General features: G+C 45.3%; 2 protein-coding genes across 3 annotated transcripts in view; both read left to right on the top strand.

Annotated features, from left to right (window-relative positions):
- The first annotated feature begins 3,677 nt into the window (after positions 1 to 3,677).
- CCDC88C (coiled-coil domain containing 88C) lies at positions 3,678 to 78,834 on the top strand. The gene is given in 31 exon segments (XM_044271609.1): positions 3,678 to 3,841; positions 14,418 to 14,518; positions 17,835 to 17,943; positions 32,060 to 32,129; positions 32,238 to 32,296; positions 33,783 to 33,866; positions 34,266 to 34,406; positions 35,621 to 35,796; positions 36,858 to 36,939; positions 37,168 to 37,326; positions 38,172 to 38,318; positions 38,557 to 38,701; positions 40,899 to 41,080; positions 41,416 to 41,553; positions 42,032 to 43,102; positions 49,504 to 49,631; positions 50,430 to 50,571; positions 51,085 to 51,246; positions 52,253 to 52,414; positions 53,930 to 54,207; positions 55,266 to 55,409; positions 55,999 to 56,185; positions 57,151 to 57,296; positions 57,397 to 57,486; positions 62,587 to 62,825; positions 66,665 to 66,853; positions 69,043 to 69,111; positions 71,894 to 71,962; positions 73,747 to 74,048; positions 77,592 to 77,878; positions 77,880 to 78,834. Coding segments are annotated over 31 exon segments (5,958 nt in total). The 5' UTR covers positions 3,678 to 3,751; the 3' UTR covers positions 78,490 to 78,834.
- Positions 78,835 to 102,161: 23,327 nt separating this feature from the next.
- The window catches only part of LOC122921555 (ovarian cancer G-protein coupled receptor 1-like), a 25,901-nt gene continuing 6,166 nt past the window's right edge, over positions 102,162 to 121,896 (top strand). Inside the window, exon 1 of one of the 2 annotated variants that reach the window (XM_044271611.1) lies at positions 102,162 to 102,292. The gene's annotated coding sequence lies outside the window, so the exon portion shown is untranslated. Of the gene's footprint in view, positions 102,293 to 102,366; positions 102,405 to 121,896 lie in introns of those variants that run through there. The other variant, XM_044271612.1, reaches the window with a different exon arrangement.

Genomic DNA, 121,896 nt, shown 5'->3' with positions numbered 1-121,896 from the left:
CATGACAGCTGAGAGAGGCTAACGAGATGAGGAACTGAACACCACAACAAAGAAAACTCAAGGAGGAGGTTCTGAAAGGCTTCTGTCACCAGCCTCAGAAATCGCAGGTTAACAGCAGCTCAGATTAGAGACCAGGTCAATGCCACACAGAGTTCTAGCAGCAGACACATCTCTAGAGCAACTGTTAAGAGGAGACTGTGTGAATCAGGCCTTCATGGTAGAATATCTGCTAGGAAACCACTGCTAAGGACAGGCAACAAGCAGAAGAGACTTGTTTGGGCTAAAGAACACAAGGAATGGACATTAGACCAGTGGAAATCTGTGCTTTGGTCTGATGAGTCCAAATTTGAGATCTTTGGTTCCAACCACTGTGTCTTTGTGCGACGCAGAAAAGGTGAACGGATGGACTCTACATGCCTGGTTCCCACCGTGAAGCATGGAGGAGGAGGTGTGATGGTGTGGGGGTGCTTTGCTGGTGACACTGTTGGGGATTTATTCAAAATTGAAGGCATACTGAACCAGCATGGCTACCACAGCATCTTGCAGCGGCATGCTGTTCCATCCGGTTTGCGTTTAGTTGGACCATCATTTATTTTTCAACAGGACAATGACCCCAAACACACCTCCAGGCTGTGTAAGGGCTATTTGACCCATGAAGGAGAGTGATGGGGTGCTGCGCCAGATGACCTGGCCTCCACAGTCACCGGACCTGAACCCAATCGAGATGGTTTGGGGTGAGCTGGACCGCAGAGTGAAGGCAAAAGGGCCAACAAGTGCAAAGCATCTCTGGGAACTCCTTCAAGACTGTTGGAAGACCATTTCAGGTGACTACCTCTTGAAGATCATCAAGAGAATGCCAAGAGTGTGCAAAGCAGTAATCAAAGCAAAAGGTGGCTACTTTGAAAAACCTAGAATATGACATATTTTCAGTTGTTTCACACTTTTTTGTTATGTATATAATTCCACATGTGTTAATTCATAGTTTTGATGCCTTCAGTGTGAATCTACAATTTTCATAGTCATGAAAATAAAGAAAACTCTTTGAATGAGAATTTGTGTCCAAACTTTTGGTCTGCACTGTATGTACAGCTGGTATAAGTTATACATCTTCCTGTATATAGTGATATGGACCATGCTGGTATAACCTGGGCATCTCCTGTATATAATTATATATGTACAGCTGGTATAAGTTATACATCTTCTTGTATATAGTGATATGGACCATGCTGGTATAACCTGGGCATCTCCTGTATATAATTATATATGTACAGCTGGTATAAGTTATACATCTTCTTGTATATAGTGATATGGAACATGCTGGTATAACCTGGGCATCTCCTGTATATAATTATATATGTACAGCTGGTATAAGTCATACATCTTCTTGTATATAGTGATGTGGACCATGCTGGTATAACCTGGGCATCTCCTGTATATAATTATATATGTACAGCTGGTATAAGTCATACATCTTCTTGTATATAGTGATGTGGACCATGCTGGTATAACCTGGGCATCTCCTGTATATAATTATATATGTACAGCTGGTATAAGTTATACATCTTCTTGTATATAGTGATATGGAACATGCTGGTATAACCTGGGCATCTCCTGTATATAATTATATATGTACAGCTGGTATAAGTCATACATCTTCTTGTATATAGTGATATGGACCATGCTGGTATAACCTAGACATCTCCTGTATATAATTATATATGTACAGCTGGTATACATTATACATCTTCTCTGGTATATTATACATATACAATTATACACATGAGATGCCGCCCAGGTTATACCAGCATATCAAGTGCTGTCTGGAACGTCGTGGTGGTGAAATCGTGGATGGGCCAGTGAGTGAGTAGATTGGGCAGTGGCACCCGCACTCCGTTCCCGCCGCAACGGTTCAGAAATTGGGCCAGCACATCATACAGAGCACTGTACTGTCCGGATTTGCTGCCAGGCCCAGCCCCTTGCTCTGGGGATACTTAAAGGGACCATGCCTGGATTGCCTGGTCCGTCACACATAACCAAAAAAAAGGAGGACTTCTAGCTGTCCGTCTTGGCCTTGCGCCGGACGGAGGACCAGGAGTCTAAAAACCACACTGTCCGGCCTAAAACCAGACGTCTGGCCACCCTAGGGACAAGGTCAGGGCAATCAGCTAAGGGTAAGTATGGAGATCAGGCAGAGGTCAGGTACACGGGAGAGCGAGCAAGACAAGTAGAGCACCTTGCAGGAAGCTAAACAACTAGAAGCTATTACTGGTGCCTTAAATACTCAAAGGTGGCCAGTCATTGGTCGGGGAAGACTGAGGTAGATGGACACTAGCTCAAGGTAGTGCACGTGCACCTTACGGGTGGAGACAGCTGTGCAGTAGAGATCAGCTAGACTTCACCTGTGGGGGCTGTCCCCACAGGTGAAGAAGCACCCACCTGCCATATGATTGACGGGGCTGGATACTTCTGGGTAGAGATGCATGCTCAGTAGCTACACTTTAAGCCGCATTTGAGTTTCGGCAGCGGTATAGGCGTGAGATTGCATGAGTCGTGCGGGATGTCTAGTCCTGTCACCCTGTTAATCATTTGGCAAGTGGGAGCGCTTCTTCACCTGTGGGGTCAGCCCCTCACAGGTGAAGAAGTCTGGCTAATGAGACGAATTGATTCATTAGAATCGATTCACTCATCTCTACTGCGCAGCCCTGATGGCCATACCTGCTGGGTGAGGACTGGAGGATGCCGGCTGGGAAAACCAGGTGAGCGTTACAGCAGCAAATGGAGTTGGGGATTTGGTCAGGATTAATACAGGCAGATACTTATCCATCATGTATTTATTCTACAGCAGGACAACTACCCCAAACATCCAACTAATGTCATTAAGAACTTGCTTCAGCATAAAGAAGACCAAGGACTCCGGGAAGAATAACATCCAGTCTGTCTGGGATTACATGAAGAGAGAGAAGGATTTGAGGAAGCCGACATCCATAGAAGATCTGTGCTTAGTTCTCCAACATGTTTGGAACAACCTTCCTGACGAAGTCCTTCAAAAACAGTGAAAGTGTAGAAGAACCGACGGATGCTGTCACACCCAATATTAATTGGATTTAAATTTCTCTTTTCTTCAATCACTTTGCATTTTGTTAATTGATAAAAAAATAAACTATTAACACTCCTATTTATAGAATGTGTCGGCAGATAAGAACCATTTGGCCCATCTAGTCTGCCCAATTTGTGAAATCATTCCTAATTTGCAGCATTTTTTACACCTGCCTAAAATATTTGCACGGTACAGTGCTTTGCAATACTCACTGTGTAGCATGAGATAACGGTGTCCCTCACTGCTCTGATCACACCCTGGGTTCCAGCTACAGACCAGGATAGCTTCTGCTTTTACCAATGTGCCCGGAGAGGCTAGGTTCTGCTAGGTTATTTGCAGTGAGAAACCTCCCTTGTGGCCACTAGAGGGCGCCAGTGTATTGATGAAATGGAATGTATAGGAATACCATAGTCAAAAAATGTAAAAAATAAAATAGAAATAGTTTAAGAATGCAGAAGGAGATAGGGATGCGTCATGAGCCGTGCACTGATGGACAAAAAAGAAAATCTGGTCTCTGATTCTAGTTTCTTGATTAATTCAAGCATGTCTGTTTTGTCTCTGCACAGTGAAGAGCGATGGAAGGAGGAGGTTATGCTCATTTTATATATACTCTTTGTGACCAGGTGACAGGAGAAACAGCCCCCGAGAGCTAATATGGCTGACATTAAATGTCAGACAGCTAGTTCCTGTCCCAATGCTGAAGGTAGAAGACATCTGGAGGGCAAACAGACAAAGAGACAGCAGGTAAGGGTGCGTAATCTTAGACGGGCTGTCTAGACGTCAACAGATTTATCACGGTGGTTCAGGCTGGATAATAAATCTGCTGCAGGAATGGACTCATTTGACTAAGGTTCCAGTCACATGTCCGCTATTTCGTTCCGCATTTAGCGGAACGGAATTGCGGACCCATTCATTTCTATGGGGCAGCATGATGTGCTGCCTGGACACGCAATTCCGTTCCCCAAAAAAATAGAACATGTCCTATTCTTGTCAGCAATTGCGGACAAGAATAGGCATATTCTATTAGTGCCAGCAATGTGCGGTCCGCACATTGCCGCTGTCCGTGTTTTTCGGATCCGCAAAACATGTTACGAATGTGTGAATTGAGCCTTAGGCCTCATGCACACGACCGTTGTGTGCATCTGAGGCCGTTGTGCCGTTTTCTGTTTTTTTTCGCAGACCCATTGACTTTCAATGGGTCCGTGGAAAAAACTGAAAATGCACCGTTTGGCAGCCGCATCCGTGATCCGTTTTTCCTGGCCGTGAAAAAAAAATATGACCTGTCCTATTTTTTTCACAGCCAACGGTTCACGGACCCATTCAAGTCAATGGGTCCGTGAAAAAACACGGATGCACACAAGATTGTCATCCGTGTCCGTGATCCGTGTCCGTTTTTTCCTATCATTTCAATGGCAAACTTGACTTAGATTTTTTTTTTCATTTTTCATGTCCGTGGATCCTCCAAAAATTAAGGAAGACCCACGGACGAAAAAACGGTCACGGATCACGGACCTACGGACCCCGTTTTTGCGGACCTTAAAAAAAAACGGTCGTGTGCATGAGGCCTTACTCCTACTTTTGAGCAACTTGGTGAAAACCAGACAGATTTTAGGCACAGACATTTTAGACAGATTTTAGGCACAGACATTTTAGTAAATGTGGACCAAGGAGCCCAGATCTCATTTTTGGTAAACGTTAAATTTAACCCCTTTCTTCGCATGTATTTTTTTCCCCCAAAGACAGATTGGGTTTTCTTTGAGTGATGTGTGGTACTGAATGCCTGCTCCTGAGGCATGCCATTCTTCGAAGATTCTGCCAAAACATGACAGTATAGACTTGAATGGAGAAGGAGCCGGGAGCGTTGCCCGTCCAGGTCAGATATCCAAGCACCGGCAGCACCCTAGTTTTGGATCCAGGAGACAAGATGCCGGGTGATCACTGAGTCTGCAGAGATGATACCTTCTATGACAGGCATCCTCAAACTGCGGCCCTCCAGCTGTTGCAAAACTACAACTCCCAGCATGCCCGAACAGCCTACAGGTATCATCCTTCAGCAGGGCATGCTGGGAGTTGTAGTTTTACAACAGGTGGAGGGCCGCATTTTGAGGATGCCTGTCTATGATGTCAGGTGTGCGGCTCGGTCTATATAGAGACACAATGCTTAAAAAAAGTCCCATGAGTGGGATGGATGGAACAAAATGCAGAGGGCATGCCCCCTATGCTGTTAGTAGTTTATAAAGCTTCCCCTCCGCCCCCAGTTTTGCATGTAATATCTGTCTGCTGCTGTTGAATGATATTTGAGATAACTTTTACCCAGAAATTTCCAGTCTTCCCCTCTATTATCTTTATTATAAGCTTTATATTGATACAGTGGGACTAACTCCCCCGCACCCACCCACCGCACACTGCCCCGACACGCACCTCCGTCTCATCTCTCCCCAGTCTGTAATAACACGGTCACAGACGGGTGACATCCTGTCTTCCATGAGACTAATGGAATAGATTTGCTAACTGATTATTTTAGAGGCACACATGTTAGGCTACTTTCACACTAGCGTTTTCGTTTTCCGGTATTGAGATCCGTCATAGGGGCTCAATACCAGAAAAAAAAAAACACTTCAGTTTTGTCCCCATTCATTGTCAATGGGGACAAAACTGAACTGAATAGAATGGAGCGCTCCAAAATGCATTCCGTTCCGTTCAGTTGTGCTCCCAGACCGGAGAGCAGACCGCAACATGTTGTAGTTTGCTTTCCGTCCTGGGATGCGGAGCAAGACGGATCCGGCATAACCCCCAATGCAAGTCATAGGGGACGGATCAGTTTTCTCTGCCACAATTGAAAACAGATCCGTCCCCCATTGACTTTCAATGGTGTTCATGACGGATCCGTCTTGGCAATGTTAAAGATAATACAACCGGATCCGTTGTATGCAGACGGTTGTATTATCAGTAACGGAAGTCTTTTTGCTGAACCTTGCCCGATCCAGTAAAAACGCAAGTGTGAAAGTAGCCTTAGGGAGAGTTCACATCTCTGTTTCATTTTCCATTCTTTTCATCCGTCAGAAGAACAGAAAAAAAAAACAGGATCCTGTAAAAAAAAAAAAAGCAATCCTGTTGCACATTTGGCATCCATTTGAGCTATTTCCATCTAAGAAGTTTTTTTAGACGGGAAAAGAAGAACTGCATGACTTTCCCATCTAAAATAACAGATCTCGGATGGAAATGGCTCAAAGGATGCCAAATGTGCAAAAGTATACGTCTTTTTTTTTTTTTTACAGGATCCTGTTTTTTCTTTCTTTCTGTTCTTCTGATGGATCAGAAGAATGGAAAGTGAAACGGAGATGTGAATAACAAGCTGATCGCAAATAATGACAGATTGTGTTGCAGCGTGACCGCATTCACTTTCCATAGTTTCGATGCAGCCTTGGCATTGCTGCAATCTATATGTGACACGTATCGAGGCCAAAGTCCCATCATTGGGGCTCTGACCGCCGGTACCCCCAGTGATCCAGAGAACAAGGGTCTCAAGTCCCATTTAAATGAAGCTGTAGTGGGCATGTCCGTCCACTTCATTGGGACTGACATAGACAGTGCTCCAGCAGTCCCATAGAAATGATGGAGCGGTGGACTGCTCCATTCTCAGGATTGCAGCCAGCCCCAGCCATCATACATTAATCATCTATCCTGTGGATAGTCGATAGATGTCTTTTGTGGGATAACCTCTTTTAACCTTCCCAGCCATATGTGATCACCTTCATTTATCAGTCCTAGACGTTACCACTAGGGGTCACTGTGACCAAGATGATCAGTCGTGACCTGGACCATGTCCGCCATACTGCCCACACATTTCACAGACATGTTCACGGCTTCTGATAAATGCATCACTCAACCGTTACCATGCAAAACAGACAAGAGATGTCCACGGTGGATAACAATACATATTCATGGTGGGGCCATGTTTACTCATGCATAGAAGGTGGCAGTATTAATAAGTACAAGTGAATACCAAATAGACAGCTCCCTTGATTAGAGCAGTCAGTGTTGATGGAAAACCAATCAGAGCTGGAATAAAACTGCGGCGTAACGAGAAAGGGCTGGGCCCAATAGCACATTTTTAAACAGTGACCCCCACCCCCTTAGTCCTCCCTCACAGTAGTGCTCCCCCTTAATTCCCCCACACAGTGGTGCTCCCCCTTAATTCCCCCACACAGTAGTGCTCCCCCTTAATTCCCCCACACAGTAGTGCTCCCCCTTAATTCCCCCACACAGTAGTGCTCCCCTCTTAATTCCCCCACACAGTGGTGCTCCCCTTTAATTCCCCCACACAGTGGTGCTCCCCCTTAATGTCCCCAAACAGTGGTGCTCCCCTCTTAATTCCCCCACACAGTGGTGCTCCCCTCTTAATTCCCCCACACAGTGGTGCCCCCCTCTTAATTTCCCCACACAGTGGTGCTCCCCTCTTAATTCCCCCACACATTAGTACTCCACTCTATATTCATGAAGAGGCCTCTGTGGTATAAATAAAAAAAAATTTGTAATACTCACCTAGCCCCCTTTCCCCATTGAATAAAGCACATACCCCTCTCCCCAGCAGGGGCTATGCAGTGACGTCATCGCACCTGCTAAGTCGGTGAGCGTACAGGCTGGGGACTGATCTTTGGCCCACGTGTTCTTCTGTTTATCGGGCACAATGCTGTTACTGCATCACAATTGCTGGGGAACGAGGAATGGGCTATAATGGATGCCAGTAACATCCCATGTGGATTGTCTAAGCCGCTGCTTTTGTCCTACAACTGTTGTGCTCCACTTATTGCAGGCGATTCTTTAGGTCATGTCACATCAAAGCAGCTTCTCCATTGAGTTAGCCCTCTTTGACACATCAGAGAATTGCAGATGAGTGCTGTCCATGGTCTCCATAGACCACTCACATATCCACTGGCTTTAGTGTGCGGTTTTCCACGGGCCATAGTGACAACCAGTGGTGTGACTAGAACTGAATGGGCCCCAATGAAAATTTTTAAACTGGCCCCTCCCCAGCAGCAACAACAACTTGCTCCCATGCAACCCCCACTCCTGCGGCTAGTCAGGATTGCTCTGTCAGACCAGGCCCAGCAGCTGGTCTGTCTGTTTCCTACACATATATACTGTCACTGTATAGGCCATTACTGTTGAGGGGCCCCTGACAATCAGGGGCGGACTGGGAACTAAACGTTGCCCTGGAAAAAAAAAAGTAGAAGTGGCTACACATTGCAGGCGGGTCCAGATTGACTGAAGGCCAGGCAAAATAATTAGGCAGGGCCAGCAATATACTACCCCAGCTGAACCAAATACCACAGTGCAGCACAAAATACCGCCATCTGTGCGACAGTATTCAACTGTATCGCTGAACTGAGGATTGAGGAGGGCACCTGCGGCTGCTGGCCAGGTGCGTGAGAGATTCAGATCATTACGTACCTGGCTGAAGCCATGAGGACGGCTTGGGTGGCCCTCCTAGGAATCGGTCCACCATGAAATTTATGATCAATCCGCCCCTGCTTGCAATAGAACCTTTCAGTTCTCCTTCGGGATGATCCCCTTCTGACTTCGGGCCCCGTAGCAACCGCTTCCCCTGCTTCCACTATATCTACTGCCCTGGGGACACCATAAAAAGCTTGCCCTATTTTTTCCGAGGTGCCATCCGTGTTTGGTCCATGCTTTTTTATTTACGGATGGCTGCTAAAATATGCCCTGGAAATTCATTTTTACCCTAGCAGGATCTGGTGAATATGGATGACTGGAAGACAAAAAACAGACACATAGACCAAACACGCATTCCTTATGGACATCTGCCTGGAGGAACCCCTGACCACCTTGTCACGGATGTCATCACAGACATGGACATGTGAAAGAGGGTTGGGTGGGGAGGGGGAAAAGTTGAGCAACTCCAGTCACACAAAAGTCCCTTGGTTATACTTTTGCACCCTAAAATAGGTGTTTGGCTCCAGCACCAGTCACCCAGAAGTGATTAATTTGCTAAATATTGCAGGGACAGCTCCCATTGCACAGGACCTCCTTGCACCAGGATCCAGCCATGCAGGGCACAGGTGCAGCTGGCCCAAGACTCCAGCATTGTTCAAACCCCCCCCCCAGCCAACCCCTTCAAACTGAATTCCTCCTCCCATTGGTCAGTGCAGAGCCCACCCCACCCACTTTGATCTCTCAGTGACTGCCCCCTAGTGCCCATTCACCTCTCCATGCTGTCTGTACAGTTGCACACATGGGGAAAGTGAGAGTTGTCTGCTGCTGCACTACTACCCCCTATATCCTTTATGTACTCACTGCATGAGGGGGGCCTCTGGATGAGTGCACTGAGCACCTGAGAGCAGAGCTGCACTGAGCAGAAGGAGGAGGAGGAGGAGAATGAGGGTTGTGCCTCTGCCCCCTGCAGAGATGAGACTCTCATTGTTCGGTTGCTAGCACTCAGCTCCCTCCAGGGGCACAGACAGCAGCATGGACTATTCTCTTCAACTTCTCTGCAATTAGGGCTCCAATTGAGTTGAAATTATGGAGATTACAATCTCTCAGCTCCTGGACCTGTTCATGGAGAGTCCACTGGTCTCCTGGGTGAGTGTCCAGCATTGCTGGGAGTGTCCCTGTTGCTGGGGGGATCCTCTAAACAGTCTTACATTGTAACTGACTACTTGTAAACATTGTAACTGTTGCCTTCAGCTGGAGTCAGTTACTTTGTTCCAGTTTGTTGTTAGTGTTTACATTTAAGAACTTTAGTTGTATTTATTTATTTTACTTTTATTACAATGTATCAGTGTTTGCAGCAGCAGGAAGTTTCCCATATGCAAACCTCCCATCCACCCCCTCACAGACCACCTGCTGCTACATTTGATTTGCAGTTCACTTTATATTTGTTCCTCGCTGCTCTGTATTTCTTCTATTGAGCTGTCCTGCACCAAGCTGCCCCTGATCTCACCCCCCCCCCCCTTTGCCCTGCCCCCATCCAGCCTTGTTATTACTGAATAGCTGCATTCCTGGAGATCTGGGGGACACAGGCAGGTGATAATGTCCCTGTTGGTACAAGATGGCCACTTCCTCCAGACCCAGTATAAAGTTTATAGCCCTGTAACTACCAAAACTGACAACACTGACTCTGCCTGGGGCACGGCTTAACCCTCTGAGCTCCAAAATACATTGTGTTAACTCCCTGCCCATTAGATTGCTAGCTCTTTAGCCTACAGGTCCCTTGTGAAAGTGTAAAAGGATGTTGAAACATGTCTAAAATAATGACATTTAAATGGGCCCTATCTAGGAATCAGTTTCCATCCATCTAGTTTTCCTGTGGTCCTGAATGGAAATTCTGTATACTCACTACAGGATGAGGATGAACTGTTTTACAGCTAGGCAGACGCAACGTAAAGTGACAACTAGTGTTGAGCGAACTTTTGTTTTAAGTTCGGCGTCTAAAGTTCGGGTTCGGGTTATCGAAGAATCGCGTTATGGATTCTGCTACCACGGACATGGTCCGTGGTAGCAGAATTCTTAACGCGATTTTTCGATAACCCGAACTTTAGACGCCGAACTTAAAACAAAAGTTCGCTCAACACTAGTGACAACCCCTTTTAGAACTGTAACGAAGGGGATATTGGTTGTCGCCCAGTATTCCCAGAAACAGATGTAACTAAAAAGCATTTGAATAGAAGGTTTGATTGCAGCAGGAAAAGTGCCTTCATTTACTGAATATCTTTGTTGGCATCTTGTGAGTTGTAGCCTGTTACATTGTGTCTTCTTGTAACTGCCCAGACTTCAGTGTTGGCGTACTTTCACACTAGCGTTTTTCTTTTTCGGTATTGAGTTCAGTCCTAGGAGCTCTATACCGGAAAAGAACTGATCAGTTTTATCCCTATGCATTCTGAATGGAGAGCAATCCGATCAGGATGTCTTCAGTTCAGTCGCTGTACGGTTTTTGGACGGAGAAAATACTGCAGAATCCTGCGGTATTTTCTCCGTCCAAAATTCCGAAACACATGCCGCATCCGGCATTATTTTACATTGAAATGCATTAATGCCGGATCCTGTCCTAAGTGTCCTGGAAAAAAACGGATCCGGTCTTGCGGTCTGCGCATGCGCAGACCTTTTCAAAAATGTGAAAAAGGTAAATACTGCATCCGTTTTTCCGGATGACAATCGGAGAGACGGATCCAGAATTGCAATATATTTGTGAGATGGATCCGGATCCGTCTACAAATGGTGTCCGTTTGCATACAGATTTCCCGAATCCAGGGACGCTAGTGTGAAAGTACCCTTAGGCCTCTTTCACACCTCAGTGAATCGCGGCCATGTGCTGCCCCTGATCTCCACAGATCTTCATGGACGGCACACATATCCATTGACTTTAGGGCTCATGCACATGAACCTTTTTTTTTTTTGCAGACCGTATGCGGAACCATTCACTTCAATGGGGCCACAAAAAATAAATTATGGAAATGACTCCATGTGCATTCTTTGTCATAGAACATGTCCTATTATTGTCCACATTACGGACAAGGATAGGATTGTTCTATTAGGGTCCGGAACGCGGCCGGTATGCGTGTTTTGCAAGTCATCCAGCGGTCGTGCGTGTGGATGAGCCCTTAATGTGTATTCATACATCAGTGGTTTTCCGCAGACCATGGGACACCACAGAAGCATGCCCTACTTTAGATTTTACGTGTGAAAGAGGCCTTAGGCCTACGTCCGGAGGCTGCAATATGGCCGCAGCCATACTATAGTCTCAAGACACTATACTCTACTGAACTTGGATCACTATAGGATCCTGTTCACACAGTGGATTTTGCACGATTTTTGCAGCATTTTTTCTCTCTGTTTGAACGCTACTGACCTGCTCACCCAGCGGTGTCCGTCCAGTTACAGCGTCAAAAGACGCCATGTGAACAGGGCCTTAGGACCTGTCCTCTAGTTTGGTTCAGTAAAACTCCCAATGGATCGAGGTTTATAGATTAACTATTAGCGGACAATTCTAGAAGGGTCTTGGCTCGGACCATACCCTTCTTGTGAGGTTACTATCTTGTATTTCATGCTCGCCCTCCATGAGGTTGTCTAACCGCCTGCTGGGTCTCTATCTGGGTGCGGTGACTCTACGTGAACTGTAATATGAAACACTTCATTGCACACAACAAAAATACTGGATTGTCTTTCACCTTTTTAGATCTTAAGCTCCTCAGGGATGGGGGGGGGGGGGGGAAGTACTCTTAGGCCTAGGAAGAAGCAATAGTCCTCCGCTTAACCCCCTCCCCTCCCCCGTAGGCCTGAGATAAAGGTCAATTTACACATATTGGAACAGTTAAAAAAGTTATATTTAATAATCCCAAAAGACTGGCACAGAACTGAAATATAATGGTGATAGTCACAAGAATTTCTGTTGTGGGCTTGAAAGAAGGCTTCTTGTAATAGGGAACATGATGATTTTCGGGGCCAGGGCTGCTGCAGGGCCATTTGTCACCAATGGTGTACTGCCCGATTCGCCAACTGGGACCATGTTTGGGCAGTTTTGGTGCCAAGACCACACAGGGTGTAAATCTGTCATCACAGGTGCTTGAGGGGGGAAGTAGGTCTCCCCACTGCTGTCAGACAGGTTGTGGCTGTCATCATGAGACAGGTGATGTGAGGTTAACGGTTCTCTGAAGAGACAGAGAAAAGAGAGAGACAGAAGTGACTGCTGAGGAGACTCATGAGGGGGGGGGGGGGGAGCTGCAGCTCCTGCTTTTGTCCATGCTCTGGGTCACATTAACAATAACATCCTTCTCAGTTCCAGGGCTTTTGTTTGTCTGCAGAGCAGAGCCGGGAGTGTTGTGTCCTGACTGCAGAGTGGGGGACACCGTGTTGTAGTGAATGCCAGGGCGCTGCTTGTAGGATGGGAACTCGCCGTCTCGGTGGTAATGCTAATTGTATCAGGCGAAAGACATGCTAGTGTTCATGCTGTGGAACTTTAGGTTCTATGAACCAACCTCTGCCATCTGAGATCGCTGTTCTATAGTTTTAAAACAGATATGCTCTAAGTAAAAAGTCACAGAACGAAGCCACATTCACACAACCACGTTTTCGGCCCACTTCCGATCCACATTTTGTACAACGGCGCCTGTGAAAAGTGCAAGATGCACATAGATGTGGTCGTGTGAATGCAGCCTGATCCTGAGTTACATCCTGTATTATACTCCAGAGCTGCACTCACTATTCTGCTGGTGCAGTCACTGTGTACATACATTACTGATCCTGAGTTACATCCTGTATTATACTCCAGAGCTGCACTCACTATTCTGCTGGTGGAGTCACTGGGTACATACATTACTTACCCTGTATGATCCTGAGTTACATCCGTATATACTCCAGAGCTGCACTCACTATTCTGCTGGTGCAGTCACTGTACATACATTACTTATCCTGTACTGATCCTCAGTTACATCCTGTATTATACTCCAGAGCTGCACTCACTATTCTGCTGGTGCAGTCACTGTGTACATACATTACTTATCCTGTACTGATCCTCAGTTACATCCTGTATTATACTCCAGAGCTGCACTCACTATTCTGCTGGTGCAGTCACTGGGTACATGCATTACTATCCTGCACTGATCCTGAGTTGTATCCTGTATTATACTCCAGAGCTGCACTCACTATTCTGCTGGTGCAGTCACTGTGTACATACAACAATGATCCATGGGAATGCCCCTTTAATTTTAAATGTTAAAGGGGTATTCCAGTTGTTTGAAGTTATCCCTTATCCACAGGACAGAGGATAACTATTAGATCGGCGAGGGTTTTACCACTGGGGGCACCGCACCCCGTGGACCCCCACCTAAAACCAACGGAGCGGTAGGTTGGTCATGCCCGCCTGTGGGAGTTCCAGAGATGGCCCCCCTTTGCTTGGCTTTCTCTGGGTCTTGCATAAACTCATGTCTTGTACTCTAGTCACAGCCAAAGCTGCCTCAAACGTGCTGAACAGTGGAACGTGTGTTTGTTTTTTTTTGTTTAGTTTTTTTGCAATGTAAAATCTGCAACTTTCACAATGCAATATGGCAGGACACATTGTATTTTAGGATGCACTGTCCATAAGAGCAGCAGTCGGGTTGCATGGAGGAGGCTCTTAGCCGTGACTGATACATCTGAGACGTTAATCATCTTGGAAGTAAAGTGCAGAGTCTGGGGCATTACATATCCTCAGAGGAATGTGCAGAGCCCCAGGTTGGGCAGTAATCTCATCTTTTACCTATTGAATTCCTCCTAATCTGCGTCCTCGCCATTCGCGCTCACGTTTATTTTCCTGCTTCCATAGGTGAAAACCTTTGGGCCGTGTGGTAACGAGAATGACAGCAAATTGGCGACGTACATGGATCTAGTGGACGGCGTGTTCCTCAACAAGATAATGCTCCAGATGTGAGTATATGGCGGGGGCCCTCTACTTATTGGGAATTCAATCTATAACACAGGGATGGCCAACCTGCGGCTCTATCTGTTGTAAAAACTACAACTCTCACCATGCCCTGCTGTCGGCAGACGGCATCCTGGGAGTTGTAGTTTTGCAACAGCTGGAGAGCCGCAGGTTGGCCATCCCCGCTATAAAACATAGCTGTGCATTACACACACACAGATGTAGCAGAGCCGAACTGGTCACTTAGATTGTTGGGGGGGGGGGGGGCTGCTTTATGTGTGAACTGTGAAAATTCATATTTTTTTAGATGGCTGGTGGGTGTTGACTGAGGCATGGTGGGACCTACCTAGAGGCGCGAGGTACGGTGCTCATGCCTCATTTACATGTGACTAATCGCTATAGTGTAAAAACTGCACTTGCACTCCACAGATAAATGTGAAATTTTCGGCACGAAAGCTGCAAATCAACCACTTCCTTTCCGGCTCAGAACAAGCCATGTGTGAAGGGGACGCGCTCGAGTCACAGCTTCACTGGGGCAAAAATAAATGTTGAAATGCAGGTGGAAACTGTCCTGAGATTATAGCGAGTTTTACCCCAATAGGACTATGTAGTGTCAGTCTTCACTGTACCTGTGGAATTCTATTCCATAACACAGTAGCAAGGTGGGGGTTGACAACCACTGGCTTCTGTGTATTTTTAATGCTCCTCCATCATTGGTTCCTTTGTGAGCTCATATTGAAGTGACCTCTCCCCCTGCACCGCAGCTCATTATCCCATGAAGAACCAACATTGTAACATTTAAAGAGAACCTGTCAACAGAATCAACCCTATCAAACATGGCAGGGTTGTTCCTGCTGATTGAATTGATACTTTACTTGGGAAAATCGATGGCGGCCTTCCCAAGAAAAGACTTTGTGCTAATGAGGGCTTAATGTACTAAAGGGCGGGCCAGCACTGGAAGGACACGCCCCTCTGAGCACTAAAGCCCCCCATTTGCCTAAGAATAAAAGTCTTTTTCTTGAGAACGCTGCAAACCAATATTCACAAGACAGGTATCATTTTGATCAGCAGGATCAACCCTACTGGGCTGCATGTCTTGCTTAGTAGGACGGATGCTGCTGACAGGTGCTCTTTTAAATGGCATCTATTCATTTCAATGGCTGTTCATGTAATGCATGGACAGTCAAGGGTCTGCCAGAACAGGAGCCTCTCGGCTCTGACTGATGAGGGGGTCCGGAGTCAAAGACCCCCCCCCTCTGTGACAGCCGCATGCCCTACTATCCCTACACATACTCATGTTTTAAGTCCCCGCTGAAGGTTTTTCAGGAGTTGTCATGGGAATGAAAATAAAGCCATAAAAAAACAGCAGTTTAACCTACTTGCTGATTGTTTCCAGGCAGAAAAATAGATTTTTAGAAGGGGGTAAAGAAATCGGAGGTGACCGAAGTCTTGATCCTTGTGATATAAGGATTTGGACATGATCAGAATTGATGCCCAGGGTTGTCCCGAGCCTTTCCTTGCAAAGTAGATGAATGAATAAATGTGATTTAGGGCTCGTTCACACAAGCGTGTGCCCCGTGCCCGGACTGCAAATAGAGATCCGCAATGCACGGCCACCGTCCGTGTTCATGCCGCTTAACGGATGACGGCCCATTGACTTGAATGGGTCGGCACCGCAGAAAAACAGGACGGTGTGCGCACGGACTGTGCCCGTGCATTTCGGACCGCAATTTGTAGTGCGCAACACGGGGGCACACGCGCTCCGGTGCATGAGCTCTAATGGTGATCATGATCCCACTGATAGGAAGTAACGAGGAGCTGGTTACTGGTCTGAGGCTCTAGAGATGCCGAGTCCTACATTCCCAGGCATTCCTGGCATGAGTGAGGTATGAGGTTTCCCTGTGCCCCTTGCATGGACTGTGTGCGGAGTCCAGGACCTGTGTACATTGGATACAGGTAAACAGTCGGGCTACTGGTTCCCACGATGCAGTCCACCTATGGAGGGAAGGTAAACACTGCGTATAGATCACTGCAAAAAGTTCTCGTCATGACCTTCTTGGATGGTTGCACTTGATTTTTCTTAATGAACTTAAATTTTGGGTAATTGCATAAGTAGCAACCCCCCCCCCCCCCCCCGATATTTGCTCATTTCTGACTTGTGGCCTTCACTATTCCAGTTCTCACTGTCTGTGTTCTGTCTATGGCTCAGCAGGCACAGGCTACCATAAAACATCCCGCGTCTGCTGACAGAGGAATCTGATGTACCCCAGAAGTCTCCCTAAAGGTTGACGGGAATTGCCCCCAGGACTGAAGGGGTTAGCCCATAAAAAGTATTCCTATGCAGTTAATGAACCTTTGCAAATTTAAGTATTATTGCAATATACGTGCAACAAAATGTACATTGCGTTTTCCTCTCTGGTGGCGCCCCCTGCTGTTTCTCCTATTGGTCCACCTCCTGCATTCAGAGGTGGACTGACATGCTCAGTAGCTTCCCTGCTCTCAGTGCCATTCATTCATCCCTGGTGCCTGAGGAGGCTCACGGCCCCTCTGCCACATAGAAGACCCCAGTATTATAAATGGCACCTGTTAGGTGGGGAGGGGGAGGCAGTTACAGATTTTTTTTTTTTATTGGGGGCATCAGGTCACCGGCTATAAATAAGTGACGGGTCAGGGGTCTGGGAGCCTCATCCTCTGGACAGCCCTCACAGGGATGGAACATGATGGGTGTTATACTCTCTGGACGTGACCTATTTAGTTACGTGCCCCTTGCCCCCCTGTGCAGCTGTCACCCCTGCCCTCCCCACCGGATGACATCTTCTTTGTCTGTAAGATCTTTACCCGAGCAGCTGAGCGCTATAGTTACATGTGCCGGACACCTGAGAACCGGCGCCCCATAAACAGCTTGTTATAGGATTTGATGTCAAAGACGCCGAGGCGTTCACAGCCGTGAGCAGACGCGCAGTCATAAAACCGAAAACCTCTGGCCATACTTGTTTCTAATAGGGAATTGCAGAACTAACACCTCCATAATACAATGCCATTGCTAGTAACCCTGCAGACATTCCTGCGCTTGCCCTAGAGCTCAGTCAGTAGAATAAAGATGGAAACCAACAGAATTGTTTATGCAGCTTTGGATGTGACTGGAGCATAAAATAAATCCGTGCAAAATACTGCATCTATGTGTACCCCCCACAATGAACCGTGTACAGTCTTGCAGTCGTCTTATGTGGGCTCACTTAGAGGCCGGGGGTGACGGTATCCTCTGCACACCACCCATGCTGCATCATGTTATCTGACTGTCTGCTCTCTTTCCCTGCACAGTGATCCGCGGCCGTCAAATCAGCGAATCAACAAGCACGTCAACAACGACATCAACCTGCGGATTCAGAATCTCGCTATACTGGTGCGACACATCAAGACCTACTACCAGGTATGGTGATGGCGGCTTCCTGTTCAAATACAGGCAGGAAATCCTCCGCGTGATTAACCCCTGATGGGCTGGCAGATTCTGAATTGTAAGATTTTATATATATATTTTTTTTTTTTCACGTCCCAGTCTGTATGGAACTTGGCTGAGACACTGCCTTAGGCCTCATGCACATGGCCGTTGTTTTGGCGGCTCGGATGCGGACCCATTCACTTCAATGGGGCCGCAGAAGATGCGGACAGCACTCCGTGTGCTGTCCGCAGCCGTTGCGCCACAAAAAAAATATAACCTGGCCTATTCTTGTCGGCGTTTTGCAGACAAGAATAGGCAGTTGTATTAAAGGCTCTCCGTGCCGTTCCGCAAATTGCGGAACGCACACGTACGCCATCCGTGTTTTGCGGATGCGCAATTTGCGGACCGCAAAACACACAACGGTCGTGTGCATGTAGCCTTAGTTGGTACCTCTTACTGCAATGATTGTCAGCCCTGTGGTTCAGCTCCATGTAGTGGAGTCTACTGAGAAGCTACGTAATGTGAGCTGCTAAGAGGCGCCTGGGGGGGAAGGGTGGTGACAACTGCTCTGGGCTGATGTCTGTATCACAAAAGTAGTTGTCACTTCTCTTGCAAGGGAGCCCCCTAGCGGTAGAGCACGGTGTATACAGCAGCTCTGTGGCATAACTCGCCTGCATATGCCCGTGCGCGATGACTTATTACAGTAAAATATACATTTTGTCACCGTAAACTGAAACGTAAATTTCACAAAACTGCGCTGAAATTCAATGAGACATAATATTACTACATACCATCGATCAGAATTACCACCGTACATCACCAAATGGGGTTTTGGGCCACAAAATGATATTTTGGGACCCACATGGCAGCGGCGGGTCACACAATGTGCTGGATCACAATGAAATCTTTCCAGGAGAATTGAATGTATTTTTCTGCTTGCAGCGGCCAGAGCGTGCCACGTCCACTTGGAGAATGAAACACTTCCATATTGTTAATAGGTGTTTTGTGAGAAAGCAATAACAGGAACATTACTCGGCCGCCGCTTCCTTCCCTGTGCAGAAAGATCATTGTATATTTTCGGGGCTCCCCCCACGGTGGTGTTATTTGGTTGTAATTCTGCACAATGGATGTGGTTGTACCTCAATATCCCCATTGTGTTGTACCACAGGAAATGGGGGTGCTTATTTACTTCTCTTGGTCTCGGAGAGGAATGGAGTTGGGATCTATGATGCTGTTAGTTCGGGTCATCCCCTTGGGTAATTTTAAAGGGCACCTATCAGTGGTGTCAGGCCTATTAAACCGGACACACTGTTTGATAGGACTGATTCTGCTGATTAAAATGATACCTCTCTTGTGAAAATCGGTTGTGCCGTTCCCGAGAAAAAAAGACTTGTATTACTTAGTCAAATTATGGCTCGTACACAGAGGGGAGGGGCCTACCCCTCAGTGCTCCTCTGCTCTCCACTGCTGGCCACGCCCCTCAGTACTCTGAAGATCTCATTTCCACAAAGAATTAAAAGCAATTTTTCTCTGGAAAGCCAAAAGAGATTTTTACAAGACAGGTATCGTTTTAATCAGCAGGATCAACCCTATCAGGCAGCATGGCTGGTTAAATAGGGTTGATCGTGCCCTTTAAGCATCTTTATATAATAAAAAGTTCTGCAACTTTCTAATAGATTTTTGGTATCCCTTCCTCTCTATTTTCAATATCTCCGCTTGCTGTTTTCTTCCAGGGCCGAAAACCCATCCTGATCACGTTCTCCACAGTTCAGAAGAGAGAGCTGTGATACATTGTTACGAACCCTGCTCCTTGGTGAGCAGGACTAAGCCTGGATGGGTTTTCTGCATGGAATCTTGAGTCCTTATCGTTCACTGAAAGCAAGTCAGTTATTATCAAAGAGGAGCGTCTTTTTTAATAGTGTTTGGCGACATAATTCAAAGGTTGCACCAAAATGGCTGTATTCGTGGCGCAGTATAGTGGAATACGTGTATGACAGTCGCAAGGTGACGGAGGTGAATCCGATATTTGGGGATTTGCATCGTTTGCGTCCTGTAGCCTATTGTTTGCGCCAAATTTCACCTCTTGATTCTTTTTATTGTAAATTCTTACGACTCTATAGGTGAATGTCCTCGTAGCGTCGGTCACCTGCGCTGGCGCTATCCCCGGTGATGACAGAAGCTTCTTTTCATGTTTACCTGCTGACAGCGGTAACTGATGGCAGATGACAGTGTATCCATGCTTCTGTTGCGGGGAATTATTTAGTAACATTGTGGTTTGTAGGTAAACAGTGAGAACAAAGCCGCAGCGTTAAGTCCCGGCGAGTTGTGTTGGCGCAGTCACGCTCCCCCCCCCCTCCCCCATGTGTTTTATCTTGTCCTGTCCTGAATGTCCCCACCTGTGATGATGACCCCCCCCCCCCCCTTCCCAGAGGATGCAGGCAGCCCCATCTGGAGACACTGGTGAATTGTTGATTATTTATGTCACCATGGTGATAAGCCGATTGTCATCATTATTTTTGTATCTGCTTCTCGTTGTGTGTACTGTAGCCTGTGATTGATGAAAAATTTATTAAACACTAACATTAATTAAAGGGACAATACCACAAAAGTCCGGCTTCTCTTCATAGATGTATGTGCAGTTGAATGCAACCTGTTGTTAACGGTTATCAGCTTTTTCGGGACATTTTGATGATGAATATAGGACGGGTAACTACCAGGGTTGCCAACCATCCGGAAATTCCTGGACTGTCCCTAAAAAAAAAAAAAAAATGTCCTGGATATTTATTTACATTTATTTTTTAATTTTTTTTATAAGGCTGGTGGAACTATAGCAGGTCACTGATTTAATTTTCTCAGCATTTTAGAGCTTGCAGTAAACTCTGGTAATGTGTTCAGTATTAGTAAGTGACCTATAGAGACATGTATTACTTATAATCTCTATAGATAGATATAAAACCTTTACATCATATGTGACTGATATCAGCTGCTCCTCTTATAATACTCCAGCACTGATATAACCTCCAGAGACATTACATCATGGGTGACTGATATCGGCCGCTCCTCTTATAACGCTCCAGCACTGATATAACCTCCAGAGTCATTACATCATATGTGACTGATATCGGCCGCTCCTCTTATAACGCTCCAGTACTGATATAACCTCCAGAGACATTACATCATATGTGACTGATATCGGCCGCTCCTCTTATAACGCTCCAGTACTGATATAACCTCCAGAGACATTACATCATATGTGACTGATATCAGCTGCTCCTCTTATAATACTCCAGCACTGATATAACCTCCAGAGACATTACATCATGGGTGACTGATATCGGCCGCTCCTCTTATAACGCTCCAGCACTGATATAACCTCCAGAGTCATTACATCATATGTGACTGATATCGGCCGCTCCTCTTATAACGCTCCAGTACTGATATAACCTCCAGAGACATTACATCATATGTGACTGATATCGGCCGCTCCTCTTATAACGCTCCAGTACTGATATAACCTCCAGAGACATTACATCCTATGTGACTGATATCAGCCGCTCCTCCTATAACGCTCCAGCACTGATATAACCTCCAGAGACATTACATCATATGTGACTGATATCGGCCGCTCCTCTTATAACGCTCCAGCACTGATATAACCTCCAGAGACATTACATCATATGTGACTGATATCGGCCGCTCCTCTTATAACGCTCCAGCACTGATATAACCTCCAGAGTCATTACATCATATGTGACTGATATCAGCCGCTCCTCTTATAACGCTCTAGTACTGATATAACCTCCAGACATTACATCATATGGGACTGATATCAGCCGCTCCTCTTATAACGCTCCAGCACTGATATAACCTCCAGAGACATTACATCATATGTGACTGATATCAGCCGCTCCTCTTATAACGCTCCAGCACTGATATAACCTCCAGAGACATTACATCATATGTGACTGATATCAGCCGCTCCTCTTATAACGCTCCAGCACTGATATAACCTCCAGAGACATTACATCATATGTGACTGATATCAGCCGCTCCTCTTATAACGCTCCAGCACTGATATAACCTCCAGAGACATTACATCATATGTGACCGATATCAGCTGCTCCTCTTATAACGCTCCAGCACTGATATAACTGAAAGTACTTGGGTTCAGTGACACCACAGTCACAGAACAAGGGGGCTCCAATTGGTCCGTTGCCACCTGACGCTGTCTGGGCCTCATAAGGCAGTGTTATTGGGCTATTATGAACTTTTTGGGGTTTGTCACAGGTGATTTTATATATATATATATATATATATGAAATGAAAAAACGAGGCAGCACTTCCAGCTTTTGGTGTACGGGTGAAGACCCCAAACTTTAATCCAAGCGACGTTTCGGCCTACTCAATATATATTTTTTTTTTATGTGAGTGGCCCTTTAAGGGAGGCTCCTAATATGTTATTAGAACCTCATCTATTTCTGTGCAGCCATGCTTGGCACTGGAGATTTATCTTTCCTCCTCCTCCTCCTCTTCATTGTAGTAAATACTACAGGGGTCCCAGAAGACACCTTCTCTGCAGGGTCTCCAGGGAGGACTGGGATTATGAAGCCTTATTATCGCCATTAACCCTTTTGTGCCCAAAAAGCAGAAGTATAAAAGCTCAGTCTGGGGCAACTTGGATAAAATTGGTTCGTGCACAGATGTAGCAGACTTTATTGCTCTGGTCATTCACTTATACAGTAATTTTTTTTATTTAATTTATTTTTTATTTTTTAGGGGGTTCATAGGAATTGTGTGCCACAGGTGACAATGCAGCCTACTCCATCTGTACTCAGGAGTGCACCTAGCCTTTCTACTGCCTGAGGCAGAAATTGAAATGGTGCCCAACCTCTCCAGCCCTACTGTTTAATGCATACTGTGATACAGTTGTATATAGAGAGAGATTCCTACAGCCCTGCCACTGCCCCCACTTGTCTCTAGCTCTTGCCGCCTCAGGCAGTCGCCTCACCTGGCCTCATTGGTGGTGCACCCCTGTCTGTACTGGTAGCTTTCTAATGAGTAGAATTAGTTTATAGAAGCTTTCCTTGTACTGATCACTGTGATCTTGTGGATTCATCGCTATGCCTCATTTTGTTCTGTTCTCCAAATGCAGTGTAAAGAATGGAGGTATGAATTCTGGCATTCATGGCTACATCCAAAGACCTTCACGACGGAGTTTAAGTTTTAAAATTTATGTAATTTGCAGATTCCTGTTTTGAAATTTTCCTGAGCTAAAGAGGGGGTCCCTCTTTGTCTTGACCCTCTGGGATCATCAGTGGGGTCCCTCAGACCATCGGAGCTTGGCCTGTGCACAGGAGCGAATCCTGGAAGCCTTTGCTTCCTCAACTGGTGGAGCAGCATACGGTGGCGTGGTACATCACCAGTGGCTCCCACTGATCTGTGCGATCAGCTCCTAGTAATGATCCAGCACTGCGTCCTAATGGCAAGCAGATCCTGAAACGCGTAGTAGGACAATTTGTATACGCCACATCAGGTGACCCCCGAGCAGCATTTAAAGGGGTATGCCATCTGCACATCTGTCAGCCTGTTGCGGGGTGACACCTGCTGCTTCCTCCCCGCAGGGATCACCAGACATCAGCGACTTCTCGTCCTTCGCTGAACCGTTGCCTAGAAAAAAAGGAATTCTGGTATTTCGGATACTCAGCAAATCCAGGGGAGGCGACTTCCCTCGTATTTCCTCTTGGATACAAAGTATTCTCACTGTAAGTGAATTATCTGCGGAATCATAAGGGTTCCACTGGAAGGGCCACTGCCATCTTTCCTGCAACATAGGTAGATTGCGGGTCAGATGTCTTGGAATTGATTGCCCCCGTTCAAAAGGGGCACATGGGGGTAAGGAGAATGCATGGCAGAGATTAAGACACTAAGTGACTGGGGCTGGAGGACCTGGTGCATGCCCCCCACCCATCTCTTCTGACAAGTCTGTAGGCCGATTGCCCACAAAGAATCTGTGCCCAGGAGCTCACAATTCATTAAAGAGGACTCGTCCCCTCTCCTGGCATGACTGTTTAGTAACTACTTGAATTCCCCATATAAAAAATCTGGAGCATCTTTTCTGATTACTCTTGCTGTGCTGTTCCTACTAGTTATTCCTATTAGAAATGTATTAATAAATGCATAGCTGGGTATTACCATTTGGGGTTGTGTCCTGGCACCATCTAACACTATCCAATGATCGCTGCCAGTGTCTGATGGTGCAGGTACCCCCCCCCCCCCAATTGGTCACACCCAGCTGGACCTTTATATACTTCTAGTAGGAATAACAGAAGACTAGTGACTCATTGATCCAGAATTATTAGGAGCTGTCGCCTCTCCTGACGTGTCTGCATTCCTAGTGTAATTACACTTTTGGAGCATCTATTCTTAAGACTTTATGTATTGCTATTCCTTTATTATTCCTACTAGAATGAATGATTTAAATTGCTAGCAGTTTTCACTGAAGCTCCAGCTGGGTGTTACCAGTTGGGGATGTGTCCCTGCACAGTCTGATACTGGCAGCATTGATTAGATAATGTCATACTGTGCAGGGACACACTCAATTGGACCTTTACTCATAAACTTCTAACAGGAATAACAGAGGGATGGCACAACATATGTGATGAGAATTGTTATTACAAAGGGTGACAGGTCCTCTTTAAAAGAAAGAGGGGCTCGGGAGTAGTTATAGGGGGTGCAGCGGTAGCGGTCACTACCAGGGCTCAGGAGCCTGAGGGGGCCCAAAGACCCTTCTGTCATATAAGAAGACACCAGTAACATAGAAAGAACATAGTAGTGGGGAACCCTGGTTACAGATTTTGCACTGGGGCGCAGGATCTTTAAGTTGGGGCCCAATAACAGCCAGATGGTCTACCCTCCATAGCACTTGTCCCATTGGGCAGGGATCGGTGCAAGGAACCTGATTGGACTCCTTAGTCGCTGCTAATCCCAGGTTATACAGATTGACCTTTCGCTCCCTTCTCATAAATGGAGATTTCACTTCCAAGTGCATTTTAAATGTGTCCCTTTAAGAAATCGTCTCTCTTCCCGACTGATGCCAATTGGAGGAAGTCGAGGTCACAAGGGTTAATGCAGAATTATGTTAAATCCAGCTGTGTTTGCTGAGGACTCAGGCAGCCATTGGCCCCCGGGGGCCCATCTATTATTAATATTGATCCACATTTACTGATTACTTCTGTGCTGGAGTCATTAATTAGTCCAAGTGATTTCAGATGGAAATGTCAGGTTACAGCAGCAGCGTGGTCTCCTCCGCCTCATACGTGATGTGCCGCCTAGTGGTCTCCTCCGCCTCATATGTGATGTGCCGCCTAGTGGTCTCCTCCGCCTCATACGTGATGTGCCGCCTAGTGGTCTCCTCTGCCTCATACGTGATGTGCCGCCTAGTGGTCTCCTCCGCCTCATACGTGATGTGCCGCCTAGTGGTCTCCTCCGCCTCATACGTGATGTGACGCCTGTTGTCGGGGACTGTACATACTTTCACCACTGGACCTGGGGTGTAATTGCAGCGCTGTAGTCCTCGTCATGCTAGCGGAATAATTACACGTGATTAGCCGGAGTATGTGGCTGATCCGCCATGTACACAGACTATTGGCCCCGGGTCCCTATAGAAACTGCTGTGTATTGTACACACTCGGGGTGAAGTGTCCTCGCGTTACTCAATTATGTTATTAAGTCTTACGGCATAAATTCTTGGAGGATTGTTGAGAGGCTTCTTTATCTGCGAATGGCACAACATCCTCCTCCACCTGCGGCTGATCCTCGTACTACATGTATGTGTATAAGGCCTCATGCACATAAACGTATTTTCTTTTTTTTTTTGCGGCCCATATGTGTAACCGCTAATTTCAATGGGTCTGCAAAAAAAACAAACAGACGTTACTCTGTGTGCATTCCATTTCCGTATGTCCGTTTCACAAAAAAATAGAACTTGTCCTATTATTGTCCGCATTACGGACAATGATAGGACTGTTCTATTAGGGGCCAGCTGTTCCGTTCCGCAAAATACGGAATGCACACGGATGTCATCCGTATTTTTTGCGGACCGCATAATACATACGGCCGTGTGCGTGAGCCCTAAGAGCGAGTCCCAGATTACATTACACTGGAGAATTGTCGCCCTGAAAGGAGAAAAGTACAGTAGCCTTCCGTTAATCCAGAATTGGGCACAGAAATGTCCGGTAATCTGTAATCCTGCAAGATCTGAAGAGGAAGACTGAGGAGAGAAAAAAAAAAACGACTATGGGGCCCCTGTGATAATAGACGCAGCGGATCTTCCTTCTCCCCATTCTCTACTCGAGCAGTTAGGGTTTATATACTTTGTAATCCAGAATGTTTGATAGGCCTCATCATGCACATGACCGTAATTATGGTCCGCATCTGAGCCGCAGTTTTTGCGTCTCTGATGCGGACCCATTCACTTCAATAGGTCCGGAAAAGATGCGGACAGCACTCTGTGTGCTGTCCGCATCCGTTGCTCCGTTCCGAGGCCCCGCAAAAAAAATATAACATGTCCGTTTTGCGGACAAGAATAGGCATGTCTACAACGGGCCACCTGTTCCGTAAATTGCGCACCGCAAAAAAACTGCGCGGTCGTGTGCATGAGGCCATAATCTGGCATTTTACAGTACAGATTACCTGATGGAGGATGGGGACAGCACCTATAGAATACATCAGATCAGATACTGCAGTTCTGTATCTAATCCTATCATGTGTGATACGTCTGCTGAGCTGCTGTATCCAATCCTATGAAGTGAGATACTGTTGGTTGCGCCCCTGTATCTAAACCTATCATGTGTAGTACTGTCTGCTGAGCTGCTGTATCTAATCTTATCATGTGTAGTACTGTCTGCTGAGCTGCTGTATCTAATCCTATCATGTGTGATACTGTCTGCTGAGCTGCTGTATCTAATCCTATCATGTGTGATACGTCTTCTGAGCTGTGTATCTAATCCCATCATGTGTGATACTGTCTGATGAGCCGCTGTATCTAATCCTATCATGTGTGATACTGTCTGCTGAGCTGTGTATCTAATCCTATCATGTGTGATACTGTCTGCTGAGCTGCTGTATCTAATCCTATCATGTGTGATACTGTCTGCTGAGCTTCTGTATCTAATCCTATCCTGTGTGATACTGTCTGCTGAGCTGCTGTATCTAATCCTATCCTGTGTGATACTGTCTCCAAGTAAACTCCATGCCTCTCGCCTTGGCTGCCTCCATACCCCCGGAGTATTCCCCCTAGCAGCGGTCTCCTCTGACTGGGTTGTTATTCGCGCGGTCTCGTCATGGTCAGATCAGAGCAGTCATTTCATCATCTCCCCCGGCACGGCTGCTGTCGGCCCCTCTGCGGGCTGATAATTGGCAGGAGGTGGTAGCTGGTTAATCTTTCATGAATACTGGTAACGGCAGCCGTCAGATCACAGCTGCCCCTGCAACAGATGGCGCAAGAGACGAGCTGATCTGGGGGTGCAGCTGTCATGTGTCACTCCTCATCAGGGGTGCAGGGGCTGAGGGGGATGGGGGGCCGCAGGTAACAGGAGGCCTGATGTCTGGATGGATGTAGTAGTAGACGGCTGTATCAGAAAAATTTAAAAACATGTCCCTTTAAGGAAAAAAAAAAAACTCTTTAAAGAGTCTAGTGTCACACAGTGCAGTCAAGTTGCATTAATCAAAAGTGGTGAAAAGGAAATTGTCAATCAGATTGATCCTTTAATTTTCCAAAGAAGCTCTGAAAAAAAGGTGGAATCTGATTGGACGAAGTCAATTTGTTTTGCACCAGTTTTGATAAATCTCCTGCTCCTGGTAAAGCTGGGCGGCAGTGTATACGGCTGTGTGCCAGGTGGCACAGAGGTAACCGGGCTATCTAGACCCCTGAACGGTAAAAGGATGACTCTGTAGAACTCCCCATTAGTGGTCTGAGTGATAACACCCACATGGCGTCATAATGATGACCATACTGGGTGACACCCAGCTTTCCCAGATCCAGATAGAAGCAAGAAATGGCTGAAATAGAATATTTACCTCAGTTTGCAGGGGGATACCTGTATCTAATCCCATCATGGTGCTGTCTGCCGAGCCGCTGTATCCAATGCTATTGTGTGATACTGTCTGCCGAGCCGCTGTATCTAATCCTATCATGTGTGATACTGTCTGCTGAGCCGCTGTATCTAATCCTATCATGTGTGATACTGTCTGCTGAGCTGCTGTATCTAATCCTATGTTTGGAGTTATGTACTATTTGGAGGGGGTCTTTCCCGGTGACTCCAGGCTCCGGTTCCATTGTCCTGAGTCGGCCATTATTCTCCGCTCCTGGATGATAATGGAAGGACTGATGTTGTCGGCTCCAGACTGTTGGTGTCTGGGTTTCCTCGTATGAAGTTGGTTTAATTCCCGCGTCCTTCCATTGGACGGATTTGACGTGAAGTCCTCCGGCCTGTGCGGGGTCAATTAAGACAGGACCGACCTGACACTAAGGCTGAGTTCACACGAGCGTGACAGATTTGGTCCGGATGCGTTCAGGGTGCGTTCAGTTAAACTCGCACCATTTTGCAAGCAAGTTCAGTCAGTTTTGGCTGCAATTGCGTTTAGTTGTTCAGTTTTTTCCGCGCGGGTGCAATGCGTTTTGATGCGTTTTTCACGCGCGTGATAAAAAACTGATGGTTTACAAACAACATCTCCTAGCAACCATCAGTGAAAAACGCATTGCATCCGCACTTGCTTGCAGATGCAATGCGTTATTAACGCAGCCCCATTCACTTCTATGGAGCCAGGGCTGCGTGAAAAACGCAGAATATAGAACATGCTGCGATTTTAAAGCATTGCAGAACTGATGCATGAAAAAAAACGCTCATGTGCACAGCCCCATTGAAATGAATGGGTCAGGATTCAGTGCAGGTGCAATGCGTTCACCTACTGCATTGCACCCGCGCGGAAATCTCGCCCGTGTGAACTCAGCCTAAGGGGGCAAATGTAAGCGGAGACCAGTCACTGGCACCATATGGTATCGCCGCACCATCACACTAATGTATGCGGATCCATTTACTTAGACACTCTGTGCTCCTGTAAGGAACTTCCACTGTGTAAGGCCTCCTGCACACGACCGTATGGCTTTTTCAGTGTTTTGCGGTCCGTTTTTCACAGATCCGTTGTTTTTTTTTTTTTTTTTTTTTGTTTCCGTTCCGTTTTTCCGTATGGCATATACAGTAATTACATTTTCAATAGATGGTTCCACAAAAAACGGAACGGATACGGAAGACATACGGATGCATTTTTCTGTATGTGTTCCGTTTTTATATTTTTGCGGACCCATTGACTTGAATGGAGCCACGGAGCCTGATTTGCAGGCAATAATAGGACATGTTCTATCTTTAAATGGAGAAGGAATGCATACGGAGTACATTCCGTTTTTTTGGGCGGAACCATTGAAATGAATGGTTCTGTATACTGAACGCAAAAAACGGCCAGTAAACGGGGGAAAAAAAAACGGCTGTGTGCAGGAGGCCTAAGGCCTCATGCACACGGCCGTTGTTTTGGTCCGCATCCGAGCCACAGTTTTTGCGGCTTGAATGCGGACACATTCACTTCAATGGGGCCTCAAAAGATGCGGACAGCACTCCGTGAGCTGTCCGCATCCGTTGCTCCGTTCCTTAGCCCTGCAAAAAAAAATATAGCATGTCCTATTCTTGTCCGTTTTGCGGTCAAGAATAGGCAGTTATATCAATGGCTGTCCGTGCCGTTCCGCAAAACACAACGGTCGTGTGCAAACTCTTAGTTTCTGAAATACTCTGTGCTGCAGGCGATTCTGTTCCTTTCACTATTTACCTCCCAAGACTAGCACTCTCCTTTCCTGAAATACTCTGCCCTGCTGGGGGAACCTGTTCACAACAGGTGACTCTTTGTGTAGATGTTGTAATATTAAACAAATGTCATTCAGGCCGGAGCTTGTGCCTTTGTGCGCTCTTGGCATCAGATCCGGGACTTAACCTGGATTTTATTTAACCCCTTGTGCATCTGCCTGCTCAGGATATTTTATCCTCAGCCTCAGCCTGCGCCTGTCCCTCCATAGACCGTATACAGTCTACCATAAACAGCACCTCGTGTTCTGCCAGTAAGATGACGGCGCCTCACCTGTCCACAGGTTGTGTCTGGTATTACACAAGACACGAACCATGGTCAAGGGGTGGCGCTGTTTCCCTAATAGCGTGCTCCGGCGATGATCCTAAGAATAGATCTATATTTGGGGAATTGCTATTTATGCAGTTTCCTGTGAGATTGTCCTCCTGCGTCCTCTTCCCGCATGTGTCCTATTTACTCGTTAAGGTCGATGAACGCTCGGCTTATTTGCTCTGTGATTTTTAAATCTGTTTAACTCTTTGCTGCCCATTATCCTTGTTTGCCGACCCCCCCCCCCCATTAATTATGGTAATTAGTCTGTATACCGCCTTCTATAGAGGATTATCCGCCACTCATCTGCTAAATCCAAATATTGATATATTTTATTTTCTTTCTTTCCAAGAATTCTCAGCAATTTTTATGCAGACTTTTGCTCGTATTCCGTTCCAAAATCCACGTGAAATTCGCCCCCGAATCGCGCCTCACGGAGAATACCCGCGCTTGCAGACTTTTTCCTCTGTGAGATTTGAGATCCGCCATTCACACGTCTTTTCCTGCCGTCTGATTTCATCCACAGATTCCACGCCAGATTTTTGGGGGGTTTTCCACACGCCACTGGACGGATAAACGTCATATAGTGTTCAGTTATATCCCATAATTCCTCTATACTGTGAAATTCCTTTAATCTGGCAACAGATAATCCGGATGATCAGATATTCTGCATAATTGGACACTCGCATGACCCGGAACCCGAAATGAAATATTACCATGAAACCTGCTGCTGCTGGATTATCGTGTTTTCTGGATTATTAGATGCTGGATTAAAAGACTTGCACTATATTTTATACACTGCACCAGTACAATATGAAAACCCTAGGCTTCCCACTGAAATTAATAGGTGAAAATTGTGCTGCTGTAATGTCGCTCGCCAAAAAGACTGTCACTTTATGGGAATGGACTTTGGGACGTTGATATCTAATGTTTATTTTAAAAGGTTTGGCCTTAAAAAAAAAAAAAAAGTCAGTTAATGCTGTAAAACTGGTTCCTGAATGTGATAAAGACTCTGCTGCGATCATGTGACTGCATCAATCAGTGACCCCCAACAGTGCTGCAAAATCGGGAGCCGTTCAGCGCGACCTCAGCTCTGCTGCATCGGCGGCAGTTTATATTATTTATATTATGTATACTTTAATTCGTCCAATATCTGATAATCCGGCACAAATCTGTCCGATAATCCAGAATCTAATAGAAAACGAATGACTACTTTATAACAAATCGTACTTTATTACATTTCATCTCTTGGGCTGCACACCCATCAAGGCTCTGGGCGATGACCACTAAGGGGCGCTATTCCGGTGCCTTCACCGCAGTTCTATCATTCTTTTCATGAACTCCGAATCTTCAGGGTTCCAGTCCTCTGACAGACGGAAGCGCTGCAGAGAATGCACAAAAAGTGACTGTGTACATTTTTAGGAGGGAAAAATGGCGCAATTTTTTATTTTTCGTGGTATTTTAGCAAAAAAAAAAGGATGTGTTTCCATTAATCTTATCAGAATCTGGTCCTGGGTCTGCCGTGGGTGGTGAAGGGGTTAATGGAGTGGTGGAGGGGGATGATCTCATGCTGGTTTTGTTCTTGTCGCCGTTTATTTAGCGGTCTCTTTCTCCGCTGTCACTTTTTTTTTTTTTTTTTTTGGGTCCTTTCTATTCAGGAGTCTCCATTGGTCGTGACTAATTCCTTTGGAGGTGGAGGCGGCTGGAATGTGGGATGTTGGGGGGAGGGGAGGTGGAGGTGGGGGGGGGCGGTCATTGGTGCCCCTAGTGTTCAGACCATGTTATTGCTTCTAGAGCTGCCTGACGCACGCCGTATGGCCCGAGGATGGACATTGACGCAATCAGCCCTCTCCACACATAATTTTGCGTCAATTTTTTTTTATTCTAGGAGGTTCTGCAGCAGCTGATCATGATGACTCTGCCCAATATTCTGCTGATTGGTAAAGACCCTCTTTCAGGTTTGTGATCGTATGACTTTTTTAATTTTTTTTTTACTGTAATCCTTAGTGCCATTTGCCGCCATCTTGTGTATATATGATCGACCGTGTTATTTGTATTTCCCCCAGGGAGAAGCATGGAGGAGATGAAGAAGATTCTGCTGCTGATGCTGGGCTGCGCCGTGCAGGTGAGTGAGGCTTCACCTGTAGATTTGCAGGCAGTGTTGTCAGCGCCCCGCTGGGATTACCTGCGTGCTAGTTGGCGGGTAGCGCGTGCTGATGAGACGTTGCTGGATTAGAATCGACGTGTTCCTGCAGAGCGGTTCTGTAGCCTCCGGCATCGGGAAAATCCAAGCTGTCAAGGTCAATAATTAGCTGAGATCAGCAACAATGGTGGGGGGTGGGGGGGTGGGGGGGTGTTAAGGGTGGGATTAGAATCAATATGGCTGCCTCACCTGAATCGTGTTCCTTCCTGTCCTCTCCGCCAAACCCACCGCCACCGGCATCAACCGCAGTGTCCTCATTGTATCAGTCTCTGGGAAAGCTGGGTGGCTATACCCATATGAACCCCCTTGTAACTCATCCAGCTTTCCCATGCCCCTGATTAACACTTTTGCCTGCTCTCTTATTATTGGCAAAATGTACTTTTGGGAAACGAGAAAAGCTGGATGACCACTAGTTTCTATTACAGATCCCGCAGGGTCGTCATCCAGCTTTCCCGTACCACTGAATAGCACTTAACTATCTAAATTCACCACCTTTCAAATCACTGACAGATGGGGCTTTCAGGAACATGGAAAGCTGGGTGACAACTAGTATAGCCTCAGTTACAGCTCCTACAGAGGTTGTCGCCCAGGTTTCCCGTAGCGCTGCTGCCTAGTTATTTAGTGATGCTTCCCCTGCTCTAATATCGCAGTGAAAATAGGCACATTTTTCTTGCAGGATACTGGAAAAGTTGGGTGACAACCAGTATTGCTTCCATTAGAACTCTCTCTTGGTTGTCATCCAACTTTTCCATACCCCCTGAATAGTACTTGAGGCTCGAAAAGAATAAATCAACCTAGTTATCCATTTATTTATTTTTTCCCCTATAGCAGTGTTTCCCAACCAGTGTGCCTCCAGCTGTTGCATCCCAGCATGCTTGGACAGCCTTTAGCTGTGCGGGCATGCTGGGGGTTGTAGTTTTGCAACAGCTGGAGGCACACTGGTTGGGAAACACTGCCCTATAGCACATGATGTTTGGGATAGAATCTGGGAAAGCTGGGTGACAACTTCAGTCGGAGCTGTAATAGAGACTACATGTTGTCACCCAGCTTTCCTGAAAGGCAGTTGTGTGAGATCGGGGTAAAGGCCACTAAATAAGCTATTTAAGGGTATGGGAAAGCTGAAGACTTCTGTTTAGTCCTACTTTTCAGGACCTCTCAGATACACGTCTTTCCTGCAGGCTTCTCCGCAAGAGACTCCCTAACCAGGGGGTGGAACTAGCCCATCACCCCGGCAACTGGACTAAAACTGCCCAGTATTGCTGCCCATAAACACAGATTAGGTGGTTGCATAAGTATAACGAGAACATGTTACCGTAGAACGCTCAAGCAACCGATCACCACGTTTTCCTCTTCAGCAGTGATCCGCTGGGTCGCTGCCCGCTGATAACATGTGTCGTCTTCTCTGCAGTGTGACAGGAAAGAGGAGTATATCGAGAAGATCAAGCAGCTGGATATCGAGACGCAGGAGGGAATCGTGTCGCACATCCAGGAGGTAATGGCCGCGGCCGCCCCTTAATTATTCATTATGGAGGAGCTTGTGTAACGAGTCGTTGTGGCGACAGGTGCGCTGTACGGACGTGGCATATGGCGGACGTTGATCACATGACCTGGGGGAACCGATAATAAATGTATACCCCCCCATATTATATCGTGAGGTAGTGCTGCCCACACTGGGAAAGCTGGGTTACAACCAATATGGCTGACGTGTCTCCCAGCATGCTTTAGTTTTTCAGTATCCCTTAATATGCCTGGACATAGAGGTGTAGTGGCCGCCATATTGTCTGTCACCCATCTTTCCCAGAAACGGATGACCGGCTGATTGGTCCGCCCCAGCAGAGCCGCTCCTCGTCCTCCTGTTCTGTAACTGAGCGCTGATTTCGCTGTGTGACAGGTGACCCACAACCAGGAGAACGTGTTTGATCTACAGTGGTTGGATCTCCCGGACATGGCTCCCGAGGAGCTGGACTCGCTCTCCAGGAACATGGCGCTCCACCTCAAGAGACTGCTCGACGAGAGGGACGACTATAAAGAGGTAAGACGTCTGAGGGCGGGCGCAGGGATAACCGCGAAACGCTGTTAGCCCCAAAAGGAGTCGCGGAAGGATGGGGGTTCCTAGTGGAGTGTGCGGGCAGAGGTTGTTTTAATAGCGACTGGTATGTAATCCGAAAAAAACTCACCAGTTTGATATTTTTTTTTCCGAGAGGAAGGGAGCAGCCAGCACCTCGTCCCCGCTGGTGGCAGTGACCTCTGGTGCAGGACGCTGTGCTCTCGCTCGTCCTCTTTGAACAGCAGCCAAAATGAATCCGGGCCCGGGGCTGGGGAGGGGGTCATTCTCTGCTCCACTGACTGAGCTCGTTACTCCTTATCTGACATTGGCTTCATGACGGGATAGTCTAGCGCGATGCCGCCTGCCAACCAGGGGTCTGTTTATGGAAATGTCTCTGGGCGCCAACTAAAATCAATTTTTAGGGATTTTTACAGTCGAGCTATAAATTATGTGTTATCAGGTCTCCGGGCGCAGGACAAAAAAACAGCATCGTCTGCTCCTGTGATTTATTTTTATTTTTTTGTGCCAATTTTAGGGTGGAATATGGGTTGGGGTGTGATTTTTTATTTATTTATTTTTATTATTATTTTATTTTTTTACTGCCCCTATGCACATTAGATATGTTTCCTCAAAGGTTCCTGCTGAAATTTTTGGGACCCATGGACCATCCAATGTGCATGTGACAAGAGCATAGCCATAGGGGGTGCAGGGGTATCTGTTGTGGCCGGGATACTGTCTACCAGTATCTGACACACAATAGGTGGGCGCCCCATTACAGACTCTGAATCGGGGGACCAGGAACCCTCTAGATGTCTCTGCTATGATTAAATATCAACCTCTGCTGATCCTTGATCACTGGGAGATAAGCGGCAACAGATTTGTCCGGTGGACACTTATCTCAATTTGAGCATTTTTATGTTTGAAGTCGCTGACAACTCTTACAGATGCGGTCAGCTTTACGTTGTCGGGACAGTGACAAAATGAACTTGAGAAATTGGCAGCCACGTTTGGTTTTGAGGCAGAAATGTGCTCAGAGCAGTTGTCACTTCCCCTCCCCCACTCCTCATGCCAGCCCATACTCATTGGGGGCGACACTGAGCACAGGAAAAGCTTCACCCACAGTAAAGAGAATATGGCCCCATGGCGTGCTGGGAGGGACATGGCGGCTCTGCTGATAACCATTGTGGATGTCCTTTCAGGTGATTGTAGATCTCACCCAGGAAAGGGATTATCTCCAGTCTCTGAATCCGGTCAAGTCTTCGAGCCCAGATGTATCGTCCAACGTAGTCAACCATTATTCCACGGAGGACAAGCAGCATCTGGCGGTTGAGCTGGCAGACAGTAAAGCGAAATTACGACGGCTACGGCAGGAATTGTGAGTTGTTCTGCGGGAAGACGTAAAACGGGGCAGAGATCATAAAATAAAATGTGATCATAAAATTGTAAGGAGAACTTAGGGTGAGAGTTCACATGTCGTGGTCTTTCTGCAAAGATTGGTATTTTTTCAGAAATTTTTCAAAAATCCATTGCAAAGCCGCGTCATTGTGCCATAACGTTGCAAAAACGGGTTTTGGCCACAATGTGTGAACTTGCCCTGTGTTGAAGGGAATATGTGGATTATCGGGTTCCGGGGTGGACGGTGACATAGGACTAGTTTAAGAGGACCATGAATTTCAGAGGCAATCAATGGGTGCAGCCGGGTCCTACAACCTACCCTTAAAGTTCCCCTGAAATAGAACATGGAGTATGTTCATCGTAATTATTCTACAGCTTATTTATTCCATATAAAATAGCATTACATTATATTGTCTTCTACCGATCCGGAGTTACATCCTGTATTATACTCCAGAGCTGCACTCACTATTCCGCTGGTGCAGTCACTGTGCACATACATTACTTATCCTGTACTGATCCTCAGTTACATCCTGTATTATACTCCAGAGCTGCACTCACTATTCTGCTGGTGGAGTCACTGTGTACATACATTACATTACTTATCCTGTACTGACCCTGAGTTACATTCTGTATTATACTCCAGAGCTGCACTCACTATTCCGCTGGTGCAGTCACTGTGTACATTACATTACTTATCCTGTACTGATCCTAAGTTACATCCTGTATTATACTCCAGAGCTGCACTCACTATTCTGCTGGTGCAGTCACTGTGCACATACATTACTTATCCTGTACTGATCCTGAGTTACATCCTGTATTATACTCCAGAGCTGCACTCACTATTCTGCTGGTGCAGTCACTGTGTACATACATTATTTTTTTAGGTTTTATTCTCTTTCTCAGATAATGTTTGGGATGTTTTCAGCTCTAAAATGTGCAGGATTATGAGGGCAGCTCTGCAGGATAACAGATTTGTATAAATACATTGTAATTATCTTTATTACAAAATAGTTTTTTTTTTTTCTTTGTTAATCTTTGCAGGGAAGAAAAATCTGAGATTCTCTTGGACACTAAACATGAAGTGGAAAGACTCGGCCTGGAGATTCAAAGACTCAAACAGGAGGTAAAAGACCAGATCTGTGGTGACATTTGTTCTCCCGTTAAATTAGCTAAAATTGAAATATTGCTCCGATTCTCGAGCCATTCACACGGCTTTTCCTCCCATCTGGTAATGTTGAGGTTGCGGTAACGCTGTCATTTTACTGCAATTTATTGGTGACCAAACGTCTTTCTTTAATCTCACCAGTTAAAGGTGAGAAAAATTTTAAAATTCCCCCCGTGATTTACACAGAACACCCAGCTGGCGGCCGAGGCTCGCACCGCACGCACCTACAGGGATGAGCTGGATTCGCTGAAGGAAGCGGCCAGCAAGGTCGACCGACTGGAGAGCGAACTCATCCGATGCAGAGAGAAGCTTCACGACGTGGAATTCTACAAAGCGCGGATGGACGTAGGTTACGTTGGTCCTTCACTTGTTCCTTACCCATATCTGCTTCTGGGAAAGCTGGGTGACTACATCAGACTCCTAGAATATGACCTGACGTTGTGGGTCACATCATTTGTAAGCTGTCTCTTCTGCCCCATTTAGACACATACAATGAAGGTCTTGAAACGCGTTGCGTTTAGCTTCTAGTGCAGGTCTGATGACTGTCATGGCCGCCATTCCAGCTCCCACTGAGGATTGCTGTCACTCAGCTTTTCCAGGCTCCTGAATGTTAAATCTCTGCACTTCTTCTGCTCCATTCATTTCCCCGCACGGTAGGGTTATATTCTGGGTGAGTTGCGCCAGGCTTCGTGACACCCACAGAATGAACTATGCTGTGAAAGATTAAATTTCCAGTTTCGCTCCGGAGGAGAAACGTGATCTCATTAACATTACATGTACTGAGCTGTGGCGAAAACTGAGACGAGACGCTGATCCCACGTAGCATTGTGTGCAGGGGCGCCGACCTGGGACGACTCCATCATACTGTATTGTCATATTACCGCTACCTGCGAGCAGTAAATTACAAAATATTCACAATATATAGCGTAGAATTCCAATAATCCGGCATTAATATGTTCTGGATTATCAAATGGAATAGACAAAAATAAAAACGCCAACAGAAAACCTGCCATCAGAACTTCTGCACTGCAGCATCTGTAGTTCTGTTCAGCTTGAACTGGTTTATGAATAAAATGCCAGACCTACAGTGAAGACTGACATGTAGGCGGGTTATTGGATTTCGTAAATGAGGGCAGTGAGGTTGCTTTCTGCTATGAGACTTTATATATGGGGATGTTTATTCCTTGCAGGAGCTGAGGGAAGATAATCTGATTCTCATCGAAACGAAGACTCTGCTGGAGGAGCAGTTGGAGACGGCGCGGGCCCGGACCGACAAAGTGCACGAGCTTGAGAAGGACAACCTACAGCTGAAATCAAAGATCCACGACCTGGAGCTGGTGAGGGGGGCAAATACTTACAGAATCTGCTAAATTCACCTTTACTTGTGTCCTCCCTGGGGTCATCTATAGTTTTTGTTTTTTTCCATCCTACTCCTCCTGGTTCATGAATAGAATACCAGAATTACAGTGAAGACCGACACAACTTAGATTTGCAGAAATGCCCTTGAACTTGGTTGCTATGGGCAACAGCACATTCATTGGTCCTATCGCTGATGGGTTTGTTCTACGTCATCAGGACCGATTCTCGGACAAGAACCGGATCGAGGAGCTGTTGGAGGAGAACATGGTGCTGGAAATCGCTCACAAGCAAAGCATGAACGAGTCGGCGCAGCTGGGCTGGGAGCTGGACCAGGTGTCCAAGAGCAGCGACCTGTCTGACGGTAAGGACCGCAGCGTCCCGACATCCGCGTGTCACGTAGCCATCGTTCACACCACGTTTATGTCCCGTTAAATGTATCCATTTTTACCCAGAAACATCAGATAAAATGGATACATATGACGGATTCATAGGCTTTTATAGAAAAAACAGAGGCCAAAATTGCTTACATTTTGTCTACTTTGCATTTTATTTTTATTTTTTACTGGATGGGAAAGATCTGTAACTATTCCGTCCAGGAAAAAAAACTACATGCGCCGCCATGCATTGCATTCTGGGGGAAAAAAAATCTATTAAAATTAATAGTAGGATCCAGTAAACGGATTGCCTACAATACTATACATTTTTTCAAACTGTAAATGGATGTTTTAGTAAAAAAAAAAAAAAAAAAGCCTTTCAACCAATCCCAGGTTAAACGCCACTTTAAAAAAATTTTTTTACAACCAATCCCAGGTCAAGAGCCGCCTTTTGAAAAAATATAATTGCCCATCTGTTTGTATCCGTTTTGGGAACAGATACTGTATCTCTAAGAAAAAAAAGAAAATTGTAACAAAGTATCTAAAGTAACAGTGTTTTATTGTCCTTCCATAATTTATTTTTAGAAGTATGGCAAATCGTTAAAGGTGCTGGCCACCTTCTGGGGGTGTCTGGGCAGATCACGCCCTCTACTGGCCAGACCTGCAAATGGAAAGCGTACTTACCTACTCCCAGCGGTTGGGCCCCTCAGCTGCCTCACTCGGGTCTCCTGCTTTCAACATCCGCTTAGGCTACTTTCACACTAGCGTTCGGGCGGATCCGTTCTGAACGGATCCGCTCATAATAATGCAGACGGAGGCTCCGTTCAGAACGGATCCGTCTGCATTATATTAGCTAAAAAAAGCTAAGTGTGAAAATAGCCTCGGACGGATCCGTCCAGACTTTCAATGTAAAGTCAATGGGGGACGGATCCGCCTGAAGATTGAGCCACAGGGTGACATCTTCAAACGGATCCGTCCCCATTGACTTACATTGTAAGTCTGGGCGGATCCGCACGCCTCCGCACGGCCAGGCGGACACCCGAACGCTGCAAGCAGCGTTCAGCTGTCCGCCTGTCCGTGCGGAGGCGAGCGGAGGCTGAACGCCGCCAGACTGATGCAGTCTGAGCGGATCCGCTCCATTCAGACTGCATCAGGGCTGGACGGCTGCGTTCGGGTCCGCTCGTGAGCCCCTTCAAACGGAGCTCACGAACGGACCAGCGAACGCTAGTGTGAAAGCAGCCTTAGGCATCACTACAGCCAATGACCGGCTGCAGAAGCGAGGTGACCCCCTTGTGTCATGTGACCAATTGACATTACAGAAGGGGGGCAGGTCACCGCTGAGGCCAGGTATTGGTTACAGTGATGTCAAAGCGGATGTTGACAGTGGGGGACCTGAGAGAGACTGTCGAGGCCGGTAAGCGAAGGAGCGGAGAGTAATAAAGTAGTATGCCTCTCTTTGCCGGTCTGACCAAAAGGTGGGGGGGGGGGTCTGTCAAAAAAATAAAAATTAAAAAAGTTGGCCAACCCCTTTAAACTCCCTCCACTTATTATATCTCCTCTGCTCGTGCTCAGTACCTTTCAGGATATGATTGGTTGCTCCAGGGCTCGCGTCCTGTCTCCTTGTAACATTGAGACGAGATGTTTACTTGATAACTAATGAATTTCCTACAATTGCCAAAGGTAGCACAAGAGCGCCCCCTAGCTACCAGAGAGTGTCATGACATTTTTAAACAGGTTTTAGTTTTTTGTTTTTGTGAGAAGCAGTGGCTTTTCCAGCCACATAAGTTGATGGGTAATGGTTTTAGGGCCACAAAATTGTTCTGACCATATTGTGGCAGCCATGGCATGATGGGAGTTGTAGTTGTGTTGAAGAGCTACATCCTGGAGCCTGCTGAGTTTGACAGTGGCCATCATAAGGCGTAGCCCAATTACTTAATGATCAGTCTGGCCCTGTATCTGGCCAATTAGACTGGACATCAAGAGAGCAGCTGAGGGGGGCCCGTGGCCAATTTAAGTTTATGATGGGTCAAGTTAAGAGCTCCTCAAGTGCAGTGTACTGTATTAACCCACACTAAGTGTGTCATGGCTTTAGTGTTGGATAAGGGGCCCCTGATCTTCAATACTCAGGGCCCAGATCAGTCCATTCCTGGTCACATACTAACAACGTATTCCTTTCGTTAACAGCCAGAAAATCCTTTGTGTTTGAGATGAACGAGTCGGCGTCGAGCCGCATCCTGAAGCTGGAGAAGGACAACCAGAGTCTCCAGCAGATCATTCAGGATCTACGAGAAGCCTCCATTAATCTGGAGGAGAGCAGCCTTAAGAGCCAAGAACTGGAGAAGGAGAACCAGCAGCTCAAAAAGAAGGTGGGTACCTGGCAGATAGAGCCTGGCACTGAGGTCCTCCTCCCATGGCCACTTTCCCTAGGTTAACTTCAATGGTAGCCTTATAGAGATCACTAGAATGGATAGTGGTTATAGGAACAGAACTGATTGTTTGACATAAATGCTTAAAAGCTATGGGCAACCTCAGTGTATGATCTCCCCCTCCTGCAGGGTTTACAGCAGGTTCTGGGGGAAATGTAATTTCAGGTTGGTTTGTAATGCAGATTATTTGTGTGCACAGCCATGGTGGGTGATTATTAGGATCTGGGACCTGTAAAGGGTGACTGATAAAAGATGGTATTCATTTCTGCTTCAAGATTGAAAACCTGCACTCTCAAATTGAGAAGGAAAAACAGAGCAGCGCCGACTTGGAGAGTCTTGGGGAAGATTTACTGAAGGAAAAGGAAAAGCTCTCTCGAATTCTGGACAATGTTAAATCTGAGAAGGAAAAGCAGGTCAGTAATCTAATTTTCTGTAACCTGTTAAAAGGTATGTCTGAGATTTTGATATTGATGACCTATCCTCAGGATAGGTCATCAAAGTCAGATCAATGGGGATCCGGCACCCCCATTGATCAGCTGTTTAAAGTGGCCATCTGGTGAGAGCCGCGGCCTCTTCCTAGGCCAGTGACATCACGTTCATCGGTCACATGGCCTAGGCGCAGCCCGGTCCAATTCATGTGAACAGGGCTGAGCTGTAATACCAAGCCCAGCCACTGTCTAATGCTTGACAAGCTGTGAGGAGGGCGCAGCTCTCCCCGGAGTACTGCCGCCTCCTCAAACAGCTGATCGGTAGGAGTTCAAGGTGTCAGACCTCCGCCGATAAGATATTGTAGACCTATCCTGAGTAGGTCATCAATATCCTAATTTTAGAGAACCCGCTTTAATATAATAAGTCAAGAAATTTACTTAAAATTACATTTTTTTTCTGCAGATTAAGGAGCTTGAACAAGAAAATAAACACTTGTCTCAGGCAATGGCGGCTTTAAGACAAAGGGCCCAAGAAAGTACCGACTCAAGAGTCAAAGATGTTGAGATGGAAAATAAGATGCTCCATGAGACAATCACGGACACCAGCAGTAAGCTGAACGAGATGGAGCATGAGAAGAAGCAGCTGCAAAAGGCATACAATCAGGTGAAGGACAAGGTGGAAAAAGTGGAGGAGATGGAGAAGGAGGTCCGACGGCTGGAGAAGCAGAATGAAATGTTGACCAAGAAGATGTCCTCCGTGAAAATCATAGAAGAGAAGGTGGAGATTCTGGAGAAAGAGAATGGAAAGTTGGAAAGTGAGAACAGAATATTTAAGAAGTCTCTAGACACGCTGCAGAATCTCTCTATCCGTCTGGAGGTTTTGGAGAACGAGAACAAGCAGCTGGACGAGGAGAACGTGGAGCTCAGGAGAGCGGTGGAAGCCATGAGGTTCTCCTGTGCCAAGATCACCCAGATTGAGAGAGAGAACAATGATCTCCAGAAGGAGAAGGAAGATCTGCAGAAGAACGTAGAGATGCTGAAGGCACTGGGGAAAAAGTCAGAGCGTCTAGAAGTGAGCTACCAAGGCCTAAGTGAGGAAAACTGGAAGCTTCAGCAAACGGTTAAGGCTAGAAATAAGAAGGTGACTGAGCTGGAAGTGGAGCTCAAGGACATTGAGAAAGAAAACAAAGAACTGCAAAAGACATTGGAGGAGATGAAGATATCCAGCAAGAGGTTGGAAAGATTGGAACAAGAGAAGATCATCATGGATCAGGAGATGACGCAGCTGGAGAAAGACAAGAAGATGTTGGAGAAGGAATCAAAGAGGTTTTGGCAGCAGGTGGAGTTGAAAGACGCCATATTGGATGACAATACTGTCAAGCTGGCCGACTTGGAGAAGGAGAACAAAACACTAGAGAAGGAAGTTTCAAAGCTAAGGGAGTTGTCTTCTAGGACCCGAGAACTAGAGAAGGAGAACAAAGACTTGGTGCAACAACTGACTGTGGATAAGAGGACACTGGCGACACTAAGAGAGGTGAGGCATTTAGCACATTTTACAAATACTAGTTATGGCCTTAATTGGGTCCGCCAGTTCAGAAAACCATGTTCATACATCCTATTAGGAGTTCTGAGTTAATAATGGGGGAAAGGTCTTCTGTTCAGAATCCTCATGTCCTGTCCAGAGTGGAGAGCAGTTACAAAGATCATATCTTGCATTGGAGGACCCGTCCTGTCCTGTAGTGCAGGGGGACACTTTGATCAGTTTATGGTCAAGTGACTATTTCTAAAAAGTATACATTGTGCAAAGCGGAGAACCCCTTTAAGGTATGCTTAAACATGGCAGAACTCTAAATTTCTCGTTCGTATCATTAGGGGACACAGAAGACCATGGTTATAGCTGCTGCTTTAGCTCTTTCTCTCGGCTATACCCCTCCTGCAGAGTTTTAGCTTAGTGTCTGTAGGAGGCAGACATGTTTTCCTGCAGGTCTGCCAAAGATTTTAATTTTTCTGATTGAACTACAGGCGGCCTCCAACCACCTGTTTTTCCTACACTTGAGGGGAAGACCAGTGGGTCCTCAAGCCCGCTGCTCGTTCCCCACCTCTGGAAGACAAGGAGGAACAGTGCCTCTCAAATCCTCTGTTACCCGCCAGCTACAGTGTCACCTTGCTGCTACTTCCAGAAGTCCCCCCTGTTACCAGTGTAGCCGCCCTCCCCCAGGGGCAGCACACTGAGGAAGGTGACACTGCTGGAGTCAGGGTTGGCAGAAACAGTCTAGGTAAGTATTACTTACCTTTCCCTGCTGGCCCCCCAGGGGTTAACCTTCCTCCCCTCCTCCCTGTACTGGGTTCTAGGGGTTAACCTTCTGCTGGGTCCTCTTCTCCTGTGTTCTCTAAAGTGAACACCGTAAAATGTTTTTTTCCTCAAAACCTTGGCCTCTCACCGGCCCTCGGTCTGGCTCCGGTCCCCAGCCCCCTCACCTTCCTCCAGGCCTGGCGGATTCTCCAGCGTTCGCAGGCCTCCTTGGGCGGCCGCTGCTTTCTCTCACAGTGCATCGGTACGGAAGTTCTTCTGGTCGGCCCCAGCTCTGCGGCCTACTATGCCCTCGTTCTCCCAGAGTGTTTGGGGGTCGGGGACTGTACTCTCAGAGCGCAAAACTTTTGCACCCATATTTACGGCTGCATGCAATTCCCACAGCTAATATTATTAACCCTTGGAGCTCCGCTCCTATTTTGGGCTTAGTTCCGATCGCCCTATAGCAGTGTGTGACCAGTTTGTTATCTTAGTGCTTGTAGTGCCCCATGTTCAGGCTTACTCTGTGTCCTCTCTACTGCTACAGCGGAGCCAGTGGCGCAATGGATAGGAAGCGTGCTTGCCCTATCGCTAGCTACTTGCGATACTGTACATCCTGTAGCATTGACCCCCTTCCATAGGTGGAGTACTTGCACGATCACTGGATACTGTACGGCCTGTCGCATTACCCTCCTTTCATAGGCGGAGTAATTTCACTTCCACTGGATACTGGACAGCTTGTAGTATTACCCTCCTTTTTTGGACGGAGTACTTGCACTACCTCTGGATACTGTGCAGCCTGTAGCATTACCCTCCTTTCTTAGGCGGAGTATTTGCACTACCACTGGATCCTATTCCTTCTGTATCATTGCTCTTTTTTCATAGGTAGGGTATTCGCACATAGGACCCTATACATCCGGTAGCAAGGCCTCTTTCCATAGGCAGAGTATTTACTTCACCACTGGATACTGTACAGCCTGTCACATTACTGTCCTTCTTTTTTTATTAATCAGATGTTTTTATTTATTTATTGAAAAACAATAATAATAAACATTTTCTTTTAAAGACATTAAAGGGTTTCTACCACTTAGGTGTCACATATTTAGCTGTCAGACACTAGCGATCCGCTAGTGTCTGCTCTGGCCAACCATCCTAATATAATTGCTTTTGGGGCGGTGGTTTGGCTAAAAAAACTACTTTTATTAATATGCTAATGAGCCTCTAGGTGCTATGGGGGCGTCATTAGCACCTAGAGGCTCCGTCTACCTTCAGAAACTGCCGCCGCCGAGCGCGTCCCTCCAGCCCGCCCATCTCCTCCTGAATGCGATCCTCGTGTATTCTGCGCATGCGCAGTGAATGTCTGACCGCTTCCTTGCTCAGACATCTCCACTGCGCCTGCGCGATGACGCCATAGTGCTCCGAGGAACAGGCGCAGTGGAGATGTCTGAGCAGGGAAGCTGTCAGACATTTACTGCGCATGCGCCGAATACAGGCGCTCACAAGGAGGATCGCATTCAGGAGGAGATGGGCGGGCTGGAGGGACGCGCTGGGGGCGGCAGTTTCTAAAGGTAGACGGAGCCTCTAGGTGCTAATGACGCCCCCATAGCACCTAGAGGCTCATTAGCATATTAATAAAAGTAGTTTTTTTAGCCAAACCACCGCCCCAAAAGCAATTATATTAGGATGGTTGGCCAGAGCAGACACTAGCGGATCGCTAGTGTCTGACAGCTAAATATGTGAAACCGAAGTGGTAGAAACCCTTTAAGTACAGGTAGTGGATTTATCCAGCAATCCCCATCGCAATAAACAGAAAGGGATACATACATTACAGAACATGTAATGAAATATGAATTCAATAGCAACTCCACAACCCAACTTCCCCCCCACCCGGGACAACCAACCGAGACATATTCCACATGTAGAACCCAGAAACTGTATCCATAGCTAGATATAGACGGCAACGAACACCACATAGCCTGGGGAGCGAAATCCAGATATACGAATAAACAGATGGACAAACGAGCAGATAGCGACGGGCACCCAGCAAACGCCAAAACACTCATACACCTAGTATTGTACTGTCCTTTTATAGGCGGAATACTAGCAATACCACTGGATACTGTACGTCCTGTACCATTACCCTCCTTCCATAGGTGGAGTATTGGCACTACCACTGGATCATATATTCCCGGTAGCATCGCCCTCCTTCCATAGTGGGTGTATTTACACTTCCACTGGGTACTGTACATTCTGTGACATTATCCTCATTCCATGGAGTAATATCGCTACCACTGGATCCTATACAGACTGAAGCATTACTCTCCTTCCTTAGACAGAGTAATTGCACTTCCACCGGAGACCATATGTTCTGTCTCATTACCCCTTCCGCAGGCTGAGTAATTGTACTAATCCTGGTTATCTTCTGTCTGGTTGGATTTCCACCTTTTATAGGTGGACTAGTTGCACCACAATCGCATACTGTAGATCCTGTTGCATTACCCTCCTTCTGTTGACGGAGTAGTTGCACAACCAGTGGACCCTGTACATCTGTCGGGTTTCCCTCTTTCCGTCATCGGAGTAACTCCACTACCACTGGAAACTGTTTATCCTGATACATTATCCATCTTTCTTAGGTGGAGATGGGTACCACACCTGCTTACTGTAAGATCCTGTAGCATTACCCTCCTTCCATCGGCGGGGTAGTTCCACAACCAGTGGTACTTGTTCTTCCAGTGGATACTGTACATCTTGTCGGGCTCCCCTCTTTCCAAAGGCGGAGTATTTCCACTACCTTTAGTATCCTCCACCCTATCGCATTATCCCCTTGTCGCATTCCATCCCGTTCAAAGGGTGGTCTCCTTGCTAGACACAGACAATCGCCTTACCCCCGTCATAGGCGGTATTTTGGCACTACCACGAGATACTGTGACTACTTTCATACTACCCTTTTCCTCAGGTAGTCATTGTATGGATTGGGCTCGGGCGCCTACGTGGCAGCCTCTGTCTTTCCAGGGTGTTGACCCACGACATGCGTCTACTCGTGCCTTGAGTCTCCATGCGGAGCTTTCTAATTTCGTTGCTTTTCCTTGGCACACTTGGCGTCCACACTCCTTCAGTAGGTGGAACGTCTGCACGGATTTCCAGTTTTCTTCCTTCCCCGGTGGAGTATTGTGCTACCAACAGTTCATGTTAGCTACTGCTGTTTGACCTTATTTTAAGGTGGAGTCCCCCCTCTGGAGAGGCCATGGGTGCTGGTATGGCCTCCCCCATATGAGGCAATCTTTGCACTGGCCATAGATTTTTGGGCTACTCCTGTTCCGTGGCTTCCCAGGGAGAGTCTTTGCGTTCTTCCTTTAAATCCCGACAGTCACTGGTTCTGGCTTACAGGACGCATTGTCAGTGGGCGCAGCACCAGAGGTTCTTGCCGCACCCCCTTCCTCCATGTGGGGTATCAACCCTGGCATTTCGTGCAGTTTTCTGCAACACATTTACCAGGCATGGTATGTATGGTGTTCCTGAGGCGGTGGCTGATAGGTTCACTTATTCCTTATGGCACTGGTCAAATGCCCATGCCCATGGGTGATGGGTTTTCTCACTTCTGGTGGGCACTAGTGCGGTTTTCTGTACCTGGTATAACCTACCGATTTCTGTGGCGCAGGCTTAGCGCCTTGTTCCCTTCACATATCGTGCATTGCCTCTACCATCTGCCACGTTGACAGCCTCAGCGTTCCCTCCTTGTGGAAGTTTGGGTTTTCCTGTGAGTTGTCTGCACTGCTTCCCTCACCGGGTACAACGGTCGTACTGTCCTTGTTGTCACCACTTACTCTAGTTCTCTACTGAACCGTATCGGCCTCTTCTACTTCTCCCCTTCCGCAAGGCGAGTAGTTGCACTTCCCCAGATACTGTTTCTGCTTGCTTGGCCAGTTTCCATAGCTGTTGGGTTCTTGTAGGCCCCCTTTCTGCTGTGGAGTATCTGCGTGGCATAGTATGGTTCCGTTACCGTTTTTTTCTGGGACTTTGTGGCGTTCGAACGTCCGCACTCCCTTCCTGGCTGCAGTATTTATCCCATATCTGGTTCTGGTCTGGGCGTTTCATACATTCTCTCATAGCCTCCTTCTCTTCTTCTTTAGGGCAGAGTTGGTTCCGTAGTGGCGCTCGATAGTGTCTGATGGGTTTACGCAACTATTATGTTTTCAGACATGTACGTTGCTTCTACCTGTTCCCTTGGCCTCTGTACTTTTTCTTTAGCTTCCTGGTTAGGTCTGCCAGTCCAGGCAGCCTTCCATAGGTATCAGACGGCTTCTCTCATCTCTTGTTATGGAGCTGAAGGATCCTCCTCTCCATGTCTCTACTTACCACATTGTCATTCTCCTTGAGGAACATTCTTATGAGACAAACCCATTGGCCGTAGGTCTAAAGGGGACTGTTTTTTTTTATCCCGGAGGACACTCTTTTCCTACCAGGTTACTCCCCAATTTTTTTGCGTTTTTTGGGGGTCTGTGTCACTGCCTTGTTCCCATTGTGTCTCTTCTCTCCCTCTATATTCTTTTCTCATGGGCTATGGTCATGCCTGACATCCAGGCTCTCGGGCCCTGATTTGTTAATGGTTCTGCTGGAGTGCTCTTCTCCTTTGACAGCCTGGTATGGAGTTGGGGGTTGTCACCTCTACTTCTTCCCCCATGGGGGAGGGGCAAGATTTGTCACTTCCGCAGTCCTCTGACCCTTGGTATCCAGACACCATTTTCAGTTCATTTTCTTCTCAGGCCATGTTATGACTGTTGATCACTCTAGAGGGGTCTTTTCCTTGGGTATCCCCTTCCTTAGAAGTCTTCTGGGCCCAGACTATGTTTTCTCTCTCCGGTATATTCCGTAGTCGCTCCGTTTGCTCTGGCACCTGACTTGTTTTTTCATTCTTGTCCATCTTGTGGATATTCGGTGTGCGCTCCACTTTTTCCGAAGTCTCCTAAGCCGTGGCTTATGTCCCCGGGACTGTTGTTCTTCTGCCCAGCCGGGGCATCTGGGTATTTAGATGCTCTGAGGCTGGCCTTCCTAGGAATGGCTCTTCTCGTCCTTTTTCAGGGGTCCGGGTGTGTCCTCCCCCCGCAATTCTGTGCAGGGCCTTTATGACAGGCCTTGGATTCGTTCTGGTCTTGTTCCCTCTCCATGGTACTGCTCTTTAACATCCTATGGTCTTCTGTGTCCCCCAATGATACAAGCGAGAAACTAGGATTTTTGTCTTGCCTGTAAAATCCTTTTCTCGCTGAGTTCATTGGGGTACACAGCTCTCGACCCGTAAGTACATTGCTGGCTCTCCTTGATGGGTCCCTCAGGTTCTTGATTCTGACCCATCTTCACCATTCTTACTTTTTATTGTTTGCTCCTGGCTGCTCCTACTGCTTCTGTACAAACTTATTAGCTCAGTATCTGCAGGAGGGGTATAGCTGAGAGGAGGAGATGACACTTTTTTGCTTAGTGTCGCCTCCTAGTGGCAGCAGCTATACCCATGGTCTTCTGTGTCCCCCAATGAACTCAGCGAGAAAAAGATTTTACAGGTAAGACGAAAATCCTACTTTTCTATACATTTGAATGGGGTGGGGTTCTAGAGATTCACTGCCCCCAGATTACTCATATATCCATCTATACAGGATCTGGTATTGGAAAAGTTGAAAACCCAACAAATGTCGAGCGAGTTGGACAAATTGAGCTTGGAGCTGGAGAAGATCGGATTAAATAAAGAGTTAATGCTGCAGGATGAGAACAGTAATGCCGAAAAGTAAGTGACCCCCTATATGACTCAGATTTGGCACTGGTGGAATATTTTTGGAGCCTACAGAGGGTTTGACCTGAGAGAGAGGAGGAAACATTACATCATATGTGACTGATATCAGCTGCTCCTCTTATAACGCTCCAGCACTGATATAACCTCCAGAGACATTACATCATATGTGACCGATATCAGCCGCTCCTCTTATAACGCTCCAGCACTGATATAACCTCCAGAGACATTACATCCTATGTGACTGATATCAGCCGCTCCTCTTATAACGCTCCAGCACTGATATAACCTCCAGAGACATTACATCATATGTGACTGATATCAGCCGCTCCTCTTATAACGCTCCAGCACTGATATAACCTCCAGAGACATTACATCATATGTGACCGATATCAGCCGCTCCTCTTATAACGCTCCAGCACTGATATAACCTCCAGAGACATTACATTCTATGTGACTGATATCAGCCGCTCCTCTTATAACGCTCCAGCACTGATATAACCTCCAGAGACATTACATCATATGTGACTGATATCAGCCGCCCCTCTTATAACGCTCCAGCACTGATATAACCTCCAGAGACATTACATCCTATGTGACTGATATCAGCCGCTCCTCTTATAACGCCCCAGCACTGATATAACCTCCAGAGAAATTACATCCTATGTGACTGATATCAGCCGCTCCTCTTATAACGCTCCAGTACTGATATAACCTCCTGAGACATTTACATACAATATCATGAATACTTTTCTTATAAATGATCAGTTTGTCTCTCTCTATTGTTTTCTACAGGAAATACAGGGTTCTGGAAAATAAGATTGAATCAACACTAAAGACAACTTTGGCTGTAAAAGAAAGTAAAATTCAGACGCTTGAGGTTCAGGTGGATGAGGTTCGGAACCATAATCAGCAACTTCAGAATGAGCTGAATGTGGTAAGAAGCTTAAGATTAAACATTTTATGTCTTTTGCCATAATTATGACATTTTGACTGTAAGCAGTATATAAACATTCAAATTGGGATGCCCTGCTGAGGCTATAGACCCGAAAGGTTATCAACCTGTTTCCATTCATTGACAGCAAGGAGATGTCATTAACATAGTAAGCCGATGGAATACAAAGTATATTGGAAAGTTGTGTAACTTCTTTATGTGAAACATAAACGCTGCAGATGAAAGTGCAATCAGCGATTAATATCCTGCTGCAGTCTGTACAGGAAATATAATCAGCACCAGGAAGGGACCGTCCATCGCCATCAGCAGAGCGTGAGAAAGCGCCACACACTCTACAGCAGAAGACTAAAGTCAGATTGTAGATTGTAGATTGTCGGGGGGGGGGGGGGGGAGGCAGGCATGAATAACAATTTGCAGTGTGACCCTTCTGTCGTAAGCAATCTTCTTGCACTTTGCTGCTATGGCCGTTACATTTTGGTTTGTCCATCGTTTCAGCTAAAACAAAACCTTGAGACGCAAAACGAGAACGCAGTCCAGAACTCTCGCAGTAGAAATGGGCGTACCATTCACAACACGGAGACCCTGGAGAACGGGCAGCCAGAGAGCACCCGAGAGCTGTGGAAGGTGAAGGACCGAGCCATCGAGCTGGAGCGGGATGTAAGTTCTGGATACTGAGCCTGCACCGGCCTGGTCCTGTCCATCAAAGTGCAGAGGGCGCAGCAGTTGCAGAGAGAGCAGAGCCTCTAGGTGTAATGGTAACGCCCCCGTTGCTCCTAGAGGCTCATCTGCATATAATAAAACATAATTTTTCTCAGTAATGCGGGCACATAGGAACATGGGACCAACACAGACGCCTTCAGCTGCCAAGTGCACATGTAACAGGTGCAAATCTGCTGACAGATGGGCTTTAAAGGCATGTTCACACAGCCAAAAATATGTCAGAAGAATCCAATGTATGTATTTACCATGGAATCCAGGGCTGACTCTTCGATCTGTCATGGATTTGCAGTTTGTTAACAAGGGCAATCTGCGTGGGGCTATCCGGCTGCGTTGTTTGCATGGATTTCGCATCAAGAAGTGACTTGTCACTTCTTGACACAGATTTCAGGCCCTGGCGTGAAGGACAACATGGATTCCTGACGCGATTTACAAGCAGATTTCAGTGTGGAATACATGCTGAAATCCGCATGAAGTTTAGGTCATGTGAACACGCCCTAAGGTTTCCGGTGAAAACATCCACTGCAGAAAACAAAGGCCGACCCTCTGTTTTTTTTCCCCGGGATTTGGCATGCCACTTGTCCGCCTGTGGCTTTAGCCCTAGTCAATGTGCAGACACCGTCCACGTTTTCCAAGCTACACAGCACTGTGGATTTCCGTGCGCTTTTTGGTGCAGAAATTTACTCCATACCTCCTGCGAATAAAGCTAAAGGGCACGTCTGTGTTTAACTAAAAAAAAAAATATTATTACAGATTTGCTGTGGATTTTGAGAATGAAAGTTTGTTAAATTCTGGTCCACTTTGCCACTACCGCAATATTCTGCAGATTTTCCCGCCTGCAAATTCAGACGAAAAATCTGCTGCGTATCGGCTATGTGTGACCATGCCCTAATCCGTTGTCCACCAGTTTCTCACTTGATATTTTTCTCTACTTTTTCTTACCTAGAATGCTGCATTACAGACAGAGAAGAAGCTGATGAAAGAGCAACTGCGGCATCTGGAGACCCAGAACCATTCCCTAAATAATCAGTGGGGGGCGCTGCAGAAACAAATCACTTTCCTGCAAGAAAACAACACGACTCTGCAGACGCAGACTGCAAATCTGCAGGTGAGCTGCTCGCTCATCCTTAAACAAGGAGGACATGGGGGGGGGCAAGGGGTCAGCAACCTCCAGCTGTAGTTAAACTACAACTCCCAGCATGCTGAAGTCACTTCAATGGGAGTTTTGAGAACAGCAGAGCAAGTGTGCATACTGAGAATTGTAGTCTAACAGCTGAAGGTTGCTGTACCCTGGTATAGATGGAAATGGAGATTTTCAGCCTAGTTCCAATAAATGCAGGTGTTTAAACAAAATAAAAGACTGGGCCTATTCCCTTTTTTACATTTTGGATTTTACCTCCCCCACTGTCCAATAGCTATAACTTTTTTTTATTTTTCCGTTCAAGGTTTTTGGGGCTTTCACATCACAGGGTTCTCTGTGCACTAAAATTGACCTGACATACTTATTCTGCGTCTCGATACGAATGCGCCGATACCAAACTTAACCAGTTTTTTGTTTTTGTTTTGCTACTTTTTAAAAAAGAAAAACCATTGGAAAAATCTAAATTTTCTTTGCACCGCTAAATTCTGACAACCATAACTTTTTTTAATATTTTGGTCTACAGAGCTGTATGAGGGCTTGTTTTTTGCGTAACTAACTGTAGATTAATTGGTACCATTTTTGTAGTATGTAAGAGTTTTTGATAAATTTTTTGGGGGGGACAAGATGACAAAAAATGGCAATTCGTGTGTTTTTCATTTTCTTCCCATTATGGCGTTCAAGGCACAGGAATGTTTTTTATATTCTATAATAGTTCAGACATTTTTGGATGAGGCGATACCCTATATGTTATATATTGATGTTTTTTTTTTTTTACATTTTTTATTTTTTTTTTTAAATTGAAATTTCACTTTTTTAGGGGTCTAGTACATAGGATCTTTTGATACCCTTTCCTGTTCACCCTTATAGAGATCTATTAGGGTGAATAGGGTTTCTGCACTCTCCTTTCTGAGATGTGCCTCAGTATGGAGAATGCCATGGCAGGCCTGGATGGCTTCAGCAGCGTCTAAGCTGGCATGGCAACCGCTCTGAGCCCCGCGATTTCACTGCTGGGGCTCCAATCGGAAGGAAGAGGGAGCCGCACCCCTCTGCCTTTACTCACAGGTGCTGTGATCAGCGTTGATCGCAGCACCTGAGGGGTTAAATGACTGGGGCGATCCTGGCCCGCTCCATATGCGCGCAGACGCATAACGCCATTATGGGTTAAAGGGAACCTGTCGTCATGATTTTGGGTATAGAGCTGAGGACATGGGCTGCTAGATGGCCGCTAGCACATCCGCAATACCCAGTCCCCATAGCTCTGTGTGCTTTTATTGTGTAAAAAACCCGATTTGATACATATGCAAATTAACCTGAGATGAGTCCTGTGTGTGAGAAGAGTCAGGGACAGGACACATCTCAGGGTAATTTGCATATGTATCAAATCGGGTCCCTTTAAGGGACTGCATATCGTAGAGATCATACTTGACTGGGTAAAGGTTTGTGTGCAGGGTTAAAACCTGTTCATTCATCTTTTGGTTTCAGGTCGAGAGCTCAGCGGCTGCTTCCCAAAGTGTTTCCTTAAAATCCCAGATCTCCCAGCTGCAGAACCAGCTGTCCACCCTAGAGGGCGAGAATGAGAAGGTGGTGCGCCAGAGGGAGGAGGCCAAGGCCAGCCATGATGCGCTTCTCCGAGACCATGATCACCTGGTGTCCCTGTACGAACGCCAGTCTGCGGAGTACGAGGGGCTCATCGGTCAGCACAGCTGCCTGAAGACGCAGCACAAGAGCCTGGAGCAGACGTACCGCAGCCTGGAGGACAGGTGAGGAGATAGGCAGCTGGGTGATGAGCGCAGCAGGAAAGATTTAACTAGGAAATTCTGACCTGTCAATTAAAGGCTATGGACACCTTGCATTTTACTCATACTGGTCTTTATAAATAAAATAAAAAAGTTCAGCCGTTTTTGCGATACAGGGGTTAAAATGCAGACTATTTGCAAGCCGTCACTTTCTGTTTTCCTTGAATCCCGTCATCTGATGGCTCGTGTGTAACTCCTATCTCTGATCTCCTGACCTCCTAAACGGTTTGATAAAAATTGAGCTATGAGTGTTTAGGTCAGGAGATCAGAGATGAGAGCTCTACATGAGCTGTCAGATGACCGGATTTAAGGAAAACACTAAGTGACAGGTTGCAAATAGTCAGTCAGATTTTTATTTTCAACCCCTGTAACCCTTAAGCAGCTGATTTTTTTTTTTAAAGATCAATAAAAAAATAATAATAATTTGTAGCCCAAAATGAGTAAAATACAATCATAAAAAAATTCCCCATAGATAAATCCGAGTACCTAAGACAGGAGTCGTGCACTCCAGCTGTTGTAAAACTACAACTCCCAGCATGCATGCCTTTGCTGCTGTTCTAGGAACTCTCATAGAAATGTATGAAGCACGCTGGGAGTTGTAGTTTCACAACAGCTGGAGTGCTAGAGGTTGCTGACCCATGATCCTACTGGAATCTCTGTCCCCTTACAATAAGCTTCAATTTCTCCCTATTTCAAGATCTCTGCTAGCTGTCACTAAACAGAAACATTCTTCGCAGCCACTGGCTGAAAACTCACCCTGACTTTTTTTTTTTATACAGCTGCAGTGTGTAACAGTGTATTAGTGCAGGCAATTATCAACCACAACATTAAATCTTTCTCCTGTCCTGAACTTCTTCAGGCTGATAATTCTTACCTACAACGATACACTGTAACAACTCCTCAGCTGCGTGAAGAGGACAGCATTGATGCTTTCGATCCATGAGATTCTGGCTAATCCCACACTGATGGGCTCGAGGCCACTGAGTTTCTATCTTTGATAAATTGTTGTTGTCTTGTTGCAGCTACAACAATCTGCTGCGCTACAAAGCAGAGCTGGAGGAACAGGACAAAGCCTTAAACTGCGAGAATGAAGAGCTGCAGCAGGAAAAGAAGAAGAACCTCTTGGCTGCGAGCAAGAACGAGAAGCTACAAGAAGAGCTTGAGAGGTGAGAGCAGCCGTCGGGGTTTCTGTAATGGGAGGGGGGGCACTTTATGGCGCCTGATGCTCTAAATTTGCTTTCCAGTCCCTCTGCTCCCTGTTCTGATTTGGTTGCAGTCCTTTCTTGTGTGTGGCCCTGTACACATCCAATTGAAGTCTTCTCCTTTCAGACATCAGATCAGACTAAGACCGGCATCCTCAAACTGCGGCCCCCCAGCTGTTGTAAAACTACAACTCCCACAATGCCCTGCTGTTGGCTGATACCTGTAGGCTGTTTGGGCATGCTGGGAGTTGTAGTTTTGCAACAGCTGAAGGGCCGCAGTTTGGGGGGGGGGGGGACTCCTGCAGTCATAAGAATGGAGGTCCTCTCTACCGGAGTGACAGAGATAGTCAAGTGTACTCCAGCAATCTCTGGCAGTGCCATTGACAATTAATTTACAGACAGTGGTCATAAGCGACCTACCGCTCTTTATTTATCTGGGGGCACGGGACCACCATTCTCGTGATTAGTGGGTCAGATGGTTATACTCTATCCTGAGAATAGAATTTGGCTCAACTCCCAATTTTTTTTATATATTTTTTTTGTCCCGTTACAGGCTGAAATTCCTGCACGGAGAGCTCCAAGAAGAATATAACACTTTGCACAAACACACCAAGGATACGAAGAGCTCGCTGAACAACGCCCAGATGGAGCTGAACCGATGGCAGGCTAAGTTTGATGAGTTAAAGGAGCAGCACCAGAACATGGACATCAGTCTCGCCAAGCTGGACAACCGCTGTGAGGTAGGACGAGGCCGCTGATTGCACCGCAATGTATAAAACGGATGTGGTTTGCAACCCCCAACATACCATTTTGGGGTACCCAAAACTCACTGAGTAACTTTTATTAACTTAACTTTTTCTTTGGGGGGGGGGGGGGGGGGTGTTGTCTTTTTTTTTTTTTTACATAGTAAATTTTCACTTTATTCACTTTGCGGCATAAATAACATGACAATTATATTCTCTCGGGCAGTACGATTACCGCAAGATAGGCAGATTAGATAAATAGATCAGATGGTAGATTACAGAGTTTTTTTAAAATTTACTTGTATTACTCTTGGACAATAACCCAAGACCCAGAATATTTTTTTATTTCTCTTTCTAAGAAGCTATGTGAGAGCTTCACTTTTGCAGGACGACTTGTAGTTTTCATTGGTACCATTTACATAAGACTTTTTGATGGGATAAAAAGCTATTTTTTTTTTCTTTTGTGGTGGCAAGGCGAAAAACCCTCAATTTTGGATTTTTTTCTAATTTTTTTTATAGCATTCACGATGCCGGATAAACTACATTATAATAGTATAGTGCAAGCCATTACAGATCTGTCATACAGAGTATGTGGGTTGTTTTAGGACTGCACCAGGGCATGATGGGAGTTGTAGTTTTACAACAGCTACAGGGGGCGCAGGTTGAGCATTCCCATTTTAGGTCATTTACAGGGTTTTTATATAATTCAGACAACCTTGTTTAAAAAGGGGGTTTCTTGCTTATCCAGAAACGTTCAGCCCAGGACTGATATTACAGCTGTTTCTGGAAAATAAGCAACTAGATATCCCCTTTAAACAAGAGCACCCCCAATTATGTTATTTCCACAACTGGCCACTGGGTGGCGCTCTTGTGCTTTAGTTATTTCCCTTTAAATCCAGACGTATAATTGATTTACATGCAATGAAGTTAGATTTTCTGTCACGTTGTCTGTGTGCTTGCAGCTGATGAGCCGTCTGAAACGTAATCTAGAGGAGGAGAACCACCACCTGCTCAGCCAGATCCAGATGCTGAATCAGCAGAACCAGATGTTGCTAGAGTCTAGTATGGAGAGTAAAGAGCATTATTACGAGGAGCAGAAACAGTACATGTAGGTGCATGTAGCTTGGAGGTCATGGCCCCCAATGCGAAATCTGTTGCACACTGTTGGTACTATTCATGTGACATTTTGTTTTTCCCCCTCCTTATAGAGATAAATTAAATGACCTAAGACGACAGAAGGAGAAACTGGAGGAGAAAATAATGGACCAGTATAAATTTTATGACCCTGCGCCCAAGAAGTAGGTGTTACCGATCGTTGTCAGGTCCATATGTCGCATAGAACTGAGATAGAAGCGCCTCAATAGCAAGATCTAAGATCTCTGCTGACAGTCAGGGTACGGTGACACAGTGGCGGATCCAGAGCCTGGTCTCGGGGGGGCACTTCCAGATTATTTTCTGTCCGCCGCCACAAAACAATGGTGCTTATAGAACAGACTCCACAGTGTAGAGGTATACTGTATATTGTGTGGCACCGTGTAGAGGTATACTGTATATTGTGAGGCACAGTGTAGAGGTATACTGTATATTGTGTGGCACAGTGTAGCGGTATACTGTATATTGTGTGGCACAGTGTAGCGGTATACTGTATATTGTGTGGCACAGTGTAGCGGTATACTGTATATTGTGTGGCACAGTGTAGCGGTATACTGTATATTGTGGGGCACGGTGTAGCGGTATACTGTATATTGTGGGGCACGGTGTAGAGGTATACTGTATATTGTGGGGCACAGTGTAGCGGTATACTGTATATTGTGTGGCACAGTGTAGAGGTATACTGTATATTGTGTGGCACAGTGTAGAGGTATACTGTATATTGTGTGGCACAGTATAGAGGTATACTGTATATTGTGGGGCACAGTGTAGCGGTATACTGTATATTGTGTGGCACAGTGTAGAGGTATACTGTATATTGTGTGGCACAGTGTAGAGGTATACTGTATATTGTGTGGCACAGTATAGAGGTATACTGTATATTGTGTGGCACAGTGTAGCGGTATACTGTATATTGTGTGGCACAGTGTAGAGGTATACTGTATATTGTGGGGCACAGTGTAGAGGTATACTGTATATTGTGTGGCACAGTGTAGAGGTATACTGTATATTGTGTGGCACAGTGTAGAGGTATACTGTATATTGTGTGGCACAGTATAGAGGTATACTGTATATTGTGGGGCACAGTGTAGCGGTATACTGTATATTGTGTGGCACAGTGTAGGCTATATGTGTATAACATAAACATATTTCACATGAAAACTTAGTTACTTGGCTTGGCCCTTGGGGATCTCGGACACCACTTCCACACTTTGGCCGGGGGCTCGGCGGAGCTGATGTTGTGTTTTATCCTAATGAGAGAGATTTCATAATAAGGATTTGGAGAAGGGGCAAAGGGATAGCAGAGCAGGGACAGGCTGGTGCTGCTACTAGGGGGTCATACCATGGGGGAGTAATAAAGCCCACCGTAATGCCCCCCCATTAGAAATAATTATCCTTATAATGTGATGTATGTAATGTCCCCATAGTGCCCCCATAATGTGCCAGGATAAAATACCCCATAATGCCTCCATAGTGCTCCCCTCCCCCCTTCCTTCTAGTGCCCCCCCACAATGTACCAGTATAAAATGCCCCAGTAGATGCCCTCAGTGTCCCCCATAATTGCAAGTATAAAATACCCCTTCTTAGTGCCCCCGTAGATGACCCCATAGTACTCCTCTCCCCCCTTCCCCATAGTACCCACCATAATGTGTCCCAGTATAAAATTCTACTGTACAGAGCCCCCCATATAAAATACCCCTTCTTTGTGGCCTTTAGTAGATGTCCCTATAGTGCCCCCATTATGTGCCAGTAATGGCAGCCCCCCATTATGTGCCAGTAATGGCAGCCCCCCATTATGTGCCAGTAATGGCAGCCCCCCATTATGTGCCAGTAATGGCAGCCCCCCCATTATGTGCCAGTAATGGCAGCCCCCCCATTATGTGCCAGTAATGGCAGCCCCCCCCATTATGTGCCAGTAATGGCAGCCCCCCCCATTATGTGCCAGTAATGGCAGCCCCCCCCATTATGTGCCAGTAATGGCAGCCCCCCCCCATTATGTGCCAGTAATGGCAGCCCCCCCCATTATGTGCCAGTAATGGCAGCCCCCCCCATTATGTGCCAGTAATGGCAGCCCCCCCCCCATTATGTGCCAGTAATGGCAGCCCCCCCCCCATTATGTGCCAGTAATGGCAGCCCCCCCATTATGTGCCAGTAATGGCAGCCCCCCCATTATGTGCCAGTAATGGCAGCCCCCCCCATTATGTGCCAGTAATGGCAGCCCCCCCCATTATGTGCCAGTAATGGCAGCCCCCCCCATTATGTGCCAGTAATGGCAGCCCCCCCCATTATGTGCCAGTAATGGCAGCCCCCCCCATTATGTGCCAGTAATGGCAGCCCCCCCCATTATGTGCCAGTAATGGCAGCCCTCCCCCATTATGTGCCAGTAATGGCAGCCCCCCCCCCATTATGTGCCAGTAATGGCAGCCCCCCCCCCATTATGTGCCAGTAATGGCAGCCCCCCCCATTATGTGCCAGTAATGGCAGCCCCCCCCATTATGTGCCAGTAATGGCAGCCCCCCCCATTATGTGCCAGTAATAACAACCCCCCCCATGTGCCAGTAAAAGTATTGTGTGTGTGTGTATGTGTGTGTATATATATATATATATATATATATATATATATATATATATATATATATATATATATGCAAAGAAAATCCGCAGCACTCCTTGAAGTATAAAAAATGTGTATATTTATTCACACATGTCAAAATTAGACAACGTTTCGGTTCTCTCACAGAACCTTTCTTGAAAGGTTCTGTGAGAGAACCGAAACGTTGTCTAATATTGACATGTGTGAATAAAATTACACATTTTTTTATACTTCAAGGAGTGCTGCGGATTTTCTTTGCCATTTACGTCCTAAATCGAGGGACCACCGCGGGCACCTTACAGCTACATGTCAAGGGAGTGCTGCCTGACTTTTTCTATGTATATATACACTCACCTAAAGAATTATTAGGAACACCATACTAATACGGTGTTGGACCCCCTTTTGCCTTCAGAACTGCCTTAATTCTACGTGGCATTGATTCCACAAGGTGCTGATAGCATTCTTTAGAAATGTTGGCCCATATTGATAGAATAGCATCTTGCAGTTGGTGGAGATTTGAGGGATGCACATCCAGGGCACGAAGCTCCCGTTCCACCACATCCCAAAGATGCTCTATTGGGTTGAGATCTGGTGACTGTGGGGCCATTTTAGTACAGTGAACTCATTGTCATGTTCAAGAAACCAATTTTCCAGTCTTCAACAGTCCAATTTTGGTGAGCTCGTGCAAATTGTAGCCTCTTTTTCCTATTTGTAGTGGAGATGAGTGGTACCCGGTGGGGTCTTCTGCTGTTGTGGCCCATCCAGCTCAAGGTTGTGCGTGATGTGGCTTCACAAATGCTTTGCTGCAGACCTCGGTTGTAACGAGTGGTTATTTCAGTCAACGTTGCTCTTCTATCAGCTTGAATCAGTCGGCCCATTCTCCTCTGACCTCTAGCATCAACAAGGCATTTTCGCCCACAGGACGGCCGCATACTGGATGTTTTTCCCTTTTCACACCATTCTTTGTAAACCCTAGAAATGGTTGTGCGTGAAAATCCCAGTAACTGAGCAGATTGTGAAATACTCAGACCGGCCCGTCTGGCACCAACAACCATGCCACGCTCAAAATTGCTTAAATCACCTTTCTTTCCCATTCTGACATTCAGTTTGGAGTTCAGGAGATTGTCTTGACCAGGACCACAGCCCTACATGCATTGAAGCAACTGCCATGTGATTGGTTGACTAGATAATCGCATTAATGAGAAATAGAACAGGTGTTCCTAATAATTCTTTAGGTGAGTGTATGTATATATAATATATAATATATATATACACTTTTATACTTACCTCCTTGGCAGCGATGCGATGCAGGCCTCTTCGGGCCTGTGTCCCGCGCTGTACAGCTCAGACGGTGCGATGACGCCTGCGCCGGCCTTTGATAGGCTGTCGGCCTAGTGCTGGCAGCCTATCAGAGGAACAGGGAAGGGACACGCCTCTCCCTCCCCTGCTCCTCCGCACAGCCTTCTGTATCACTGTCCTGAGGACGGCGATACAGATGACTATGGAGATGAGCGCTTCCACCTCCTGAGCAGCTTGTGCCCCGTTGCGCCCCCCCCCCGGATCCGCCACTGGGGTGTCAGCACATGCAGAGGCCTGCCGCATCTCCTCCACTTATGGCTGCAATACGGTTATGTGGATAATCACCGGTGGCCCTGGATGTGGAGTTATTTGGACACTGTATAAAAGTATAAAGAGTATAAATAGTGTACTTTCTGACAGTACTGCTAGTGCAGTGCACTATGTAACGGTATTTTGAAGGGCCTATATTATGTCTGCAATGTATAGTTCTGTGTGCAGGATTAGGTGTGCACAATATGATGCTTTATGTTCACTGTATGACAGTGTATTATTTTGGCAGTATAAAGGTCAATAATGTAGGCACTGCATGGCAGGACTAGGTGTGCACAGTCTGTCAATGCTATGTAGTCCCTGTATTATGTTTGCAATATATGTTCTATGGCAGTATTAGGTGTACATAGTATGGCGCTGTGTGTTCACTGCATGACAATGTATTAGGTTTACAATAGATAGATCTATGATGTAGGCACTGTATGGCAGTAATAGGTGTGCACAGTACGGTGCTACATGTTAACTACAAGACAGTATTATGTTCATGTAATATGTTTTTGCAACATGTGTATATATGATGCACGCACTGTTTGGCAGTACTAGGCAAGCACAGGGAGGTGCAGTATGTTTAGTGTCTGACAGTGCTATGTCATTCATGTATTATATTAGCAATATATAGTTCTATGATGTAGGCACTGTATGGCAGTAGTAAATGTGCACAGTGTGATGCCATACATTATTGTGTGACAGTGTTGTATCGCTCATGTATTATGTTTGCAATATATAGTTCTATGATGTAGGCACTGCGTGGCAGTATTAGGTGTGCACAGTATGGTGCCACATGTTAACTACAAGACAGTATTATGTTGTTCATGTAATATGTTTTTGCCATATATGATGCATGCACTGTATGGCAGTACTAGGCTTGCACAGGGACGTGCTGTATGTTCACATATGTCTTGACAGTGCTACGTCATTCATGTACTGTATTATGTTTGCAATATATAGTTCTATGATGGAGGCGCTGTATGGCCGTGTTCAATATGCATAGTGGCGTTTTCTTACTGGGATTTTCTGTCTGCAGGAAGAATCACTGGTCGGGCGCTCGAGCTCTTGCCAAACTCATTAAACCAAGGAAAGAGGGCTCCAGAGAGAGACCCAAGTCGGTGGGAGATGTTACCAACCAGACGATGACGGTGGAGAACCTGGAGATCGCTGCATCGCCTTCTTGTACCAGGCCCCTGAGAGTGCAGCCTGAGAATATAGATGACTGTTCTCTGGCGTCTGATGAGAAAGACGCAGCAAAGTCCTTCACCAGCAAAGGTAAGTTGTGTAAGTGAACACAATTCCTGGAAATATCCTCCAGAAATCAGCTGTTTGCAGAGTCAATGAACTTTGCTTTTTATCCAGTTACAAGACAGTGTGTCTTCATCATTAAGATAATTTTTTTTTTTTTTTTTACATTTTTAAATTTGTTTGTGACCATCTATTGTCTTAAAGGGGGGAAATGGAAAATACTGTTCAGAAATTTGCCAATTGGCTTGTAGCAAGCAGGTATTTTTGCCTGGTCATCTACTAGTTACAGTGGTTTATGTTCCAGTTGTAGAATGGGTGTGTATTTTCAGTGGCAATAAAATAGTTTGCACCCAAAAAATTTTTTTGGGGGTATGGATACTTTTGTATATACCGTACATACATCCAAAAATGTGAATATTAGGCCAATATCTGGCAGAAATTTTCTCCAAAGGGAGATTCAGCAGCGCACACAGACTTGCAAGAAAAATCTCTGACGCCTGTTGCCACCATTAGGTGGCAGTCTATGTTCGAATTGTCAGACAGGTTGCCACCTAGTGGTGGCAACTGATATTACATGTATCTATGTGGTAAATGGTTAAATGATACTCTGTAGTACAAAAACTGAAGTGTAAATTTTCTAATGCTTCTGTTTTCTTACAAAACTTAAAGGTAGATACAATTAATTAATGTCTCCATTTATTTCTGCATTTAACACTCTCTAATCCATTTACATCTCACTTCTTTCCTGTCCGGCCTGGTGACCTCTTTCTATCCAGCCACCCCCCGCAAAAAGTTTCCATTTTTGAAAAGCAAGAGTCAAGAGAAGAAGGCGTCACAGAGTCAGCGCCGTTTCTCGGAGCGCCTGCGTTTCTGGTCATCTGTAGACATCTCACCTACTACTCATAAGAGCTCTGTCTCCCTTCCGGAGATCAGGGACTTCTGACGCTCTCTCTGTCATCTCTTTTTCTAGAGCATACCTCCCTTAATTTATTACTCTCCATATTTATACATTTACCCGATGGACCAAAATACAATCCCTACCCATGATCTGTAATGTCCGTAAATTGCATGTTTCCCTAAGAAGCAAAGGCGTGAAGATTAGACCCCCCCCCCCCCAACCCCCTTTCTTAAAACTGACACTCGCACCCAATGACCACTGACCAGAAAGCGTCTGTCCGGGCAGCGTAAGTCTCCCTGTTCCCTGCAGAATTTATCTTTTTGCCTGTGACATGTTGCGCTGCTGTGTCCGTTATCTGGTGTGACGAGGGGAAGTATCATTTTATTTTTGTAGAAATCACTGGGGGGAGAATTTATCATGAGGGTAATTTTTTTAAGCCGGATTTTTTTTCAGTCTGTGTTTCCATAAATTCCACCAAATTGATCAAACTGTGCAAATTGTTTGATAACACTTTGAGTAGAGGCATTAGTGTACTACAGTTTTTGTGTGCCATCACTCAAATGGATTAAAATGGCGACTTTAAAGGGTCTTTCCTATCTCAACACTCGTGGCATATGGTTAGGCTATGCCACAAATGTCAGATAGGTGCGGGTCCCACTTCTGGGACCTGCTCCTATCTCCAGAATGGGACCACTGAAGTGAAGCAGAGCACGCCAGGCATGCACAACGTCCTCTCCATTCACTGCTATGAGACTTCCGAAAATAGCCAAGTGGGCCCAATTTGCTATTTTCGGAAATCCCATAGCCGTGAATGCAAAGGACGTCGTGCATGCACGGCTACTTCTCCATCCACCACTATGGGATTGCCAGTGCTCAGTCATTTCTGCGGTGAATGGAGGGTGGTTTTGCCCTCCATTTACTTATGGGACCGGCTTCTATCTTGAGGACGGGACCTCCAAGGTGGGACCTGCTTTCATCTTACATCTTTAGAAAATCCTAACCATATGCCACACATGTAGAGATGGAAAAACACCTTTACATTGCGGATGTTAAATCTGCCCACTTTCCCAAAATGTTGAGCGGCAGAAAATCAGAAAAAGTTGTAAAATTTGTGCATCAATGGTGTGCACCAAAATGTGCTATTTTATATATTTTTTTTCTCCTGACAGAATTCTGGGTCAGTTGCACAATTTGAGTTGTTCTGTAAATGGTCAGCAGAAGGCACACTGTGCCTTATGTTACATTATCTGCTGCAGAACCTCTTTGGATGGCGGAATCTGACTGACCCAGTTATAACTCTGCATGGCCTTGGACAATGAGATGAAAGTAGTACTACCTTGACATTATGAGTAACTCTCAGATTCCGGTTGGTGCTACTAGTGGCAGCCACAGCTTGGTAGTTGTCACCTACCACCGGACGTGACATAGTTGCCTGCCACCTAGAGGGCAGTGGGAAGCTTACTAAAGACTTATTTTTTTGGGTGTAGGAGGATATAATATACCATTAGGCTGATGAAATTGAGATATATATATCTCAACATCACACAAGGTTTCTTAGGATAGGGCCACTGTAGAAATGAATGAATACTTCCCTCGTCACCCTGAGGCTTCCCCTCATGTCTGACCAGACACTACTAATGACCCCTGTTGTCCAGAAGTTGCTCCGCATGTCCAGTTTTTGCTTTCTCCCCTCTAACCTGCCGCGCACGCTCTGTCTATTAACTCCCTGTACGTCTGTCAGAAGAAGCTCTTGAAGAGCAGCCAGTCTGTATAAGGATACTTTGCATTCTCCAGCACGTGGATGTTATATTCCTTAGGCCTGATGCACAAGACTGTATCTGAACAGCAACACGGTTTTGCAAAAAATATGGATGTGTACATGGTCCCATAGAAATGAAAGGATCAGTGAGCTATTCGCAAAAATGCAGCTAGCACAGGGATGAAAAATACGGTCGTGTGCATGAGGCCTTATTGATATAGGGTGAAACTTGGTTATTTTCCCTTTTATATTCGGTGGTGTGTGTGTACCACCCATCATGCTCCCTGATCAGAAGACTACTCAGTTACTCCATTATTGTGACATTATCTGTGCTCTGCATTTACGTACAGATCATGGGGACAGTGGCTGCTGTAAAACCGTAAACGGTATATGCACATGTTGGGGGGGGGGGGGTACATGTGGTTTTTATGCTCTGATTCTCGTGTGCAAAAACTAGAGTAATACAGTACCAGCAAAGTGTACGAGATTAGACAAATCTAATGAACACTTTGATTTTGTTTTTTTTATGCCAGGCGGAATCTTTTTTTTTTTTTTTTTTGTTTATAGATGAATTTTTTTTTATGCATAGTACAGGGCTGGGATAACCTCATGTAGTGAAGGTCATAGTGACTCCTCCAAAAATGCTGTGTTTTTTCCAAAAAACCTTACCTATGTCTTGTCCTTATATTGCCTCCCTGATGTGAAGTGGATAACACATTGCTTGAATTTTTGTTGCTTTACCCATACCAAGGTCTGACGCAGCGCACAGTGGATATGACCCCAGTGTATTGTAGGAATGTCTCAGAAGGATATTCTAATAACCTGTCTGATCATCGTCCTGTGGAAAGGTGGCTTTAGACTTCATACATGCAATATACCTGTTGACTGATCCAACCTTGGATCTTGCAGTGTCTGCCACTTTAACAACCTGCATTCACGTAAAAGAAATGCTGGCAATGTAGGCGAGATCCGGTGGGCTTGACAATAGTAAGCAGATTACAATACATTTCTTACAGTAATGTGAAAAATGTTTTAATCTTGTGACATTGTATATATTCTAAAACCCATTCTATTTAATACATTGTAGTCAGTTTTCTAAGGACAATTCACTTAAGTGTCGGCATCCACCGTTGTGCGTTGTGTCAGGGCTTCTTGTATCCGCTCCATATAAGTTCTGCTCACTAGAGTGTGTGCTGTTTGGTTCTTCAGTCCTGGTCGATGTTGGTCCCAAGCAGAATAGGATGTCTTATCATGGAGGAAGCGGTGAGGAGATGGAGGGCTCAGAACGGACTTCTCGCTCGAGGAGGATAGAACCTGGGTCCAGGGCCTTCTCCACTACTGCGATCCACCTGAGCCCAGCAGGAAGCCTCAGGTCACAGCAGCCAGGTCGACCGAAAGGTGAGTTTCTCCTGCATAAATTGCATTGTTAAACACACAGGTTACCAAAAAATGTATGCTTTATGTGCAGCATTTATATATAGGACGGCTCTATGGTCATAGCTCTGCTGGAACACAGGCATTAGCTGACCAATGTCACCGAATACATACAAGCTGGAGTTGGCCAAGCATGCGTGTTTATTTCAGTGGGAAGAGGGGTACAATTGGGAGGACCCCCATACATGTAATATCAACCGATTCCCCCTTATAGACAAAAGATGGAATATGTAGAAAATGTTTTCACGGTACATCTACACAGGACTTATGGGTATGGTAAATCTGCAGTATATTACAGTACCTGCAAACAGTGTTCCCTCTAAGCCTTGGCAGCTGCTGAGCAGGGTCGGCTCAGAGCTGGGCACAGCGCCATCAAAGGTGGGCGATAGGAAAACCTGAGATAATTGTCACATTCAGTGTAACCCCTGCATCATCCCGTACAATACAGTGTAATCCCTGCACCATGCTGTACAGAATACATTATAATTAGGGATGAGCGAATTGACTTCGGATGAAACATCTAAAGTCGATTCGCATAAAACTTTGTTTCAATACTGTACGGAGTGAGCGCTCCGTACAGTATTAGAATGTATTGGCTCCACTGAGCCAAAGTTATTACTTTGCGAAGTCTCTGTAGACTTCGCATAATAACTTCAGAAATTGATTTATACTGTAAAAAAACATTTCCCGAACTTGGGTTCGGTTCCAAGGCTTCCGAGACTTAGCCGAAGTGGCTCATCACAGCCAATACATTCTAATGCTGTACGGAGCGCTCACTCCGTACCGATTTTAAACTAAGTTTTATGAGAATCGACTTTGGATGTTTCATCCAAATCGATTCGCTCATCCCTAATTATAATCCCTGCATCATGCTATACAATGTACAGTATAACCCCTGCACCATGCCATATAATATACATTATAATCCCTGCACCATACAGTAAAATATAAAGTATAATCCATACAGTAAAATATACAGTGTAATCCATACACCATGCTGTACAATACATAATTCCTGCACCATACAGTATATATTATAGTCCATACACCATGCCTTACAATATACAGCATAACCCAACAGTGCAGGTGTTATACTGTATATTGAACGGCATGGTGCAAGGATTATAATGTATATTATACAGCTTGGTGCAGAGATTATAATGTATATTATACAGCATGGTGCAGGAACTAATGTATATTGTACAGGAAATGTATGGAGGTTACGCCATGCTGTACAATATACAGTATAACCCCTACACAGTGTAGAGGTATATTTTATGGCACAGTGTAGGCTATATGTGTATAATATAAACATATTCCACATGAAAATTTACAATTACTTGGCTTGGCCCTTGGGGATCTTGGACAATACTTTGGCTGGGGGGCTAGGTCTAAGAACATGCCGCCTGCTCCTCTTTTCCTGCGCTGCACATGTTCTCCTCTTCCAGTTGCAGCAGTGCATGAGGAAGGAGGCGCAGCCATCTTGGAGCGCCACACAGGAACGTCCTGACACTGGATAATGTCAGGACGTTAAGGGCACTGTGGGCAGTAGGGTGGGTGCCTGTTCCGAGTTCTAGGACTACCCACTACAGTAATGCACACAGTGAAAATTGTGTGCATTACCAGGGTGGGCTTCCCCAGAGTACAGAACAGGCATACACCATTACATGAAGTCCGGGCTGCAGCGGTGAGCGGGCCTGCCGAGGTCCTGAGCGGAGGCATAAAGGAAGCTGCACAGCTTACAGGGAACACTGCCTGCAAAGTGGACAAGATTTTAGCAGATCTCATCCACACACTGCAGTAAATGGACCTGTGGTGTGGCTATTAATGACCTATCAATATCAGACGAATGTGGGTCTGACACCCCCACCGATCAGCTGATTGAAGAGGCTGGGGGTGCCAGGAGTCAGACCCTCACCAATCTGTTATTGACGACCTACCCTGAAGATAGGTCATCAATATCCTGACACTACAACTCCTTTAAAATCCACACCAAAGGTCCATTTACGCCGCAGACTTTACCCTTTGCAATACAGAGTCAATGTCAAATTGTCACAGATTTTGCTGAGAAAAAATGATCTCCAATGGATCTCGTTTTTTTTTTTTTCTGGCATTTAATTACTTATGGAACATTCTAAATTTTCTACGTTTAGGTTACAAGTCTGATGATAACATCTATGAGCAGTTACCGGATCATGAGCCCGGCCCTGGAGGACTTTGTGGTAAATTGATTGTTTGCTAGCTAACCCTTTCTGGATAAATATACCAAATTGGCAATGTGTGACAAGGGGCATACACACAGTACCCTCTTTTATGGAAGTGACTCTTGTGTGCCCCAAGCAAAATTCTACTCCTTCACCAAACAGTGTATAAAATAATCACTTTTTATGAAATACATAGATGAGCGTAAAAATGAATCCCACAACGAAGAAAAGGGTGACATCACAGGGGGAGAGGACATAACCAGTGATTAATCAGTATACTGTACGTCAGATGAACAGCAGGTAACAACGTGGAGCGAGAATCATAAGATGTCAATGTATAATACTCATTGTGTATCAGTATGCCGACTGGTGTAATATCAGCAAAGTGCTAACAATATCAGACGTGTCTAGATGCATGTGATGTGGAGGTAGAAATATATAACCTTCCCATCAATGGCGCTCTCCTGCTGGGATGACACCAGCCCCTGTGTCCATTTCTGCTTGGCCTTTCATTAATGAGAACTGTACATTGACATTTTATGATTCTTGCTTCACATTGTTACCTGCTATCCATACGATGGGGTTTTACTAGTATTGATGACCTATCCTCAGGATAGGTCATCGATATCAGATCGGTGGCTCCCCCGCCGATCAGCTGTATGGGGAGATGGTGCGCAGTGCTGTCTCCCTTCCTGTTTGCTGCTGCGGTCAATGGTTTTTGCCATAGGCAGCAGCAGCAAACAGGAAAAAAGGTGGCATTGTGTGCGCCGTCTCCTCATAAAGCTGATCGGCGGGGGACCGGGAGTCTGACTCCCCGAAGATCTGATACTGATGACCTATCCTGAGGATACGTCATCAATATTAAAAGCCTGGACGATCCCTTCCAGATCATTGCGCCATTGGTTCATGTAAGTGGACCCTTAGTTAAAGTCAACTTCCAGTAACAAAAAAAATTCATATTAAGTGGAGAATGAAAAGAAAGCTACCTGGTGACCTCCTCCGTGTTTATTTTATTATTTTTTTTGCTGCAGATCTACCAATTCCTGGACTGCTCCTCTGCAATCCAAGATGGCTGCACCGCCTCTCAGACTACCTGGTGCATTTGGTAGTCCAAGACACTTCCTACTTGTCCAGCCCTGCTTTGGGATTGGCCAGCACTGTTCACATGAGCAGTGCTGGCCAATCCGAGGACAGCAGGAAGTGTCTTAGACTCCCAAATGCACAGTGTGCACCAGGTAGTCCGAGAAGCGGTGCAGCCATCTTGGATGCCAGATGAGGAGCCTGTAAATTTGTGGATCTGCAGCTGAAAATGTCAGCAGGTAAGGCTACTTTCACACTGGCAAAACGCAGTTTGTGAGATCCGTTCAGGGCTCTCACACGCGGTCCAAAACGGATCAGTTTTGCCCTAATGCATTCTGAATGGAAAAGGATCAGTTTGCATCAGTCTCCATTCCGCTTTGGAGGCCGACAACAAAACTCTGCTTGCAGCAGTTTTGGTGTCCGTCTGACGAAACTGAGCCAAATGGATCCGTCCTGACACACAATGTAAGTCAATGGGGACGGATCCGTTTTCTATGACACAATCTGGCACAATAGAAAACTGATTCGTCCTCCATTAACTTTCAATGGTGTTAAAGACGGATCCGTTTTGGCTATGTTAAAGATAATACAAACGGATCTGTTCTGAACGGATGCAGACGGTTGTATTATCTGAACAGATCCGGCCATGACGGATCCGCGCAAATTTGCAAGTGTAAAAGTAGCCTTAGGCCTCTTTCACACGGGCGTTGCGTGTGAGGGCCGGATAGGATGCGGATGCGTCGCGGGAAAATGCACGATTTTTACGTGCGAGTGCAAAGCTTTTTTGATGCGTTTTGCACGCACGTGAGAAGAATCGGCATGTTTGGTACCCAGACCAGAACCCGGACTTCTTCACAGAAGTTTGGGTCGGGTTAGGTGTTCTGTAGATTTTATTATTTTCCCTTATAACATGGTTATAAGGGAAATAATAGCATTCTGAATACAGAATGCATAGTACAATAGGGCTGGAGGGGTTAAAAAATAATAAACTAATTTAACTCACCCCATCCACTTGGTCGCATAGCGGATCTCCTTCTTTCTTCAGGACCTGGGTAAAGGACCTTTGATGACGTCACTGCGCTCATCACATGGTCCATCCATCACCAGTGACATCGAAGGTCCTTTACCCAGGTCCTGAAGAAAGCAGAGGAGATCCGCTACGCGTCCAAGTGGATGGGGTGAGTTAAATTTGTTTATTATTTTTAACCCCTCCATCCCTAATTTACTATGCATTCTGTATTCAGATTGCTATTATTTTCCCCTTATAACCATGTTATAAGGGAAAATAATTAAGATCGGGTCCCCATCCCGATCGTCTCCTTAGCAACCATGCATGAAAATCGCACCGCATCTGATCTTGCTTGCGGATGCTTGTGATTTTCACGCAGCCCCATTCACTTCTATGGGGCCTGTGTTGCGTGAAAAACGCAGAATATAGAGCATGCTGCGATTTTCACGCAACCCACAAGTGATGCGTGAAAATCAGCGCTCATGTGCACAGCCCCATAGAAATGAATGGGTCCGGATTCAGTGCGGGTGCAATGCGTTCACCTCACACATTGCACCCGCTCAGAAAACTTGCCCGTGTGAAAGAGGCCTTAGAGGTCTGTTGGTTCCCCAGTTAATGTGACTAACGAGAGGGTCGCTTTAAGACCATGTTGCTCCCTTCCCCCACTTTCCATCCAACTCTCTCCATTTACTCAAAAATATTTCTTTCCAGTCCCTTGGCCCAACAGCTTGGAGAACAGCAGAAACTCATCCACCAGCAGCTCACCGCAGACCTCAAAGGGTAAGTGATCCCCATTGTATGTCCCTCATAGCACACTATCAGGACAGGGGAGAGGTAGCACTCATACAGGGGATTGTCTAGACTGGATACCACTGTGCCAAACCATCAGGTCCCATTCACTAACTGCAAGCAGAGATCTTAGAAATGATGAAGAAATTAAACACAAAGGCTATGGCCGAATCCAGCATGCATTTTTCAAAGAGTCTACGGTAGAGCTCCAAGGCTGAAACCCTGATTTCTGCAGGGAATCCTCATGCGGATTAGCTCCATTGTGGTTAATCCAGGGCTTTTCCGTCCAGAATCGTGAACGTGCTGTGGATTATAAAACCTGCACTGTGTTCACTATTTCCTGCTGCATGTGAGGGGTATAAAATACACTGCATTAAAGGGGTATTCCAGGATTTAGTTATCTTAGGAGATACCATGGATGGAGTGGCCATAAACCCTACAGGGAAATTTCCTGGTGGGCCGATGCCCAGGCAGTCTTGGCCGCCAGGCAGGTACATGAACATCTGATGCTCTCTGTATTATTTCATGTAGGAGCATCAGTTACTTATGCACATGGCCAGCGGCCGCAGGTGTCCTCCTAAGTTCAACTGTATTGCCGTCCTCAGGATGATGATACGGTTTCCAACACTCATAGCCCCACCAATCAGCTGTTCTGCAGCAGCTCCTGTACCAGAAATTCACATTTAAGTCAAAGACAGCAACTCTGCAGTAACCAGCTCCGTCCACTACACAATGGATGGCGCTACACTGAAACAGCTGATCGTTGGGGTGTGGGGTTCGGGACTCCTGCCGATCAGATACTGATTGCCTGTCTTGAGGAAAGGAGATCAATAACAAGATCTTGGAAATACCCCTTTAACTGCAGAACTCACACCTAAATACACAGAATCCTGCACGTGTGAATACGGCCAAAGTACTGTATATGTGAAAGTTGCTAAATATTTCATTATACAATGATCAAGCTTTATTTAAATAAATAGCCTGACCACACTGGAATAAAATATAAAGCCTGTGTTATAAATATGCAACCGATTGGGGTTTGCACAACATTGCACAACATTTAGTAGAATTATCATTAATTGTCAGATCTCTATTGACTTTAAAGTGGTTTTCCAGGAGTACATTATTGATATTTGAAGAGGCCGCGGTGCTCCGGTGAGGCACAGTGCCGTACATTGTAGAGCGGCTGTGCTTGGTATTGAAGCCCAGGCCCATTCACTTGAATGAGATTGCACTGCACATAGGCAGTGTGACTGATGGGTATTCTCATCTGAGACAATGAGGGCATATCTCTAGGATATACCCCCCATTGTCTGATAGGTGCGGGTCCCACCGCTGGGTTTCCGCACTTGGTGGGCAAAGTGGTGGCTGGAGGACTCCGGTCCGGCCACCACCAAGCGCTTTTCCCATAGAAGTGAAAGGGAGTGCACTGCGCATGACCGACCACTGCTCCCATTCGCTTCTATGGGCCCGACGGAAATAGCTGAGCCAGCTCTCTGCTATTTTAGGCAGCCCCATAGAAATGAATGGAGGGCAGCTGCGCATGCACAGTGCGGCCTCCACCACTCCACCATTTTGGGTCTCCGTTTAGGAGATAGGTCTGGGTCCCTGCGATATGCCCCCATGGTCTCAGGTGAGAAAACCCCTTTAATGTCGCTGGCCCAGGAACATCTGTGGCCTCTTAAAACAGGTGATTGGTGCAGTTCCACCGGATAGGTTATCAATATTTTACTCCTGAAAGACTGATCAAATATTTATTTATTTTTTTAATCTAGGATCGTCGGGTTTCCCTCTAGGAAGACCAGAGAGTATGAGCAGTGATGATTTTGTCCCCACCAAGGAAGCTGCCACATTACCCAGAGACAGCTACATCAGTCGCCCCAGCTCGACCATACTCAGCTCCAGCACTAAACTGGAAGTCACTTCTAACCAAAACAGCCCGGTGTCCTACAACAACAATCTTGAGCGGAGACCACCGAGCCGCACCCTGCCAAGGCCACGGTCGGGGTCTCCAGGCAGTGAGATGGTGACCTTGGAAGAATTTCTGGAGGAGAGTAATAAGAAGTCTCCACCCACTGTAAGTGTCTGGGTAGGGTAGTATTGCCAGACTCCACTAGCAATGGAACTGCAAAGGTCCGGCCTCGCAGAGGCAGCTGGAAGTAAAGTGCACTTCCTTACAAGAGAACTATATATAAAAAAAACTTAAAAAAACCCACAGATTTCCAATTATGAGCACTTTGTGATTTACTCTTTAAATGCTCAAAGGTGTAAAGTTTACATATTAGTAATTATATATCCCACAGGGTAATGCAAGCTTCTGTCACCTGAGAGTTAATGTTTTTTTTCAGGATTATCATATTGATGACCCATCCAGGCACCCCCGCCGATCAGCTGTATGAAAGGACTGAACTGTGCCTAGACCATGTGACCCACAGACGTGGCATCACATCACTAGGAAAAGGACGAAGGGCTTGATGAGCGTTTCGGCCTTGCCCTAGTGATGTTATGCCACGTCTGTGGGTCACATGGTCTAGGCACAGCTCAGTCCTATTCAAGGGAATGGGCTGAGCTGCGATACCAAGCACAGACCCTATCCAATGGACGGTGCTTGGCGAGGGTCCTGGGTCCACCTAGCTCGAAAAACCTCTTTAACAGTAAAGTAGCAGAATTTTCAGAATGCAGCTGTGATGTCATTTATGAAAGGTAAAGTATTTGCTGCGTTGCTCAATGTTATATGTAAACAAATGCTAAAAGTGCAGGTTTTGGGGTAGTTTTCACTTTTCTATGGGAGGTTGATAATCTTTGCTCTTACGCCCCGTCTCTCCTCCAGCGCCAGCACAGTATAATTGACAGCGAGCTCATCACCCTTCAGGAGTTTCTGTTAGAGGCCGATTCCCTCCACCCTTCCTCTCCTTCCCCTTCTCCCACGCTTCAACTCAAGGAACGTTCAGAGCCATCGTCGGGAACCTCGTCGCCATCTCTCGAGAACTGCGCATGGAGGCAACGCGCAGAGCAGGCTAACAGGAGAGCGACCTCGCTATATATCCCCAGGGTATTCCACAGCAATTCTCTGTCCACTATCCTCTCACCCACCGACTCTGCATGTCTAACACTATGTGATATTCTGGAGCGCCATTTATTAACCTGTTGGGGCACTCACCTGTGGGAGTCACTATGTTTTCTTCATGTGCACATTAACATTATGGGACTGTGGGAGGTGAATAACAATCTAATCTTCACACAGTGCAGGGCTGCATTAACCAACTCTGATTTATGGCTGAGCATTCCTGAAATATTTGTTGGAAACGTTTTATGTGCTGCTCATAAATCAAGGACATTCTGTGCAATTAGGAAAAAGATGGTAATAACCTGAGAGATAGGTGATCCTATGTAAGATTTGGGGGAACTTGCGACTCTGGCGTGAATGAAGATAGAATTCTACAGCAGCTAGGAGGCCTTTGCTGCAGCATAGCTTTGGCGCAACCTCCGGCTGCGAAGAGGGAATCAAGAGTGGTGATGAAAATGTTGGCCTGTTCCCCTTAGGTCTTTTGTATGGCCACCTAACATGATGACTGTGTGCATCCTGGTTATTGGTTCAAAAGTGTAAGGCTAGGTTTTCATGCAGATAAATTCTACGCAAAAATTTTAAATTATATCTTACGCAGATTTTGACAGGGATTTCATTGCCAATTTGCAAGTAAACCATTCTGGCTTTTAGATGTAGCAACTCAATTGACTTCAGTGTTAAAAATCCACTGGAAATCCAAACACAATCTGCAAGATAATGAACATGCAGCAGACAAAAAAGTCTGCAGCACATATATATTGTGAGCAGGACTCCATCAACTTTCACTATGCTGTGATGCAAATCCGCAATGTCTGAACTTAGTCTAAGGCCTCCTGCGCACGAAAGTGTGTGTCCCGTTGTCGTGCTGCGGTCCGCAACGCACGAACACCGTCCGTGGGGCAGCCGCAGCGGATCGCGGACTCATTCACTTTAATGGGTCCGCGATCCGGCCGTTCCGCAAAAAGATAGGACATGTTCTCATGATCTTTTTGCGGAACGGAAGTACGGGACGAAACCCCACGGAAGCACTCCGTAGGGTTCCGTTCCGCAGCTCCGGATTTGCGGACCCATTTAAGTGAATTGGTCCTCATCCATGATGCTGAATGTACACGGAACGGTGTCCGTGTATTGCAGAACCGCAATAAGGCAACGGAAAGCACACTTTCGTGTCCAGGAGGCCTAAGGATGCGGCTACTTTTCTCATCAACGGTTTTCAAACTTGATTGTTAATGGCTACCGAATTTTGCTGGTATGCAGCAGTTTTACCTACAAAACCACAGGGAAAACTGTCTAAATTATGCAGGAGTTAATTTGAAAACTATGCGGATCTGCAAAAAGACCAGATATCTGCATAGTCTAAGGCTGGGATCTCATCAGGATGATACAGTCACTGCGTTGACATGCACAGTTTTTAAACAGATTGTTGCTTGCCAAATGGTTTTGCAGGAAAACTGCCCTGTACCCATCCGCATAGCCATTTAGACTAGCTTCACATCCGAGGGAGAGATCTGATAAAGAACTGCCTGCTGGAGTTCTCATAATGTGTCATTGCCGGATACTGCCGCCTTCCCACCGTACCCTACTGGCTATAATGGGGGTCCGGCAGAGATCCGGCTGCTACCTGGCAAATATGTCGAGAATTGGCCAGACAGAAACCAGTGCACTGCAGTGTTTTTTCTCCAGCCAATTCCTGGCATTGTCTGACAAAACGCCTGGACGCAGCTGTGAAAGTAGTCTAAAGGGGTTTTCCATTAATAAAATATTCACAGCACAGCCCTGTACATCGTTTAGTGGTTGCGCCTGGTAATGAAGCTCAGGCCTAAGCTGCATAGGCCATGGCCCAACAAAAACGACGTCACTGGAATAGGAAGAGTCTGCAGCAATCAGCGGCCTCTTCAAACAGCTGGGGGTGCTGAGATAGATGCCCAGTCCTGAGGATAGGTTATCAATATTTTACTCCCGGAAAACCCCTTTAACAATCAATTTGAAGACTGCATGGATTTGCACAGTGGCAGCTTCAGGTTGAATTCATACACAGCAAATTTGTTGCAGAGATTTCTGTGACCTAAAAGGTCAGTCATTCCATGGGGTTGTTTCTGCTGCACATGCTCAGGTTTCCTGCAAGATACATGCAGATGAATGGGACAGTCACTAAGTCTGTGTGTGAATTCCCCCTTAAACCATCGTTGGTCTTTTTTTTATTGCGTGGCTTGTACAGATGAAGCACTCTGTTCTCCACCTAAATAAACCACGCAGTGAAAAACCTCATAGCAAAATGCTTCCGGCTTCGAGACCACAGTAATCAGTTCATTTGTCCATTATGTCTAAGGTGGATAGAGAGGTGACCGAACCCTGATTTGTGACTTGACCTCCTCTTGAGAGTGATTTGTGTGAAGAGAAATCTCCAGGCACAATTTAGGGAAACCCTGGTAAACAGGGACATTTGCGTTACTTTACTAAAGCTTTGCACATCATTACAGTTGGTGCAGACCTCTGTGTAGTCCAGAGTGATACACATCTAGATAATACAACATGTTTCTATTCTCTTTGCAGGACGCCTCAAGTGGTCGGGATGAATTGTTGGGCGATTATTTCAAGAAGACAAGTGAGTCTTCTGACTTTGCAGGCCCCTCGGTCCAGGCCAGTTATAGAGACTTCCAGTCCACACCACCAAACTACGGGAATCTATCAGGAGATGCAGAGCTCAAACCTGGGAGGCCAGGCCAGTCTGTCAAGCCTAACCTGCGACCAATGGATCCTGTGACTAACCAAGTGGCTTCTCTCAGACGACCTCAAATCCAGCAGCCTATCTCCACATCTAAGCAAGTCCCAGAGCCTCAGCACCCGGGGTACCCTGGCCGCTAGGGGCAGCTCCCTGAGCAGGGCTTTTAGCCTGGCCACTGCAGATCTTCTCAACGCCAATGCTCCGGACCTGAACCGTATGGAGAAAGCAGAGTTGGAAACCCCTATGTTGAAGGACTTCAGTAGTCACATCCTAAGAACATCCACTCCCACTGGCTCTCCTCGAGACAGACCGCAATCTGCCAGGATAAGCAACCCACCAAAAAGCGATGATTTGCGCACACGCTCTCTAGATACACGCCGCCTGTCAATGGCCGTCTCCAGAGTAGACAAGACACTACAACCGGCCCTATCCACCAGCTCCTTACAGCCGCCTTGTACCTCCGCCCAGCTTTCTGGTAGAGGCAGGCCCAACTCTCGCTATGGAGAAGTAGCCATGGTTTCACCAGTGAGACCAATATCTAGCATTCCTGAGGTGGAAAGTCAAATAGGAGTTGTTAACCCTAAACCTCCAGGCATGTCTTCCGACTGCCACCCCCCGCCAACTGCTGCAGACGACCCTAACAAAACCTCCACGAAAAGTACTCCTGCCTCCCCTGACCCCACAGCTGACCCGCAGACTGTTTGGTATGAGTATGGTTGTGTCTGACTAGAGGAATACAGTGGACTTTCTGGGGTGTGACATCAGGATTTAGGAAAATAGGCATAAAACACTGATCTGGACCAGTGTCCTCTGCAGCTGAACCCAGCTATGTCAGTGAACATGTCACTACTGCTCAGGCAAATCAGACCAACCACCTCCTAGTACTTACAATGGTGCCTGGAAGATGCACAGGACTCCGAATGTGCAATGGTGTCCCTCCCTGTGCTTGCTGTAGTCACCACCTCATGCGTAAAGGGCATCTGTCAGCAGTTTTGTACCTATGACACTGGCTGACCTCTTGCATGTGCGCTTGGCAGCTGAAGCTATCTGTGTTGTTCCCATGTTCATATGTGCCCGCATTGCTGAGAAAAATTGTCTTATTATATGCAAATGAGCCTCTAGGAGCAACGGGGGCGTTGCTGTTACACCTAGAGGCTCTGCTCTCTCTGCAACTGCTGCGCTCTCTGCACTTTGATTAACACAGTCAGGCAGTGAAAACATCTTCACACTTGGCCCTGACTTCTCCTAAAGTCAATCAAAATGCAGAGGGCGCGGCAGTTGCAGAGAGGGCAGAGCCTCTAGGTGTAACGGCAACGCCCCCGTTGCTCCTAGAGGCTCATTTACATATTTAAAACATAATTTTTTTCCCAGCAATGCGGCTACATATGAACATGGGACCAACACAGATGCCTTCAGCTGCCAAGCGCACATGTAACAGGTCGGCCAGTGTCATAGGTACAAAGCTGCTGACAGATGCCCTTTGAAAAGTGGACGCACTGAGGTCAGCAGGAACCGTTACCCTTCCTCCTAATTTATTCCCTACTTCATCATTAACGCATATATGTAAATGAGTAAATTTCAGATCTGCGCTCACTCTGTCACTCTTCATCCTGCCCTTGCACTTTCTGCATCTCTTTACTTTTCATGACATCTTATTCTCTTCGGAATGTAAAACCTACAGGTTACGATACAGGTTCATATTAATCCCTCAGATTCATATACAGAATGTAATAAATAAAAAAAATCTGCTTTATGGTTTAATTTATTGAACTAATGCACTACTGAATATTTGCAATGAGAAGCACATTGCCTGTGAGAGGAGAGAGCCATCATGGCGCTTACACTGGATTCTATAGGCCAGAATGGAATACTTGGTGGTCCGTTATATGTCAGGAATATATCCGGGCCTTTACTACTGCTGTGTGAATGTAATTCTATAATATAGTGATACATACATGTATATACATCATGCTTTAGGGGTTATACCAATATATTTTGACTACTGGACCATGGCTGGGGTCAGGGGTGCACCTAGGCTCTCTGCTGCCTGAGGCGGAAACTGAAATGGTGCCCCCCTCTCCCCAATGTTAATTTCTTAACATAACCCCTTCCCTTCAGCCTTATGGCCCTTCGGCTGCCCCTACCTGGTAGTGCCCGAGTCGATCGCCTCACCAGGTCTCATTGGTAGTGCATCCCTGGGTGGGGGTCAAGAGCAAATGTAATCACAGACCTGAAAAATACCCAAACCTAGTAATAGAGGTGATTCATGGTGGGAGTCCTCTCTATGCTGCTGAATGATCCATTTAGAGGTACTGTAGCCCAATGAAATATTTGACTTTGCAGAATTTTAGGAACCGTCGCCATGCCAACTGTTGTGAAACTACAACTCCCAGCATGCATACTTCCTTTGCTTCTCACAGAAATAAATGCTGGGAATCGTAGTTTCACAACAGCTAGAGTGCCAGAGGTTGCTGACCCCTCATTTAGAAGAAAACTCCTCCACAATGGATGAAAAGGGTGATAACCTTTGCATTAACTGGTGTATACTCTAGTCCAGGCATCCTCAAACTGCGGCCCTCCAGCTGTTGCAAAACTACAACTCCCAGCAGTGCACGAACAGCCTACAGCTATCAGCCTACAGAAGGGCATTGTGGGAGTTGTAGTTTTACAACAGCTGGAGGGTTTGAGGCAGTTTGAGGATGCCTGCTCTAGTCACATTCAAAGCTGCGGAAAATACTGCCGTTATTCTGTATCGAGGAGAAGTGCATTTTGGGAACAGCTGGTGGAAACAAACTGCAGTTAACTCCCTTTGTCACCAAGTGGCAAACAAATAAAACAAAAAGTAGTATTGTGGATGCAGCTCTTGCTGGGACTGGAGTATGAGTCTTTGTAAAGTCATTATCAAGATAATTAAAATCTAAAGATTTGTCTTAGGCAATAATACGATATGTTATTATACAGTAGCATTCCTCTAATCTGGCTGCCTAACAGGTGCCGGATTATCCAATGTCCTAGAATAATACCACATAGAAAGTATTGGGGGGAATTTTCTGTAATCTGCCAAATTTGGGGCAGAAACTAACTGTTTTCTGCCATAAATTATGACAAATCTGCCCCCGAAGTGCTGTGAGCAGCAACAATTCACACAATTTACTTGAGGTGCAGAATTTGGAAGAAATGGCTGCGTCTCCTTCCCCTGATTTCTTATGTCAATTGAAAGGGTGTTACAGACTGTTGAAGCGCCCCCTGCTGGCTGCACCTTGCATGTTCCAGACACGCGTGCACTTTCTCATGATCCTGCTGTGTATGTACATAGGATGTAAATGATTGAATTGTACAGTTTTCTTCTGTAAATAAATGTCAGATTATTCTACGCTCCTGCTCGCTGACCCTTCCCCGGGACACGGCCAAATCGGCTCAAGCCAAAACTCAGCGCAACAGTGGTGCTACATACTACGTCCATATTGTATCATGATGAGCACTGCAGGGGTTTTGTTACAGTGTAACAGTCCTCTGCGTCTCGTATCTATAGCCAGTAAATGCTGTTCGCCGACTGATGGTTCTATGTTCATTTGGGTCTTTCTGTGTATTCCGCAATTGTAATGAATGTATGGAGAACGCCTTTGTAACGTGGAAATAAATGTGTGGTTTCTGATACTTTGCATTTGTTTTCCTTGCTTCCAGCATCAGCATAAATATGCTTAAAGGGGAGCTGTCCCCTCTCCGGTCTGTTTTAGTAACTTCTTGCACTCCCTATGTAATAACAGTTATGGAGCATATATTTTAAATGCTGTTCCTCTATTATAGCCACTGGAAGTTATGAATGCATTGACAGCTGGCTGCAATAAAGATCCAGATGGGAGTTACCCCTGCACAGTCTGAGGTTGGCAGCACTGCAGTTTTCTTTCCGTCATGGGATGCGGAGCAGGACGGATCTGTCATGACCCACAATGCAAGTCAATGGGGACGGACCCATTTTCTCTGACACAATAGAAAACGGATCCGTCCTCCATTGGCTTTCAATAGTGTTCATGACGGATGGCAATGAATAGTGTTCATGACGGATCTGTGTTGGCAATGTTAAAGATAATACAACCGGATCCGTTCATAACGGATGCAGACGGTTGTATTATCAGTAACGGAAGCGTTTTTGCTGAACCCTGCAGGATCCAGCAAAAACCCTAGTGTGAAAGTAGCTTAACCCAGGATGACCAGGGCTCATTCACATGACCGTATGAATGAGTCTGCATCGGTTGTGCAATTTTGGGTGTGGACACATTCATTTCAATGGAGCCACAAAAGATGCTGTCCGCATCCGTAGTTCCGTTCCGTGGCCCCGCATAAAAAAAAAAAAGAAAAAAAAAAAGACCATGTCCTATTTTTGTCCACCATTACAGACAAGAATAGGCATTTTCTATGATAGTGGTGGCCATGTGCGGTCTGCAAATTGCGGAACGCGCAAGGGCCAGTATCTGTGTTTTGCAGATCCGCAATTTGCAGACCGCAAAACACTACGGTCGTGTCAATGTAGCCTTACACTTTGAACAGTACTGTGCTACTTTCTCCATGCACATTACTAGTTCCAGCACCGGAGGCCGCAGAGAACAGCTGATCGTGGGGGTGCGGGAAGTCAGACCCTCATCGATTGGATATTAATGACCTACCCTGGGGACAGGCTAAACAAAATCGACGGCAGCATATCCTTATTCTTTATTCAAGTTGGGTCCATAAAAATGTACAAAAAGTGCCAAAGAGAGAGCACCATTTTGAATACATCGTAGTCTTTTTCAAGCTTGAGAAAGACTACAATGTAGTCGAAATGTTGCACTATCTTTGGCACTTTTTGTACATTTTTATAGACCTTAATTTGAATAAAGAATAAGGTCATCAACATCAAGCCTGAAAAACACCTTTAAAACTAAAAAGGGGAAAAAGATCAGATTGTTGAATTGCAACAGGCCCGACTGTGTTTTCAAGGAAGATAAGCGGCTGCAGACGTGCCTGGCAGTGGCTTATTCCTCACTCCCTATTGCGAGTGCATGCTCTGATGAGCCCCATGGGAGATCTCCGGAGAAATAGATACCAGCTGCATAAGTGATCGACTGAAAAGTGAAGAAGCTGTATGGCCACCTTAAAGGGGCATTTCACTCCCAAATGTCAAACCCTTACTAATCTTGAGAAGTAAGAATAGACGGCATGGCTGATTCGGTGCTGCACATTATGCTCTGTACAGGGGGCTGCAGCATGGCCCCATTCACTTGAAATGCACCACATGGCAGCTCTCTGCCCCGCTGGGTGGCATGGGCACCACTATGCAGAGAAAAACCGTGAAGGAGCTGTAGCGCTATACCATCACTGTGGCTCCTTTATTTGTAGGATCCATGGGGGACCCAAAGGTCTAATGCACCACCTATCATAGAGTGATAGCCTATCCCTGAGATTATAGGGTGACAGCCGGATGGCGCTAAACTGTTTTCCTTCCCCCATGAACCAGTTCCGTATGTGACTGGAGAGCAACAAATACCTAAAAACTGACTAAGGCCTCATGCACACGACCGTATTCGTATTTCGGTCCGTAAAATGTGGATGCCTTTCATATGCGGTCTGCATTTTTCTTTCTCTAAGGCCGAATGCACACGGCCGTGAGCGGGCTGGATTCCTGCTGAGAGCAGGAGCGCACGGCGTCGTTGGTTGCTATGACGCCGTGCGCTTCCTGCTGCTGTCGCAGTACAGTAATACACTGTATTACTGTACTGTAATACATTCTCAGCAGAAATCCAGCCCGTGGTTCCACGGACCACTCACAGCCGTGTGCTATTCGGCCTAACCCTGATCATTAGAAACGGATAGCCTACAATTAGAAACGGATTCATCTACAATGCAGACCAGAATAGGACATGTTCTATAATTTGGAGAACGGACATATGGATGCCGACTGGGAACTTAAAGTTGCCCCGTTTTGTAGTCTGATCCAAATTGATGGAAGGCAGGGCCAGCAATACTATATTGAGGCACATTACCTACCCCAACAGAACCAAATACCACAGTCCATCACAAAATATATCTCCAACTGGCTGGCCGTGAGGAGGGCCCATGTGGCCCATCGGTAAATTTTCCTGTAAGGTCTATGGCCAATCCACCCCTGCACGAATGACGTCCACACGCTGTCAGTTTTTTTTTTTTTTTTTGTAGACTCATAGAAACTTGAAATCGCCAAAAAATGTGGAACAGACACAGATGCAAAATACGGTCGTGTGCATGAGCCCTAAAACAGGCACCATATCCTGTAACTACTTTCACACTCACGTTTTGTGCGGATCCGTTCAGATAATACAACTGTCTGCATCCGTTCAGAACAGATCAGTTTGTATTATCTTTATCTTCGATTGTGTCAGTGAATTGACTTACATTGTGTGCCAGGATGGATCCGTTTGGCTCAGTTTCATCAGATGGACACCAAAACGCTGCAAGCAGCGTTTTGGTGTTCGCCTCCAAAGCGGAATGGAGACGGAACGGAGGCAAACGGATGCATTCTGAGCGGATTCTTTTACATTCAGAATGCATTAGGGCAAAACTGATCCGTTTTGGGCCGCTTGTGAGAGCCCTGAACGGATCTCAGAAACGGAAAGCCAAAACGCCACTAGGAAAGTAGACTAAATTCTTCTACACTTACTTCTGACATATAGAAACATGGTCAACATCTCCAGTAGATTGCTCTGCCTAGTGGAATCCTCACATGGTTGCATCATTCGGTCAGGTCAGAACTTGTGGCTGGGGAGGAGGCCGATCTCACTTAATACCCTGCCCGATGCTGTTTACAGAAGTACTACATAACGCAGCTGTCCGAAATGGACAGACGGGAGCCGTCTGCAAGGTCCACATAATAAACAAACCAAACACAGTAAAGATGTTACCCTCATCATTTGTTAATGTTGTTTACTCAGTTCCTAGGAAAGAGACGTGGCTATGGTCCCTCTTATTCCCTGTCAGCTATGGGGGTTTCAGACCAGCACAGTTTTTATTTTGGGTCGGCTCTACAATGCTGTAAGACCGTGTTTTGGCCAGGATTTGGAGTGTACGCTATGCTTATAAGCCCCTGGTCCGAACGTCAAACGTATCCATAAGCCCCTATTCATCTGATGTCTACAACTACGCTGTTCTATACAGAAGCATCCAGTAAGATGTTTTTTTTTTTTTTAACATGGGACTCTATAAGCGAGAGCTATGTCCGAAAAACCCTTCCGACATACACTGCAAACTGCAGTATGAAAGTACCCTAATACTGGAGCAAAAATGTCTGAACAAAGCCTTAGGCCTGATTCACTTTAAAGCATTTTCTGTCCATGTGCTGCACCCACAAAGCACCCGGATGCATGAGGGCTGGGGCTACATGGTGACATGTCGCACGACAGCAATTTTAGGGCTGTTATTGTCTCTTAAAACACAGTCAAATTCTGAAAAAGTCGCTGGCAAGCTGCACACGACTTGCATTATGGTCGATGATGGCAAAGTCGTGTCCAACCAAGAATCCAACAGTCTTGTATTTTTTGCAGCTCCCATATCATGACCCCATTGACAGCCATTAGATGTGACACCTCAATGCGGGACTATGGAACGGACGGCACACCGTTTGCTGTTCGCGTTTTTTTGCAGACTCACTGAAATGAATGGGTCCGCATCCAATCCGCATTTTTTGCAAAAATGCAGTTATGTGAAAGGGGCCTTAGAGTACTTTCACACTTGCGTTTTTCTTTTCCGGCATAGAGTTCCGTCACAGGGGCTCTATACCGGAAAAGAACTGATCAGGCATATCCCCATGCATTCTGAATGGAGAGAAATCCGTTCAGGATGCATCAGGATGTCTTCAGTTCAGTCGTTTTGACTGATCAGGCAAAAGAGAAAACCGCAGCATGCTACGGTTTTATCTCCGGCGAAAAAAACTGAAGACTTGCCTGAATGCCGGATCTGGCATTTTTCCCCATAGGAATGTATTAGTGCCGGATCCGGCAGTCAGTATACCGGAATGCGCAGACCGGTAAAAATGTGAAAAAAGATACAAGACGGATCCGTCTGTCCGCATGACAAGCGGAGAGACGGATCTGTTCTTACAATGCATTTGTGAGACGGATCCGCATGCGTCTCACAAATGCTTTCTGTCACATGCAGATCGGCGGATCCGGCGGGCAGTTCCGACGACGGAACTGCTTGTCGGATCACACTGCCGCAAGTGTGAAAGTAGCCTTAGGCCCCTTTCACACGGGCTAGTATTCCGCGCAGATGCAAGGCGTGAATTGAACGCATTGCACCCGCACTGAATCCCGACTGGGGCTGTTCACATGAGCGGTGATTTTCACGCATCACTTGTGCGTTGCGTGAAAATCGCAGCATGCTCTATATTCTGTGTTTTTCACGTAACGCAGACCCCATAGAAATAAATGGGGTTGCGTGAAAATCGCAAGCAAGTGCAGATGCGGTGCAATTTTCATGCACGGTTGCTAGGAGACGATCGGGATGGAGACCCGATCATTATTATTTTCCCTTATAACATGGTTATAAGGGAAAATAATAGCATTCTGAATACAAAATGCATAGTACAATAGCGCTGGAGGGGTTAAAAAAAATAAATAAAAAATTTAACTCTCCTTAATCCACTTGATCGCGCAGCCGACATCTCCTTCTGTCTTCATCTTAGCTCTGTGCAGTAACAGGACCTGTGGTGACGTCACTCCGGTCATCACATGATCCATCACTATGGTAAAAGATCATGTGATGGATCATGTGGTGACCGGAGTGACGTCACCACAGGTCCTGTTGCTGCACAGAGCTAAGATGAAGACAGAAGGAGATGCCGGCTGCGCGATCAAGTGGATTAAGGGGAGTTAAATTATTATAATTTTTTTTAACCCCTCCAGCGCTATTTTACTATGCATTCTGTATTCAGAATGTAAATCACAGAAACAAATGCGCCAAACGGATATGCCACTGACTATACTAGCTAGCCATACAAGCAGATATTAAAAGCTGAGACTTTTGCCAATATATTCCTGTCAGGAACATATCGGAGCCCATCATGCACCACGTCACGGTCACTCAGCATGGCAAGGGTCCTACCACTGTGCTAACTATGGTGTGAACACGGTCTGAAGGTGATGAAATCCAGCTCACAGCCAAGCTTCCACACAACCGCATAGCAGGTCAGCTAATGCAATGTGAACAAAGCAAGACTGTAAGCCACACCCATATCAGACCATGTGATGGAGGCTAGCAGGTGCAAAAGAATGTTCAAATGCCAGGTAAAGGCACATTCAATACATATAAAACAAAATCACAGAAATATAGTGGCAAATATGGGGGAACTGCTCAAACCCCAAACACTGTAGCGTGTTTTTCATTGGGGGAGCAGCCCCACCGCATGTGGACCGCAGCAAACGACCATCCCCAGCAAAAAATGCGTACAATGGAGGATGTCGGCGCGGTCCACATGCACCACAAAGGCATCCTACACAAAACGGAGCATTGTGCGGATGAAAATATAATATAAATCACAGAAAGAAATGCACCAAACGGATATGCCACTGACTATACTAGCTAGCCATACAAGCCTGACAGGAATATATTGGCAAAAGTCTCAGCTTTTAATATCTGCTTGTATGGCTAGCTAGTATAGTCAGTGGTATATCCGTTTGGTGCATTTCTTTCTGTGATTTATATTATATTTTCATCCGCACAATGCTCCGTTTTGTGTAGGATGCCTTTGTGGTGCATGTGGACCGCGCCGGCATCCTCCATTGTACGCATTTTTTGCTGGGGATGGTCGTTTGCTGCGGTCCACATGCCACTATATTTCTGTGATTCTGTATTCAGAATGCTATAATTTTCCCTTATAACCATGTTATAAGGGAAAATAATACAATCTACAGAACCCCGATCCCAAGCCCGAACTTCTGTGAAGAAGTTCGGGTTTGGGTACCAAACATGCGCGATTTTTCTCACGCGAGTGCAAAACTCATTACAATGTTTTGCACTCGAGCGGAAAAATCGTGCATGTTCCCGCAGCGCACCCGCACATTTTCCCGCAACGCCCGCGTGAAACCACTTCTTTTTTCTGGAACGCACCAAAGTCATGCACCATTGTCTGTTTCTGTCTCAAGCTCATCCATGAATATTTAGATGCAGTATATCCATGTTTTGCAGATGAAAATCAGAAGGGACGTCTGAATCTAGTTTCACATCAGCGTGTTCAGTCCAGGAAGCACAAAAGGAAGCGAAGCGAGATTCAGATGCTTAATCCGAAGTCGCTTCGTTCAAAACTTTGGAATAATACTGTATGGAGTTCCATCTCTGTATAGTATTAGAATGTATGGGCTTCCAGGAGCCGAAGTTAGTTATTGACGAAGTTGTGCGTGATTTCGTTGAATAACTTCGGTAGTTGATTTTTAAAGTGGAAAACCGCTTCACAACGTGAAAGCGAACTCGGCTTCGGTTCAGACTAGTACCTCGGAACTAAAGCAGAGTTCGGTTCCAAGGTTTTCCACGTTAAAAATCAATTATCTAAGTTATTCAACAGCGACTTCGTGAATAACTTATTTAGTCTCATCGGAGCCCATACATTCTAATACTGTATGGAGACGGATCTCCGTACAGTACTATTCCAAAGTTTTGAACAAAGCGACTTTGGATTAAGCATCCGAAGCTCAATTCTAAATACAATCTGTGCTGCGGTATCACTGGATACGTTGAGAGATTCCCCATACTGGAGTCTGGAGAAGACTGGCCCAACGCCTTGGAAGAGCTATATCAGACATACAGTGTTAGCGGTCACCCAGCTTTCCCAGGTACATTAAATACACATAATGAAACGTGAATGGAAGGTATTGAAGCACTTACGATCAGCAGACATAGGGGGTCATTTATATATTAGGCGCATTTCTGGCACCGATTTCAGCGCAATGGTTAGTTGCACCACAATCTGCGACTTTCCTCCGCTCACTCCAGGTCTAAAAAAAAAGTGGGTAGGGAAGGCGCAGGGAGGCTAGTCTCATTCACCACTTTCTACACCTGTTTTAGGCGTAGAAAATGGTCTAAACCAGGGGGTGCACAACCTGCGGCCCGCGGGCCGCATGCGGCCCCCAGAGCCATGGTTTGCGGCCCCCGCCCTGCTGGCCAGAAACACAGCTGATCCTGCAATCAGCTGTGTTTCTGCACAGAGCGCCGCACAGCAGATGGATCACAGGTTTTGCTCCTGCACTGTAGCAGGATCAGAAAGGGTCCCCGGCTATTAGTGAGAGCAGGGAAGCCGAGGAGAAGACAGAAGCGCTTTATTAGCACTTCTGCCTTATCCTCTATGAGCGCTCTCAGTGTGGACCCAGCGATCACGTGATCGCTGGGTGTCTCAGGAACAGAGGAGCGCTGCCCTGGTACAAAGCCTCCGCAGCAGGCTGGTTTCCCTGTAACTGGGGCTCCTTTGGATGCTCCAGTTACAGTGGAAATAGTACAAAAAAAGTCACTTATTATCTCCCAAAGGTCTTTCAGTGACCTCTTGGGGACAAATTATGTGGTAAAAATATATTTTAAAAAAAAGTTAAAAAATGATTTAAAAAAATTTGAAAACTAAATAAATAAAAAAATATATAAAAATAAAAAGGAAAAGTGCTTAATAAAAGAGAGTGTTCACTGTCCCTCCCCAGTCTTTTTATGAAAAAGTGCAAAATTTAAAAAAGTGACAGTGTCCCCCAAGGTATTTTTATGACCTCTTGGGGGACATATTATGTAGCAGAAATATATATAGTTAAAAAAAAATATATACACAAAAGAAAAAACACCCACACCAATCAAAACCGTCACCATTACCGCCCCATTCACGTGAAACTTTTCATATTATATAGCAAAATACACAAAATAGAGAACTAATTATAATAATTTATTTTGGTGTCAGTTTGCATATTTAAAGAATAAGGAGCTATAGTTTGAAAAAATATATACTTTTAAAAAATATTTTGTACAGTTTCCCCCAAATAAAAATTGTTGCAAAAATGATCATGGTAGTCCAACAAATAAGAGAGTTACAATCGTTTGAACCACCATGCGCGCTAAATCTCAAAAATGTGTCTGGTCATTAAGGCCTTTTCGGGCCTGGTCATTCAAGCGTTAACCAATAGGCGCCTTCCCCACTAGCAAGGTAATGTGCTTACTGGTTACTGCAGGACGCCTATTATGGTGATAACCAGTGAGCTCCGTCCTCTGCAGTGAAGGAAAATGCTGATTTATAAATAGGGGGCAGGATGGAAGGAAATATCACCACTTTTCCGGTAAAAAATGATTTTTAACAAGTTCCTGCAGCATGGCCTCTGAAATAGAAAATTCATAATTACCTGCTCCACTCCGCTCTGGTCCTCTGCGCTTCCCTTTATCTTCCGGTTCCTGCTCTGTTTACAGGCTTCTTGACTGGCTTCAGCAGTGACACGCTGCTTGTGGCCACATCACTGCGTAAGCCAGTCATTGGCTGGAGTGGTGTATGACCATGTCCATGCACTGCCAGGTGTAAACAGTGGGGGCAGTTCGAAGGACCGGAGCAGCGGGGAGCAGGTAAGTATAACTCTTCGGTTTCAGGGGCTATGCTGCAGCACGATATTTGGGACAATTACTGGGAACAAGTGTTCATAAGGAGCGCTCATATCTTATATCTGGCAAGTAAAATCGGCAGCTGATCAGTCGATAAACAAGGAATTGCTCATTTATCGGCTGATTTGCATATTTTATCAGGATGAAAGATGTCCGATTATCTGCAGCACGACTGTGGTAGCGATCATTCCTCCCCAGTCACTTTGCACTGGCTTGTGTAATAGGCAGATGAGCGCCGATCAACATTTTTTTATTTGCGGCCCCTTGAAATAGAGCGATGTGACAATGCGGCCCCCAGACCAAAAAAGGTTGTGCACCACTGGTCTAAACGTAAGACAGCAAGGAAGCGGACTTACATTTAGAAGCAGCGGTGGATCTGCCGGCTCCTCTTCATAACTTCGGCGGATCCACCGCCAGATATAGGGGTTATTAAAACCGATGTCTAAAATGCCGGTCTTAATAAATGACCCCCATAGTTGGGATAACAGGGGATACTACATTGCAGAGCCAGATACCAGAACGGAGAATGAGGCATGGAGAAAACTGTGTCATGCAGAGAAGAAACACTCTAGTTCTTCATCTGAAGCCGGCGGTCCATGAGTATATGGGGCAGCGGAAACCCCTCTCCCCAGAAGACTGACTCATTCTGGAGACCAGACAGAAATGTTACACAAGAGCTTACACCCAACAGCTCTCCCCCAGTAATAACCGCATGGATTGGAATGAGTTACATGGCATTCACCCTACGTCCGGTGTAGGGGTGAGCAAATGAATTTGCCTCAGTCTTCACCTATGAGGAGCTGTGCGCACCTGCCTGTCGACTGTCAGGGCCGGACACCTAGCTCAGCCCTGATGATCTGGGCCTTGTGCCGCTGCTCTGAGTAGTGACGCCGGTACTGAACCTCAAATTAGTCTTCAGGAGCAGCGACTGCACTTGCACCGCTACCCAGCAGTGTTTTGTGGCGCATGCGCAGTTGCTTCCCTCAAAGACGAATTTGAGCTCTGGATTGTCAGGGCCAGCCCTGTCAATCAACAGGCAGGTGGGCGCTTCTTCACCTCACCGGTGAAGAACTCCTGCTAATGAGATGAATCGATTCGTTAGAATCGAGTCGCTGATCCCTAATCCAGGGCTAATTACTATTGATTCTGTGAAGATAGACCCAGGCCATACAGTCAGCTACATAGACCAGAGCGGAGACGCTGCGTCACGACTCTATGAGACCAGACCCTCCGGTAATTTCATAGTGCAGTCACACAGCACTTCATCTGCTTCATCTTACCATTTGCCTGGACACTTCTATACAGCTCCCAGTCTATAGGGAACCTTAATAAATACAGGAGCCATTAATTCTGGATGAATTTCCATCCTCTCCAACCAGATGCCCTAATTGTGTAAATTAAATGCAGGCTGCGTCTCTGAGACACCGGAGTTATACAGATGCGTAACAGGCCATACATTATATATTAACCTCTTATGTGTGCCACAAAACCGTGTAACTGCACAGCAAAATCCAAACCGACCTAAGAGCTTGCATTCTAGCAGGGCGGGTTTAAAACAAGTAAAATATTGTTAGAGGTCGAGGAGCTGTACAAGAGTTGAGCATTTTGCAAATGCTTTACTCATTTTGCACCACATTTAGGCCTCATGCACACGACCGTTGTTTGGGTCCGCATCCGAGCCGCCCCATTCATTTCAATGGGGCCGCAAAAAATGCGGACAGCACTCCGTGTGCTGTCCGCATCCGTGGCTCCGTTCCGCACCCCCGCTAAAAAAAATATAACATATTCTATTCTTGTCCGCGCTTTGCCGACAAGAATAGGCATTTATATTGCCTGTACGGAGACACAGAGAGAAACCCCACAGAAGCACTCCGATCCCTTACGGCTGCCATTCCAACACTGCTCCGGTCTCTGCACTTCCTGGTCCCAGGCTTGACACACCCTGTCAGCCAATCACAAATATGGGGGAACTGCTCAAACCCCAAACACTGTAGCGTGTTTTTCATTGGGGGAGCAGCCCCACCGCATGTGGACCGCAGCAAACGACCATCCCCAGCAAAAAATGCGTACAATGGAGGATGTCGGCGCGGTCCACATGCACCACAAAGGCATCCTACACAAAACGGAGCATTGTGCGGATGAAAATATAATATAAATCACAGAAAGAAATGCACCAAACGGATATGCCACTGACTATACTAGCTAGCCATACAAGCCTGACAGGAATATATTGGCAAAAGTCTCAGCTTTTAATATCTGCTTGTATGGCTAGCTAGTATAGTCAGTGGTATATCCGTTTGGTGCATTTCTTTCTGTGATTTATATTATATTTTCATCCGCACAATGCTCCGTTTTGTGTAGGATGCCTTTGTGGTGCATGTGGACCGCGCCGGCATCCTCCATTGTACGCATTTTTTGCTGGGGATGGTCGTTTGCTGCGGTCCACATGCCACTATATTTCTGTGATTCTGTATTCAGAATGCTATAATTTTCCCTTATAACCATGTTATAAGGGAAAATAATACAATCTACAGAACACCGATCCCAAGCCCGAACTTCTGTGAAGAAGTTCGGGTTTGGGTACCAAACATGCGCGATTTTTCTCACGCGAGTGCAAAACTCATTACAATGTTTTGCACTCGAGCGGAAAAATCGTGCATGTTCCCGCAGCGCACCCGCACATTTTCCCGCAACGCCCGCGTGAAACCACTTCTTTTTTCTGGAACGCACCAAAGTCATGCACCATTGTCTGTTTCTGTCTCAAGCTCATCCATGAATATTTAGATGCAGTATATCCATGTTTTGCAGATGAAAATCAGAAGGGACGTCTGAATCTAGTTTCACATCAGCGTGTTCAGTCCAGGAAGCACAAAAGGAAGCGAAGCGAGATTCAGATGCTTAATCCGAAGTCGCTTCGTTCAAAACTTTGGAATAATACTGTATGGAGTTCCATCTCTGTATAGTATTAGAATGTATGGGCTTCCAGGAGCCGAAGTTAGTTATTGACGAAGTTGTGCGTGATTTCGTTGAATAACTTCGGTAGTTGATTTTTAAAGTGGAAAACCGCTTCACAACGTGAAAGCGAACTCGGCTTCGGTTCAGACTAGTACCTCGGAACTAAAGCAGAGTTCGGTTCCAAGGTTTTCCACGTTAAAAATCAATTATCTAAGTTATTCAACAGCGACTTCGTGAATAACTTATTTAGTCTCATCGGAGCCCATACATTCTAATACTGTATGGAGACGGATCTCCGTACAGTACTATTCCAAAGTTTTGAACAAAGCGACTTTGGATTAAGCATCCGAAGCTCAATTCTAAATACAATCTGTGCTGCGGTATCACTGGATACGTTGAGAGATTCCCCATACTGGAGTCTGGAGAAGACTGGCCCAACGCCTTGGAAGAGCTATATCAGACATACAGTGTTAGCGGTCACCCAGCTTTCCCAGGTACATTAAATACACATAATGAAACGTGAATGGAAGGTATTGAAGCACTTACGATCAGCAGACATAGGGGGTCATTTATATATTAGGCGCATTTCTGGCACCGATTTCAGCGCAATGGTTAGTTGCACCACAATCTGCGACTTTCCTCCGCTCACTCCAGGTCTAAAAAAAAAGTGGGTAGGGAAGGCGCAGGGAGGCTAGTCTCATTCACCACTTTCTACACCTGTTTTAGGCGTAGAAAATGGTCTAAACCAGGGGGTGCACAACCTGCGGCCCGCGGGCCGCATGCGGCCCCCAGAGCCATGGTTTGCGGCCCCCGCCCTGCTGGCCAGAAACACAGCTGATCCTGCAATCAGCTGTGTTTCTGCACAGAGCGCCGCACAGCAGATGGATCACAGGTTTTGCTCCTGCACTGTAGCAGGATCAGAAAGGGTCCCCGGCTATTAGTGAGAGCAGGGAAGCCGAGGAGAAGACAGAAGCGCTTTATTAGCACTTCTGCCTTATCCTCTATGAGCGCTCTCAGTGTGGACCCAGCGATCACGTGATCGCTGGGTGTCTCAGGAACAGAGGAGCGCTGCCCTGGTACAAAGCCTCCGCAGCAGGCTGGTTTCCCTGTAACTGGGGCTCCTTTGGATGCTCCAGTTACAGTGGAAATAGTACAAAAAAAGTCACTTATTATCTCCCAAAGGTCTTTCAGTGACCTCTTGGGGACAAATTATGTGGTAAAAATATATTTTAAAAAAAAGTTAAAAAATGATTTAAAATTTTTTTTAAAATAAATAAATAAAAAAATATATAAAAATAAAAAGGAAAAGTGCTTAATAAAAGAGTGTTCACTGTCCCTCCCCAGTCTTTTTATGAAAAAGTGCAAAATTTAAAAAAGTGACAGTGTCCCCCAAGGTATTTTTATGACCTCTTGGGGGACATATTATGTAGCAGAAATATATATAGTTAAAAAAAAATATATACACAAAAGAAAAAACACCCACACCAATCAAAACCGTCACCATTACCGCCCCATTCACGTGAAACTTTTCATATTATATAGCAAAATACACAAAATAGAGAACTAATTATAATAATTTATTTTGGTGTCAGTTTGCATATTTAAAGAATAAGGAGCTATAGTTTGAAAAAATATATACTTTTAAAAAATATTTTGTACAGTTTCCCCCAAATAAAAATTGTTGCAAAAATGATCATGGTAGTCCAACAAATAAGAGAGTTACAATCGTTTGAACCACCATGCGCGCTAAATCTCAAAAATGTGTCTGGTCATTAAGGCCTTTTCGGGCCTGGTCATTCAAGCGTTAACCAATAGGCGCCTTCCCCACTAGCAAGGTAATGTGCTTACTGGTTACTGCAGGACGCCTATTATGGTGATAACCAGTGAGCTCCGTCCTCTGCAGTGAAGGAAAATGCTGATTTATAAATAGGGGGCAGGATGGAAGGAAATATCACCACTTTTCCGGTAAAAAATGATTTTTAACAAGTTCCTGCAGCATGGCCTCTGAAATAGAAAATTCATAATTACCTGCTCCACTCCGCTCTGGTCCTCTGCGCTTCCCTTTATCTTCCGGTTCCTGCTCTGTTTACAGGCTTCTTGACTGGCTTCAGCAGTGACACGCTGCTTGTGGCCACATCACTGCGTAAGCCAGTCATTGGCTGGAGTGGTGTATGACCATGTCCATGCACTGCCAGGTGTAAACAGTGGGGGCAGTTCGAAGGACCGGAGCAGCGGGGAGCAGGTAAGTATAACTCTTCGGTTTCAGGGGCTATGCTGCAGCACGATATTTGGGACAATTACTGGGAACAAGTGTTCATAAGGAGCGCTCATATCTTATATCTGGCAAGTAAAATCGGCAGCTGATCAGTCGATAAACAAGGAATTGCTCATTTATCGGCTGATTTGCATATTTTATCAGGATGAAAGATGTCCGATTATCTGCAGCACGACTGTGGTAGCGATCATTCCTCCCCAGTCACTTTGCACTGGCTTGTGTAATAGGCAGATGAGCGCCGATCAACATTTTTTTATTTGCGGCCCCTTGAAATAGAGCGATGTGACAATGCGGCCCCCAGACCAAAAAAGGTTGTGCACCACTGGTCTAAACGTAAGACAGCAAGGAAGCGGACTTACATTTAGAAGCAGCGGTGGATCTGCCGGCTCCTCTTCATAACTTCGGCGGATCCACCGCCAGATATAGGGGTTATTAAAACCGATGTCTAAAATGCCGGTCTTAATAAATGACCCCCATAGTTGGGATAACAGGGGATACTACATTGCAGAGCCAGATACCAGAACGGAGAATGAGGCATGGAGAAAACTGTGTCATGCAGAGAAGAAACACTATTTCTTCATCTGGAGCCGGCGGTCCATGAGTATATGGGGCAGCGGAAACCCCTCTCCCCAGAAGACTGACTCATTCTGGAGACCAGACAGAAATGTTACACAAGAGCTTACACCCAACAGCTCTCCCCCAGTAATAACCGCATGGATTGGAATGAGTTACATGGCATTCACCCTACGTCCGGTGTAGGGGTGAGCAAATGAATTTGCCTCAGTCTTCACCTATGAGGAGCTGTGCGCACCTGCCTGTCGACTGTCAGGGCCGGACACCTAGCTCAGCCCTGATGATCTGGGCCTTGTGCCGCTGCTCTGAGTAGTGACGCCGGTACTGAACCTCAAATTAGTCTTCAGGAGCAGCGACTGCACTTGCACCGCTACCCAGCAGTGTTTTGTGGCGCATGCGCAGTTGCTTCCCTCAAAGACGAATTTGAGCTCTGGATTGTCAGGGCCAGCCCTGTCAATCAACAGGCAGGTGGGCGCTTCTTCACCTCACCGGTGAAGAACTCCTGCTAATGAGATGAATCGATTCGTTAGAATCGAGTCGCTGATCCCTAATCCAGGGCTAATTACTATTGATTCTGTGAAGATAGACCCAGGCCATACAGTCAGCTACATAGACCAGAGCGGAGACGCTGCGTCACGACTCTATGAGACCAGACCCTCCGGTAATTTCATAGTGCAGTCACACAGCACTTCATCTGCTTCATCTTACCATTTGCCTGGACACTTCTATACAGCTCCCAGTCTATAGGGAACCTTAATAAATACAGGAGCCATTAATTCTGGATGAATTTCCATCCTCTCCAACCAGATGCCCTAATTGTGTAAATTAAATGCAGGCTGCGTCTCTGAGACACCGGAGTTATACAGATGCGTAACAGGCCATACATTATATATTAACCTCTTATGTGTGCCACAAAACCGTGTAACTGCACAGCAAAATCCAAACCGACCTAAGAGCTTGCATTCTAGCAGGGCGGGTTTAAAACAAGTAAAATATTGTTAGAGGTCGAGGAGCTGTACAAGAGTTGAGCATTTTGCAAATGCTTTACTCATTTTGCACCACATTTAGGCCTCATGCACACGACCGTTGTTTGGGTCCGCATCCGAGCCGCCCCATTCATTTCAATGGGGCCGCAAAAAATGCGGACAGCACTCCGTGTGCTGTCCGCATCCGTGGCTCCGTTCCGCACCCCCGCTAAAAAAAATATAACATATTCTATTCTTGTCCGCGCTTTGCCGACAAGAATAGGCATTTATATTGCCTGTACGGAGACACAGAGAGAAACCCCACAGAAGCACTCCGATCCCTTACGGCTGCCATTCCAACACTGCTCCGGTCTCTGCACTTCCTGGTCCCAGGCTTGACACACCCTGTCAGCCAATCACTGGCTGAGCTGGTGACCACTGAGACTAGAGACTGGCTGAGCAGACAAGCCAAGCCATTTCCTGTGTGTCAAGCCAGGGACTGGGAAGTGGAGCAACGGGGACCACAGCAGAGTTGGAAAGGCGGGGGATTAATGAGGGTATTGATTTTGTTTTATTTTTTTTATTTATAACCCATTCTGCCTGTTTTTATTTATTCCCCTGGAAAACGCCTTTAAAAGGCCTGTGGCACTTGATAAATTTGGCGCTTCTTACTTCAGCACGCTCCTCATTAAGACAGTTGTATGAAAGCTAAGGATTGTAATCTATAGTCTATCTACAGAAAACCAATTAAACCAGTGACAAAACTATAATTTCCAGCATTCCAAATGGTAGCGTCTACATTCTCCAACGAGGAGATTTTATCTTAGAATTTCCAAGTCCTGATTCCGCAACCTAGAAAAGCCAATAATGGAGGGACGGTCCAGGAGGAATAAACAATCTCACTTCCTGGGGATGCCTTTGTATATCTTAGTAGCTCTCACTCCGGGTGTGTCACATAAACACATTGTTACTTACATCATAAGTCACCAGCTGATCCTTATAGGACACTGAAGAAAGTGTGAAGATACACCCACCCCTCCCCCACCTCACAACTACACCCAAACGGATTCAAGGGATCAAAGGCCGGTGTCATCAAAATTTTTTATTTTTACTAATTAAAACCAGATATCAACACGTAGTCCCTTTTTCTGATTGTAGGTATTATTATTGTATTTTCTGTATGTTATGGGGATGACCATCTTACCTGCGCTTCTAACAGCATTCAGGGATATGCTTTACAGTAGCCACATGGACCATAGGCCACAATAGACGGTAAATGTTCACTGACTTCTTTGTGAGAGTGTAGTGGGCATGCTCTATGACCCTTGCAGAGGTCACTGTGCAGGGAGGTAGAGGAGGTGGGCTGTGACCATCACCTGTTGTGGACGTTAGATCTTGTGTTATCTCTCTATATACAGTATTTTTCGCCCTATAAGACGCATTCTTGTGTCAGTGTGTCTTATGGGGCAAACACTAATGAGCGCTTCCATTATGGATGTGAGGAGCGACGACCGCCGGAAAGAAGAGGTAAGTAAATATATTTTTTTTAAATCTGATCTGAGCATGGGGGTCATTCACATGGAGGTCTGATCTGAGGTCTGATTGGGGGACTTATGGAGGTCTGTCTTGGGGACTTATTGAGGTTTGATCTGAGGTCTGATTGGGGGGTCATTCACATGGAAATCTGATTTAAAGTCTAATTGGGGGACTTGTTGTAGTCTAATCTGAGGTCTGATTGGGGGTCATTCACATGGAGGTCTAATCTGAGGGTCTGATTGGGAGAGTTATTAACATTGGAGGTCTGTTCTGAGGTCTGATTAACATTGGGGGTCTGAGCTGAGGTCTTTTTTTCTTATTTTACTCCTGTAAAACCTAGGTGCGTCTTATGGGCAGGTGCATCTTATAGGGCAAAAAATACGGGTATATATTTTGCCTGTCGCGGTAATCCTGCCTGTGATGACAATGAGACGACTGCTGAGAAGTCATCTCTACAGAACAGGAAGTGTCAGCCTATTATAAGGCTCAGGGGCTGGAGTGAAAAGTGCAAGATTTTAGCATATTTTTAAAATATAGATGATGACATGTGCAATTAAAAGTATGACCAAAAATTTGCTAAAACATTTTTAACATAAATTAAACGTGAATGGGATTCTTTCCGCATTTTTTGAAAACACTAATGTCAGGTGCCACGAGTGCCCCCCTCCTTCCCCAACATTTGAGCGGGGTTTCCAGAACCAGAAAAAATAATGTGTCCAACACGTTCGGGAAGTTCAGGATCGCTGATGATTTACATATCAATGATTGCAGAGCACTTCAATAAACTTTCTGACGTCACAGTCAATTCCAATAAATCAGAAGTATTAAAGGAGACTTAGAAATTGATGGCTTGTCCTTGGGATAGGTCATCCATATCAGATCGGTTTGGGTCTGACAGCTGGCACCCCACCGATCAACTGTTTTGGGCAGCTGCTGGCACTGAAAACTATACAGTGGGCAGAGGGTTCTGTGTACCGTGTAGTTTCCGATGCCAGTGTACTGCAGCCCAGCTCCAATTCACTGCAGTAGCCCAGCACGGACACTACACAGTGGATGGAACCTTCTCCTTCCGGCTCCATCCACTGTATAGCCTCCAATGCTGGTGGCTGCCCAAAGCAGCTGATCAGTGGGGTCCATGATCTTATATTGATGACTTAAGGCCCCTTTCACACTGGCGAGTATTCCGCGCGGATGCGATGCGTGAGTTGAACGCATTGCACCCGCACTGAATCCTGACCCATTCATTTCTATGGGGCTGTGCACACGAGCGGTGATTTTCACGCATCACTTGTGCGTTGCGTAAAAATCGCAGCATGCTCCTCTTTGTGCGTTTTTGACGTAACGCAGGCCCCATAGAAATGAATGGGGTTTGCGTGAAAATCGCATGCATTCGGATGCGGTGCGATTTTCACGCACGGTTGCTAGGAGACGATCGGGATGGAGACCCGATCATTATTATTTTCCCTTATAACATGGTTATAAGGGAAAATAATAGCATTCTGAATACAGAATGCATAGTAAAATAGCGCTGGAGGGGTTAAAAAAAATAAAGAATTATTTAACTCACCTTAATCCACTTGATCGCGCAGCCGGTATCTCATTCTGTCTTCATCTTAGCTCTGTGCAGTAGCAGGACCTGTGGTGACGTCACTCCGGTCATCACATGGTCCATCACCATGGTAAAAGATCATGTGATGACCGGAGTGACGTCACCACATGTCCTGTTGCTGCACAGAGCTAAGATGAAGACAGAAGGAGATGCCGACTGCGCGATCAAGTGGATTAAGGGGAGTTAAAAAAAAATAGTGAAGAAATTCGGGTTTGGGTACCAAACATGCGCGATTTTTCTCACGTGAGTGCAAAACACATTACAATGTTTTGCACTCGCACGGAAAAATCGTGCATGTTCCCGCAACGCACCCGCACATTTTCCTGCAACGCCTGTCTGAAAGAGCCCTAAAGCATCAGAAAACCCCTTTAAATATCACCATTCCTGAATGGGACGCTCTCTCTCTAAGTTTTCTTCCCCCTTAACATGGGCTAAATCATCAATAATATTCCACTCTTAGCAGAAATTAGGAATTTAACGCAGACCTATGATATCCCCCTAATATCGTAGATGGGAACCATGCGCTTAAGGGTCCATTCACACGTCCGTTGTTTCTTTCCTGATCTGTTCCGTTTTTGCGGAACAGATCTGGACCCATTCATTTTCAATAGGTCCTGAAAAAAATCGGACAGCACAATGTCAGATTTTTTTTTCAGGACCCATTGAAAATGAATGGGTCCAGATCTGGTCCAGATCTGTTCCGCAAAAACGGAACAGATCAGGAAAGAAACAACGGACGTGTGAATGGACCCTAAGGCCACATTCCCACGACCATGGGGCCACGGTGCCCGTGTTGCGGACCACAAACCGCGGGTTTGCAAAGCACAGGCACCACCCGTGTGTGCTCTGCATTGTGGTGACTTCAATGGGTCCACAATCCACACCCGGAAGCCCACGGAAGTGGTCGGCAACACAGGCACGGCGGCCCACGGTTGTGTGAATACAGCCTAAAATATATATACAGGTATATCATGCCTAAGATTTTGTATATGTTTCAAATGGTGCCCATCTCTCTTCCAAAATCTTTTCTCATTTAATTTGCTGAATCCTACGTTTCTGTGTAAAAACAAAAGACCTCCTCTAGCACATAGCTTACTTATTGAGGAAAGAACTTGTGGGTGTATGGTCCCCCCCCAATGTCCTGCCTTATTATAAAGCTGGGCAATTAAAACCGCACGCAGACGGCCGTAGTTTTGGACTGCTTATGATCCATCGTATATCCACTCATTTATTATGGAATATAGTTGATCAGCAGTAGTGACAGGACCCTTATTCTGGACATGATGAGACGGTCAGATCTCTCATGTAACGAGCAGATACACACAGATAGATCATTATCCTGGAAACCACAATAGGCTGAAGAACATGGAATGCAAGATACAGATTCTGTTCCATCAATGCAGGACAGAACAGGTGGCCTCCTTATGAGTGGTCTGCTGAGCAATGAACACCAAGGGTCTATGTATTATAGAGGTGACACCTGTAGATACTATGGGGCCAGTATACATGTGATGCCCCAGCCTAGGGTGCCCACATCCCCCCCATTATCACTGACAGTGTGGGTGCTCATACTTCTTGTAGCCGTGTATCTGTTGCTTTCTATGCACATGTTGCCTCTACCCCTCTGCTCGCCGATACAGTCAAAACTCTGCATGCAAAAATATATAAAAACAAACATAAAATTATGTATAAAAATCAGCAAGTAAATAAAATATCTGCAACTGAAATGCTGAGCACAGGGTTTGCCTTCTCTTGGCAATAACCAGCTTTCCTACATGAAGATTAGTAGACGGATCAATTGGAAAGTGATGAGCTTCTGTCTCTGACAGGCGTTACACCTGGGGAGGGGTCTGGAGCGAGCAGAGGCGGACAGGGAGGGACATGGGAGAGACCGTGCATGGGCTAAACAGATGTGGGATGATAGCAGATAATGATGGTGAAAGGTACAGGGAGGTACCCTGCACAGAGAGGAGAGACCCTGGTGATCATCCAGAGGTGAGAGCACATTTACTACAACCACCATCATCCACCAACTGGGCTTCATTCTGGGGGGCACAGGGGCATCTATAGGGGGCACGTCTCAGCAGACACAGAGAATGCAAGGAAGGTAACAGAATGATCCGCTGTGTGTAGATAAAATGTGAAACTTCATATGGAAAGGGAATGGTAGCATAGGGTGAGAGATGAAGACATGTCACTGTGTGTTACATAGGACTGCAGGTAACATCTACTACATTATCTGTACTCAGAGAGTTGTCACTGTTATCTGTGGTGTTACATAGGACTGCAGGTAACATTTACTATATTATCTGTACTCATACAGATATCACTGTGTTGTCTGTTGTTTTACATAGGACTGCAAGTGACATCTACTACGTTATCTGTACTCAAAGTTATCACCGTGTAATCTGTGATGTTACATAGGACTGCAGGTAACATCTACAACATTATCTGCATTTACTTATCAATGTTGCATGTGGTGTTACATAGGACTGCGGGTAACATTTACTGTATTTTATGTATTCAGAGAGTTATCACTGTGTTATCTGTGGTGTTACATAGGACTGCAGGTGACATCTTCTACATTATGTGTTCTCAGAGTTATCACGGTTTGTTATTTCATGGTGTTACATAGGACTGCAGGTAAAATGTACTACATTATCTGTATTCAGAGTTATCACTGTGTTATCTGTTGTATTACATAGGACTGCAGGTAACATCTACTACATTATCTGTACTCAGAGAGTAATCACTGTTATCTGTTGTGTTACATAGGACTGCAGGTAACATCTACTACATTATCTGTATTCAGAGTTATCACTGTGTTATCTGTTGTATTACATAGGACTGCAGGTAACATCTACTACATTATCTGTATTCAGAGTTATCACTGTGTTATCTGTTGTGTTACATAGGACTGCAGGTGACATCTTCTACATTATCTGTACTCAGAGAGTTATCACTGTGTTATCTGTTGTGTTACATAGGACTGCAGGTGACATCTTCTACATTATCTGTACTCAGAGAGTTATCACCATGTTCTTTGGTAGCAAAACAATGATAAATGAAGTTCCAGCGCTGCAAAGTAATTGTTGTGTCGCTTGTCTCTTTATTCGTGGCAGCAAAGTTACAGCATGTAGATCAAAACCTCACACTCCAACACTATGGACGTCATCACTGTGTTATCTGTGGTGTTACATAGGACTGCAGGTGACATCTACTACATTATCTGTGTGTTTTGATTACAGATAATGTAGATGTTATTTGCAGTCCTATGTAACACCAAAGATAACACAGTGATGAGGTCTCATGCACACAACCATATTTTCAGTTCTGATCTGATCCACGCTATTTGAGGATCGGAAGCGGACCCATTCATTTCCATGTGATGTCCACATCCGTATGTCCGTTTTGCCGCCTCACAAAAAAGATAGAACATGTCCTATTCTTGTCCGTAGACAAAGCATAGGACATCTCTACAGCTGTTTTTTTTTAAATGGCGGCATGCACTTGACCGGTATCCGTGTTTTGCAGATCCACGATTTGCATACCACAAAGCATAGTCGTGTGCATGAGGCCTGACTCTCTGAGTACACATAATGTAGTAGATGTTACCTGCAGTCCTATGTAACACCACAGATAACACAGTAATAACTCTGAATACAGATAATGTAGTAGATGTTACCTGCAGTCCTATGCAACACTATAGATAACACATTGTTACCTGAAGTCCTATGTAACAACATAGGTAAAAATGATAACTCTCTGAGTACACATAATGTAGTGGATGTTACCTGCAGTCCTATGTAACGCTACAGTTAACACAGTGCTAACTCTAAGTACAGATAATGTGGTACATGTGACCTGCAGTCCTATGTAACATCACAGATAACAGTGATAACTCTGAGTACAGATAATGTAGTACATGTTACCTTCAGTCCTATGTAACAACATAGATAACAGTGATAACTCTCTCAGTACAGATAATGTAGATGTCACCAACATCCCTATGTACCCTTATAACACAGTGACATCTCTGAGTAAAGATAATGTAGTAGATGTCACCTGCAGTCCTATGTAACAGCACAGATAACACAGTGACAACTCTCTGAGTACAGATAATATAGTAGATATTACCAGCAGTTCTATTGCAAAACCACAGATAACAGTGATAACGGAGTACAGATAATGTAGTAGATGTTACCTGCAGTCCTATGTAACACCACAGATAACACTAGTAACTCTCAGAGTACAGCTAATATAACAGATATTACCAGCAGTCCTAAGTGAAGCCACAAATAACACAGTGATAACTTATCGAGTGCAGATTACGTAGTAGATTTTACCTGCAGACCTACAGACAATGCATGATAACTATAGATAATGTAGAAGATGTAACCCGCAGTCCTATGTAACACATCATAATGCCACCATTAGCAGAACTGCAATGTTTGATATTACTCTTTACCAAATGATAAACTCAGGTCTGCTACATCTGTGTATGTCACACCGTATCCACTCCATCCTGTATCTAGACGGCAACCCGTAAATCCCCTTCTCTAGCTTTAGTGCTGCCCGCGGCTTGCCCAGGTTGGTATCCCCTCTCCCTCTATCGTGATACCTTTCTGTGGTTCCGGCATTCTCTCTCCTCCTGATCATTTGGGGGTTAAGTGATCCTGAAAACCCCATCTTTACCTTCTGAGGACATGAGTGGTTTGCTAAGTGCTTCTGCATATTGACTGTGCATACATTACACCGCCAATGCAATCACTCATTTGCAGGCAACTCAGGGGCGGCCAGTGGATTAGTTAACACTTGCAGAAAGGATTTTGTGAATTTCATCGTACACCCGTGATAATTAAGACATTGCACTGAACATCTTTACGAACTGAGACACGGAACCCAAAAAATAGTCAATATTTACAACTACATTCTCCTATACACCTAGGAGAGAAACGTAAATCTCCTAGAACAGTGGTGGGCAACCTTATTAGTAAAATGAGCCAAATATCGACAAAACAGCAATTTTTATTTTTTTGAGAGCCACATTTTTTAAACTTCAAATATATAGGAAGGTACATTGTTATTTACTTCATAAGGGTATTCCTAACCATCTGAACATACCTTTCTCAATCCTCGACACTACATCTTCTTTCACTCCACAACGTTTTACCCTATAAGACGCACATAGGTTTTAGAGGAGGACAATATGGAAAAAAATATTTTTCATTACACCTCAGGTCAGACCACTAATCAGAACCTCAATGTTTGAAATCTCTTTTGAAATTTGAAAAAAAAGGAACTCGGGGGTTCTGTACCAACGCAACGCTGTCTTAACAGAGTTTTCTTGAATTTTTATGCACTTGGAAAAGCCGTGCGAAGATTTCTGAATCCATTTACTGTCAGTGTCACTAAATTCAAGGTGGAGTTCTTTTCCCCACTCAGCAACCCAGGGCGGTACGCTAGAATAGCTCTCACTTAGAATCTGCCTATAAATGAGGGTGGTGCATTTATGAGGTAAATTTGGCAGCAGAACATAATTCTCCAACCATGATGGATCAGGGAGAGGGGTAAATTTGGAAATCATAAACTGCCTACAAGCATTCTCAAAGTCATTTCTTTGAATGAAATCTTTACCAAGGGCAGGTACACCCGAGAGGGCAGTATAGAAGTCGGAAGTGATCTGTAACCCTTTCAAATCTCCTAATCTGTGATGTGACATTGATAGCCAAATGTCTGATGGAGATTTAATTTGTGGGAACAGTAGTGTGGGGATAACTGAGATAGGAGCTAAGGGAGAAATCTTGTCCTGAGCAGATGTTAAGACCAAAGACTTATGGCAAATATGCAGCATTCCTCTGGTGAGTACGCTATCTACTTTGGTCCCTTCTCCTGTCCTCTCAGGTGTCCATAACCTATGGAACAATTCCTTACCCAACAGGGCCAATTCTAAATCTACATGCATACAGAATGTCTCTTGTCTGGCCAGTTTAAGCCACCTTTCCAAACTAATAGCCTGTATATAGGTTGATAGGTCAGGGAGGGAGATACCCCCATGTTTCTTTCTTCGGGAAAGAAGGCGAAAGGACATTCTAGTGCGCTTCTTATCCCACAAATAACTGCTCATGATGGATTGTAGTTTATTAATGAAACTAACAGGTACCGATATGGGTAGGGCTCTCAAGGTGTACATTATCAGCGGCAGGATGTAGGTGGTGAGGACATTTTTCCTGCCTAGCCAGGTTAGGAAAGGAGAGCTGCTCTTAGAGAGAATAGAGGTGACTTTGGAGAGTAGCGGGGGGAAATTAAGACTAAACAACAACTTGGGGTCCATCGGGATCGTCACCCCCAAATATTTTATTGCTTGTGTAGGCCACTTGAATGGTGTGAGGGCTTTGACCTTAGTACGCAGGACAGCTGGGAGGGAAACGCCAAGGGCCTCCGACTTATCGAAATTTATCTTAAAATTTGAGATAACCCCAAAAGTTTCGAAAATCTGCATAACCTCCAGCAAAGCCTCTTCAGGATTTGACAACAGGAGCAGTAAATCATCAGGAGCAGTAAATCTGCCTAGTTTCACTCCTTTGATCGTGGGGGATTGGCGGAACTTAAGAAGAAGCGTCTCTAGGGTGAGTACAAACAAGGTGGGGGATAATGGGCATCCTTGACGAGTACCGTTTCTAATTTGGAAGGCGTTCGATAGGGTGCCGTTGACTAGTACTCTCGCAGATGGTGCAGAGTATAGATAGCTCTGATGAGGCCTTCAGGGAAGCCAAAGGCTTGTAGTACTTTCTCCATATAGGCCCAGCTAACCCTATCGAACGCCTTCTCCGCATCTGTGCCCAGGAGTACAAGAGGGGACTTAGATTTGATGGCGTGGGTGATCGCATGTATGACTCTACTGATATTATGCCTACCCTCTCTACCTGCAACGAAACCTACCTGTTCTTCACCCACAAGCCCAGGGAGCAACCCTGACATCCTGCTGTTAAGCAGTTTAGCCCACCACTTCAAATCGGTGTTCAGCAGTGAAATCGGCCTGTAACTTCCACATGCTTCCTTATCCTTCCCTTCTTTATGGATAATCGTTATGTGCGCTTCCTAGGCTTGTGGGGTCAGAGAGCCACCTGTAAGGAGGAGATTGCATGCCGTGACAAAATGTGGGACTAAAATATCTTTATACTTTTTGTAATATGAGCTTGGAAAACCGTCAGGTCCGGGACTCCTGCCTGAAGGGATAGACATTAGAACCTTTTCTACCTCTTCCGTTGTAAACGGTTGAAGCAGCTGATGTATATCGACCTCAGAAATTCTTGGGATGTTAATAGAGCTAAGGAACTCCGACGTGCGTGTCTCGATTTGCTGGCTGGTGAGGGGTATTGGGAGGTTATACAGATTTGAATAAAAGGAGCAAAACTCCTGAGCTATCGCTGGAGTATTAATAAGTCGGGGGCCTGAGGCTGATTTGATGGCTTGAATAAAGGATTTATTTCTTTGGTTCTTAATAAGGTTGGAGACTAACTTAGAACCCCTATTCCCATGAAGGTATTGTTTGAAGCGCAATACGAACATTCAAAAAGTCAGTGACCTTATGCCTCAAGCACTTAAGCAGAACCTCAATGTTAATAAGACCTCCCTGAGATCAGATGTCAGCTCAGACCCCAAAGTAAATGACCCCCTCAATCAGACCTCAGATAAGAGCCCCATGCCTCTCATCATCCCCATTATCAACCATGATGCCTCTCATCATCACCATTATCATCCATGATGCCTCTCATCATCCATGATGCCTCTCATATCCCCCATTATGATTCTCATCACCTCATTGCCTCAGATCAGCCCCAAGTTTCATAAAATAAAAAAGCACTTACCTCTCCGGCTCCTGGATGCCGCTGCTCCTCACCACCCGCGCTCTGTGTTCCTCCTGCTGTCGGCTGTGCTGTGAACTGGCGTGCACAGAGTGACGTCACAGAGCGCCTCACACTGTGCGCAGCCCTGCACAGCCTACAACCGAGGACCAGGAAGCGGTGAGTACAGAGCCTTCACCGCTTCCTGGTCTTCACCCTCCTACCTAATTTTGCTACGGGCAACGAAAATGCTATCGCACTGTACATGTGAGCCCGCACCTGGAAGAGCCAATATCAGGGGGCTAAAGAGCCGCATGTGGCTCTAGAGCCGCAGGTTGCTGACCACTGTCCTAGAACATGGCGGAGATTTATCAACAGAGCCGTAAAATGCCCAAATTACCAAGTCAGCAGAAATAGTGCTAATTACCATGATATAATATATGTGAAGTAACGTGCTGCGCAGGTCAGACACTCCTCTTCCTTACATGGACATTTGCACCTATATTTTGAGCATACAAAAATCTTATTATGCAGAAAAAACCTATTCATCTGCCTTTAGTCTGCATTTTCACACTCACTTAAAGGGATTGTCCAAGTATTTTAAGGCTATGTACATCTCTGGGTGAATTTTTTAATTTATTTATTATTGCATTGTACTTATTTTGAGCTAAAAATAATTTTTTCAATTGGTCTTTATTACAAATATAGAGCCCTTTTTTTCTGTACAGAGCTGAGATGCTCGAGTAGCAGCCTGTGGATTTTCTCTCTTTTCCGTCAGACCAGGAGCAGACAGACTCCTTACCTCTGCTCTCTGACATTATAAACACTCATTATAGCTCAGTTCTTATGTTACCGACAAGAATGTGGCTTAAATAAGTGTTTATGCCCTCTTAGTAGTTTAGAGATGGTTTATTAGATGACGGCACAAAGCAGTCACACAACTAGAAAAACAGTTAACCGTTTGTGACAGAAGGGCTCAATATCTTTAATAAAGGCCAATTGAAAATATTATTTTTAGCCATAAATGAGTAAAATGCAATCATAAACAAAAAATGACTCTGAAAGTGTACATAGCCTTTAACCCCTTCCCGACCTTTGACGTAGTGTTACGTCATGGGAACCACTGAGTTCCCGCAATTTGACTTAATAGTACGTCATCGTGATCGCGCGGGCACCTTAGCGGTGCACGCGCGATCACTGCAGGGGCCTGGCAGTCCGTGGTAGCCGGGCCCCTGCTGTATCCGCCGGCATCGCTGTAAAAGCCAATGCCGGTGGATTAACCCCTTCTATGCCGCGGTCCGCGCTGACCGCGGCATAGAAGAGGTTTGTGTCGGGTGAGGGAGAGCATCGAGTCCCCGCGCTGCTGTGGCGGGGACCCGATGCGACACAAGGCAGCCCGATGCCGTGCAGAGGCTGCCCAATGCCTTGCACGGCATCGGGAACTGCCTTCTACGGGAGCTGAGGAGATCCAGCCTCAGGCCCGTCTCCTAGGCAACCTGTTAGTGTATGACTCAGTGTCATACACTAACAGGCAATGCATTACAATACAGATGTATTGTAATGCATTGCAGAGGGGATCAGACCCGCAAAAGTGAATGTCATAAATAAAGTATAGTGTAAAAAAATAAAAAATAAATAAAGTGTTTTTAATAAAAATTAATAAAGTAATAAAATTAATAAAGTAAAAAAGAAAAAAAAGCCCATTCCCCTTACTTTATAATAAAAAACAGAATGTATCAATAAAACCGTAAATGCAAAAAATTAGCCCCTACCTAAGAGAATCGGTCAAAAAAACTATAGCTCTCAGACTATGAGACACTAAAATATGATTATTTTTTGCTTCAAAACTGCAATTATTGTGCTAAAGTGAAAAAAATATAAAAAGTATACATATTAGGTATCGCCACGTCCGTAACAAACAGCTCTATAAAAATATCACATGACCTAACCACTCAGATGAACACCGTAAAAAAAAAAAAAAATGTCAAAAAAAGGCTATTTTTGTCACATTACATCACAAAAATTGCAACAGCAAGTGATCAAAAAATGTATGCCCCCCAAAATAGTACCAATGAGACCGTCCCTTGATCCCGCAAAAAATGAGACCCTACCTGAGAGAATCGGTCAATAAATAAAAAAGCTATGGCTCTCAGACTATGAGACACTAAAATATCATTATTTCGGTTTCAAAAATGCTATTATTGTGTAAAACTGAAATAAATAAGAAAAAGTTGACATATTAGGTATTGCCACGTGCGTAACGATCTGCTCTATAAAAAAGTCACATGACCTAATCCCTTGGTTAAACACTGTAAAAAAAAAAAAAAGGGCCAAAACATAATTTTATTTGTTACCTTGCCTCACAAAAAACATAATATAGAGGAATAAAAAATCATATGTACATCAAAATAGTACCAATAAAACTGGCACCTTATCCCGTAGTTTCCAAAATGTGGTCACTTTTTGAGTTTCTTCTGTAGGGGTGCATCAGGTGGGCTTCAAATGGGATATGGCATCTAAAAACCAGTTCAGCTAAATTTGCCTTCCAAAAACCATATGGCGTTCCTTTACTTCTGCGCCCTGCCGTGTGCCTGTACAGCAGTTTACGATCACATGTGGGGTGTTTCTGTAAACCGCAGAATCAGGGTTATAAATATTGAGTTTAATTTGGCTGTTAACCTTTGCTTTGCTACTGGAAAAAATAGATTAAAATGTAAAATCTGCCAAAAAAGTGAAATTCTGAAATTTCATCTCCATTTTCCATCAATTCTTGTGGAACACCTAAAGGGTTAAGAAAGTTTGTAAAATCAGTTTTGTATACCTTGAGGGGTGTAGTTTCTAAAATGGGGTCAATTTTGGGTGGTTTCTATTATGTAAGCCTCAGAAAGTGACTTCAGACCTGAACTAGTCCTTAAAAAGTGGGTTTTGGAAATTTTCCGAACAATTTCAAGATTCGTTTCCATACTTCTAAGCCTTCTGACTTCCCCAAAAAATAAAGTGTAATTTTCAAAATGATCCAAACATGAAGTAGACATATGGGGAATGTAATGTAATTACTATTTTGAAGGTATTACTATCTATTATGAAAGTAGAGAAATTGAAATTTGGAAATTTGCAAATTTTTAAAAATTTTGGGTAAATTTGGCATTTTTTTATGAATAAAAATGTTAGTTTTTTTTTTTTACTTATTTTTACCACGGTCATGATGTACAATATGTGACAAGAAAACAATCTCAGTACAAGTATAAATCTGTATAAGTAAAAGTGTTTTAAAGTTATTAACACATAAAGTGACATGTCAGATTTGCAAAAAATGGCCTGGGCAGGAAGGTGAAAACAGGCCCGGGGTTGAAGGGGTTAATACTGATGACCTATCGTAAACATAGGATAGGTCATCAGTATGTGATAGGTAGGAGATTGGCGGAGGCCCGACATCGGGCACCCCTTCTGATCAGCTGTTTGCGCTCCAGTGAGTGCTACGGCCTACTTGCAACTTAGTAAGCACAGCACCGTCCACTGGATAGTGGCTGTGCTTGGTATTGGCGCCCATTCACTTGAAGGGGACTGAGCTGCACCTAGGCTATGTGACCGAAGAAGGTGACATCACTGGCCTAGGAAGAAGCTGTGGTGCTCACATAGCGTCCCGGTCTCTTCAAACAGCTGATCGGTGAGGGTGCTGGGAGTCCCATCGATCAGATACTGATCACCTATCCTAAAGACGGGTCATCAGTATTAAACCCTCTGACGGCCCCTTTTCTGGAATCTCTAGTGCTTGGAGAGCTTTAGAAGTTTTGACAGCATCTATACACCTATCTATGGCACCATATTTGTCAACGTACATACCCCATACAACTGGCATACATACAGTGATATATCTTCCCCATACAGCTCTATGTCTGCGGCTTCCATCATACAGGTGTACAATAAAACTGTCTGCCAAAAGAGTTCAGTGCATGAATTTATACAGTTACCATAGACTGCAATGGAAGCTGTAAAATCTCTTTGCACTGAGCTCCCCCTACTGGAGGTGGCATAAAAATGCAGTGTTTTCATGTTGGGAACAGAGGAAGGAGTTCAGCGTCGAACCCCCCACCCCCGGGCCCCATAGCCGTCAAGTGGTTTGCCTCCATGGAAGGTATGCCACTGCCTCATGCATAACCCAATTATTTGTCTACCTCTACTGACTATGCCATCAGTAATAACTGGCACTCCATATGATATGCCATCACTTTATGATCAATAGGGGTCTGACCACTTGGACCCGGATGAAAGCCCTTTTCAGCTTCACCCCAGCAAAGCAGGTAAAGTCTATGAAGGATCCTTAAAGGGGTCGTCTCACTTCAGCAAATGGCATTTATTATGTAGAGGAAGTTAATACAAGTCACTTACTAATGTATTGTGAATGTCCATATTGCCTCCTTTGCTGGCTGGATTCATTTTTCCATCACATTATATACTGCTCGTTTCCATGGTTACGACCACCCTGCAATCCACCAGTGGTGGTCTTGGTTGCACACTATAGGAAAAAGCACCAGCCTATGCAAGCTCCTACGGTCCGGGCCACTTGAGAGGCTGGCGCTTTTTCCTATAGTGTTCAAGCACGACCACCACTGATGGCTGGGTGGTTGTAACCATGGAAATGAGTAGTGTACAATGTGATGGAACAATGAATCCAGCCAGCAAAGGAAGCAATATGGACAATCACAATACATTAGTAAGTGCCTTGTATTAACTTTCTCTACATGATAAAAGCCTCTTGCTGAAGCGAGACAACCCCTTTAAGGTATGTTCACATGGCAGATTTCCCATATGTATTTCAGTGTATATTCTATTACTAAATCCACGTGGAATCTGCTCTAAATCCGTCTCTTGTTGTTGTCGATGGAAATCTGCCTCATAGTACATATGGCAAGGATTTTTCGGTACACGAATAAGGCTACTTTCACACTTGTGTTGTTAATTCCGGTATTGAGATACGACAGAGGATCTCAATAACGGAAATTAAACGGATCCGTTTTGCTTTTACACACCAGGATGCATCTGTTACGTTTGGATGCGGTTGTGTGAAATGAAAATGGAAAACAAAAACGGATCCGTCACTAAATTTAGAATGCATGAGGACTAAACGGAAATCTCAATGCCGGAAAACAACAAAGTAGCCTTAGAAGTCTATGTTGTGTGCATGGGGTTAAATCCGCGTGCAGATCCGCAGCATTGAGAAACACTAATCCACGGCAGAGATGTGAGGGTCATCCTGAGATTTCGGCCACGGATTCCCGGGACAACATGTGTTCAGTGATTAAGGACCGGTCCTTATATGTATTATGAGGGCATATCCTAGTGATGGCATATCCTATGGATACTGTGGGAAACCCCCCTTTAGGGTAATTCTGTGTTAAATCCATGGCAAAAGCTGCATATGTTCCCGTGAGAATTTTACTCTACGCCTTTCAAATTATGAAATCTGCAGTACAAATTTACATTTTGCTAATTTAAAGTCTGCACTATTGGTACATTTCTGCAGTGGATTTTTTTTTCCTGTAGATGTAGATGATATTTGGTAAAATCTCATCCACTTTGCTGACAAGGGTGGGGAGATTTATCAAGACCAGCAGTCTTGATAGCCCCTGCACCGCCAGAGAATGCACCTAATTTATGACGAGGTGCTTGCCTTGTCCTAAATTAGGCGCATCCTCCGGCAGTCTGTGCGCTTAAAGAGCTGTCGTAGATTTCTAGCTTCATCTGCGCCATTTGTCTCAAGTGTTAACCACACCACTTTTCCACCCTTGCTGTGGAGGAGATCTCTGTATGGAATAGCAGTGGTCTCCTCTGCTAACTAGCAGGTGATTGCCGGGAAGGAACGCTTCTCTCCCGAAAATCATCTGCCACATCGGGCTATGTATTACAGCCTCAAGCCACATTCTTATCAGTAAGATAAGAATTGAGCTATAATGTGTGTTAAGGAGGTCAGAGATCAGGAGCCATGGGAAACAGTAAAAATACAGAGCATGCTACTAGAGAATCTCAAGGCTGTACAGAGAAAGGGGCTCAACATTTTTAATGAAAACCAACTGAAAAAAAATATTCTTAGCTCAAAATGAGTACAATACAATAATAAAAAATAACTGCCTTTAAGGTGGGTTTACACATAGGATTTTGCTGGCAATTTTCTGCAATTTTTGTGGCAGTTTTTCCAACTGCATTTTCTCAGTGTTTTTTTTTTATAAATACCAGCTCCAGAAGTTAGCTGAAGTTCCATGGGAAATATGAAACCCAAGACCCACTGTGCACAGAGACATAGGAGAATGAGTGCAAATCAACCTCTTCTGATTTTGCTGATGGCAACACTTTTTTTCGGTATTTCCAGCATACAATAGAACGGAGGGTGAAATACACCTTTTTAAGATAATGCACTCAGAAAACTTCTGCATTCTTGAAATTCTTCAGTGATTACTTTCAGGATACAAAAAAATAAAATAACATATTGAGCAATATATTGCACAGGTCGCCCCCACACCAAGAATACAGCTACTAAGAAGGGCCTTGCAATGAGTAGTAACGTGCATTTTCATGTGTCTGGTTTCTGTGACGGAATGACTCTGCATCCTGGAAAAAATTATATTTTTGTAGGAAAAAATTATTGTTGCCAGAAATTCAAGCAAGAATTGATTGCCTGGAGACAGCGCTCTGACTCAGTGTGATGTCACCGTCTGTGCACAGGTCTATGAGGGAGGCTCAGGCAATGTACCAGCGATTTATCCATCTGTTTTATGTGCACCCCTCACCTACAACACTGGAGGAAGACAACTTGTGAATGACCCTCATATTTATGGAAGTCATGACTGCCATATGTCTGAATAATATCGCATCTAAGAAGGCAGAGACTGACAACAAGGGATCAGAGCCCTTCAGGAGCTAAAGACCTCAATGGAAAGCAAAGGGGTCTGATGTCCAAGGTGCCCACTGGCAGCTCTGTCTGACAAGAGGCTGCAGAAACAGAATGGAGCAGGGGTGGCATTATCTACTGCACGCTAAGGCTACTTTCACACTTGAGGCAGTGTGATCCGGCAGGCAGTTCCGTCGTCTGAACTGCCCACCGGATCCGCCGATCTGCATGTGACTGAAAGCATTTGTGAGACGCATCCGGATGCGGATCCGTTTCACAAATGCATTGCAAGAACGGATCCGTCTCTCCGCTTGTCATGTGGACAGACGGATCCGTCCTGTATCTTTTTTCACATTTTTGCCGTCCTTCGCATGCGCAGACAGGAAGGACGGCATTCCGGTATTTTGAATGCGGGATCCGGCACTAATACATTCCTATGGGGAAAAATTACGGATCCGGCATTCAGGCAAGTCTTCAGTTTTTTTTCGCCGGAAATAAAACTGTAGCATTGCCTGATCAGTCAAAATGACTGAACTGAAGACATCCTGATGCATCCTGAACGGATTGCTCTCCATTCAGAATGCATGGGGATAAAACTGATCAGTTATTTTCCGGTATAGAGCCCCTGTGACGGAACTCTATGCCGGAAAAGAAAAACGCTAGTGTGAAAGTACCCTAAGTCTGTACATAGCTTGGCTCCATATATACAGTATATTATACTTTCTAACTAAGACTTACAAAATGAATGGTCGATGATCACTAGATGTATTGGTCAGGGAACAGAAGGTATTTGGTGATGTCCTGCAGTTCTCTAAAGAGGTCAGCGGTGTGATAGTCTGCAGAATATACCACTGTATATCATTTAGAAGGTAAAGGGGAAGAGCAATATTCTGCAAATCTATGGCTCTCAGAATATGGAGACACTAAAACATGATTTTTTTTTTGCTTCAAAAATGAAATCATTGTGTAAAACGTACATAAATAAAAAAAGTATACATATTAGGTAACGCAGCATCCGTAATAACTTGCTCTATAAAAATATCACATGATCTAACCAACCCTTCAGATGAATACCGTAAAAAAATAAAAAATAAAAACGGTGTAAAAAAAGCTATTTTTTGTCACCTTACACCATAAAAAGTGTAATAGCAAGCGATCAAAAAGTCACACACACTACCTGTCTGAGGGTTATTGTGTGTCTTTAAATATGTTTAGGCACTAAATTAGTCTACTTTGGCTCACAGGTGTGATTTCCGCATGTTATTGTTGCGTTACTTTATTTTATTTATTTTCTTTTATGTTTTATTCATTATCTGTACACTATCATTTTCTGTATGGATATAATGGTATCTACGCAGTATATATGATCTGCTTTCCGTGAAGCATATTATTTCTGTGCCATTTTATGTATGCTGTAAGATGTACACGATTTCTTTCATTGTGAATAAAATACTTTGAAACTAAAAAGTCACACACACCCCAAAATAGTGCCAATAAAACAGTCATCTCATCCCGCAAAAATCATGCCCTACCCAAGGTAATCGCCCAAAAACAGAAAAAATGATGGCTCTCAGACTATGGAAACACTAAAACATGATTTTTTTTGTTTAAAAAAAAAGAAATCATTGTGTAAAACTTACATAAAAAAAGTATACATATTAGGTATCGCCGCATCCGTGACAACCTGGTCTATAAAAATATCACATGATCTAACCTGTCAGGTGAATGTTGTAAATAACAAAAAATTAAAACGGTGCCAAAACAGCTATTTCTTGTAACCTTGCCTAACAAAAAGTGTAATATAGAGCAACCAAAAATCATATGTACCCTAAACCAGTACCAACAAAACTGCCACCCTATTCCGTAGTTTCTAAAATGGGGTAACTTTTTTGGAGTTTCTACTCTAGGGGTGCATCAGGGGGGCTTCAAATGGGACATGGTGTAAAAAAAAAAGTCCAGCAAAATCTGCCTTCCAAAAACCGTATGGCATTCCTTTCCTTCTGCGCCCTGCTGTGTGCCTGTACAGCGGTTTACGACCACATATGGGGTGTTTCTGTAAACTATAAAATCGGGGCCATAAATATTGAGTTTTGTTTGGCTGTTAACCCTTGCTTTGTTACTGGGAAAAGTGGATTAAAATGGAAAATTTGCCCAAAAAATTGAAATTCTGAAATTTCATCTCCATTTGCCAATAACTCTTGTGGAACACCTAAAGGGTTAACAATGTTTGTAAAAATCTGTTTTCAATACCTTGAGGGGTGTAGTTTCTTAGATGATCATCATTTATTTCAAGGGTCATGCGACCACAGCGTGGCTTGGATCACCTACTGACTTAATTTTATTCATAAAACTTATACTTTTATTGTTACTATTTAAAATTTAAATTTAAACACTCTAAATTATATTAAAAATCCTCAAGATGAGCGGTGAGAACTGATATACAGATTATGTGTACCTCTACTCCGTGTACACCACTAGGTAGGATAGCTCCTGATAATATTCTCAGGGCTTACCCAATTCCCTACAGCTCTTTCAGCAACTTTATATTTAGTTGCTCATGTATCTCTACTGTGGAGACTCACTGCGCCCATCTGATTCTAAAATCTACAGTATTCCTGCTTCCCTACATGTTTCGCCGAAACTTCGGCGTCCTCAGGGGATATGCAGGTTTAAACCAAAACCTGCATATCCCCTGAGGACGCCGAAGTTTCGGCGAAACATGTAGGGAAGCAGGAATACTGTAGATTTTAGAATCAGATGGGCGCAGTGAGTCTCCACAGTAGAGATACATGAGCAACTAAATATAAAGTTGCTGAAAGAGCTGTAGGGAATCGGGTAAGCCCTGAGAATATTATCAGGAGCTATCCTACCTAGTGGTGTACACGGAGTAGAGGTACACATAATCTGTATATCAGTTCTCACCGCTCATCTTGAGGATTTTTAATATAATTTAGAGTGTTTAAATTTAAATTTTAAATAGTAACAATAAAAGTATAAGTTTTATGAATAAAATTAAGTCAGTAGGTGATCCAAGCCACGCTGTGGTCGCATGACCCTTGAAATAAATGGTGTTATATATTTAAATAGCGTGGCCACCTCCTGTGGGACCTAATAGTCTTTTGCACACATAGTTTCTTAGATGGGGTCATTTTTGGGTGGTTTCTATTATGTAAGCCTCGCATAGTGACTTCAGACATGAACTGGTCCCTAAATATTAGTTTTTTGAAAATTTCAGAAAAATTTCAAGATTTGCTTCTAAATTTCTAAGCCTTGTAACAGCCCCAAAAAATAAAATATCATTCCCAAAATGATCCAAACATGAAGTAGACATATGGGGAATCTAAAGTAATAACAATTTTTTGAGGCATTACTATGTATTATAAAAGTTGAGAAATTGAAACCTGGAAATTTGCAATTTTTTATAAATAAAAATGTTTTTTTTTTTACTTCATTTTACCAGTGTCATGAAGTACAATATGTGACGAAAAAACTGTCTCAGAATGACCTGGATAAGTCAAAGCGTTTTAAAGTTATCAGCACTTAAAGTGACTCTGGTCAGATTTGCAAAAAATGGCCAAGTCCTTAAGGTGAAATAGGGCTGAGTCCTTAAGGGGTGAAAACAATGTACCCGCAAAAAAATAGCTTCTGCGTCCATTCTGTATTTTTCTCACTCCCATCATTATTTTCAAATGTTTTTATTTCAGGCTGACATAAAGTTGTACATACAGTGTGATATGATAAGTAGTACTTTACAGCATCAGAGTAGTATATAGGAGCTATTACGTCAACCTTTCGACACCAGTCGGTTTTTAGAAGGGGGGTGAGGGGGAAAGGAAAGGAGAGGGGAAGGGGAAAGGATGAGTTATGGGGGATTAGTAGTACAAAAACATTAACTTGACTCCTTGCAAACCGCAAGCTGAATAGAACATAACAGCAGCCCAATATGTTCACCTCTCCTGCACAGTTAGGCCCCTTTCACACGGGCGTTGCGGGAAAATGTGCGGGTGCGTTACGGGAACACCCGCGATTTTTTTGCGCGAGTGCAAAACATTGTCATGCGTTTTGCACTCACGTGAAACAAAATCGCGCATGTTTGGTACCTGGTGTAGATTGTATTATTTTCCCTTATAACATGGTTATAAGGGAAAATAATAGCATTCTGAATACAGAATGCATAGAATATAGAATGCATAGTATAATAGAGCTGGAGGGGTTAAAAAAAATAAAAAAAATTATTTAACTCACCTTAGTCCACTTGTTCGCGTAGCCGGCATCTCCTTCTGTGTCCTTTGCTGAACAGGACCTGGGGTGAGCATTAATTACATGAACAGGACCTGTGGTGACGTCACTCCGGTCATCACATGATCCATCACCATGGTAATGGATCATGTGATGACCGGAGTGACATCATCACAGGTCCTGTTCAGCGAAGGAGATGCCGGGCTACGCAAACAAGTGGACTAAGGTGAGTAAAATTTTTTTTTTTTTAACCCCTCCAGCCCTATTATACTATGCAATCTTTATTCAGAATGCTATTATTTTCCCTTATAACCATGTTATAAGGGAAAATAATAATGATCGGGTCTCCATCCCGATCATCTCCTAGCAACCGTGCATGAAAATCGCACCGCATCCGCACTTGCTTGCAACCCCATTCATTTCTATGGGACCTGCGTTGTGTGGATTATTGCACCGCAACGCACAAAGAGGAGCATGCTGCGATTTTCACGCAGCGCATAAGTGATGCGTGAAAATCACTGCTCATGTGAACAGCCCCATAGAAATGAATGGGTCGGTATTCAGTGCGGGTGCAATGCGTTCAACTCACGCATCGCATCCGCGCGGAATACTCGCCCGTGTGAAAGGGGCCTTAGTGGAGTTAGAATCCAAGCAAGCACATGGCGCGCAGGGACCCCTACTGAGCCGTCAAGTAGGATCATATCCCTTAGATTGGCGGATCGTTTAGTAAGACACGCGTCTGATACCAGGAAGTGAGTTGAAAACATTCCTGGATGCATCTTCTACCTGGAGGGGCAGTATATCTATGAAGCTCTCCCAGCATGCAAAAAATTGCTTCACATGGATCTCCTTCCTGAAAGAAGCCTCTACCCTGTCCATCTTCATTAAGAAGGAGACTTTCTTAAGAAATAGCTCAAATGGTGGAGGTGTGGGGTTGATCCACGTGTGGAGGATAGTCTTGATTCCTGCTGCTGCTATAAGACATAATTTTCTATTACCAGGCGTTCACTCGCATCATTAGAAATGACCATACTCATCTGCAAAACGGTCTAGAATAGGAAATGTTCTATCATTTGCAGAAAGGCCACATGGATCCGCAGATAATACGGATGTCTGCATGGCCCCATAGAAATGAATAGGTCAGTGTGCCGTTCTCAAAAAATCTACATAGCATATGTTTCTCATAGAATACAATATACATCCGCACGCAATCCTGATCATGTGCATTTAGCCTCAAAAAGGAAAGGCTCATCAGTGTTTTTTACCCTCCGTTCCACTGTATGCTGGAAATACGGCCCCACAATAAAAAATATCTGCTAAATCGCGCAGGGCAAAGGCATTTTACGGAGTTCCGGTGACGTACCGGGGCTCTCCATGGGGCTGCCAGGAAGCCCGTTGACATCACCGGCACTGATGGGCAAGCTTTGGCACTGCCCTAGCCTGTAAAACGGCTAGGGCAGCGCCAAAGCCCACCCATCAGAGCCGGTGACGTCACCGAACACACTGCCGGGCGGAAGCTTCTGCCCGGCAGTGTGTTATTGCAAATAAAAGAGCCCGTGCCCTGCGCGATCTAGCGCAGGGCAAGGGAGCGCATTGGAGCAGGAGATGCTCCGATGCCAACATCAGGGGGGCTGCCTGGGTGAAATTATGGGTATGTCCGGGTTCAGCTCTGAACCCGGACAACCCCTTTAACAGCATTTAGAAAGCATTAAGAAAACTGCTTTACGACAGCCCCGTGGGCCATAGACACAATGGTCAGGAGGGGACCTCACTGACTTGTATGGGGGAGTCTTCTAGGCATGGTCTGTGACCTGTGCTGAGGTCATTGTACCAGGAAAGAATAGATAAGATGTGACAATCACCTATTGTGAATGGTGGATCCTGTCTTATGTGCCATAAGTAACGTGATCTGTGCAGACCAAGAAGTGGCGCCTATGATTAGGCTCAGTGGTCAGTGGGAAAACTGCAGGATTTTATGTTTTCTGTTTAAATCTAGATAGACATGGGAAATTAAAAATTCCATCATGAAAATTATGTTAAACATAAAAACGTGGGGTCATTTATTAAGACCGACATTTTAGACGCTGGTCTTAATAACCCTGCGCTGGTGCTTGATGTGCCCAAGTCATGTAGACTTAGGCACATCAACCGCGCCAGCCTCTACATAAGGCCTCATGCACACGACCGTTGTGTTCCGTTCCGCAAAATGGGGTTCCGTTGTTCCGTGATCCGTTTTTGTTTCCGTGTGTCTTTCTTTATTTTTGGAGGACATAAAGGAATGTAAAAAAAAAGTCTAAGACAGGTTTGCCATGCAAATGATAGGAATAAAATGGACGCAGACGACAATCTTGTGCCTCCGCGTTTTTTAGCGGCCCCATTGACTTGAATAGGTCCGCGAACCGTTTTCTGTGGAAAAATAATATGACAGGTTATATTTTTTTGACGGACTGGAACCACAGATCACGGACGCGGATGGCAAACGGTGCACTATCTGCATTTTCAACGGCTCCATAGGAATGAACGGGTCCGCACCTGAAAGGCTAAAATCGGCAGAACGGACGCGGAAGCAAACTACGGTCGTGTGCATGAGGTCTAACTGTGACATGCTTAAATCTACGCCAGCTCCC

Source organism: Bufo gargarizans, chromosome 11 (genome assembly GCF_014858855.1).
Source record: "Bufo gargarizans isolate SCDJY-AF-19 chromosome 11, ASM1485885v1, whole genome shotgun sequence".
Taxonomy (NCBI): domain Eukaryota; kingdom Metazoa; phylum Chordata; class Amphibia; order Anura; family Bufonidae; genus Bufo; species Bufo gargarizans.
Note: the sequence above shows the minus strand (reverse complement) of the source record. Positions and strands in the feature narration are given on the sequence as shown.